This window comes from Poecilia mexicana, unplaced genomic scaffold (assembly GCF_051168715.1).
Source record: "Poecilia mexicana isolate PSO_F unplaced genomic scaffold, ASM5116871v1 scaffold_14, whole genome shotgun sequence".
Taxonomy (NCBI): Eukaryota; Metazoa; Chordata; class Actinopteri; order Cyprinodontiformes; family Poeciliidae; genus Poecilia; species Poecilia mexicana.
Window position 1 is genome coordinate 13,328,362 of NW_028263383.1, and position 144,179 is coordinate 13,472,540.

General features: G+C 44.2%; 1 protein-coding gene and 1 long non-coding RNA gene across 3 annotated transcripts; one reads left to right on the plus strand and one right to left on the minus strand.

Moving 5' to 3' along the window:
• Window positions 1–1,855: 1,855 nt before the first annotated feature.
• On the minus strand, window positions 1,856–4,139 carry LOC148155488 (uncharacterized). The gene is made up of 2 exons (XR_015765187.1): window positions 3,388–4,139; window positions 1,856–3,260 (listed from the first exon to the last, which is right to left on the minus strand). It is a non-coding gene; the product is annotated as an uncharacterized LOC148155488 (long non-coding RNA).
• On the plus strand, window positions 3,085–61,592 carry ppm1e (protein phosphatase, Mg2+/Mn2+ dependent, 1E). 2 transcript variants are annotated; one of them, XM_014968802.2, is made up of 7 exons: window positions 3,085–3,269; window positions 37,472–37,593; window positions 38,879–39,078; window positions 48,139–48,327; window positions 49,099–49,242; window positions 50,855–50,948; window positions 51,709–61,592. In XM_014968802.2, the coding sequence occupies exons 1-7, from the start codon at window positions 3,085–3,087 to the stop codon at window positions 52,572–52,574; spliced, it is 1,800 nt and encodes a 599-aa protein (XP_014824288.2). In that variant the 3' UTR covers window positions 52,575–61,592. The 2 variants fall into 2 exon arrangements, with proteins under 2 accessions (XP_014824288.2, XP_087868357.1); XM_088012231.1 differs by lacking the exon at window positions 3,085–3,269 and adding an exon at window positions 13,716–13,923.
• Window positions 61,593–144,179: the final 82,587 nt, after the last annotated feature.

Consider the following 144,179-nt stretch of genomic DNA (forward strand, 5'->3'; position numbering starts at 1 on the left):
ACTGATAAAAACAGAACACATCCAAAATCAAACATTTTATCAATATCCACCACAGGTTTTAATACCCATGATAGTCGTCTTGTTAACTGACCATCACTCCATTCACCCAGATTAATAAATTGGTACAAATTAATCTTTTAAACTATCACTGGAAAAACCAAACCCTTCCTACTGTTGCCTCACTCATCCATTTTTTCAGAAATACCTGCATTTTACATTCTAATAAATTAATTACATCAATAGACCAATCATTTCATTTTGCTGCACCAATTATTGGAACGACTTGCAAAAACACCAAAGCTCAGAAGATTAACTCCAATATTGATTTTTATCAACTCAGTGAAAAGCTGTTGACTTATCCTGTATGTTGTAGTTTGTTTAGTCCAGGGATACTCAAGTCCTCCAGAGCTTCTGTCCTGCAGCTTCCAGGTGCTTCATGCTTCAACACACCTGAATCCAGTTTACGGGTTAGGTTAGGCTAACCTCTGACCCCCAACCTCTGACCTGTAACCTCTAACCCTAACCCGGGTCTGATCAGAGTCAATCCTGGTCTGTTGGAGTAAATGTGTATCTAAAAGTTGCAGGACTGGACTTGAGCACTCCTGGTTTAGTCAGTATAAATTTGGTTGTATTTTTATTTTTGTTCTATGATATTCTTCTGTTTTCTGCTGTGTGATGTTTTTATATTTCCTGAACAAGTCATTGTTAAAAAGAGGATTTGTTCTCAATCAGCTTCCCTGGCTAAATAAAGTTTAAAATGAACAATTAAAAGGAAACATAAAACCTGTTAGAAGCCAGTCTTAATAAAAATTATCTGTTTCTTAGAAGAATCGTCTGAGATGAACTGACTGTGAGCAGCCTGCAGGTGAGCTTGGTGCTGCAGGTGAGCTTGGTGCTGCGGGTGAGCTTGGTGCTGCGGGTGAGCTTGGTGCTGCGGGTGAGCTTGGTGCTGCAGGTGAGCTTGGTGCTGCGGGTGAGCTTGGTGCTGCAGGTGAGCTTGGTGCTGTGTTCAGGATGAGACTTTTCTGGGATAAAGTTAGAGAAGGAGAAATCATTGCAGTGGCGCGATCCGTCTCTAGGGAATCTGTTATTCAGGACATGCAGAGGGAAGCGTGCTGGAGGCAGAACGCTGGTCCTGGAAAGGACGCAGAGTCTCCTCTGAACTGCAGGTGATTTCTGTTAAACTACGGAGCTGGAAAAACTTTCTGCCCCCTCAACTGATATGCTTTTACTTTATTCAGTTAGATAAAAAAAAAAAGTAATTTATCCCAAAGTGAAATTAAATGTTCTTCTAACTCACATCATCCAAGCACCTTTAGAGCCGTTGTGGGTGACACTGTGGGCACGAAGGATCTCCAGTAGCAGTTCACCTCGCAACGAATCTGAGGACGCCTCTGACTGAATGCTGTTGCTGTTTGTGAGATTCTAACAGCTCAATATCTGGGCAGAACGGACGATTTTCTTCAGTAATATCCTGGATGACCCCAAGTTCTACTAATCCACTTCAATTGCTTTTGTTGCACCTCTTAAATCTTTTCTGGCTGTTTTGTTAGAAAGCAGAGAGACGTTATAGTCACACATCTGATCCGTGAAGATTTGCACTTCCTGCTTCTCTCTGCATGAAGCCTGGAGTTTGCTGAGCTTTTGAGATGCTAATCAGCCAATCAGCTGCTCCCAGCTGTAAAAACAATCTTTGTTGCCACGGTTACTCAATATAACTGAAAAAAAAGTAAAAAAAAGTGTGAGCAAAAATCGCTTCAGCTGCATGGTGTCAATAACCAGAGGGAATGAAAAAATGAAAAAATAAAAATGATGAAAAGTTTTAAAAAGAATGAATGAAAAACAATACTAACAATTGTTTCTTTATATTTATTTCCTTTATTAGGGATTATTACAAATACATTGGTATCTTCTAGTGTTAAAGCAGCATCTATCCTCTGGAGGATTTTAAAGGATAAGAAAAATAAGAAAATAAAAATGTGAAAAAAAGGATGATATAATCTGTGTAGCATAGAAACTACAAGTTTTAAAAGAACAATGTAATTTATAGGAACAGGACGTTTTTGCTGTTCGGTATGTGTAACTGTTTGACCTCTGACCTTTTCTCTTATTTAAGGTCAGCTGACGTCATGTGATCCACTAACGGTTTAAGCTCCACATTCACTCTCCTCCCTCTGAGGGATTAGCGTCTCTAGTGAGCGACAGGCTGAAGCCGAAAAGAAAAGAGAATTTAAAAACATAATCTTCAGATCAGGCTGACCTCTGACCTCTGGCCTGAACCTTCAGATCAGATTCTAATTCAATTGGTCAAAATCCAAATAAATACCCAAACATTTGCTGGTGTATGTCAGTAATATTGTTATGAAGATAATCACATAACTGTTTCAGGAAATCGTCTCATATTTATTCAGAAGAAAATTATTCATGCAGCATAAACAATCTGAGAAAAAGTCTGAATTCTTTGTGTTCTTGCCATTGACAGGAATTTAAATATTGTTTTTTTCCCAGCATTTTTTCTTGCTTATGGAAAGAGAAATAAATTCTGAGAAAAACGTCAGAATACTTTTTTCCTCTTCCATGCAGCTCTGACTGAATGATAAATGATTAACTTATTAAAATAGAAAAGTCCATGAGAGATTGCTGATTTGATTTGATTTCATTTCAAGGTCACTGCTCTTCCTCCCAACACTCATCCTCCTTCGTGATGGCATGTTGACTAAAAGCTCTCGGACGTCAAAGCAAGCGGCGCTGGCTGCGTGCGCGGTCACGTCAAACGCCGTCTTCCCTCTGACGTCACTGCCTCCTGATCAGCCGAAATCCCTGATAACGCGGCGCGCGCTCCCGCTCGGCTCTGAATGGGGGCTCGGTCCAGCCGGTGACAGCTCGTCCAGTCCGTCTAATCCACGGCTCGCCGCTCCAGCCCGGTCCGCCGCTCCGACACCACCGGCCGTCCTCGGGCCCCGCTCCTCCGGTTCTACACAGGTATTCAGGTAAGACGGCAGCAGGAGGTGCAGGCTGTTCTCACTCTGCTCCCTTTTTCAGACAACTTGGTGCTTTGTGTCCGTCTCTGCCCAGGAATGAGAAATGATGGCCGGCTCTGCAGCAGAGGAGAAAACCTTCCGCCGGTTCCTGGAGCTGTTTGTCCGGGAGATGAGGCTGCCTCTGCAGGAGGGCGACCCGGTGCCGATGCGCCCCTTGTCGGACCTGGTGACGGAGGACGAGGTGGAGGGGGAATGCCTGGACCTGTGCCTGCAGCACCTCTACAAATAGTTAAGAGACTTTACTTTGTGTCCTGGCATGCGCGCGTTTCCGTGTTTCAGGTTTTCATCGGGTTGGTTTGTTTTTTCCCAAACTGGGTTCTTCTGGTTCTGACACCTTCATGCTTACCTGCTGCTTGGACGGGATGAAGGGTGTGTCCTACTCCAAGTTCAGACAAGAGTCTATGCGGAGACGCTGTGGGGAATAAAATCGAGCCAAAAGCAGAAGTTAATTCTCGCCTCTCCCGCTTTGCCCTGCGCGCGCCTCGCGTCACTTTGCGCATCTCGATCGTTTATTCGCTCATTTCTGCGCCGTTTTGCTGTTCTGGCTTCGTGCTGTGGAAGCTGGAGGTCTACAAAAGGTGAACCCCTGCTTTTGCGTAACAGCACAACGTCATGGTGGTGTAGGAGGGGGGGAGGAAGCCATCGCTGCTGAGCGCATCTTCACGCGGGCTAAAAATAACCATCGGTTATGTTATTACAGCAGATCGTTACTAAAAAACCCGCGCAGACACGCAGCCTGAACAGGAGGGAACTCCAGGTTCCGATTCCTCCAGTAAAACCTACTGCAGAGTTCGGAGTGTTGGGCTTTAACCTGGCAGCTGCTGGATGTTCAACCGGAACCAGGAAAACTGGAGGAGCGTTTCGCTCTGGTGCCGCCTGGCCTGGTTTAGAATCCAAAATAGGAGCAGAAACTGTGCTGGAAAGAGGAGCCGGCCGGTCATTTGGGGCATGAAGGAAACCTCCACCCTCCAGCTGGATGCTGAGCTCCGTTTCACGTTGCAACTAGGGCTGAAACCATTAATCGTGATTAATCGATTGTTGAAGTTTTCGTCAACTAATTTAGTGATCTATTAATCATCAACTGGAGTATACAGACTCAAAATAGACATTTTCTAAAAGAACAAGACGATCAGAGCACAGCTGTACAGAATATATTTACATTTTACATTTAAGATAAAAAACGTTTGCAAATATGTTTTTATTTCAGAAACTTTGGCTGCATATTTAATTCTGTAAAAAGAATCTGCTACTAAAGTACCTATCCAGTTATTAATTGGTTAATGTAACTGTAGGTAGAAAAAAAAGAATCAATTTACTCCAATAAGCCTGAAGTGGTGAAATGAAACATTTGCTGGATGTCAGAATAATCTGCAGAAAAATCAGTTACTAAAATAATCATTAGCTGCAAATACAAACATCAGTTTATTTTAATGAGGTTTTATGATAGACCAGCAATTCATACAGGGTTTTTCAAACATCTGAAAAGTGTGGCAGGCATCTGATTTCTGCTTTTTTAAGTTAATCTGTAGCAGATAAACTTTTTGTTGCTCCTACAGCTGGAAGTTGTTTTGGGGTGAAAAAGTTTTTTCTTTTTTTTAACCAGCTTTCCACTTGGATCGCACTGATAAATTGGAGGGATGGTAAATTGGTCCTGATTTTCTTAATTTTGGGGAATCTGTGATTGGCCAATATTTCCATGTGAAATGAACCTTATTTATCTCCTCTAAGGTGTAAAAATCATCCACTTTCCCTTTTGCTCCGCCACATTGACAATAGATCGAGACTTCATCTAATGACTTTTCTGACAAAAAAAAAGGAAATAAAAACAGAATCTGCAATTTTGCTTTTTAAATATTTACGATTGGCCAGAAAATTGTAATTAGTTCACCGCAAGTTTCCACATCTAAAGATTAACATTTCAGCTGTTTGGTAAATATTTCCAACTCAGATCGTCAATTTTCAATCTGAGATTCTGAACTGGATTTCTGTCTGGATTTGAGCCGATCCGTTTTTATTTCGCTGTGGGTCAAGAGAAGAATCCACAGCTTGTTTCATCCAAACAATGAAAACAAGCAGCAGAGTTAGCAGAGTTAGCACAGCGGGTCGGAGGCGAGAACAAAGAGATAAAAACATTGACTGAATGCTGAATGACCAGATCATTTTTCATAATATGCTGACTTTAAATACATCATTGGTATCACTTTATCTGAAGGGGTGTGAATAAGACTGACATGACACTGTCATAAACATGACATAACACCTGTTATAAACATGACATAACACCTGTTATAAACATGAACGAGTCTTTATGAATCTCTATGACCGTCGTCATGAAGTGTCATTCGGTAAATAATGACACTTTTAATGCAAAGTTGCTCTAAAAGTCCATTAAAATTCCAACTTTGCATGATTTTGTAAATTATAATTTAATGCAAAGTTTGCACTTTTAATGGACTTTTAGAGTTTTCTTTTAGTAATTTTAAAATTCCTGAACTCTTGTGAGTTTTAGGTTTTGCTGCATCTCAACTTTGTGACGAAAAAAGGAGAAAATTGCAGTTTTACTCAAGTTGTTTTTACCTTCAAACCATATTTTCTTAACCAGGTGAGGTTTGTGAATGCAAAGGTCACATTTTGCTTGGTTTTGAACTTCCATTTTGGTTTTCACTGTTTCTAAAAACACGTTCAACTGGCACTGTGTCGTTACTTAGCAACCCCAGCTGATCTCCAGCGATTGGTCAGCTGGTTTTTATGCTCTGTACAATGGTTGCTGGAAGTCAAGAGTTTTCTTGTTGACTTGCTGCATTCTGGTTGGCTGATGCTTTTCAAAGATGTATGATTGCATAATTGCGCATTTGAGCGTAAATGTTGAGTTGGGGGTGTGACCAGCAGCAGCTTGTTGTGATTTAAAGTGACAGAGACCCTTAAGCCCAGTTCAAACTACATGATTTTTTGCCCCGATTTGTCCTTATGACAACGTTCTGCATTCTAAGATCGTCCCTTGCGATAATCGACTGATCGGGTCCAGTCGGTAGAACATCGGACCGCTCCCATCTGAAATCGGACTATTCAACATGTTGTCTTAGCCGATTGTCGCATCTTGTGGTTTTCCCCCGAATGGGAGCTTAACGCAGCTTGTTTAATGTGACAGGTAGCCAATCAGAAAGCCGGATTCTCCTCCTGCTTTCTGACGGGAAAACACGAAGGGAAATCCCAAACAGCTGGAAGTCCAGCAGACATTGGAGATGATATGTGGAAACAACATTATGACAAGGAGAGGAGTTGGAGCCAAATTGCTACCGCAGTTGATTCCGGTAATTTTTCAGCTGTTCATCATTAACGTGACATAAATGGGTTCTAATGATTTTCATTCAGTCAGGACTTGATGCTGACTCGTAAAACATTGATTAATGCCTGGCTTTAGAATTGGATAACTGGACTTGTAGCCATTATTTTGTGCCCATTGTTCTCAATGTAACTGTAAAGATTAAAACAGAAAACACTAATTAACCGATGAAGCTTAAAGAAACCACAGAACAGAAAATAATCTAAACACACAAATGGTAAAGACGAAAAAAACGTAACTCGCAGCAAATAAAGCCGCCCCGTGTCCACGTTTTTATCCAACGCCTTTTCTGTTCAAAACAAGCTACAAACTGTCGCTACTGCTTCTACGCTGTCAGACGTGGTTGTTTACTCTAAATTTTCGTGATATCCTGGGTTTTTACTGTATTTTCTGTCTGGAATCTGAACGCCGGTGAGAAATCAGTTCATAGCAGGTGTGTTGCTCTTGCCGTGTGGCTGAACGCCACACACTGCACGATCGGGCCGATCGACGCCTTACCTACGATTTGGTCGGCCAGTGTGTGTGTGGCCTCTCAGGTTTTGAAAATCGGCCGACAAATCTGAAATCACGTAGTGTGAACTGGGCTCAAAACAGCTCAGACTGAAATCTTATTATCTTAGAATGATTTGGTGTGTAAAGTATGGTGAACATGTTTTATATAACTGACCTCTTACAGGAAGCAGAATAGGTCACCATTTAAAAAAGGCTTTTCTTTTAATAATTTCTTCTGTGAGTTGACCTGAACTCAGATGAAATAAACAGACTGGAAAACAAGATGGCGGTTCTTGGCTAACATCACTATGGAAACCCAAGAAGTTCATTGGTGGAAAAAAAAATCTGATATTACAAAATTAAGCCTCAAAGTATAGAAAATTTGAATAATCAATAAAAGGGATTTATGTGTTGATATTTATAGCCAGACAGAAACAAACAGAAATCCAGGAGATAAACTCAGCACCGAGCCAGGAAAACCTTCTATGGGAAAGGAAAAGAGAGAACACCAGAAACGCTTTGCAGTTTTAACCAATCGATATTTTATCCATCAAACTATTTTCCATCTTTAATCTAAATGTCTGAGCCGCCTGGCTCCGTGTTTGTTTGGACTCAGTTTGAAGGAACACGGATCAGATTTCAGGCCTCATTCAGACCTAATGTATCACTTAAGCTGCCATTAGCATCGGCCATTAGCATCGGCTGCAGCCACTTAGAGCCACGCTCATCTGAACTGGCAGTGAAAACGCAGACTTGACAGCGTTTCCTTTGTCTTCCACACTTCCTTCACAGTGGCAGCAGTTGTCACAGTAACAACCAGACTTGGGTAATAATGACCCGCCTGGATCCAGCAGAAGGCTGAACGCGTTTCAGTCGAGCAGAAAGGTGTAGGTGGGTTTTTACAACAGTGATCAGACAATAACAGAACAGATCAGCTTCAGTAGTCATGCTGTGTTTTTCAGCAACTTATTTACCCGACTGGAGGAACATTTTGTGATGTTTGGTGCTGTTATAATTTAATAAAGAGGTAAATTCCGTCAATAAGCAAAACATATTCACCACTTTTGTTGCGCTTACCAATGAAACGGCTGTGTTTCTTCATGAAAACCTGTTATTTTATGTTAATAGCATTCAGTTTGATGTGGTAAGTACTTCAAAATCAAAACCATCATGTTGATTGCTGTAAAACAATAGTTGACAGACTCGATCATTCATTTCTTCATGAACAGTGGCTGGTTTGAACATGTTGCTGTTTTAAGGCGAATGTTTCCTGTCCATCATTACATCCTGAAGTCATTCCTGTTATTTGGCTCCAAGCCTGAGAAAGTCCTGAATAGAGCACATCCACTGGGATCAAAGTGTGATTGTCCGCTAGGCTCAGTTCAGACCAAAATTAAAACATGTCATATTGTCCAGGGATTCTGCCAGAAAACCTGCTGAGCACAGCAGAAGGGGGCGCTAGAGCAGCCCACCAGCAGCTCAATATTCAGACACAAAAATTCACAAACAGCTGTTATAATTTGGAAATAAAGCCTGTGAGGCCAGTTGGCAGGAACGGCATAATTGGTTCAATGCGTCACCTACAACCAACTACAACCAACCATAATCAACTACAGCCAACTACAACCAACCATAATCAACTACAGCCAACCATAATCAACTATGGCCAACTACAGCCAACCATAATCAACTACAACCAACTACAACCAGCCATAATCAACTACAACCAACTACAACCAGCCATAATCAACTACAACCAACTACAACCAGCCATAATCAACTACAGCCAACCATAATCAACTACAACCAACTACAACCAGCCATAATCAACTACAGCCAACCATAATCAACTACAACCAACTACAACCAGCCATAATCAACTACAACCAACCATAATCAACTACAGCCAACCATAATCAACTATGGCCAACTACAACCAACCATAATCAACTACAACCAACCATAATCAACTACGGCCAAATACAACCAACCATAATCAACTATGGCCAACTACAACCAACCATAATCAACTACAGCCAACCATAATCAACTACGGCCAACTACAACCAACCATAATCAACTACAGCCAACCATAATCAACTACGGCCAACTACAACCAACCATAATCAACTACAGCCAACCATAATCAACTACAGCCAACCATAATCAACTACAGCTAACCATAATCAACTACGGCCAACTACAACCAACCATAATCAACTACAAGCAACCATAATCAACTACAACCAACCATAATCAACTACAGCCAACCATAATCAACTATGGCCAACTACAACCAACCATAATCAACTACAACCAACCATAATCAACTACAACCAACCATAATCAACTACGGCCAACTACAACCAACCATAATCAACTACAGCCAACCATAATCAACTACGGCCAACTACAACCAACCATAATCAACTACAGCCAACCATAATCAACTACGGCCAACTACAACCAACCATAATCAACTACAACCAACCATAATCAACTACAGCCAACCATAATCAACTACGGCCAACTACAACCAACCATAATCAACTACAGCCAACCATAATCAACTACGGCCAACTACAACCAACCATAATCAACTACAGCCAACCATAATCAACTACGGCCAACTACAACCAACCATAATCAACTACAACCAACCATAATCAACTACGGCCAACTACAACCAACCATAATCAACTACAGCCAACCATAATCAACTACGGCCAACTACAACCAACCATAATCAACTACCACCAACCATAATCAACTACGACCAACTACAACCAACCATAATCAACTACAACCAACCATAATCAACTACGACCAAGTACAACCAACCATAATCAACTACGACCAAGTACAACCAACCATAATCAACTACGACCAAGTACAACCAACCATAATCAACTACGACCAAGTACAACCAACCATAATCAACTACGACCAAGTACAACCAACCATAATCAACTACGACCAAGTACAACCAACCATAATCAACTACAGCCAACTACAACCAACCATAATCAACTACAACCAACCATAATCAACTACAACCAACTACAACTAGTTTAATTCATCTTTGTGTTTCTGTTCTTTATAATTTCTGTGTTGAGAAAAACCAGCAGCTGAAAATGATCCAAATGTTTCAGTTTTTGGTTCCCAATCAAACCGAGTGAAAAATCCTCAGGATAAAATAAAAAATCAAGATAAATTTACCAAACTGAACTTTAGACTCCCTGCTGTGAAACTACCAGACTGAACATTTTGTATTTTAGATTTTTTATTAATTTCAGTGAAAACCTGCAGCCAGGTGAGACCAGACGGCATCATGGGAAGGACTTGCTGTGTGTGTGATGTGTGTGTGTGTGTGTGTGTGTGTGTGTGTGTGTGTGGTGGTGTGTGTGTGTGTGTGATGGTTGTGTGTGTGTGTGATGGTTGTGTGTGTGTGATGGTGTGTGTGTGTGTGTGTGTGTGTGATGGTATGTGTTTGTGATGGTGTGTGTGTGTGTGGTGGTGTGTGTGTGTGATGGTGTGTGTGTGTGTGATGGTGTGTGTGTGTGATGGTGTGTGTGTGTGTGTGTGATGGTGTGTGTGTGTGATGGTGTGTGTGTGTGATGGTGTGTGTGCTTCCTGTCTGCTGCGCTGGATGTGCTGCTAGTTGGAGGCAGCAGCTCTGGTGATTCATCCCAGTGTGTCATTAGTTTGTCTCTGGGTTGAACATCTAATAATAGACTAGAGCAAGAAGAGAGAGATCCCCGTGTGTGTGTGTGTGTGTGTGTGTGCGTGCGCATATAGGGGGCGGTTGAAGCAGTTGGTGTGTTGGGAGTCTGGAGGTGTGTGTGCATTAAAACCAGCTGGAAGAAACATCTGAGGAATTTGTAGTTACTGTATGTGTGTGTGATTTATTATTAATATTATTATTATTGAGTGATTTATTATTATTGTGATTTATTGTATCATATAAAAGGAACCATTAATGTTTTCCTCTCAGTTTGGCAATAAATGCAATTAATTCAACTTGAATTAAGTCTCAAACTTACTGAGGCACAAACAGGAAAAAATACAAAAATAAGAACATTAATTAGTCGATACATTTTATTTATTTAGTGCAATTAGCAAATATTGAGTAATCTATTATTCTATAGAAGTAAAGTGCTCTATTTGAGAAAAAGTTCATCAAATGTTTTAAAGTGGCTACGACTTTAGCCACGTTAGCAGCTAACGGCTAGCTGCGCTATTCCTTTTGCATTTCTAGTTTAAAATTTTGTGGCCCACAACTGTTTTAATGTTTCTAATACTTTTAATGTTTTGAATGTTTTATGCAATGATTCTGGTCTGCCTGGTGAAAACGGTACATGTTGCTAAACTGGTCAAACTGTTTTCACCTCCTGCTGATTCATTTCTGTTGAGTTTGTTTAGGGTAGGGTACAGGTACATGTAGCAAATAGCAAAATAATCAACTCCAGTTCATGGCCAGTTATAGAGAATCCAGTTCAATTCAGTCAAAGGGAACTGAGTTCAAGTTTCCTGGAGGAAACTCTGAACAAACAGGTTGACTTTCTATGGAAAAGAAAAACACAAAGCTAATAGTAGCAAAGGAAAACAGAGAGCTGAAGTTGGCAACAATAAATTCATCACTTCTCTCAGGAAAATCTGTTAACACTGAACTAGGAATACTTTCTATGGGAAAGGAAAAGAAAAACTGAACAAGTTGAATCTGAGCTGGGAGAACTTTCTATGGAAAGAAAAACAACTTAGGATGAATTTATTCCTTTGATAAAGCCAAAGTTTTAGTTCAATAATTAAACTTAGTGGGGTTTTTTTTTTTAGACCAAATTAAAAGCTCAAGGAAAGGAAGGAAATCAGGAGTTTTGTGCATAAAATGTGAATTATACATACATTTTATTTCCAGCTGCGGATGAATCTCTTTCCTCTGGTGACAAAACAAAAAACGGCTTTTTGCTCAATAATCACCGTTTAATTGGTTTAAACGGATATAGTTTGGAACCGGTTTGGATCCAGTTCTGGTTTGGATCCGGTTTGGATCCAGTTCTGGTTTGGATCCGGTTTGGATCCATCTCTGTCAGGTCTGAGGATAAAATCTGGTTTTGCTGACTCAGCAGTTTGAACCAAGGGAACAGTCCAAGTTTCTCCAGGATGAAAAGTTAGTGACCATCAGCAGTCGGTGCATTTAGCGCTGCACTATCATCTCATTGATTAGTCTATAGATTATTCTGATGATTAATTGATTAATCAGATGTTTCATTTAACAGTTTAATCACGTTTGAAACAATATTAGACATCAATTAGATGCAAAAAGAGAGGAAATTGAATTAATTTTAAAAGTATTGCCAGGTTACAGCTCTCAGGCCTCACCGTGGCATCACGGGGTCAAATCCTGACCTCATGACCTTTGCTCCATATCTCCTCTCTGCTAGAGCCGATAAAATTCTGAAAAAGAAAATAAACATTTCATTGCCTAAATGCATCTGATTGTTGAGTTTTCATCTAAAATCCAAAATGTATATTTTTGTTCAGTTTTGGCTTCATAACTCTGAATGTGGTTTTTCAGTAAATGTCCTTTTTTGAGTCGTCTTCAGTTAACCATGAATTTATTACTAAATTAGTTGATTATTAATAATAATCTGATGAATCGTTTCAGCCCGAGATAATTTGATGATTTGAAGAAGGGATGTTAAATGATCCCTCTGCATCCTGCACACACACACGCACGCACACACACACACACACACACACGGAGCTGATGGATTGTAATTGAGGGGAGAGCCTTTCTGGACTCATTAAACAGAAACTCTCCCACAGCTGGGAGGTTAGGGGGGTAGATCCGGCCTCCCACTGCAGGCATCACACACACACACACACACACACACACACACACACACACACACACACACACACACACACACACACACACACACACACACACACACACACACACACACACACATGCGTGCAGTCAGAGGAGTGTGTGCTGATGAGTTTTAGAGGCTGAGGCAGACGCTGATGCGAAGGCTCTACTAGAATAACTTCCCACTAAATCGACTTTTATTTCTTTGTTTTTCTGCACAAACTGATAAATAGTTTTTCAATCAAATGTTTGACATGATTCCTTCTTCTGTTTCTGTTTTATTCACAAATCTCTTGGTTTACTTTTGGATAGGAGAGTAAAAACACCATTTCCCAGAATACCCACATTAAATCTGAAGACTTAAATAAATCCTCTGAATATAATATTAAAACTGCAGATAACAATTTTTCAAATGTTTTTTAAAACGTTTTGAAGTTGCAGCATCTTTCCTGGATCATTTGAAGCAAAAGATGAGTCTCCAGCTAAAACATCCAAATTATCATTTTATGATAAATTTTTTCATTATTGGATAGCAAAATGTGCTTAATAGATTTTTATTTTTACAGTATTTGAACAAAAAATAAGAAACTATCAAGAATTTTAAAAAGTAAAAATAAAAAAGTGTATCAAAAAATACATCAAATATAAAATAATAGCAGGTGAAGCTGAAACTGCCGCCAGAGTTTTGGGTAAAACATATTTAGAGATTAATTTTTTTATCTTAAATGTCAAATATTTAGATTTTTGTACAATTTGGTTTATTTACTCTCAATGTGTTTTTCAGCAAATTTTTTTGCGCTTCTATTCTCTAATTAATTGATTCATTAAACGATTCCTCGAATGATTCGAGTTCCTCGATTATTAAAATTCCTTGAGGAAAATCATCTGCCTGGAAGCTTCGTTAAATGATGTTTTAATATTTAGCGCGCCGTGTTCCGGCCGGGTCGTTATTTGCGCTGCACAGAGCTCTGACTTCCGCCTGAGTTGTTGACGAAAGCTAAGTGTTAGCAGCATAACGTCCAGTTTTCAAGTTCGGTCTGGGAGGATTTTATTGCTCAATGATGATGCCGGGTTTTCATCGTTTTTCGGGGACCAATAATCATCCTTGACTGAAGCGATGCCTGGAGTTCGGCAGCTTTTCTCCTCCTGGAGCTGCTGCAGGTGTATTTATACAGGTGAGTGGACAGACGGAGCACGGCGGGCGGCTGCGCATTAGATAATTAACTAAGTGTAGCTGTAGGACGAACAGGAAAATGAATTTCATTATTGGAATGTTGACGTCACATGCCTGGTAGATGAGTTTTTGTGACGAACTCCTAACATGAACACAAAGCTATAAATGTCTGGGAAAGGTCAGAGTTCATCTATTAAACTGACTGGAGATGAATGCATAAACTAAAAGCTGGAGTATAGACATTTTTATAAGCGTTTTGTGAGCCTGCCTCTTTATTGTTAACTTGAATATAATTTTAGATTGTTGTATAACTTTTCTTAAGGTTAAAGTGAGCTATTATTGTTACAGGTTAATTTTCTAAACTACAGAAAACTTATTGTTTGGGAAGCTCAAATATGCGATAGTAACTCTGGAGTTATGCCAGATTTACCAATATTTAATTTTTGTTATCTGGTTACTCAATTCATCATAAGAATAATCGATAGATTACTCGATTTGTTCACAACAGCCCTAGTGGAAACAAAAACTGAATTACTGACTTTGCAGCAATCGTTGGTTCTTGATAATTGCATTAAGTTATTAATTTACCGGCAGCCATTTTGTATTCAGATCATGTTCAACATTGAGCTGGTTTAATTTTGCGTGTGAATAAAAACATACACTTCATTGTTGTCATGGAAACACATATTTTCCGCATTAAGAACAACATGAATGAAGGAAAATTCAGGATAAAATTAGTTTCTGTTTATTTTTTTGTTACTTTGAAACGAAAACAGAAAATGAAATAAAAAAGATTCACAGATTTATTTATAATCTGCTGGTTCGTCAAAAAATGTTTGAGTAAAACAATGAATGATGAAAAAAGGAAAATACTTTCAATGAGTCTTTAATTACTAAATGATGCAACATAATCATAAGTTTATAATTTAAATGCAAATTACCCTTTTGAAGATTTTTCATGCTTAATGAATTTTTTACGCGACTCCAAAAAGTCAGAAATTCTTGGTAAATTTCACTTTGAATTTTTCAAACCTTTAATTGTGAAAGTGCTGACATGTATTTATGGTTTGATTGCAGAGATGAGCGATGGCCGTTTGCTTCTCTAAACTAGAAGATTAAATGAAAATAGCTTCAGTGTTTTGTAATATTCAATCATCAGGTTACATTTAAAATCACTAACTTCCAGAACAGCAACATTTCCTACCAGGAGAACAAAACCTGAGGCCCCAAAGCTTTCAGATTTAGACGATGAAAATGTTTAGTTTTAGCATCAATTTCAAAACAAATCGAGATATTCAGGTTTTCACAGATTTATTTACAGTTTATTTTGTTATCTGGAGGGAAATTATTCAGGTTCTGCTGGGTTTGACTGAAAGCAGCTGCTGAGTTCAGATTTATTTATATGAAGTTTATTTCAGGTGAGTCACATCAACAGGTAAAACTCAGACATTTTGACTCCAAACCAGGGAAACTTTTAAAGGTTACAGCAAATTTCCTCCTGCCCATTCTGTTTACACACATGCTCATTTTATCTCATAAGTTTTGTTCATTCATTCAGAAAACAATAATGGACAATAACCTCCAAAATTAGATCATTTTGTCTGAAATAACAAAAATGTTTTTGCAGAATGAAGGGACCAGAAACCAATGAAAAATTAAATTAATAAAATTTATATTGGAATGTCAGACTTATTTGTCATTGAGTTGATTTAGTGCCACTGTAGCAAAAGGCTCATTATTTTTAAATATAATTATCGATTCGTTGAGGAAGACGGTTAATTAGTGTGATAGTAGAAATCAGTTCTGATGTTTTGGTCGTTTTTTAACAAAATCACTTTTGATCCCATAAGTGAAACTGGGTGAATATTAACAGCCACGATTTTTCCGTCTTTTTCATCTGTAGAGGAAAGCGTGAACGCTTTCATGTTCCGTGAACTTCACCCCTTCACTATTCATGGATTCATCTGTTCACTGATCTTCATGTGGAACATCACTCCAAAATATTCACATAAAATCTGCCTATGTGATGATTTATTTTCAAAAATATTCTACAGAAAATGTAGCTTGGGAATCTGAAATACTGAGACAAAACAAAACTTGACTCTGGATTGGTTTTGATTTCTACTGATTACCAATTTTCCAATAATTAAAATTAAAAGGATTTTAATTGGAGAGCCCAGGTATTTATGGATTTTATTTCAGCATAAATCTTGCAGGTAGTTTCAGTCCGTAACTGCAAACAACAGACATATATATATGTGTGTGTGTGTGTGTGTGTGTATGTGTGTGTGTGTGTGTGTGTATCTCCAACTATCGGCCGATAACCTGTGTCTCTACAACATGGAAGCTCATATCAGGCATCATAGCGGCTAAGATAAGAGGACACATGGATAAATACATGAGCACGGCACAGAAGGGCATCGGCATAAATAGCAGAGGAGCCAAACACCAACTCCTTGTAGACCACACAGTCGCCCGAGACTGCAAAACCCGACACACCAACCTGTGCACCGCTTGGATTGATTACAAGAAAGCCTATGACTCAATGCCGCATACCTGGATCATTAAATGCTTAGAGATGTACAACATCAATAGGACTCTAAGAGCCTTCATTGCAAACTCGATGGGGCTGTGGAAAACCACCCTTGAAGCCAACTGCAAACCACTTGCACAAGTGTCCATCAAATGTGGCATATACCAAGGAGATGCTCTGTCCCCACTGCTGTTCTGCATAGGCCTGAACCCCCTCAGCCAAATCATCAACAAGACTGGCTACGGATACCGACTCAAGAATGGGGCCACAATCAGTCACCTCCTCTACATGGATGACATCAAGCTGTACGCCAAGAGCGAGCGAGACATCGACTCACTGATCCACACCACCAGGATCTACAGCACTGATATTGGGATGTCATTCGGACTAGAGAAGTGTGGCCGGATGGTTACAAAGAGAGGGAAGGTCGTCCACACAGAAGGGGTATCACTCCCAGAAGGAACAATAGCAGACATAGAGCACAGCTACAAGTACCTGGGAATACCACAAGCAAATGGCAACCTCGATGAGGTCACAAGGAAAGGAGCCACAGCCAAATACCTCCAACGAATAAGGCAAGTCCTGAGAAGCCAGCTCAATGGCAAGAACAAGATCCGTGCAATAAACAGCTATGCCTTACCAGTAATCAGATACCCTGCCGGAATAATTAGCTGAAGAGATGAAGGCCACGGATGTTAAGACTCGGAAGCTACTAACCATGCATGGAGGGTTCCACCCCAAATCCAGCACCCTGAGACTGTACACAAGCCGTAAGGAAGGAGGCAGAGGACTAGTGAGTGTGAGAGCCACTGTCCAGGATGAAACATCCAAGATCCATAAATACATCAAGGACAAAGCCTCACCAGACGATGTGCTCAGCGAATGTCTCAGGCAATGGGGAACAGAGGACAAGGTGCTGGAGGAACCATCATGGGAAGACAAGCCCCTACATGGGATGTACCACCGACAAATAACTGAAGTGGCTGATATCAGGAAATCCTACCAATGGCTGGAGAAAGCTGGACTCAAGGACAGCACAGAGGCCCTCATCCTGGCTGCACAGGAACAGGCCCTAAACACCAGAGCAATAGAAGCTCAGATCTACCACACCAGACAAGACCCAAGGTGTAGGTTGTGCAAGGAGGCCTCTGAGACAGTCCAGCACATAACAGCAGGGTCCAAGATGCTGGCAGGGAAAGCGTACATGGAACAACATAACCAAGTGGCGGGCATAGTGTACAAGAACATCTGTGCAGAATATGGACTGGAAGCCCCGAGGTCAAAGTGGGGAACACCCCCAAAGGTGGTGGAGAATGACCGAGCTAAGATCCTGTGGGACTTCCAGATCCAGACAGACAAGATGGTAATGGAGAACCAACCGGACATTGTGGTGGTGGATAAAGAACAGAGGAAAGCCGTTGTGGTGGATGTAGCAATACCAAGTGACTGCAACATCAGGAAAAAGGAGAAACTGGAGAAATACCAGGGCCTCAGAGAGGAACTGGAGAAGGCCTGGAAGGTGAAGACCACAGTGGTGCCTGTGGTCATCGGGGCCCTCGGGGCAGTCACCCCCAAACTGGAGCACTGGCTCAAACAGATCCCAGGAACAACATCAGACATCTCAGTCCAGAAATGTGCAGTTCTAGGCACAGCCAAGATACTGGAGGAGAACCTGAAGCTCCCAGGCCTCTGGTAGAGGACCCGAGCTCAGAGGATGAAAAGAGAGAGAGAGAGAGAGAGAGAGAGAGAGAGAGACCACCCGCGGAGGGTGAGAAGGGAATTTTTTTTTTTTTAATATATATATATATATATAGTCAAACATGCCGTTGTACAGCAGTGAAACCAGCTGACCAATGCTGGAGCTTGGCTGGGGTTGCTAGGCAACGGGGTTGGCTGGGGTTGCTAGGTAACGGTGTATTGCCTGTGGAATATGGTTTAACATTAATGAGGTTTTTGAAACTTTCCAGACACAAAAATGTGAAAGTTATTGGTCAAAGCATCGCGCGGTTTTTAAGTTGTTCACTTGTTTTTAGAAACAGTTCAGATCCAAATGGAAGGAAAAAAATGCAAAATGTTAATTTTGCATATTAGTTCCCCTTAATTTTAATATATTGCAAACATTAGTTTAGTAGAACCACGTCATTTCTTAAAATTGGAAATGGACAGAGCTCTGATGCTCTGTCCAACATGACATGTTCATCAATATTTTGTTGTATTTTTTTGTTTATTGTTGAAATAAATTTTATAAGAAAAATAGAATAAAAACAGATATTGCAATGGCTTTGCTTCGTCAAACTTGAAATTCTGTTATCAAGATTTTTAATACTTTCTCTAATCCCAGCTAAGTATGTAAATCTGAGTCGGGATGATCAAGTTTTAGTTTCCATCGTTTTTTTAAACTGGAGACAAATCAGTGATGAAAAATGTCCGACATCGCTGGAGGATTTCTGAGCTTTTTCCCCGACCGTTCATCATGGCAGCTCTTCGGCATTTCTGGCCATTTGTTCATCTTCCTGCTTTAACTAGGACATCGCAGGTCAGACGCTCAGCTTCAGCAGCAAGGTAGAGTCACAGGGATGTATTGAGAGCATCGCCATGGCAGCGATCCAGAGCAGAGATGCAGTCCAGAATCTGGGGACGATTTTTTCACTTTGTAGCAGGAAAAAAATCAGACCATCCAATAAAGTCCCACTTGCACCGTCTAAGAATGAGTGACCTCGTTTCCAGCTGAACTAGTTTCAAACACAATACACTCTGCAGCATCAGAGTCACTGTACACAGAATGAAACAGTTGAAGCTCATCTGTCATGGAAGCTCCCAGTTAAAATCCATCGTCCTGAATGAAGGTAAAGAACGCTGACATGAACTGGAGGCTGACGGCTCGTTAAATGGAAGTCCTACTTTTCCTTCTCCATGTGTCGCTCCGCTGGCGTCCACGCTTTAATCAGAGCAACATCCAGCCGGGAGATCTGCTCTCCCTGGAGAAGTTCATCCTCTGAGGCTTCCACTCTTTCTAGAGCAGCTTGAAAAACTCAATCACTTTGTGTGGTTCAACATCTTCATAAAGTATTACTCACATTTTTTTGCACTTCCATTTGGCTCCCAACTTCTTCTACAAACATCTTAAAAAAATACCAGGGTGTTTTTTGGCAGTTAGTTATTTTGTAAATGAGTCGTTTCAAAAACCTTTGGAAAATAACTTCACAAATCAGCAGGCCCTGCCCATTACCCAGCAACCCCAGCTGATCTCCAGCATTTGGCCAGCTGGTTTTCCTGCTGTGTGCTCTGTACAATGGCTGCTGGAAAAGTCAAGAGTTTAGTTGTTGACTTGCTACATACTGGTTGGTTGTGCAGGAGGCTCCACTAATGCTTTTCAAAGATGCATAGTTGTATAATTGCATGTCAGTTTGCAATGTAAGAGCTGAGTGGGCGTGCCCAGCAGCAGCTTAAGGGTTTGGCCCGGCCTGAGGCGGGTCAGCCAGGGTCGGGTCATTCCATGTGTGACTTGTTTCTATGTCTTTGTATTTTTGGTGTTTTTATCATGTAAAGCACTTTTACACACTTTGTGCTGAAATGTGCTACACAAATAAACTTGATTGATTGATTTTGTGAAGTGTTGTCAGAAAACTTGGTCAGAAGTTTGCTGCGTTTTGCAGGAAACGCCCTCAGACAGAAACATTGATGTTTGTCTTTAGCTGCTTCCACGAGGCTCGGTGGATGAGGAATTCTCTATATGTCTATGATTCTTCACTAATTAATTAGCATGAAAATGTGATTGGTTATTATTAATTCATAACTTCTGGGTGGAAATTTTTACGTTGTCGTTTACGGAGGAGGCTGAACAGGAAGTGTGGCGCAGGGGGCGGATGTGGCGTGACGTATGGCGAAGTGAAGGTTTGGTGGAGGGTTCACCGTTATGAGCCACTTCAATGCTAACTCCATCTTACCAATGGATTTCTAACTACTACTTTGTTATGAGATAATTATTGACTTTCATGTGTAGTTTATATTTTTATATATTGTAATAAATGTGCTGTGGTTATTGCAGCAGCCAGTGCTTGTAAGATGCAGCACATTGAATGAGTGGAGCAGGTAAGGACAGATTTGTTTCATAATACTTTATGTAAGTGTTTGACGACAAATGAATTAATTATAATTTACTCTCCTGTGAGTAAGAAAGAGAGTCGGAAGACGTTTCAGCTAAAGCTGAGCTCTGCTGCGATCCAGACTGGCTGTAGAATCACCACAGTCAACAAAACTATTTACATAAAATTACAATATCAAACTCAAATATCCACATTAGTCACACACATCTTTCAGCTGTGGCTCTGAATGGAGAATAACTTTTGAGCAAAAATTATTTTCCATTCTTGTAAAAAAACGAGGAACATTAAAACTTTTCCGCTGTCCTCTGAACGATCCATGATTGTCATGATTTGGTCCTGTTGGCCCAAACCGGCAGGAAAGACGAGCAGCCGGTGGCAAGTCATGCAAATACGGGGAAACATGCAAACTCTGCACAGAGCTTTGCTGCTAAACTAGCAAACAGGTTCAAGAAGACAAAGTAGGCCACTGCTGCTGAAAATTTATATTGAGGTCAGCCTATCGATAAACATTGGAAGTAAGACTTTGAAAAAGCGTGTTTTTTGTTTGCATTGAAATAAGAGGCTGAACTTTGCAGGTTTGAACTGTAGTTTCACTCAGATGCCGTCATCTGAAGTAAACAATAATAATCTTAAAACTCTTAATGGCACGAATCTGATTCTAGTGGTGGTGAAATGAATAAATGCTGCTGGTTTGATGGTGGGACTCGGCAGACCTGTGAACAGTTTCCCTTTGTGATGTCACTCGAGGCATTTACAGATCTTACTAATTTACAACAAAATGAACTAAAAAGTATGACAGTACATTTATATGTGACAAACTATATTTAAAGTTAGTTCCGTTGATTTCACTGAAACGTTGACCAGCAGCTTCAACCTGAGACTTAAAAATGATTTTTTTGTTTTGTTCAGTGGGAAAGTTTGATAAATTGACAAAATCTGGACTAAATGTTCTGACGTTCACAAGAATAAAATCTGAAATATAACAAACTATGTCTGAATGCAACTGCTACAGGTGCAGTTATGTGAAATTTAATTGTCGAATGTAACCAACCTTTGTTTAGTCTCTCTTGCATATTGACAGAACTGACAGAAACCAAACTGTTAATGGATTAATATTGAGGTAGAATAAATATTTGACATATGAAAACATCTGCAATTTTCTCTGCTTTAATTTGTCATATTTTACAGAAATCAGACCATGACTCGGTGTGTAGCGATGCTAGCTGTAGTGATGCTAGCTGTAGCGGTGATAGCTGTAGCGACTAACATGTCATGCAGCACCAAGAATATCAGATGTTTCATACCACGCCTGTTCAGTCCACTTTAGTCAAAGTGTAGTTTGTTTGTCTAGAAAGTCTAGTCCAGTTGTTGTGAACGCTATATGATCTCTGACCTCTGGTCCTCCAGACCTCAGTCTGGGTTCGATTGAAGTGAACTCTGGTTGGTTTGAATGTGAACGCCAATCAGACCAGAGACCGCTCCAAAAGTAGGAACTCGACTACAGCGTAGGGCATTCTGTGTAAATCCAACCAAAGCTAACGTGTTAGCCTAGCGCTAGCAGCAGAAATGGCTCCTGGTCTTTAGCCTAAAGAGAAATCCTCCAACCGCTAAAATCCTCCATCTTGTTTCCATCTGGTGAAGAAGGAAGTTGCTCTCAGTGTCTTCAGAGGTTTTTGTGTCGTTTCCTTCAGTGGTTCTTGGTGCAGCGCCCCCACAGGCTAGGAGGGGAACAGGTTGGTTTGACTCAGAGCAGCTGGAGGTGGAGCAGATGTTCTGGGTCCAGTAGAACCGGGTCGACCGGACTGAAGGAGGTGAAATGTCCATATGCAGCAGGTTTGTTGTCTGTAACTGTCCTTCACCGGTTTTGTTCAGAATAAGAGTCTTTCCAGCAGTGGCTCACAGTGAATCTCTAAAACCGGCATAATTACTCTCAACTCTGGAGAGACCCCATTTTTGGAAGTGCAGTGACCTTCAAAGTGTGCAGTATCCTCCTTTCTTTCTCACTGCATTACGGTCACTTTAGCCAATGCTGCTGCTAAAGTTGCAGTTGCTGCAACCCCAGTGCTGGGAGTCTTTGTTCACACAATGTACCCATAATTCAAATGATGAGTCATGTGTCTGTGGCAGGTGAAGTGAATGCAAAGCAGTTCGGTTCGCGCTATAGGCCAGAATCCCTGCCTGACCTTGTAGAAACAGTTTCAGCTGCCTGACTGCAGCAAGCATGCAGCTGTTTAAACCGCTTAACACTGCATGTATGATCAATTTTGATTTAAAATAATTTTAATCTAATTTTTCTGGAGCTGTAAATTTCAATGTAGCATACAGAGAAATAAAACTTGTTCAGTGAGATTTGAGTCTCTGATTGTTTTACTGACCAGCGGTTCCCTGTTTAGCTCTCGTCACATGGAGAATAATCGCCGTTTCACTGCTGCTCACTTAGTGAGACTGTTCAAAATGCTCTGACACAACCTGAGCCTGTGGTCTGCAGCTCCATCAGGGGGAATCCCTGATTCTGCAGTAACAATGGAAATGTTGTTCTCAGGGTAAAAAGAAAAACCGCTATGGCTTTAAACGCCCCCTTTTATTCTTATCATAGATACTATTTCTCTCTCTAGAGTCCAGCCTTTTTTAATTATTCATCTACTTTTCCATAAAGAGAAACAAAAGGCGGAACGTAATGAGCTCAGCCCACATGAGGAACCCCGGACGTCACAGGTTCGATTCCCGACCTGATGACCTTTGCTCCCACTCTCCTGACCGACTTTTCTGTCTGACCGCTTTGAAATAAAAAAGCTTCTAGAGTGAATACATCCTTTAAAAAAGAAGGAACATAATTAAGGCTGATGGTCCAGTAGACCCGGTTCTACTGGAACCAAAACTGCAACATTTGTTCCACTTCCAGCTGCTGTGGTTCTTGCTCTAAACAAATTGAAATGATTGTAAATAAATTATTTTTACTGATTGGTCTTTGGCCCAAACAAAACATGGTCACCACATTTATTTCACCAAATCATTCTTAGAAAATCAGATTTCAGTTTGATCAGTTCTGCCTCTTTAGGGTCGCTGTCACTTTAAATCCAAAAAGCTGCTGCTGGCCACACCCCCCCCCAACTCAGCATTACACTGACAGACAAAGTGACTTCCAACAGATGAGCAGTTACATTGAAAAGCATTAGTGGAGGCTCCTGCAGACTGCAGCAAGTCAACAACTAAACTCTTGTCTTTTCCAGCAGCCATTACACAGCAGTGGGAAAACCAGCTGACCAAACACTAGAGATCAGCTGGGTTGCTAGGTAATGGGCTAGGCTTGTTGCTAGGTAACAGGGCTGCCTGTTGAATGTGACTTAAAAGGTTTTTGAAACGACTCGTTTTCCAGACACCAAAAAACTTATTGCCACAAAGACAGCATGTTGTTTTAGGCAGTAGAGACACAAATGAAGAATAAAAACGTACATTTTACAAAATACATCCCCTTTAAATATTGAAGTAGTTTAGAATCTAGAAGCTGCCATTGTTAGTTTTATTTCTCTCCTGTCTGACCTGAGAAAGCGGTGAAACTGAAGGATCTTCCAGCGGTGCCTCAGATTTGGCATGACGCCCCCTGCAGGCCGCCGGCTCTCCACCAGCGATTCAGCTGGTAGGTTGCATAACGCAGCCTGGGGCCTGGTAGGAGCCTCTCTGGGAATGGTGTGTACGCTGCGCAGCCTTTCTGCGGAGGCTGATCTGGAATCTGACTGCAACAGAATCAGGACCTTTTCAGAAACATGACACATGCAAAGCTGCGCCTCGTCTTCCTCACTGTGCCACATTTAAAGTCTCTGTTGTTGAGACTGTAGACTGCCTACACACCAGGCCAGGCGGCTGAAAGCTGCTCTGAAGGTTTTCTCCGGTCTAATTTTATGTCGGATGAGCCGCGCCTCTCGCAGCTCTTCGTCTGTAAGTGGAGCGCCGCTGCTTGCAGCTTCGCTCGCTGACGTCTGTGGTCCCAGCGGCTGCTTCGTTTCCGCGCCGTTTCATGCTCAGAGTTACATCACAGCGGCTCTGAAGTGACCCGAGTGGCTCAGGTCGCTCTCCTCGCTGACATCTGGGCAAATCACGTTGCTCAGGTTTTACCGTTTAGTGCCGACAGGCAGCACATCTGCTCTGCTGCTCTGAACGCAGCTCATTTTATGGTTTATTTCTTGGTAGGCATTAATCATGGCATTTATCATTCATCATAAATGATAAATTAATCATGGAAAATTCCAAATCAAGTCCTAAGTTGTGAATCTTCATCTCAAATATTTTAATATTCCAGCTTAATGTTTCGTTTTTGCTTCATCATGGAGGAAAAAAACTGTGGATTTTTCACAAACGACTTTTTGGTTGTGAGAAAATCAGCTGTTTTAGTAAAAACGAGTTTCAAACATTTAAATGATTTCCAACTGGACAGAAGGTCATGTGACTGACAAACTCTGTGCTGATTGGTCTGTTGGTTTGCTGTTTGCTTTTTGATTAGTTTCTTTCTTCCTGTGTGTGTGTGTGTGTGTGTGTGTGTGTGTGTGTGTGTGTGTGTGTGTGTGTGTGTGTTTGTCTGGGGTTATATTCATTTGTAAATGAGTCGACTGGTTCATGTGCTCTTTTTAAAATCAAGACATTAAAACTCGTCGACTTCGATTGTTAATTTTTCCCACTGTTTGATGAAAGCATCAATAAATACGAATAAATTTAAAGAGCCATTTACAGATGAAGCGCATTATAAATAGGAATGTTTTTTGATGTCCCAACAGTGACTCTACACTCTGTTATCTAAAGAGATTGAATTAATAGTTCTTCTCATCATCTCAGCGCTGCTGTAAAATATGGTGTTCAAACTTCAAGTCCGTGTCGCCGCAGGAGGCAACATGAGGAATTTACATCATTTATATTTATTCATTTTGCAACATGCAAACCCACAGCGAGGCGGCCATGTTGTAGTTCCTCCATTTAGTTTTTGTTACAGTTAAACTTGATGAGCTGAAGCTGCTTCCATCTCAGCAGCAGGAGTTTTTATGAAGGTGACCCAGCTTTTATTTTGGTAGTCCACTTCCACATTGTGTGACCTAGATATTTAGTTGAGCTAATTGTTTAGAATAAATATTTAACTTGCTAATTATTTAGCTAAGCTCAACATTTAGGCTCAAACTAAATATTTAGTTTGAAACTGAATCTGGTCTTATTTTGTGAAAACATGACTTGGAAAAATAAAGTTCCTTTTATGACTGTGTAGCTTTACAAATGCCTCCCCATAAGATTATTAAAAAATCATTTAATAATGAACAAATATAAGCAAATAATACAAAATGCCATTTTCACACCTGGCCGACAACACACCAATATGAAAATTTGAAATCATATTCCTGATATGGCCGATAATCGATATCAGGCTGCTGCCTTATGACCAAACCAATTCCTGCAGCAATAATCAATTGATCAATTAATCACATCAGCTCGATAAACTCCAATCAGGCTGGTAGTTTCCAACTGATGTTTAATCAGCGAGAGCAGTGTGAAGGTTTGCTTCTTTTCTCTTTCCTCTCGCTGAAAAACTTGATAAAAATGCTGCAAACATTTTGCACCAGAACTAGGCAGCGAGTTTTACTTTCCTTTCTAGAGTCCCAGTTTTTGTTTGACCTGTTTTCTTATTTTATAATTCATTTTGCTTTTGGTTTGTTTGTGTTTTTTGGATATTTAAAATCTTTTCCAGTTCCAGTATTAAATGTTCTTTAGAAATTAGTTTATTGATCTTTGACAGGCTGTTCTGGCATTATCTCATCAATATATTAGTTTAAAATTGTCTCAAAACAACAATATCATCATTTATTGCAATAATCCCAGGACGATATACCTAGAGTTCTGACTGGCCTACAGCGCCTCCTCTGCCCAAACCCATGGAGCAACAAGATGGAGATAAATAAAAATCTGATGTTAAAGCTGCAGTAACTTTTATAAAATATTTTTTACATATTTGTTGAAACTGTCTTCAGGTTGTGACAGATAATCAGTGAAAAAGTTTCGTACCCTCCGTTTTCTCCCAGTACTAACTGGAAACAACCAATCAGAGCCAGGAGGTAGGAGTTAGTGCTGTAAATCACTGTCTGTGTGGCGCTGCTCAAGAAGAGCTTTTATTGCTGCAGTTTTATGTAAAATCAACTTTTTTGATTTTTCCATAATATTTTTATGCTTTTCCGTGATGTGTTGCTTTGATTTTTTCATGTTTGAGAAGTCCATTAGTCTCCATGGCAACCATTCAGCTGGGTGGACATAGCCCCGCCTTCGAGGCACAGCTCCTCCCCCACTCAGGTCCTTCAGACTAGCCAGCAGCAATTAGCAAACATCTGGTGGAACTGCTGAGCTCGTTAAGAGCTGCTGCTCTTTTTTGATGGTCTCGGTCTCGTCTCGGACTCAACCGCATTTGGTCTCGGTCTTGTCTCGGACTCAACCGCATTTGGTCTCGGTCTTGTCTCGGTCTCTGAGGACTCGGCATTTTATTTCAAGACCAGTCGAGACCGCAACTGTGAAAATATCACTAAACGTACAGCATACTGTCCACTTTATTTGTTAACATCTTTGTTTTCAGTGGATGCAAAACGCACCAATTAAAATCCAAGCAACTACGTGTTTCTCCCCCCTCCCCCTCCCTTCCCCACCTTTCACTCGTGCGCGGCGCTCCAGGACATGCGCAGTGGTTTTCTCTCAGAGGCAGAAAATGTTTGTCTAATCGTCAGTAATATAATAGCGCTGCAAAAATAGTAAGAAATCCGATGGCCACAGCTAACTCAGCAGCGCTTCGCTTTCACAGACGATGGGGACAACATCTAACTATTTTCGTCACTTAGAAAAGTAGCTCAAAGAAGGTAAGCTCCGTTAACGTGATGTTAGCAAAGCTAGCTGTATAGAGACACATAAGCATTGTGATGAAAAAAAGTCACTCACTGCCTGGATTATTGTGCAGAGGTGTTGACTTACATGTCAACACCTCCTCTATTTGCACATAGCATTGTCCATGGGACAACGCTATGTGCAAAAGTCTGCAATATAGTGAGGTGACATTCAGAAACAGTCGATTCTTCTCCACGGCTCTTTATTTATTAGATAGGACTGGAGTGTCACACACTGAGAGCCGTTGTTCTATCAGATAGCCATACGCTGTCAGAATAGCATACATGCAGTGAGTCCGACTGTTGTTCAGTTCAGCATACGCAACAAGTTATGACAAAAATAAGTCATTAAATTGTTTATAATATGACATAATATGATAACTAGATAGATATACATGCGTTGTCGTGGTTTCAAAGTGTATTTAAAGCAGGTCTGGCTGCGGCTGGATGCCATACAACTGTTAATAACCAAGTGTATGATGATCTACGTCATGATTCTATGTTGCTGATTAAATAAAATCATATGGTAATGACAGCGTATGCATGTCTGAGCTAAGCATACGACTATCTGACAACGTATGCTGATCTGACAGAACACCGTGAGTTCGTGTTAAGCGTATGACGATCTGACCTGACAGAACACCCGTTCTTTGTTCTTGTAATGCTCTGTGTACACTGCATCATTATTTAATTATGTACGTTGATATTTAAATGAACAAATAACTAAAACACAAGAACGAAAGAGCACGCAGAGCATGCACATTGCTCTTTGATTGTTTTTGTTCAAAGTGGCAGCTGTAATGTCTGCCATGGTGTCAGACTGCCTGGCTTCATGTACTGGTAGAGAGAGTGAAAACAGTCACGATGAGCGCCTTCTGTTTGGTTACTTATTGCTTGTTGCTCCTTGGTCAGTGTTCATAGTTGAGCGTTATTTACCGTCAGGGCATTGCCTCAATTGCTATGTTTAATGGTGCAGATAGTGGTGGTTTCTTACATGAGCAATATGGGCAAATTCCCAGGGTGTTATGTTTTTAGGGATGGCACGTGACCATCACACATTGTAACACAGAAATGGAATAATTAATATTGGTAAAATGTATTAAGTATTTAATATCTAGGTGTTCTTATGGGAATATGGATTTTGAAAAGCAATTTTGATCATATTTTACATTTTATTGTGTCATGTAGCACGGGCCGCTGGTCTTGGTCTTGACTTTGTCTCGGACCCTAAAAGTCTTGGTCTTGTCTCGGTCTCGGGTTAGGTGGTCTTGAACACAACACTGTTGGGACAACTTCCTGGAGGAGGAGCTTCAGAAACAGCATGAGTTCTTAAACAGACAGTTTTCATTTCAAGGAGTTCAATCAGGAAGTCAGAGTAGAGCCGCTGCTCCTCCACATTGAGAGGAGCCAGTTGAGTCTCGGGCATCTGGTCAGGATGCCTCCTGGACGCCTCCCTGGTGAGGAGTTCAGGTCCCGCCGGGAGGAGGGGAAGACCCAGGACACACTGGAGGGACTATGTCTCCCGGCTGGCCTGGGAACGGCTTGGGGTTCCCCTGGAGGAGCTGGAAGAAGTGGCTGGGGAGAGGGAAGTCTGGGCCTCCCTTCTTAGGCTGCTGCCCCCGAGACCCGACCCGGGATAAGTGGAAGAAAATGGATGGATGGGTATGAAAATAACACAGGAGGGAGGATGGCACATGTGTGCAAAGACATAAGCCGGCAGGAGGTGGTGATGTAAAGGAGTGTATCTGTAAGTATGAGAAGTGCGTACAAAGTTTGTCCATGAGTTTGAACAGCTTGCTCAGTTCGTGCTTAAGATGTTATAGTCAAAGCAAGTTCTTGAGTCCAGCCATGCGATTCCATGGATGTCAGTTGGAAGGTGAGAGAAGATGGGGTAGAGCAGCTTGTCAACATATCTTCAAGGAGATTTGGCCTCCCAGAGGCAGACACAGGGGCGCCAATTGAGATTAGAATAATTCTTTTGTTCGGGCAGGTATAATATTTTTTTCAAACTGCCCTAAAGTATCCCGGTGCATCTCAGAATCCAATTATCCAGATTAGTATGGCCTTTCCTGACTGTCTGGAGTGGCAGCTACTCCAAGTTGGTTTCCTGCAGCCTGCCTGCGAATCTCAGCAAGAATCGCATCTAGTTTGCGGCTCTGGTCCCACAGTGCCTGAGTCTGAGCGTTCACCACACGGCCAATTCCTTTGCATTGGTCTGGCAGCTTGACAAGGGCCGAAACAGCTTCCGACATCTTCCAAATTTGTCGATAAGCCAGGTATCCGCCAGCTCCAATCAGCAGGAATCCTGTTATCAGAAATCCAAATAGGTACAGGTCCTCCATGTCTTCTGGGTACAACGTGGACAAAGGTTTTTGTAGACATCCCATGAAGTGACCTCCCATGGGCAGGGAGGGAGCAGAGGAAAAAGGCGTCCGCCTTCTCCGAGAGCAAGAGAGTGATGAGACAAAACTAACTCACAAGTAACTTTTCAGCAAGAAACAGGAGTTTGTCTCACATCAGCAATTCTCTAATATCGAGAAAGAATTTCTAACTGGCAGATTCTCATTTAAGTTGACATTTTTCTGATGTTTCAAGTTAAATAATCTGCTGACAGAACTGGAACCTTTTAAATCAATATTAATAAATTATTGAAACTCCTGTTACTTGTAAGTTAGTTTTGTCTTAATTCAAGATAATTGAGATATTTGCCTAAAAACTAGATCAAAAATAGTAGTAAGATTTTGTGTTTTTGCAGTGTCACATTTGATATGTGTAACATTTCTCTGTTTGTGCCATAAAATGGCTTCTGTGCCTGGGAAACATAATGCTGCTCCTATAATCTCCGGGATGACGATGGGATCTGCTTGACTGTGACATAATTGTCTAATAGAGCCTTAAAGCTTTCCGTCCAGTGATTTGTATCTGGACGCTTCAGCTCGGTGGAAACAGAAGGAGGGGAAGAAACAGAGTTTTACCCTCGACTGTGCAGAAAGGATGTAACTATTTGTTGATTTCCGGCTCAGTAGAGGCGGCTTCAGCGGATCCCTGCTGCTCTCCATCAAAATGCCAGAAAGCCTTGTAACAGACCAAAGCGCCACATGGTGTGTGTGAACCAAGGAGACAAATTAATTCATCAAAGTCATTTAAAAAACATTTTTGAAGGGAGTCGAAGCAGAAAATGCCACAATCTGAGGTATTCCTGGCACAGTGTTTGTTATATAATCCTCTCATGCCCTCTTGAGAATATTGTGTTCACATAACACTAATTCAACATTTCATTTGGAAATATGCTTGGAAAAAACGGCTGGTAGCAGCCTGGAGCTTTTCTCTGATGCTTGGAAAAAAGGCAGCGGTGCCTTTTAGGCCAGATCTGAGGAATGCCGGTGATCGGGGAACGCCGGCCAAACGGAGCCGAGCGAGTTCCCATGGATCTCCTCTCTCACCTCCACTTGGCTCAGAAAAGGGTCAATATTTAGAATAATGAAGTGGGAGCTTGTTCTGATCTGGCAGCAGGAGGAGCGACGCTGCCGACTGTCAGTCACTTTCCTCTCCGTTGCGATGGAAACAACCTTGCTGCTCCGCTGCGGGGCTAATTCTGTAGAAGAGAGGAAGCTTGTAGAAAGCGATGAAGAAAAATCTGCACGCATGAGTCATCTGCTAACACGTTCAGCCAGAGCCTCGGTACGATCGCTGCGCCGCCTGGCAGAGCGTGACTGCAGCTTCACAACCGCTTGGTTCTCATTCTACTCTAGTTTTATTTTGCCAGGACTTTGTCTAATTCAGTTAGTTTTCAAGGTTTGTTTGCTACTTTTTATTAGCTGTTATTAGTTAAATATTGCTCAATTTTAGTTTATTCTTTATTAGTTATAGTAGCAGTTTTAGTTTTTTCATGCTAACAGAAAAAGGTCAAATATTGTGATTATGTAAAAATCGATTAGTAATGAAAACTCAGACTATGGACTCTGTTCTTTCAGCAAATTGTCTTTTTTGGAGTCTGATTGATTAATGATTAATCAATAACTAAATTAGTTGACAATTATTTCTATAATCGATTAATGAAATTATTGTTTCAGTCTTATAGTCGATTTCCGTTCCTGAATAAATGTTAAAATGGATCCGTAAACATCCATCATTGCTGCGCTGCTGTTCTTCTCATGGCATCAGCATGAATAAATATGCAAAAACAGATTTCAGCAAAAAATCTGAGGAGCATTGAGAGTCTAGCAGATGAAATAATCTGTTGCATAATTGGCAGAAATGTTTCACAGGATTTAATTTAGTGGTGTCGGAAATGTTTTCTCTTTCTATCAGCAAAATGTTTTTCAACATGTTTACATAATTATATGCGCTATCTATCACAAAGTAACTAGTGGTGGGATTATTGTAATTATTACAGGGTCTCACACTTTAATAAAAAAAACATATTGATGGAAACATTTATGTTTTCAATTCAAAACCCCTTTTTGTTGCTAAATTATTGAATAAAACTCGATCTGAGCTCAATGTCAGATATTTATAGTTTTTAATATTCATCCATCAGGTTGGAGCAAAATGTTTCAGAAAGTCTGATCACTCAGAAAGCGGCTGGAATGTGGACTGTAGATGCTAACATCACCATTATCTGCTAGTGTAGATAATGGTGCATTATCTACACTAATGCATTAGCATTAGCTTCTGGTGTGGGGTTAGGGTTAGCTGCTGTTGTGGATGCTAACATTGGGGTTAGCTGCTACTGTGGACACTGACATTAGCTTAGCTGCTACCTGTTAGCATTCAGATGCTATATCAGCATTTCGCTGATATGCTAACTCCTTTTAGCACATCTTAAACACAACAGTCGTGTTTTCCAGCTTCCAATCACGTCGTTGGAAGCAGAAATTAACCCCTTGTGGGCCAGAGAAGACGATTCATCGGCAGTTGCTCTTTCTCTTTTGCGTCAGATTTACGGGCGTACCAGAAACACAATACAGGAATTTCAACCAAATTACTACCAAATGTAGTAATTTGGTTGAAATTTTAAGGCATTAAATTAATGAATAAATTAATCAAAATAAATGCGTTTAATTTTCCGGCCTGAGAATAACTTCTATAAGTTCATGTGAATGCTTTTCAGCAACATTTACAGATAAACAGCAAAAGGAAAAATTCTACAAAATGTTCAGAGATGGGACTTTATGAAGTTTCATTAAATTTGGTAAAACATAAACTGAAAATTTGAGGAAATGGCTGGAAAATCTTCCTTTAAAACCTTGCGTTTAGTTTCATCCGAATGACTGAGCTGAAAAGTCTGTTTGGAAAACAAAGGAAGCATGTTTGTGCTGCAAACGGCGATGCTGCTGTCATTTATGATGTGTTTGTGTTGCTCTTCCTGTGGATCCATCATGTTTGTAGTTCTGTTTTCTCTGAAAACACCAGAGCAGAAGGTCTGATCGCTCCGGCTGGTTTCCATTTGAACCAGTCGGAGATTAAGCTCCTCTGTAATCCTCCTCCGCTCCACATGACCTCGCTGTGATGCTGCGGCCTGCATAGCCGCCATTGGAGCGCTGCGCCGTCTCCTTGGCGGCCGGCGGCCAATCGGAGCAGTCGGCTCGGTCTCCGCCCTCCTGTGGTGAACCGGGGGACATGCAGCGTTTCTATGAATGGAAACATGGAGGAGAGGAGTAATAATAGAGGCTCCACCGTCTGCAGAGTTTTTATATGAAAATCACAATTGATAATACATCACAAGATTTTAGCAGCTCTGCGTTTAAATGGAAATAATGTCATCATGTTCCACAGGTTTTTTAATCCAGGAACTTTGTGTTTTAGCTCCAAGTTGTCAGAATAAAATTCAACCCATTAATTATGATTACAGATGCATGAATATCATACAGAGCCAGCTACAGTTAATGCCACCTCAACAGATCCTGAGAATTATCAGTTGTACATTTAATAATCAGTTTTGCGGATAGAAGTGTTTCATTATGTCGTTTAGTTTTTCTGCCTAATAAAAAACTTGAGATCAAATCAACAAAATGGTTCAGACACAAATTCAACCAGGAAACATTTACATTTAAATTCTAATCTTAAAGTCAGAAAATGTATTGTAATAAATTGTATGAAGTATTTTTATCAGCCTGTGGTTCCGACTAACCCAGTTTAGTTTGGATGAAACTGAACTGGTTCTGGATAAAGTGTGTCAGAGGCTGACTGGAAATATTTGATTTTGTTGTCGTAAATAAACCTCACCATAAAAAACATAAAAACATGACGGCGAAGCTTTACGTCTGAGTCTGAACTGTGATGTTTGTCAGAATCAGAACACGGCGTTTCGGAGCGGACGTTTCTTCAAGCACAACTTTTCTCTGGAGATCGTCATGGTAACCGCGTTACGGGGGCAGATGCTCCGCTGCCAGCCCTTGACCCAGTTTGAGAATAAATTCAAGGACCTGACAGAACCAGAACTCCAACATCCGTCACTGCAGCTCGGCTCCAACTCTCCATCTAAATATAATAAATATTCATTTTCTTACTAACATGCTTTAGTAACAGATTGTGCCCATAAAAAGTCTTTGGATGAGTCAGAAAAGCAGCGCGGCGTTTTCCTGAGACTTCACAACCAGAATCAAACTAAACTGGTTTTAATCTGCAGCAGCAAAACTCACCAAAGAGCTGCTGGTTCTGGTTCTGCTCTGCATCCAGAACCAGAACCAAACATGGAGAAGCAGCTTTCAGCTTTATGCACCACAGATCTGGAACAAACTTCCAGAAAACTGCAGAGCAGCCGAAACCCTGAGTTCCTTTAGACCCAGAATGAACCGTTACCTTTGGAGCTGATTAGATTCATAACGAATGAAATGTTGATCAATTCCTTTATAAGTGGATAGATGAATGGGCGGAGCTGCCACTCTGACGGAAAACCTTCCCTCTCAGTTTTTAGTTTTTCTTCACTGGTTTTATTTTCCTTTTGCCGCTGGAATTTAATAAGTTCAATAAAACGATAAAAACTGGATTAATTCCCTTGTTTGTTCGCAGAACTCGGCGATATTCATAACAATAATCAAGTGGGATCAAATGTTTAATTAACAATAGTAGACATAGTTTAACTTTTTAAAATACTGATTCTTATAGCGGCAATTATGTAAAATGAAATTATTGGTGAATATGAAAGATAAATTTGTCCTTTCATCTTAACAGAACTGGCAGAAACCAAACTGTTTATCGATTTATTTTTCAGTTTTAATTTAAACCACATTTAATAGAAATTGGATAATAAATGAATATTTGCACTGCAGAGCCTGTTGAACGTCCGTCAGTCCTTCCTCCGTCAATTATTGGTTTATTTCAAATTAAAATATACTTTATTGATCCCAAAGCGAAACTAAATAATTGTCAGTATTAATATTAGCAGAATAAAGAGAGGATAAAAAGAAATGTAAAAGATAACAGACATCCAAGAAGTTGGACCTGGACCGGCGCCGACCGGCTCAGAGGAAACGAGGAAAATATGTATTAATGAGATTCAAACTATTAGAAGTGATTATGGATTTACTGAAAAGTTTTAACTTTCCTCGTCAGAATTACAGCTTCAATTGGAGTTATTGCTGTTTTTCCGCCTGAGAATTTTGAAAATGTATTTGAGCTCCGAGAAGAACGAGAAGCCACCATAACTAGAAATGAGCTCAATGTGTTGCAGGTCATATCTAAAAAGTAATCAAAGCACAGTTAGATGTTTGTTTACTGCCTGTTTTTATGCATCGTTTAAAGAAGATTGTCATAACCTCTAATAGATTTACGTTTTTTCAATATTTGTCCGAATTAATTTTTCTAAATATCTCATTTCCTTGAATATGAACCCATAACATTTTGATGAAATGTATTGATTGATTGATTGATTGATTGATTGGTGAACGTGTTGCAGCAGTTGGAGAGGATTCTGATGCAGATGATACTTGACCCACATTTACAGTAATATGTCATTAAAACAAAGCCTAATATTGAGAAACCTAAACCTGTTTTGGTTTAGTGAACATGAGGAGATGATCAGTTTTCTGTTAATATTGAATCTGCTGAGGTGAAAACTGAATAAAATGATGGAGCTGCAACAGCAAATGGGGTTTTGATGATTTTACTAAAACTTTGAGGATCATGAATAATAATAGCTGCAATAAAGTGCAGAAAGTACATCACTAATAATCGGCTCATTCAGTCCCTGGGGGAATGACTAAATTACTTTTAGATACTTTTAATTATTTCTCAGTTTATTTGTAGTTTCCGTGGAAATAAGAACATTTCCTGTAACTACTTGAGGGTTAATCTTTTTCAAACGCTGTAATGTGTTGATTAGCTGCCAGCTTCATATTTAGCATCTCTTAGTTTAACTTTGAGTAGCTGTTAGTTTGACTTCAAGTTATTACATAGTTGTCTTAAAACTGAGTCACTGTTAGCTTAATTCTGAGTTGATGTTCGCTGAACTTTGTTTTTGCTAGCATAGCTTGTCTATAAACATTTAATTTCACTCTGAGCCAACGTTAGCTTCACTCAGGAGTTTATATCTTGACTTCAAATAGCTGTTAGCTTGAGTCTGAGTCATACATGAACATTTCTATCACATGCTTCAAAATACAATCAGTCTGATGGTTTTCAGCTTCAGGTATGTTGTAAATGCTCTCAACTACTCCACTCAAGCCCATATTTATTTATGCTAACGTTTACGTCTTATTTAAAAGCGTCTGCGTATTTTAACGATCCCAGCATTATGCATGAAATGAGCTCATTCGGTCGTCTCTGTTGGCAGAAACAGGCTTGAGTTCTTTACAGATGTTGAGGCTTAGCGCTGTGAGAGTTTTTATTGATTAAACTCGTGATGCATGAGCCACTGAGCGCCTGTCACACTGGATGCAGCAGAATTGCAAAGTGTTGTGCTCAGAAAAACCTGGTTCATTTATTATTTGGAAATTAAATGCAATGCAGCCTTTGAGGATTCTGCTGGCCTGCTAGGTTTCAATTAATATGAACCAGAATGACCTGAAGAGGAAGTGCTGATTAAAGACGTGATGGTAGTTTCCTGTTGAGGGTAATGTGGCTTATTCCCACTCGGAGGCCGTTAATCTACCAACATTTGCCTTCTGAGTGAGTCTGTTGCCAGAAATGTTGCATTTGCTTTGAAACATCTGGTTCCTCTCCATGCCTGTCCAGTCTTTGTGACAGAAACATTTCCAAGCAACTGAATTTGTCGTGGCAATCTGCCCAGGGTGTTCCCCGCCCCTCACCAAACTGACCAGCCCCGCAGTCCTGCAAAGACGAGCCGGTTCAGGCAATTATTGGACGGGGGAATTCATTGGACTTTATTGTAAGTGAAATAAAAATGTAGGAGATTTCCTTCAGGCAGCTGATCAACACGATGCAGCAATAGGTGGAGGAGGGGCAGCTCTGTGTACAAAAGATTCCAAGAAAATTTTCTCTAGCATCTTATTAAGAGGGCTTTAGACCAAAACATGTTGGAAAGTATGTGAGGTTCTGATAATCTTGAGTTTGGTAACCAGCTGATATTAAAGTAGTTTCATGTTTTTGTCTATTTTAATCTTTTTTAGTTTTGTTGGAGTGTAAATATTAACGTCCAAAATAAACCGATGGCGCCTGGCAACAAGCACTGAGTTGCCAATAATTGTTTATGAGCTGAACTGAGCAACTCAAGGAAACAGAAGTTTGCAGTTTTACTGTTGCTATAGCAACAAGGCGACTAACTTTTTTTCCACAGTTTTAACCATTTTTATGAGTTGAAGGGCTTCAGATGTGATGCGGTTTATCTGCCTGGTTTTAGTCAGAACTGCAGCAGCAGCTGGAGAACATCGATTTGTCCAGTTATTGATCAATCATTGATTAGATGAGCTGATGATTATTTAAATAGTTTCAGCCTAGATTCAAGGTAAATGGATTCCACATTCTGACCCGATCAATACCGCACCAATAAACTCCATTGATTGATTATTGATGGATTTATTGACTGATTCCTGACCTGTCTCTCCACAGTAACTGCCCCTGCTCGCTGGCGGCCGCTCTGGCCCGCGCCACCGCAGACAGCCTGCTCCAGTCCGATTTGTCCATCCAGAACCTCAACAAGGCTGTAGAAGACGGCGCCGATCCGTTGCCACGTGAGTCGCCGGGGAATCGCTCTCTCAAACAAATTAGGGCTGCCTCTCAGTTCGTCCCTCACACTCAGCCACAAACCTCCAGAGCCGCGTCCCACTTCTCCTCTCTGGGTGCAGTAAGTGGGATTTGACCACTAGAGGGCGATAAGCGGCTCAGTCACAGCCGGACGCCAAACGGCTTCCCTTGTTTATGGTTCAGATCAGCGAATATTTTACTCGCATGTAATATTCAAAATTCAACAGCTGTAACCCGTAACCTTCAAAATGAAAAAACAAACTATTATGCAATGCTAACATTTTACAGTTTTGGTTCTTTGTTCTCTCTTTAGTCGCAAACCCTTAAAAATAAATGTTCCTTCGTTCCAAACAGAAACTTCAGAGTTTCATTCAGATTTAATGCAAAAAACCAACAGAAAATAAATAATAAAAAGTTAATATGTGGATATTAAGTACAAATCTGAAAATCATGACTTATTTATTTTTCTGCAGCCCCCTTTACTCTGATGAATCAATATCAAATTTTATTGATTAATCAGATTTTCTGTTTGAAGATTTAATTCGTGGAAAATGTGGATTTTTTTTCATAGTTCAGAGTCACATCTGGTTTATGGGGCTTCTATTTATTTTGACTTTGAATTCAGGTTATATTTAATATTTATTTGTTAATTTAGATGTTCAAACAGTTCCAACTCAATTATTTTTGCCTGTTTTATTCCTGCTGATGAAAAGGAGTAGAGCCATTGTCTGAAAGCAAAGCCAAAACGTTTTAAGATGCCTGAAGATCCAACAAACGGGTCAAAAGTGTTTTTGCTGTAAAGCCTGGAGTCTTCAGACTAGTAAATTATTGTGCACAGTCTCTATTTTTGCTAAATTTATTATTTTAGAGAAATCACATCTGTTCAAAATGCAATTATTGGCACCTCTGGTGCAAATGCCTCAAACTAAACAGCCTCTATGGAGACCCAAAGATGCCAAAAAGCAACAACAACTGTCAATGTTTTCTTTACCTCCTGCTTTTCAGATACATTTGGAAACTCGTCCTGCTTCGTTTATCACAGCTCCACTTGTTTTAAACTTTTCCAATCTAACGGCAGATAAAATACACAAAATAAAACTACTACAACCAGAATGTAGAATTAATACTTAATAAAATCACTGAACAGCATTCACACTCTTTGTTTAAAGAGTTTTAAGAAGAGTTTTAAATTGGCTCATGGGGATAAAATCGTAAGCGTCTTTGCAAGTGAGGAGAAAAGGCTTTTCCTGACTGCTTGTGCGTTGGTTGCAGAGATGGAGTCGGTGAAGATGGCGCGGTTGGTGTTTAACAGACTGTTTGAGATTTGCTGCCTGTGGCAGAAGGAGCTGCCGTTCCGCCGCCGCCCGCAGCCATACTACGAAACGTCCATCCATGCCATCAAGAACATGAGGCGCAAGATGGAGGATAAGCACGTCATCATCCCCGACTTCAACACACTCTTCAACATTCAGGTAAAATTTATTTATGCAATTTGTTAATCATTTTCAGAGGATATTTATTTATCAGATGTTATAAGTTGCTAAAAAGTTACTTGTTAGTCTTATCTGGATTCAGCTGTGCTGAGATATTTGCACTAAAACTAGAGAAACATAGTTGGTAAAACATAAATAAAAACCGCAAACTGATCAGAGCAAAAACAAAATGAAAACCAAAAAATTCTCTGAACAATTTTTTTCCCCAAATCTAACAGTTTTACAGAAAGTAGCCAAGACATTTTTAATAAACGATAAATAATCATTCATGCAGGGAGGTTGATCCATCTTGATTTTCCTGCCAACAGATTTGTTTGTTTTTCACTTGGATTTTAAAAAGAAAATGAAAAAACTGATCTTGTTTTTTTTTCATCACACCTGAGCTCTACATTTTGATTTTCTTTTAATCACTGTCTTTTTTTTTTCCAAAATATTTTTATTGAAATTTTGAAAATACAAATCATGTAACTATCTGAACATGGTTTCTCTGTGGTTATTACATGACTGGGAAAAAAAAAACAAAAAAACAAAACAAACAAGAACAAAACAAGAAACAGCTTCTCAAAGACAGGGGTATTCAAGCAGATTACAAACTGGTTACATGTAAATGTACACATCTATACAGCATGGTACACTGCAGGTTCCGTAAAATCAAAACTCAAACAGTCCCTCTGACAAGTCTAAGTTCTTAATAAAACTAATGAAAGGCCCCCAAATCCTCTCAAAAAGATTCTGTTTGGATTTCCTAATATATGTTATTCTTTCTAGTGGCAAATTAGATGCCATCTCCTTTAACCATTGTGAGGCACTAGGTCTGGTGACATTTTTCCAAGATAAAGCAATACATTTTTTTGCAATTAATGAGCTTATATCAATAAAAGTACATTCTACTTTACTAAAGTTATGCTTCTCAGGGTATAAAGCCAACAGGAATAATTTAGGATCCAGTGGAATTTGCTTTAGGATGATTTTTTCAATTGTATCCTTCACCTCTGCCCAAAATGCATTAATTTGTCTGCATTCCCACATACAGTGTATTAGAGTCCCTTTAGAATTACACTTTACGCAAGAATCTGGGATGATGTTGTTGTATTTATTTAAATGCACGGGCGTAACATAAACACACATTAGCCATTTAAATTGTAGATTTCTGAGACGACTGTTTATGGACATTGTGTGAGTTTTAATGCAAACCCTTTCCCAATCCTGTTCACTGATATTTGATGATAAGTCCAAATTCCAGTTTATAAGCTTATTATTTGAGTTCTCTAATGAATTAGAGATCAGCACTAGGGCTGTTGTAAACGAATATTTTAGTAATCGAGTAATCTATCGATTATTCTTACGATTAATCGAGTAATCGGATAAAAAAAAATTATAAAATGAAATATTGGTAAATCTGGCATAATACCGGTGTTACTATCAGATATCAATATCAGTCCAATGTTTCATATTTGAGCATCCCTAACAGTTGCTTTTTTGTAGTTTAGAAAACTAACCTGTAACAATAATAGCTCACTTTCTAAGTTAACCAGAAGAAAAGTTATAGAAAAATCTGAAATTATATTGAATTTAATAACAAAGAGGCAGGCTCACAAATATGCTTATAAAAATGTCTACAATCCAGCTTTTAGTTTATGTATTCATCTTCAGTGAGTTTAATAGATTAATTAAACTCACCTTGCCACCTAACCTGTCACGCTTTGGGTTTGAAAATACGGGAAATGCCGCCTGGAGTGGGAGGAGAGGGCGAATGAACGAACGTAAGATGGAGGGGAGGAAATAGACCAGCGGACTGACGAACCGTTAGACCGGGGGACGAACACGGGGGGAAGCAATACGGGATATTTACGACACCTTCACTGGTCACACTCAGAAACTCATCTACCAGCCATGTACGATGCGCTCCGCCACCCGTTTCTTCAGACCGGGATATGAAATTTATTGTGCGGTTCGTCGGTAAAGCTACATTTACACGGTAAGCATCAGCTACTCAGCCGCCCGCCCTGTTCAGGCTATCCGCTCACCTCAGCGCTCTTCCCGCCGTTCGCTTTCAACCAGCAGCCCCGGAGGAGAAATGCTGCCGTACTCCAGGCATCCCCCAGTCATTTTAAGGATGCTTATTGGTTCCCCAAAAACGATAAAAAGTCGGGCATTATCATCAATCAATAAAATCCCCACGGGCCAATCTTGAAGATTGGACTTTATGCCGCTGAGACTTAGCTTTTGTCAACAACTCAGAGGCGGAAGTGAGAGCTCCGCGCAACGCAAATGAAGTCCCGGCCGGAACACGGTGCGCTAACTAATAAAACATAAATTAACGAAGCTTCGAGGCAGGTAAATTTTCCTCGAGGAATTTTAGTAATCGAGGTACTCGAATCATTCGAGGAATCGTTTCAGCCCTAATCAGCACATTGTAAAAATCTGAAATTATGCCCTTTTTTGATCTATTCTGAATCATTAGTTTTTCAAGTAGTGTAAGGGGAGGCTTGTTAAGATCACTGCAATTTGCTTTAACAAAGCTTCTTAGCTGAAGGAATTTAAAATAATGCTTTTTATCTAGCTTGAATTTGGTTTGTAGAACACCAAATGACAAAAATGTATCAGAATTTGGTGAGTAAAGATCGCCAATACTTTTTAAGCCTTGCAACGCCCAGATCCTAAATGTTCCATCTGCCCTGCCTGGAGCAAACAGCTGATTACCCCAAATTGGACTAAATTGGGACATGCTGTTTGGCTCCGCAAGGTATTTTCTAACATCTTGCCAAATTTTAATCATGCTTTTCAGAATGGGATTTGTAGCATGTTTCTGTAACTTCTTTAAAGAGTCAGAGTACATAAATAGTGGAAGAGCCAAACTTAAGTCATGGGACTCCATTTCTACCCAGTGGGGATTGTCTTTATCTGAGAAATAGAACATGATAGTTCTTAGTTGTGTGGCCCAATAGTAAAGTTTGAAGTTGGGGCATTTTAACCCCCCTCTATCAAATGGTAAATAAAGCAAAGAGAGGCGTAGTCTAGACCTTCCATTGTTCCAGATAAAGCCTAAAATAGTTTTTTTCAGCCAAGTGAATAATTCAGGAGGCGGCGGAAGGGGAATACTTTGAAAGAGGTACAATAGCTTTGGTAGTATACTCATTTTCAGGACATTAATTCTTCCCAAAACGGATATAGGCAGGGATGTCCAGTTGCTAATTGAGGCAGTTATTGTTTTCATTAGGTGCTCGTAATTGGATTTGACCACCTGCTGTAGTGCTGGGAAAATCTGAACACCCAAATATTCAAAATGTTCCACTACTTTAAATTGCTTAACTTCACTGGTGGGATTAGTCCTTTCATCTACATTTAGTACCAGAATAGAAGATTTTGTATTATTTACTTTGTAACCTGAGATTCTTCCAAATTCCAGGATCACTTCCATCACAACCGGAATTGACTTTTTCAGATCTGATAGAAATAAAATAACATCGTCAGCAAATAGAGAGATTTTATGCTCTGTGGGGCCCATTGTTATCCCGGAGATTTGTGGATGGAGGCGAATAGCTGATGCCAAAGGCTCAATTGCCAGGGTGAACAATAAGGGAGAGAGAGGGCATCCCTGACGACAACCTTTCCTAATTTGAATTGCCCTTGAAAATATTTTGTTTGATACTATTTCTGCAGTTGGATTATTATATAATATTTTAACCCATTTTATAAAGTTACTTCCACAATTAAACCTTTCCAATATGTTAAAAAGATAGGGCCACTCGATCCTATCAAAAGCCTTCTCCGCGTCCAATGTAAGAAGAGCTGTATCGTTAGCGTTCTTTTTAGACCAAATAATAATCAGGACTCTTCGAATATTGTGGTATCCTTGCCTCCCAGCTATAAATCCATTTTGATCTTTATTTATTATGCCTGGTAGAATTCTTTGCAGCCGTATTGCCAGTATTTTACAAATGATTTTGAGATCAGAGTTGAGTAAACTGATGGGTCTCATGTTTTCACATTTATTTGGGGGCTTACCTGGTTTTGGCAGCAGAATAATTAGAGCCTGATTCAAAGAGGGAGGCAGGGTGCCTTTTTTAAATGACTCCATAAACATATCTAGAAGGGGAGAGAGCAATTTATCCTTAAATTTTTTATAAAGGTCGACGGGTATACCATCAGGTCCTGCTTGTTTCCATCAATGGCCTGTGCCACTTCCTCTTTATTTATTTCTATATTTAAGTCTACTCTGCAGTCATCTGCAATAACAGGGATATGTAGCCCTCTCAAAAACGTATCTAATATCATTTGGTCTATGTTTCCATGAGTTTCATATAATTTCTGATAATAATCTTTAAAAGCGTTATTAATATCCCTTGGATCTATTAGTGTTTTACCCTGTGATTCAATTGATGTGATGGAGGCTGTTGCTTCAAGCTGTTTAATCTGCCAAGCTAGAAGTTTTCCAGCTTTGTCTCCCTGTTCGTAAAAGTTTTGTTTCAATCTTAAGAGACTGGATGCAGCTCTGAAACTGGACATTTTGTCATACTCTGTTCTGAGGATCAGCAGTTGTTTTTTCAACTCTATATCATTTGTTTGAAAAACCCTCTCTTGAGTGTCCTTTATTTTATTTTCTAGAAGCTGCCTTTTAGTCTTGGCTTCCTTGGACTTTTTGCCTGTATAGCTAATGATATGACCTCTAATAAATGCTTTAAAGGCTTCCCATCTGGTGCTTGCTGTTGTTTGATTTGTGTTCAACTGAAAGAACTCATCAATTTGTAGCCCAATATATTTAACAAAATCCCCATCCTGCAGCCATTTGTGTTGAAAACGCCATCTAGGGGGGTCTCTTGTGAGGTTCTCATCACAATAGCTCAGACAGCATGGCGCGTGATCTGAGATCACTATGCTATCATACATACAGTTTTGAATTTTGGATATTAGCTCTGATGAAATTAAAAAATAATCTATTCAGGAGTAGGTCTGAAATGTTGCTGAATAACATGAGTAGGCTCTAGTTTGTTGATGGAGTTCCCTAAAAATGTCTACCAGTCTAAGAGCTTTCATAAACATCTGTATAGTTGTTCTGCAATTACTATGCGTCAGATCTGACCTAGTGGATCTATCCATTTCTGGAATAAGGGTGCAATTAAAATCCCCTCCGATCACAAAGCGCCCCTGTATCGATGAAAGTAAGAGGAACAAGTCCTGAAAAAACCCTGAATCATTTGTGTTAGGACCATATACATTGACCAAGTTAATTTTTTCCAATAGTAAGGAGCCCTGGACTATCAAATATCTACCCTTCTTATCTTTGATAACATTGTTTACTAGAAATGGGACAGATTCATGGACAAGAGTCATAACTCCTCTTGCTCTAGAAGAAAATGCAGAAGCGAATACACTACCCTGCCACCTCCTCCTGACCGGCCCCTCATCCTCTTCCATAAGATGCGTCTCCTGTAGAAATACTATTCTAGAATCCAAATCATGCAGTCTATTAATAACTTGTTTGACCTTCTTTAAGCGTTGTAGCCCCCTGCAGTTCCATGTAATCATTTTAAGATTTAAAACTTTCGACATGTAAGACTAATCTGATTACCAGAAATGGATAAGAAAAAACAAAGTTTTCCCCATAAGAACATGAACATCTGAGAAGCTTAAACACCAGAACAAAACTCAAAGCATATCCCCTAAACCTGAACAACCGCACCTCGACCGACCACCATGGGTCTCCCTCCCCCCTCTGTACACCTCCCGTTATCGCGTGTGACCGATCCACACGCAGTGAGGAGCAGTCTAACCACTCAATAACCAAAACAAAAGTTTTTACCACCGCTGCTGTTCACTATATATAACAATTTAACCTTCCACATGTTTGCACACGGGTTTAAACTTGTGAAAAAGCAAATAAACCGGCATGTGCACGCTTACTCTTGCCATGCCTAAGCAGAGCTATATGTATTCATAATAGTCCACTACTGTTCCACCATCAGAACAACTGACCGATATAGGCTACAGCAAGGTCAAACGAGTCACAAATAGTTAATTTAATAACCAAATGGGTATTCAGCCCTTTGTTACCTCCCCGTCGGCTTTCTTCTTGAGCTTCTTTAGAAACTCGCGTGCAGCCTCCGCTGTTTTAAAAACATGGGTTCGGTCCTGATAAGTTACCAGCAGCTTGGCTGGATGAGCCACCCCGTGGCGCAATCCCAGTTTGCGTAGCTCCGTTCGTATCGGGTCAAACTGCTTCCGAAGCTGGAGCAGTCCCGCCGCGGTGTCTGGGTAGAACCGGACTTGCTGATTCTGGTAGCGAATGTCAGTATTAGCCCTTGATGCGAGAGCAATAAGCTGTTTATCCTTGTTGCTGAGAAATCTCATTATTAATGTGCGTGGCGTTGCGGTGCTGTCCCTCCGGGGTCCAATTCGATGGGCTCTTTCCACGGTCACTGCTCCGACACCAAGGGCCTCCGGCAGCCACTTTTCCAGGAACTCACATGGATTTTGTCCTTCAGCTCCCTCCGGCAGGTTGACCAGCCTCAGGTTGTTTTGTCTCGATCTGGACTCCAGATCCATAACTTTATCTTCCAGATCTTTCTTCCTGGTCTCCAGCGTACCCACCTTAGCTCGTAGCGTTTCTATCTCATTCTCCGCATCAGAGATGCGTGCTTCGGTTTCTGTAATTCGCTGAGCACAGTCATTTATCTCTTTGCGTACACTGTCGATGGAGTCCAGAACTTCGTCAAATCTAGAGGAGAAGTCCTTTTGGATTGAGTTGACTACCGACAGTATTTCATCCACCTTGCTACTTTGAGATTTCGGGTTCTCTTCTTTGTCTGCGGCGGCCATTGGAGCCGAGCATGAGCTAGCATTAGCTTTCAGCACTTCGCCACGAGCATGATAATCCGTCAGTTTATGTTGTTTTGCTTTTTCACTTACTTCCTGGGATGTTTTTGCTGCTTTAGGCGTTATTCCGATCACCCACGCTCACTGGCCGTTTAGTTCGTTGTGAAAGGCAAGGTATTTTGGTAAATTCTTTGACAAGAACAGCAGAGCGGTGGAAACACGTCCTTTCACCTGGCCGCCATAACCGGAAGTCCAATCACTGTCTTTTTATTGAGTTCTTTCCTTTAATGCATAAAGTTTGTGAATACAAAAAGGTGTTTATCCAACACAGATACAAAATAATATACAGGAAATGAATCCCTACAAAGTAACCCCCTTTAGCCCACCCAGGCCACTACCCAGTAGATCCTACGTTCCTGTCCCTGACAGAAGTGGGACGTATTTTAATAAAGTGAATTAACTTAATTAATCTGGAGCCTTATTGTATGTTTTGAAATGAGTCAAGAAAGGCCCCCATGTTTTTTCAAATTTACTGGTTGAGTGTTGAAGAGAGCATCTAATTCTTTCCAGTTTCAAACACGACATCAGGTCACATAACCACTGTGAGTCGGAGGAGCAGCACCTTCCACCTGGTCAGAGCTGTGCGCCTCGCTAACAGCGAACAAAATGCCAGTGCCTGAATTTAAAGGCTGGTAGAGGCAAACCCTCACCACTGAAGCATCAAGAGCCAAGAGAGACCCAGGTGTTACTCCGGCCAGCCTGGACATCGTACGGAAGACATCCGTCCAGAACCGACCCAGAGCGGGGCAGGACCAGTATGGGGTGATTTCTGGATAGAAACGACAGTTTGCTTTTGGAGAGATGGACTCTGTACCATTTTGAACTGAATGAGGCGATGGCGTCACACAGACATGTTGTATTCACCAGGTTGAGTATAGAGGCCCACGTCTCATCCAGTATAGCCATATTCAAGTCCTCTTCCCAGGAGGTTTTAAGTTTAGGTGAGGACGTCTCTTTCATAGTCAGCATTTTATCATGAAGCCACTAAACCAGCCCTTTACGAGTCGGGTCCAATAACAGGATGGTTTCTAACAGTGAATGCTCTGGCAGAGAAACTGAGCCTGAGAGGTGAGACTGAAGAAAGTTTCTGGCTTGCAAATTTCTAAAATAATGGGATTTAGGTAAACCATATTTATTACCAAGTTCCTCAAAGGATGCCAACTTCTTCTCTATGAAAAGGTCCTTAAAATGACTAAGCCCCCTGTGGTGCCCCTCCAGGAACACCCCATCCTGAACAGATGGTTTAAAAAGGTGGTTTAACTTAAGAGAGAAAAATCGTGGAGTTTAAAGTATTTCCTAAACTGGCCCCATATTTTCAGTGAGTGTTTCGCTACAGGGTTTGAAATAGGTTTAGCTGAAGCGAGTGAGAGTGGGGAGCAAAGCAGCCGGGATGGATATGTTGTTACCACTATGTAGCTCCATAGCAACCCAGTCAGGGCACCCACCCAGGTTATGGTAAAAATACCAGAACTCTAAGCATCTAAGGTTGGCGGCCCAATAATAAAACCGGAAATTGGGAAAGGCAAACCACCCCCTGCTGTTTGGGTTTTTGGAGTTGTAATTTATGAAGCCTTGGGCGTTTACCCTGCCAGATGAAGGATGAAAAAATCGAGTCCAGTTCATGACAAAAGTATTAGGAATAAAGGTAGGTAATGCCTGAAAGAGGTGTAGAAATGTGGGTAATATATTCATTTTAATGGAATTGATACATGGAAAAGGGCGTCGACTTGGTGAGGGATCCCTTCACTTGGTTCAACAGTCGAGTCAAATTCTCTTTCAACAGGTTTTTATGTTTTTTGTCACTGTGATACCAAGGTATGTGAGTTTTTGTCTTTCAATTCTGAGCGGCAGATGAGCAAAATCTGACAAATTAGCTTTATTGCCTATGGGGAAAAGCTCACTTTTGGTAAGGTTCAACTTATACCCAGGTGTTGATCTGAGCAAGGCCAGTCGCTCCGTGTAGCATTTCTATAGCGCCGCAGCTCTATAGAAATGCTACACTTTAACCACCAGGAGTTTTAAAGGCTATTTTAAGATCAGTGTCTATAGGCGCCATGGTATTAAAGCTGTAGGTCAGCATGGCGTCTTCCTCTGCTGCTGCTTTTCCCACAGTGAGAAACTTATTGAATGAATGTCGAAGCTTTTCTCTGTTTTGTCTCCCAGGATCAGGAGGAGCAGGCGTACTTTGCTGTGTTTGACGGACACGGCGGCGTGGATGCAGCTATTTATGCTGCCAACCACCTTCATGTCAACCTGTTCCACCAGGAATCCTTCAGCCAGGATCCCAGCGACGCTCTGTGCCGCGCCTTCAAGCTGACGGACGAGCGCTTCGTCAAGAAAGCCTCACGAGAGGTACCCCACCCTGACCTTTAACCCCGACCCGTCCTCCATCAGAAACCCGTCTGCTTTTACTCACAATGACGTTTTTGTTTTTACAGCTCTTGTTGTCTCATCTGCAACTAACGATTGTTTTTGTAATCGATTATTCTGACAATTAATCGGATAAAAATTTGGCACATTCTTCAGATTTTTCATTCCAATGTTTTTCTTCAATATTAGAAATGCATTAAAAGATGCAAATAAAAAATTATATTTTTTTAATGAGAAAATGAACATTTTATTGCATAAATGCAATGACAGCTTTCCTTCGTTGAATGTTTGATCATTTATAGCAACCGATGAATCTGCAGCTAAAAATCCTCCAAACATGAGAAAAGTTCAACATGCTGCATTTACAATCTGGGGATTATTTGCGTTAATAGATAACAAAGGGAGATTAATACATTTATTTTCTTTTACAGAATTTGAACTTGGTAAAGCTAAAACTGATCCTAGAGTTATGGATAAGGAATATTTACAAAGAGGGTTTTTCAACTTAAATGCAAAATGCATAGATTGTTTCTACAGTTTTGGTTTAATAACTGCTGAGTTCTGTCTTTCAGGGTCTTTGTACCCCAGTGTATTAATCGATAGCAAATTAGTTGACAATCGATTTATTGTGATTAATTTGATTAATCGTTTCAGCCCTGGTTTGAATGTGTTGTGTTTTACTGCTTAAATGTATTTGTTAGAGATGATAGTCATAAATCGGTTACAAACCCAGTTCTCCTGTGTCTGCGGCAGCACCTGCGCTGTGGAACCACCGGGGTGGTGACGTTCCTGCGGGGCCGGACGCTGCATGTCGCCTGGCTGGGAGACTCCCAGGTGATCCTGGTGCGGAGAGGGCAGGTGGTGGAGCTGATGAAGCCACACAAACCAGACAGAGAGGTGACTCACGTCTCTTCCTTCATAGAACAAGCAAATGGGTTTTCTGTAAACTTAGCAAAGAGCCACTGTTAAAGGAAAATCTGCAGTGGTTGTCAGGGGGAAAGTCAGTCATGAACGGTAGAATAATGTCTATAAGTTGGAACCTAAGATGCAAAATTCACTTCTTCCATGTTTTTGTTTCTCCATTTTGGGTTTTTAAAAAACACTCAGATGTTTTTTGGCAAAAAGTTTGTTTTGGTGTCTGGAAAATGAAACGGATCAAAAACTTTCCATTAAGTCGAATTCCACAGCACTTCGCCATTACCTAGCAACCCCAGCTGATCTCCAGCCATGTTACCTAGCAACCCCAGCTGATCTCCAGCCATGTTACCTAGCAACCCCAGCTGATATCCAGCGGTTGGTCAGTTAGTTTTCCCGCTGTACAATGGCTGCTGGAAAAGACAAGAGTTTAGTTGTTGACTTGCTGCATTCTGGTTGGTTGTGCAGGAGGCTCCACTGATGCTTTTCAAAGATATATGGTTGTATAATTGTTCATCTGTTGGGAGTGTAAACATTGAGTTGGGGGCGTGGCCAGCAGCAGTTTGTCTGGATTTAAAGGGACAGAGACCCTAAAACAGCTCAGACTGAAATCTGACTATCTAAGAATAATTTATTCTGAAAATATAATGAACAGGTTTTGAATAGGCCATAGAGAGACCCTGACCAGTTCAGAGAAGCATAATTGTTAATCTTTTTCTCTGTTTTCATATTCCACTTCTGGTTGAAGTTTCTGAACCTTAAATAGAATAACATTCAGCAACCGGCTGGTTCAGTTTGCATTATGCTCCCTTATTTTTAACAGCATATTGGCAGCAGAGCTTCCCACTAATTCTGTTCTTTGTGCTCAGTGTCATGAGGCGACTATTTTAACATCCATGTTGGGTCAGGGTCGCAATAAATCAGCCCTGATGTCCTTAAATCGGCCAAAACAAACATGAATCTGATCTTATCCAACAATCATGTTTTCCTCCACAAAGGTCTGAAAAGCAGCTGCTGCTCCTGTTGCTGTGCTGGGAGAAACAGTCGGTAAACAGTCACCTCACTGTTTAAAGGCCAGAAAACTCATCCGGTTCTATAGAAACTAACATACAGAAGTGTTACTCTAACGCTACCCAAGTCTGTTAGCTTGGTCAGCTGAACAAATTCTTTTATATATTTTATGTCAGTATTATGGAAATAAATCATATGTTCTCGGCTAATACCTACAAAATAACCTGTGAAAAAAAACACATCAGTTTGAAGTAACATGGCTTCCAGGTTCAGTTTAAGTTATTTGCAAAAAATGTCCACATATCTAGAATAAAAAATCATTATTTTTCAGCCCCATTGTTCTTTAATTTTAAACTTTAAAGCAGGAATATCAAAGAAACATCTATCATCAAGGTTTTCTTGACATCTTTCCATTTTAAAAATTGCACTTTGTATTTTCAGTCCAGAAACAGAAGCACTGCCTGACCCCAACCCAAAGAATGTCAATGTTTTGAATGGACCGTTCCTTTAAGTGCATAACGAGGCAGATGGAGAAATCTCAGGGTTGATGTTCTGCAGATGATGAGCGTCTCTTTGTTTGCAGGACGAGAAGCAGCGGATCGAGGCTTTGGGAGGATGTGTGATTTGGTTTGGCACCTGGAGGGTCAACGGGAGTCTGTCCGTATCCAGAGCAATAGGTACGGTGAAGTTACTGCAGTGCATTGTGGGAAGGCAATACTCTTCACCTGAAATGTCAAAGTACAAATAAGAAAACTGCCAGGAAGGAGTAGCAGACGTTGCTGCTATCAGTCTAACTCTAAACTTGATTTAAAGATTTTCAGTTAAACTGAAATCCAGATTTTCTGTTTGGTCATTTTGCTTTTTATGTTGTTGCGTCATAAAGAAAAAGCCAGACGTAAACAACGTGTGAAAATTAGGAATATGAAATTATGAATGCTAACCCCACACTGAACCCACTTCTCCACAGAAGTTGCAGTCAATGTTGCACAAAAGGCCGTTGCTGTTAGTTGTGTTTTGTTATGAGCGTCCATTGAGTTATGACGATGCTGTCGACTGAATAACTTTAGAAATCTTCCATAAATGGCGGCGGCCATCTTTACTGCTGTAAACGGAGCTCTGCTGTGAGGCCGAAGTCTGAACTCAGCCGTGTTCAATGAACAATAAAAAAATCCTGCTGTCTGATTGGAGTCTGTCGCAAAAACAGGTTTCATTTCAGTAATGGCTCTAAACTCAGTATACAAAAGAGATTTTGGCCTTTCAAAATAGAGTTCACAGAACCTTTCCAAAATAAAAGTCTATTTTAATGAGGCTCCAGATTTCAGTGCAACTCAACAGGAAACCTGATTATTTGACCTAACATGCGTTAAGCGTCAGGCACATCAAAAAACTTACAGAAAATAATACAACCAAAATAATACAACCTGAATGTTTTGACAGGCGACTCGGAGCACAAACCGTACATCTGTGGGGACGCGGACCACGGCATCTTCCCATTGGACGGCTCAGAGGACTACCTGATCCTGGCCTGCGACGGGTTCTGGGACACGGTGAGTCCCGACGAGGCGGTGCGTGTCGTCAGCGACCATCTGCAGGAGAACGCCGGTGACACCACCATGGTGGCCCACAAGCTGGTGGCCTCTGCCCGAGACGCAGGCTCCAGCGACAACATAACTGTCATAGTGGTGTTCCTGCGCGACCCGCGCTCCCCGCCGCCCACCAGCACGGAGGACGAAGAGGAGGGCGGGGCGGAGGAGCCGGTGGAGGAGGAGCAGGTCGCTGAGGTGGAGGAGGAGGAGCAGGAAGAAGAGGAAGAAGAAGATGAAGCAATGAGAGTAGAGCGAGACGGAGGCGAGGGAGGCAGCGCCGCGGACGTGGGAGGAAAAAGCCGCGGCGGCTGGCCGCTGCAGCAGTGCTCGGCTCCGGCGGACCTCGCCTACGAAGACCGGACGGACTCGTTCACGGACAGAACCAGCCTCAGCTTGCTGGGGCCGTCACTGGAGAGCCACATCAGCCCCAGCAGCTACCGGGGAGCGCGCCCTCTGACACGCAGGCCACGCCTCCCGTTCCAGCAGCCCGGCGCCGCTGGCTTCACGGACCCACTGTGGCCCCAAATGGCCGCGCTTTTAGGCCACGCCTCCAGGCAAAGCCGCAGGCGGGGCCACGTTGGCCACCGATCGGGTCGGAGGTGGCCGAGCAGGTCCAAAGAGCTGCTGGGTCTGATACCGTCGGGCCACACGCAGAGTTACGCCCCCTGGAGGCCTGGAGTGGCAGTGCCTCACCTGCCCTATGACGCCGCCATCTGAAGAGAGGCGGCGCTCTCTGCTGACTCCAAGTGACGTTTCTGAGTAACGCCGTCTCTCAAGAGCAAGCACTGATTGGCTAGATCCCACTGTGTCCAAAATATCATCATTTTGAAAAAGTTGAGCAACAAAATAAGAAGCTGAGAGTTCAACTTCTTTTCAGAATAAGTTACAATTTTTGAGTGATGTATTTTTAAACTATTTTTGTTTTTAACTATTTTTAACATTATTTCAGGAACTAAATCAGATTTTGTTTTAAAGTATCAACATTCATCCCTTCCTACTTATAAATGTCTGAAAAAGCTACTGTTTGCTACTGAAACAGATGCTCTTATTTTGAAATGTAAGCAGACTTTCTCTGTTAAGAGAAGGCACTATGTAGACGCAACTGATGACGCTAATGCTAACACAAAATATCCGCCGTTATCCTATCAAAGTGCTTAAACTGTAACTAATCCCAAAGTCTTTTCTGGGTTACAACAGCAAGCCTGTGTAGTTAAGAAAATAAAGGACAGCTTGATGCCAAAGACGTCAGCTAGCGATATTTAAAAAAGTAACATCTAGTGACAGATGTTAATTTGCTCCAATCAGGTGTGGCTCTTGAGAAAGGCGTTGCTTTGGAAACGCTGCTTCACCTGCAGAGCCTCCCGTCTGTCTGAAGGTTCAGCCAAAACAAACCGTTTCGTGGTTCTTCACTTCTCCCCTTTGCCTTCAACCACATATTTCTTTGATAGTAAGTAGTCGTGGCTCCTGCAGTCGTTATGTGATAATCAGTCGATGTTAGAGGACCGGTACTCTGTCCAAAGTCGAAACATTTCTCACTGTAAGCCAAACACAAACCTGCTGCCGCTTTAGACCCAAACATCCTCTCTGTGGCCACTGATCAGCCGGTATGAAGCCAGAGCTCCAAATGCTGGACAGTCGGATGTTTTCACAGGTTGAATGTGACGTAAATGTTTAAAAAAGCCACTGTAGAGCTAACTACCTGCATGTGGAGCAGAGCGGTTACTGCAGACGACACAAAGAAAGTGGGAGCTGTCTCACTTCAGGAAAGAGTCTCCTGGACTCCAACACCTGTTATTAGTTTAGTTAGAGCTTAGTTCTGTTTTGGGCTGTGAGAGCCTCAAGTGATTAAAAATATAAACTTCCATTCATTTATTTCTGTGCCTCTGTAGAGAGAAGTGATGTAACAGAGACCTGAGCTTCGCTCTCACAGCAGCTCATATTGACTTATTTTGTTTGGCATCCAGTAATGTCATAATTTAGTGTACTTCACCGCACTCACAGGTTTTTAAAGACCTATATGTTGTAACCCTGGCGACGACTTTTTTGTTGTTGACGCTTTCACAAAAACAGAACATATCCAGGAAGTATTCGCATCTCTACGTGTTGCAGGGAGAAACCTTCCTCGGTCCCAAGACCCGTCAAAATGAGAAATATTCCTCATTTTAGCAAGATTAGAAAAAAACAAGAACCTCATATTTATGCCTCATTAAAACCAAAATCTGTTCTCTTAAATAAAGATGGTTGTTACAGTAGAACAGTGAAAATCTATTCAGATTTTTAGATGTCGCCTGGAGGAAACGTGGTTAATTCTTTTTAACAAGTCGTAATCGGTCAGAGGAGTGAATTTTTATGTTTTTTACAATCATGCAAACATCAACATCGGACAAAATGAGTCTGCATTCGCTTCTAGCCAGAAACGCGCATAATTAACATTTTCTCTTTTGCAAAATTTTCAAACTTTGCCCCGCCCCCGGCCAGCAAAGTGGGCGGAGCCAAGAGACACGTGAGGGAGGGGCTGCGATCGAACGCAACAATCACTGCTGTCAACTTGTCCACTTTTTCCTAAATTTATCCATTTTTCAGACGATTGACTTTTTTCAAAAATAGCGAGTGATAAATCCAGCGACTCTTTCTGTGTTGGAGATTTTAGTCCTGAGCCGCCATTAGCCGGTGTTAGCTGTCATAAGCTACTGTTAGCCGGTGTTAGCTGTCATAAGCTACTGTTAGCCGGTGTTAGCTGTCATAAGCTGCTGTTAGCCGGTGTTAGCTGTCATTAGCCACCGATAGCTGCCGTTAGCTTCTCCATCTTCCTCAGCACTGCAGCCAGTCTGAGTCGTTAGCCGTTCCACTCTGTCAATAGTGCAAATAAATCACACATTTGTAGTAAAGCTGAGTATCAACCAATGGTCACCAGTTGTCATGGCAACGCTCGCCACTCCAGCTCCTGACCCGTCCGGGGAGGAAGCTTCAACGTCAATTAAACGTGACCGTTTGAGCCGAATAAATCCAGACTAGAAGAAAAAGTCAAAAATAATCAATTTATCAAACAAAAAATCGATTTGGGCGAGTTTCACTTTCTGCTGTCATTAAACCAGATGCACTTTAGCTCAACTTCGAGTAGAAAAGTGTGTGGGTACTTTATGCACCTATAATGTTTAATTTGCACAACAGAATACTAGGGCCACCCTCAGAAAATAAAAATAATACTAGAATAATGTCAGAGTATTACATCATACTACGACTTTATTCTGGTTTGATTATTCCCAAAACATCGACTTTGTTTTCTTGTCACTCTCACTGTTAATTTATCCTTGTATTATTTTGACTCTATTCTCGTGATTTTATACTTTATTCCTGTAACTTTATCCTCTTTATTTTGTATTAGTATGTCACAACTGCTTGGTAGGAAAACGTCTTTATAAATGTCTGAATATGGAACTAAAACTAAAATGGATTTTAGTTCCATTTTTTTCTCTTCAAATAGGTTTTAGAAAAAGTTTCCAAGTTAAAAAACATGGAGAATGTGAAGAGGTGTGAATAACGACTGCTGGCACTTTACATTATAATTCATATTTTCCTTCATTGCCACTAACAGAAATTGGACCAAATCTTTCTGTCCACCCTGGAAAGAGAAATATTCAGTGATTTTGCTGCTTTCTTATGAATACAGAGTGAAAAATATCCTGTTTCTGTTAGATAGATGCTAAATGAGCGCTAATGGCTGATCCTGCTTCTCTCTGGATGATTTGCTTTCAGATGAGGCTGCAGACGCTGTTCTGCCGCACCATTCAGTCAGTGACCCAGCAATTATCCTGCAACAATTTGTCTACTCTTAAAAGCATTAACTGTCGGATTATGAAAGATTAGATTTCACTTACCTGAATAAATGCGTCATGCAGCCCAGATGGGATGTCCTTCCTGGGCTAATGGGCTTTTAGGAGGAAGGATATTGAGATATATGTATATATTTTTATTAGTCTAATAGTTTTACCTATTTGCTTTAACTAAAAAGAGAGATATCCTTGAAAGGCTTGATAAAATTAGCATTAATATTAGTGGGAAAGTTGCATACTTTTCTCAATCTGGATTATTTATTGCAAGATTAATGGATCTAAAAGAAAAGTGCTGGGAAGTTTGACAGGAGTTTAATAACTAAAAAGGAAATTTAAAGCCACTCTGATAAATATGAAAGTATAACCTGCAGCTGTTTAGCTTAGCTCAGTCATAACACCCATTTCTGTTGAGGGGTAGGCTTGTCCATCATAATGAAATTCACAGAAAGGGATTTTCTTGTAACTTTAAATGAATGATGTTGGTCAATGAAGGAATCATGTAAACAGAACCTGTATGAGATTCATAACGTCTTGGTTTTAAAGTGCATCAATGCAGGAAACGCCTTGGAAAGCAGCAGCTGCAAAACGTTTCCCTCTGAGAGGCTCGAAGTGCCGGACGGGGCGCTGATGTCCCGGGTTTGGGACAAGACGTCCCTCACTGCTGCCGTTTCATATTTAGACCGGTTATCAGTTTTCCATCAGGTTCCACAAAACTAAATGTGCTACTTTAAAAATGTCTGCTATATGGAAATGCTGAAATTTTCAAAGAATTAAACTGTAGCCACTTTTTGAGATGTTTTAACCCATTAAAAATCAAAAAGTGCTGAATGAACCATCAGACTAACCGTAAAAACAGGAAGAAATATGAGAAAATCAATTAGCTTTTATTTGTAAAGTATTTACATGTTAAATGTTGCAGTTTTTGATAACATTGTTGATCTGTTTAGGCTTCAGGAGTTTAACAGGCATTTCTGTCAAATGATAATTGAGTTTGAAATGGCAACAATTGTCAGATGGCCCGTCTTCCATCTGATGTAACAAAAAGGATTTATTCTAAATAAAACAAGTTTATCATATATTGCTTATAGCAAAACTTAAAATAACATTTATCAGATTTTTCAGAACCACAAATAAAATAAATCTCAGATTGCTAGTAGATAAAGAAATGCTGTGCTTTGAAAATTATTCATACATAAATGTACCAAACGCACTTTATATTACACATAAAATTAGTAAATATATACTGTATTAATAAGCCTAAATCAGGCCGTCATGAGAACAGAGTCCGACCGTTTAGAACCTTTATTTCTTTGAAACCAGTTCAGTCCTTTATTGAGCTCAAGTTTCCAAAAAACGAGGTACAAAAATAATATTTTATTGGCACATCGGGGGACATTAAAGTAGAAATAGGGATATTTTCTGTCGTATTATTGCTGTTATTCACCGTTTGGTTATATTTAGACAAAGAGTAGAGTTTATTTATTTATTTCCGTTTTATTTGAAAGCCAAACCAAAATAAAAAGGTTTAGACCTTTAAAACTAAGATACATAAATATAATGTCAAACTGCATCACTGTCGTTTCAAGTGGTTAAAGGGACCAAGTTGGCAAATGTTGAAATATAAAGTGAAAGCTGTCAACAAATTTATATTTTATTACTCAGAAAGCGGTTTTGGTAAAATACATTCCTTTCACTTTTTTCCAAGCATTTTGAGTTAAGAAGGAAAACAAGGAGATTTTTTTTATTTCTCCCTTTATTCACATCTTCATCAAATTGGCTGTTTTCAGATGAACTATTGACATTATAACTATAATTTCCCTTCATTTGATTCCAAATGTTTTATCACCACATCTGAACCGGGTTAGCAGTAAAGCCACTGGTTCCACTGGGGAAGCGTTGAGAAAGAAAAGCCATTTTATTCTCCTGTTTGAGAAACGTCACAATATTTGTGTGAAAGCCTGAAGAAAACCGGCAAACTGAAAAACCGTCGTTTGATCTCTTCATGTGTTCATTCTGAGTCTAAGTGAACGTGGATCTGGAGGACGAAATATAGAAACTTTATTATAAATTAGTTTTAATCCACAAGGCTCAGCAGCTGAGAGTTTCGGTCTGAAACAGAGACGAGGTTTTTATTGTCCATCTGTCGTAGCTCAGCCGCTTTCTCACCCACATTAAACAGTAATAGAGATAAATATGTTATTTAATATCTTCAGTCAAAATGTTCATAGTCCCAGTTGAAATGAAAGCAAGCAAGATGTCTGTCCAGTTTATTAGCACATAACACATTAGAAAACAGGAAAATCAAGGACCTGCTGTGGAGTTTCAGTCTCAACTGTTGAACCACAAATTAAATATTTTCACCAGTTTTTATCCGATGTTATTGCTTAAAACTCGTAAATGTTTCAATGATCATGTACTTTATGTCTTATTGGAAAAGTCCAAAAGAAATCCAATGATAACATTAAACACAAATTAATGAAATTTACTGTTTCCAACTGACTTGTTTTGGAGCATAGCACTTAAAATTGATAACTTTTACATTTTTTAAACTTTTAGTATGAAGGCATTTACATTTTTGAGTTTTTAAATTAAAAACCAATAGAGAGAATAAATCTGGTTTCTTTGGTGTCATAATTAGGAAAATATATTGCGGTCATTTTCCACTGTGGTCAAAAAGGAGAACATGCAAACTGACATGCAGCGAACAGAATTCAGATGTAATCAAATCAAAACATTTCTTCAGTGATTGACGTTAAAAAGTGAAATCTATATGTTGTGTAACTTAGATATAATTCTGTCATTTTTAATGTTATTAAAACTAAACTTTCATTGAGGAAGTAATTCATGCAAAAGGAGCCCCAACCAAGTATTGAGGAAATAGTTTACAGCAGGCCCACATTTCTGAAATAATCCTTCAATTTCTTTATATACTATTCACATTTTCAAAAAAAAAAGTTTTCATCAACTGTAAGCCATAATCTTCAAAATGAAAAGAAACAAGGGCACCTGTTCTGCAAAATTCACATTTTTGTTAATTTATGCTTTTGTATTTCCATTTGGGTCTCAACTGATTCTGAAAGCAAAACAAATATTTAAAAACATAAAACAAACCAAAAAAACACACAGACATTTTTTGGTGTTTGGAAAACGACCCCTTTCAAAAACCTCCTATTTGTTAGGTCACGTTTCACGGCTACAGCGCCGTTACCCAGCAACCCCGGCGGAGCTGCAACACATTTGGTCAGCTGGTTCTGGCGCTGACCTTTCCCAACATTTTACAAGTTTATGGGCACAAAGTCGCCTATAATATACCTCTCTCTGTTGCTGAAACAGGAGTTTTATTGATCAGTTCCAATCTAATTTATTGATCAGGTGGTGTAAAACGGACCGTAACGTGTTCAGTACCTCTGGTTTCCTGGTTTTTGGAGCTCTTAGATTGTATTTCCTGTCTGGACAGGAAATGTGTTCCAACAGGAACCGAAGAGCGTCGGTGGAAAAGAGAGATTTGATGTAAAATCAAAAAAGGATTTGTTATTAAAACAAGATTTCATATTTCAAAGACTTAAAGATGATCTGTAGACTCAGTGTACAATCATCAACAGAAAAAAGTCATAGCAAATTTCTCTAAAAAATTTGTTAATCTAAAGATTTTCTAGAAAAAACAAGAACGTTTCTTGTTCTTGTTTAGCTCCAAAAGCTAAATATTTGTTAATTTGTTGGTTCTGAGATTTATCCCTAAATTTCTGAATTTTATTCTAGCAAGTTTTTGACTTGGAGCTCAGGAATTTCCTTGATTTTGTTAGAACATTTCTGAGATCAATCTCAAACTTTCTGAGGTTTTTTTGGCAGCAGTTTCCTCCTTTTTTTCTTTTTAGTGGCCATCAGACTGTTGCAGGCGGTAAATAGAAATTTAAACTCTGATCATCTATGAAAAAAATTGAAATCCGTTCAGTGTTGCTGAAAATGCCCAACAGAAGCAATAAAAGAATCGTGCAGAAGTTCAGCTCTGCTTCGTTTGTGTCCGACTGTTGGGCCCCATCGTGACTCTGTGTCCATTTACACAACCAGGTTCTTTTCTTCTTTGTAAGCAATAAGGACGTTTCATTTAAAATAAATAAAGGCTCTCTGTGGGTTTGTCTTCTGCTGAAGGATGCAATAAAACGCCATAATTACAGAAAGATGCAGCTTCATTTTTACCTCTCCTGAAATACAAACAGGCCCAATCTGCTGCTGTCAGATGGAAAAAGTGAAAGTTTAGGAAACTCCAAGCTGGCAGACGTTCTGGACCTTTGCTAGTTTGCTGCAGAGCGAATCAGCTGACAGGGGTCAGAGGTTAACCCCACATTCTTGTCCTCCAGGCTTGAAGACAAACCCCATGATTGGTTCTGCTTCAACATGCAGGTTAAGTGAAGAAAACAGGAAAACACATGTTGAGTACCTGTACTATCTGTGTTTCTGTAGTATATAAATATGTGTACTGTAACTGGTGAATAATGTATATATATATATATATAAACATAAATATAAACATAAAGAGTAGACAAAGTCTCTGGCTGATGCTTTTGTCTAAAGAAGATTTGAAACGAAGAGAAAACATGAAGGAAGTGATTTCTCAGCTGGATTGATGTTTATGCTGAAGCTTTTTACTTCTAAACATTTAGAATAACCTGCTTTATGTTGCTTTAGATTAAAGTACTGTTAGGGTTTATTTTAAAAAACAGCAAGATGAAGAAATTATGAATTCCATCACAATGAAACTTTTAGAAAGGGAACTGGGAAAAAATGTGTACAGCTGAAACGATAATCGAATATTGAAGTAATCCTGATCAACTGATTAATCACTAACCGAAGGCCATTTGAAAGAGCAGCAAACTCAGCATCTTGCTATTCTTTACTATTTATTTACTTAAGTAGAAATACTGGCACCATCATGTATTTAAAACCTTTTTGAAAAAGATCTGTTTACTTTGCATTAGAATTTCGGGCGATAGATTTGATCCCACTGATTCAGACTTCTTCCTTTGCTGCAAAGCAACTTCATTTTATTTGGTTTGGTTTGGTTTGCTGAACCCCAGTCATTTAAAACACCACAATATGGCAAAGCATCTGACCAGATGAGGTTGTATCATTTGATGCTTCCTGAACAAGAAACATTAACTTCGTTACAGTCAGCTTGTCTTCGTCAAGTCTTGAAAACCGAACTGAAACAAGGGAGGCCAGTGGAGTCCAAGCAGAAAACATGTTCAGGTAGAAGTGACATAACAAGAACGACGCCGTCTGCTGTTACATAAAACGCTTCACTAAAGCGAGCAGACGCTCACATTTCTCCTATAAAGGCTCCACGTTTCTCCATCATTCCTTGTTTTTTATTCCCTCATTTGCAGCGATTTGGGGAAATGAAGATACAGGAATTTAGAGAAACGCAGAATGTTTGGAAAGCTTTAATTATGACCAGATGAAATCTGGATTTACTTTGTTAAACTTGAAGGAATGTGAATGATTTACACCTTCAAAACAAGTCCTTCTATGTTAATATAAAATTATGAGATTGTTAAAAAATGTAAATAAAAGTAAGGCGAATATGAAAAATAAAGTTTATCCTTTCAACTGTAGCTCAAAAAAGGTTTTCAAAAAACTATGTTTCCAGTCAATCTACTTTTTGGTTTTTGTTAAATTTTTCAATCAGTTTTATTAGTGAACAATACGATTCAGCTAGCCAGATTATCGGTAGCTTGCTGCATTAACAGCTATGTTCTGAAATTGCTGTTAATGCAGCAACATTATCAAGAAAAAAAGCCTTTAGGGACGAGATGGGGAGTCACTGAGGAGGAAACGAGCAGCTGCAGTCCAGATTAGAGTCAGAACAGCAAGAATCTGGAGGAGAAACTGCAGAGGAACCAAATCAGAGAATCAGGAAGGAAGAAGATCTCAGGCTGCGAGCAAAAGGAGGATCAGATGGACGGAAGCCTGGAAGGAGCAAAAGAGCTGAAGACATTCAGACAGGTTCAGGATCATCATCATGATGAAGATCATCATCCCATCCTCCTCTGACCCACATGTGTTGGAAAACAATTTATTTCTTAGACAGAAAATATCCCTAGAATGATGAATGTTGTATTTTGGGAACATTCAAAACAAAACCAACTTCTGCCTGAACTGGAAATATGAAAACAAGGTGAGAGTCCTGCTGCTGTTTGTTAGCAGAAACAACATAATGACTCATTTTTCCAGGATAATGGAAATAATACACCTCAACTCTACTTTTATTCCAGCTAATAAAGCCCAGAGCCGTCCTTTGTAAAACATGCTACAATATTTACATTCCAGTTTGTATGAGAGTTAAAATCCAGAAAGCCAAACGCCAGCGTGTGTTCAGAGCTTAAAGTTTCAGCATCAACCTTCAGAATCAGCTTCTGTTCTGAACTGAAGACGAATAAATCCATCGAGAAAAACGTCACATAATAACAACCTTTGATTCTGGAGATTTGTTTCATTCCAGACAATTTATCAACACTTTTCTTAAACTGCCTCAAAAATAAAAATGACGGGTGAAATTACTTTTCACTGGCAAGTGCAGTTTTTATTTTACTTAGAAAATTGGAGGAAAGGTGTCGTTTGATTCAGACAGCCGTTTGAGAGATAAAATTTTACAATGATGGATTTGCCAGAGAAATCTGAAAAGGCTCTCCTACCACATCTGTGTCCAACTTCCTGCTTAAACTCCTGGGAGGTGAACACTTCCCCTGGCAAACCAAAGCAAACCGGACCAACCGCGTTGGCCCAGTAAGCAGTAACAGATGCAACAAACGCCGTAAAAGAAAAGATGCTCCAGAAGGTCCAGTGAACGACGATGGACAGCATCAGCATCTTCACAGAACTCACTGCAGAGGCAATGAAGGATCACAAGGAGTTCGATTTCTGTTTCCTGCATGTCTGTTTTTTACGCGTCAAACCAAAACATCTGACTCACCAAAAGCGGCAGCCATCTTGCTGACAAGCACATCCAGTTTCTACCAGCCTCAGATGGGCGGCGACGTACGGATTTAACAGATGGTGACAGACCGAATATAACTCAGGCTTCCTTTCCATTTACCATATTGTTGAGCAATTTGACATTTCAGAAATAAATTTACTTAATGGAGACACCCAGCTTTGAAAAACTGTCGTGTTACAATAAAATGTTTTGGCGTTTGGCGTTTTTGTTTTATTTCAGAAAACTGCAATGGAAACATTTAGCATCAGTTTCAGGACAGCATGTTTTTTAACCACTTATTAGGTGAACAATCTTATTTACGCAGGATTTAAATTTTAATTGTGTTTCTTATTTAATGAAAACAACAAGATTGCAAAATTGTGTTTTTGACATTAGGACAAAGTTTTGATCAAGTTTTGGTCACATTTGCTGCAGAGTGAAATAAAAACATCTGAGTGCGACTCAAACTTTTGACTGGCTAAAAGTCCAGCAAAAAAAAACTCCCATCAAACATACAAGATGAAATATTTCTGTCAAGACAAAATGTAACACCTGAGATTTATATACTAAAAGTCGACGTACTTTTCAAAATGAACTGAACAGTTTTAGGATGCCTGGAAAGTCTGTACATGTATTAAACTTCTATGGAAATATCTGAATTAACTCCAGCTGCAAACGATACTGCCACAAAATATTTAGCTTTTTCTTCTTTCTTGTTTAATTGTTTAATATTGAAATTAAATAAGAAAAAAGTCTTGATTTGGAATAAACATTGAATAAATATAGAGGGATGTCATAAAACCTTTGTAAGTTTTGAGCTTTTCAAAAGATAGCTGAGTTTTTAACATGGACATTTTTTAGTTTTTGTGTTAAAACTCTAAGAAAAGATTAAAAAAAATAACCAGCAACAATGACTGAAATGATTAATTGGTTTAATCGAGATTAATCAATTAAAATAATCTGATTTAATAATTGATTATTCATTAACTGGAGTAAAGATTCTAAAAATGTTATTTGCTGAAAGAACAGCACAATCAGCAGTAATTAGGTCAAAATTGTAGGAAAAATACAATAATTTTACATTTATGATCAAAGAATAATAATTTTTTCTTAAAAGCAGAATCTCAACATTACAATTTGAATTTCTTATTACAGAACCAAAGTGAACTAAAAACTCCTTCACAGCAGCAGCTGCAAACTGACAGAGATGCTTTTTTCTATTTTACTCAAACCTGCAAACACCAAGTGTTTCTATATCGGCAGGCAGAACAGAGAGCGCGATGATCCGGCAGTGACTCATCCTTTTCATGCCTTCCAACACCAACACAGTTGAACGCTGAGGACCAGCTCCTGTCATCCATCACTGTTTTCATAACACAAGAACAATCTAAACTCCAGAACAGCAGCCGATGTCTTTGTTCGCCTTAAATGAGGAGAACATGAAGCCTTCAGCAATAAATATCTGAAGGTTTAAGCCTCTATCTCATATACCTCAGGAGTTAGCAAAGAATTTTAACAAATAAACATTTATTTTAAACTTGATTTTTCTTTAAACAAAATTGACCAAACATCTGTCAGAAAGATGAAGGAATCCTAAAATTGCTCAAATATAGCAACATGCTCATTGAAAACAAACAATTTGTTGACAGATGCTAGCAACATGACAGCTTTTCTGTTCTACTCTCATAAAAATTAGCATTTTTGGTAAATGGTACTCAGACTTTAACAAGAACTGTGTACTTTGGTCAGATGAATCTGTAAAAAAGAACTCCATACCTTCTGTTAAGTACAGTAGAGGATCTGTGAGGCTGTGGGTCTGTTTCTCTCCTAAAGTGTCCAGTGAAAATGGCTGAAACACAAATCCCTCCAGGGTTGTTTTGAAACAACTGATTGGATCTCTCTCTGCTAGCCTCATGAAGATTATATCAGAGCCATGACTGACATGAAGCTCTGTGGACAGCAGCATCACCACTAGAGCAGAGAGAATAACAAACCCTGGATCAGCAGGGACCTAAAGGAACCAAAGAGCCTTTAGGGAACAAGATGGAGCGTCACTGAGGAGGAAACAGAAGCAGCTACACTCAGATTAGAGACAGAAGAACACCAAGAATCTGCAGAATAAATTGTAGTGTGATGATTTGGGTTTTTGTGTCTTTACTGTTTAATTTAGTCCCTGTCTAGTCTTTTCTATTCGTTAATTGGTTCCAGCTGTCTCTTGTTCCCCTGATTGTTCCCTTGTGTATTTAACCTCACAAATCCTCCTCTTTGTTCCCCTTCCTGAGTCTTTGTTCATGTCTCGTTGTTCACCTGTGTTTCCTGGTTTTGAGAACCTTGAGGACTGAAATAAACTCTTGTCTCCATCCTCACCCTGACCCAACAGAAGGTTCTGTTGCTATGGAAGACATCCTGCATGGTTCTGGTACCGAAGGAAACTCACCATCAGATACCAACAACTATACTGTAGACCTGTTGCCTTGCCAACTCCCATCATGGAAGTCCTGGAAAAACTCCTGCTGGCCCACCTGAGTCCTGCAGTCTGCTTATCACCATGGAGACGGAGATGCCATCATCCACCTGAGGTTCATCTGATCTGCTCTGCAGGAACTCCAGCAGACATAATCTAATCTATCTGATCTATATCTATGACTTCCTCACTAACAGACGAGAACCTCAGGGCTCTGGATTCTCACCATTCCTTTCTCTCTCTACACCTCAGGCTTCCAGCAGTCAGACTTCTGTCATCTCTAGAAATACTCAGATTACTCTGCAGCGAGAAATGGGGTCAAAGGTCAAACTCTATTTCCATCATGGAGAAGAAGTGGAGGGATATACAAACCTCAGAGTTGATCTGGATAGACTGGAGACGCAGCAGAGAAATGTCTACAGGAGGAACAGAACCAGAACAGAGCAACCAGAGGAAGAGAAGGTCAAGAAGCTACCGATCCTCCATCAGTCTGTTGGTGAGAGCGGCATCAGAACCACGGACCTGAAGAGGCTCAACAACTTAATAAAGAAGGCTGGTTCTGTTCTGGTTCTCACCTGTTCTGGGTTTGCTCTGGTTCTGTTCTGGTTCTCACCTGTTCTGGGTTTGCTCTGGTTCTAGTTCTGGTTCTGACTGTGGAACCTCTGGATTCGATGATCCAATGAAGGATTCTTCATAAAAATCAAGGTAATTCGGGCCGACCCAGACCATTGGGTAACACTTTATTTGAAGGGGGTTGAATAAGACTGTCATGACACTGTCATAAACATGTCATAACACCTGTCATGAACATGAATAAGTCTTCATGAATATTTATGACTGTCATAAAGCGTCATTCGGTAAATTATGACACTTTTAATACAAAGTTGACATTATTCAAAATGTCTTTATGACAACTTGACATTAACCAAGAAATCATTACTGTTTAAACTTTACCTTTAATAACATAAAGTTAAATTTTTAAAGTCCAATCAGTAATACTTTTATTACAAATTTATAACAGTAATGATTTATTGGTTAATGTCAAGTTGTCATAACAGACATTTTGAATAATGTCAACTTTGTATTAAAAGTGTCATCATTTACCGAATGACACTTTATGACAAGTCATAAATATTCATGAAGGCTTATTCATGTTCATGACAGGTGTTATGACATGTTTATGACAGTCTTATTCAACCCCCTTCAAATAAAGTGTTACCGACCATTGTCTCCATCAGACTGTCTTGGGAAAATAGTGTCTTCAGTCAGAGGTTTCTTCAGATTCGCTGTAACATAGACTGCTACAGGAGAGCTTTCCTGCCAATAGTCATCACCATCTGTCCAAAGTGGGTCCTGTAGGCCGGCATCCTGCATGTAGTAGTTCTCTCCCTGCTGGTAGTAACATGTCAATGTTCTGCTAATGAGCCATCATTGGATCCAGGATCCAAACCCTCCAGGACCCACTGCTCTACAATAACTCTGGGCAATATGAATTAACATGAGTTACAACATTTAATTTACCTTTAGACTCAATAAAGTATTTACTTTGAATATGAATTCATTAAACCTTCAAAATCATAGAATACATTTTAGAAATATGAACAGTCCTGAAAGGGTATTTTTAGACCTCTATGATTACAGCTTGGGCTGCACAGTGGTGCAGTTGGTAGAGCTGTTGCCTTGCAGTAAGAAAGTTCTGGGTTCAATTCCCGGCCCCGGTCTTTCTGCATGGAATTTGCATGTTCTCCCTGTGCATGGAGGATTTTCTCCGGTTTCCTCCCACAGTCCAAAAACATGTCAGGTTAATTGGCCTCTCCAAATTGCCCCTAGGTGTGTGTGTGTGTGCATGGTTGTTTGTTTCTGTGTTGCCCTGCGACAGACTGGCGACCTATCCAGGTGACCCCGCCTCTCGCCCAGAACGTTAGCTGGAGAGGCAGCAGCACCTCCTGACCCCACTGAGGGACTAGGTGTTAGAAAATGGATGGATGATTACAGCTTATTGCAGTCTAGAAATAGTGGAGCCAAACTTAGGTTTATGTTTGGGACATAATGATAAGATGAAAATAGAAGTGAAAACACAATTCTGCTTTTATACAGCAGGTTGAAATATTTATGAACTCCTGTTATAAATGGCCGCCCCATAAAAAGTAATCATTCCTCTCAGCATGCACTCTGAAAACAGACAGTAGATATGACGCCTATTTTAAGGTTGTCTGCAAATTCAAACCGGTTTTCAGACAAGCAGTTAGAAAGACAGCAGGGCTACCGCTGTGGGATGAATCAGGTAAAGTAGCAGCTGTTTGGATCGTACCTGTGGCTCCAGATGGGTCTTCGGAAAACTCCTTCTAAATCCAACTAGGCTTACCGGTGGGTGCGACTAGGTCCTGGATGTAGGCTCCAAAAAAATCAAAACAAACAGCCGTGAAGTCACTCACTCTTTGAAATGCCCTCCACCCATTCGTGTTAATCACGACACAGTCACACCAAAAAAAAGGGACGCCGCCATAGACATAATATAAGAGTAGACTCCGCATTGGCCGCTCCGTCGCAGGAAATATGGCGGCCATCTTGGAGCGGTATACCCTCCTACTTTGCTCAATCAAAACAGCAGAAGATGCCTCAGCACTGAGGGATATTGTTTTTCTGATCGATGGATTATTGATGTGAGCAGAATAGAAGTAGTTCTTTAAAAGTAGTTCTTTCTTTTGAAAGCTGTAGTGTTTTAAATCTAATTCTTGGCTTTTTTCCAAGCCATATGAATCTGGAAAGCATTGTGTCCCACTCTACAAATTGCTTTTTGGTCATTTCTGCTGGTAGGGCTTAAACAAGACAATAAATCTTGGTAGTAGGTGTTGTATATTCGACTGATTTAATGACGAAAAGGAGTCGGGTGGATTTTTAGATGAACTTTAGTGGATTAAGAATGAACGAATCATACGTACTAATACATAACAGAGAGTCGGAACTCAGCTAACATGCTAACAGCTCATTTTCGGCGGGAGACACACTTCTTCCGTCACAACTCCAGGCTCCTCCTTCACTTGTTGCAAAGGACCATGGGACATGCACTCCACGCTGGCAAAGGTGCACAAACAGTCTGCCTCGAACCAGACACCAACTATCAAAAATGCTAACCAAGTAACTGCAACTCAAATAGTCACCGGTACTAGACTACAATATTAGAAACAATAAGTCCCAAGTAAATCCTCGTTAAATCAAACAAATTCTCAACAGTAGGTTCATTTTGATAGATTAAATTCTTTTGGTTAACCTCATGAAGGGGGTGACAGTCCATGGTTGTATATCCAATCTAATTTTGGTCAGAAGATCTTCATAATTACACTTGGCTATAGTGGTTGTATCTTTGGGGATCAGAACTCCAAGGTACTTGTTGAGAAAATAAATTTAAAATAAGCTAGTTTTAAAATTTAACTTGTCCCGACTCAAATGCCCTAATTGTGGTTTTGAAATTAGTAATGTATTCTGGCCTATTGAACATTATTTTACTTGTAGTTACTGCAGATGGTTTGCTAGGATCGTTTGAACTGCCTTTTGTCTGTGGGAAAACAATTCAGTGGAAGTTCTAGCTTTTCACACTCATCGGTGAAAGGCGTAAACACAGCAGGGGTTTCTGGCTTCAGATAGAGGGTCAGAGATAGCTCCTGGTTGGATGAGCAAAGATACGCCTTATTTGAATAAATTAAAGATAAGAATACGCCTTTTACTATAAAACTTTCTACACAGAAGTAACAAATCAGATTTGCTCTTGCAATTCTCCAAAGACGTCTTTGCACGTCTTTGCTTTTCTTTCTTTCCTTCTTTCTATTTATGTCAGGTAAATGAATGTATGTCTCCGTTGTTCTGCAGTTTCTGGTGTAAGTTTATGCATTTTCTTATATTGGATTAAACTCTGTAATTCAGTGACGTCAACACGCATTGCTGTTGTTTTCCTTGTTGCCACACGTGGCCCGCCGAGAGGACCTGGGATCCAGAGGAAGAGAGAGAGCCAAACTTTTTCCAAAGTTAACTTATTTAGAAATTTCTTCCTTAACATACTTCAATACGGTTTGGTCCCATTTTAATTCCGCACGCAAAGAATTTGTTGGATTATGAGTAAATGTCAATATTTGTGTTTTTTTCACATTCAGTTTATATCCTGCAAATTCACCAAAGCTGCTCAAGCTCTGAAACAATGTAGGCAGTGATGTGTTTGGTTCACTTATGTATACCAACACATAATCCGTGTATAGCGCCACCTTGTGTGAATCACCAGAAATGCTTATACCTTTGATATATTCAGTTTGCCGTATTAGTTGGACCAACGGTTCTATGTAAAGGGAGAACAGTAAAGGAGAGAATCCACATCCTCGTCTCGTTCCACACTCCAATTCATTTGACAGATGTCCATTGATTTTTATCTGTGCACTTGGTTTTGTGTATAGTGACCTGATTACGTCAATAAAATTGGAGTGGAAACCAAAAACGTCTCGAGTACCTTATATAGAAGGTCCCAGCTTATTGTATCGGAAGCTTTTTCAGCATCAAGGCTGATCACTGCAGCTGGTTTGGCATTTTTGAATGTGGTTCCGGGTATGCAATGTGTGACATATATTATCATGGGTTTGTCTCTGTGGGATAAAACCGGTCTGATCGGTATGAATAAGTTCTGGAGGCTCCCTTAGAGGGCCTCCAGTCGCCCTCTAATGGATGAAAAGGGGAAGCAGCAGGCAGGCAGAAACCCCCCCCCCCCACAAAGAAAAATAAAAACTGGTTCTCAACATGCTGGAGTAGTTATTTTATGTAAAAGTTTAATAGGACAGAATCCAAGACTATTTAATTGTTATCCAACCAAACTTTAAATTTTTCCACATCTGTTTCTTCTCAACCTGTAAAAGCAACAAACATATAAAAAATAAATGCTCATTATTTCAGAAAGACGTCTCAACTCCATATGTGATATTTTATTGGAACATATTTATTCATAACTAACTGGAAAAGGATTATATTTTCTTTAATATATTTATGTAATACTAGGCTGATGTACTGCCTCAATGTTTGTTGCCCCCTGGCGGTAATTATGTCACACTTTATGCTGCTTTTGTAATATTATGTATTTTGTATCTCAATAAAGATTATAAACAAACAGAAAAAGACAGATGCATCCTGGAAGGCATGCCATGTGCATGCTGGAGGCAAGAGGGCGGAGGGGTGAGTGAAAGGGTTTTGCATAGCATCATAAAACAACATGGAATTATACACTTTGAAAATATATACAAATACATGAAAACAGAAATGAAAAATACTTGTACAAATAGATGGGCTGTTATTGGTCGATTGGTCATACAGTGTATTACAATAACATTATTGAATATATATACATTGATATTTTTTACTTAATATCATGCACAGTGTTGTAATATAATAACATTTGTAATTTGTTATACAATATATTTTTAAAATTATTAATATTTTTCTGTTTCATTTGATTAGGTTTTGATCTGGGTTGGGCTTCTTTGGAGAGTTTAATTTTCAATGACAGTCTTATGCTGCCATCTAGTGGAGGTTCAGGGATATAGGATGAAACCCACTTGCACATTAGAGCAAACGAGATAAAACAAAAAATGGTACGGGGGACAATCTTGGCACAGAGAATATGTGGAAGGGGCCTCACATACCCTCCAAGTTTGGTTAGTGTGGCTCGTTTCCTTCACAGAGCTCCCATTGACCTCCATTCATTTGAAGAATTGCTCACTCAAAACAACTTCACAATTATAAGTGCTCTTTTGACCAAACTTTATTTTCTATGCTCCCTCCAACTCTCTGCAGGTCCCCACCACGTTTGGTGGTCCGAGCTAAAGACTCCCATTCATTTTTCTGCCTAGTCAGTCTAGCTAGGAATGTCCTATAGAGCTTTGTTTTAACCGTAACCTCAGTAGCCTCTTACTTCAACTTAGCCAAATTTTATTTGATTTTTATTTGTTTTTCAACTGTCTTTTGGAAATAAATCACACTTCACTTTTAAAATCTAATCTCTGAGCCTCTGTTGGATAAAGGATTTCCTGCTCTGAAGACTGGACTTTGAAGCATCTACTCTTTTAACCATGTTTTTTTCATTTGATTTCTCTTCAAACTCAGTTTTTAAGACAGAAATCACAGCTCAGATTCAAATCTCATCTCTGAGCTTCTGCTATGTGCCAAAAATGTATGTAAATGCCGTTCTGAACATCAGAAATGGCCTTTAAAATGTCTGTCAGCATTTCAGCATTTCCCAGAATGCATTGCATGGTGGGGCTTCAAATTCTAGCTTGTAGTTCAACTGTTTTTGCTGCAAACCTTAATAAACCATATACTGTTGTGATCAGAATGAGCTCAGCTATTTAACTGGATGACTTAGAATGAACTTAGAAACATGTAGAAAATCAGCACCATGACTCAGAATGGGGTGCATTTTGTTGAACTGCTGCCTGCTGATCACAGAGGACACATCCCCTGGTGGCAGCTTTGGGTAAGTTAATGTGGTCATGTACCCCTCTTTGCTCACATAGTACTGAACATTCTAGAGGTCTTGCGGTGTATGATGGCACTAGAATGATTCTTTACTCATACTGGGGTGATGAATCCCCAGCAGGTACCTGGAAGGCAGCAGCTTGGTGCAGTTGGTTGAGGTTCTCCTTCCTTGGGAGGATGGCTGGGTGGTGACACTTTGCTAAGGCTGCTTTTGTTTATTCCTCTAGGTGGCACTGTGGCATGGGGGGCTGTAACAACATGGTGGAAATCTGCTGGTGCACAGTTCATGTTGGCTAGCTTGGCAAAGGTGAGTCAGTTCCCCACCAAGCAGATTGTCGGCACTCAACCCAGACCAAAAGAGAATCAACGGAGAACGCTTCTGCTTCCTGGGCATGCTAGTTCCACCTTGCGGTGTTAACGGATGGCGTGTTTTTGAAACCAGGGGCGCGGTACGTATCAGCCTTCCCAGGTTCCGCCTATAGGAACAGCACGTGGGAAAGGTGACTCTAGGACTCAGGAGTCTTAAATGCAGTCCAGTCTTCTATGAGGAATAGCCTCTCACACAACATGCACACCAACTGGTATTCTTTCTTTAGTCTTACAGCTCCACTCCTAACTGCTAAAGGAATTTTAATTACAGAAAATCTTCAGCTTAAAGGTCTGCTAAACAGCCTTCACCTCCTAAGACCTGACCTCTTGTATTATTAAATCCTTTGATTTTTGCAATCATTAGGTCCCAATCAGCCCAAACATAAAAACTGTTTTACATGATGTAGTTGAGAAAATTATGTCCACATATGAGGACACTCAATATAAATTTCAGACAATATTCTCACAATTGATTAATGAAATCCAAAATAGGGTTACAATCTTTCTTTAGTTTCTGTTCACATTAGCATTATTTCTGAGTTCAGAAATAAAATGATACACAGTAGTGACTGTTTCAGCAATGTGGCCCATTCAAAGTACTACTAACAGGTATGGGAAGGCATGGGTCCCTAAAAAGTAAAATCCCTCAAAGTAAATTGGATTGCTGCTGTTCTAAACAGTTGATTTAAATGTTTGAATATGACACTTGAAACATTTAATTCAGTCTTAATCTACTTCAAACTATTTTACCCCATATGGGAGTGGTTCCCAAACTTTTTCTCCCCCCCCAGTAGTTAACAAATATTTTCTGGGCCCCCCTATGGTGGGGACGTTCATTGGGGGAATTGACTTTTTTGGGGGCAAAATGAATGTATGTAGCTGAACATAGACAACACCAGTAGCCTACAAGCTACTTGTTAAGCTTAAGGTGATGTATTGACATTAGTTAGTCATCTTTTAGCTAACATTACCTGCATCCAACAGCTTTACTCAATTCAGTCAGTTAGTTTGGGGGGAAAACTGTGAAGTTATTTCTGTTTTGCTGGTTTGCTGCCATGATTCTAACACACCTGCATAGCTCCACACAGCAGCAGTATGTCTCGTTCACTGCTGCACAGGACCCAGCGCAAGTGTCATAGCGCTCATGTTGCATTTAAAGGCGGCTCAGAAAAACAGGTTGACTAAACAGTTTTAACTGCTGATAAAAGTGACAGACACAGGATATGGGAAGTCTAAGCCCCTACTGTATCAAATTGACAGGAATAACAATTTGCCACTCTAAGGTAAAAACCCATCGCATACAGCATTCATGGTTTTTTCATCCAGACGGCTTTCCGCCTCCCCCCCTTGCAATGGCACACTCCCCCCCCACCCGGGGGCACGCCCCACAGTTTGGGAACCTCTGCCTTATGGGATCATGCCTACACCTATCTGTAAACAGCTTTGTAACAATTGCATTCTGCCTGTAAGCAGAGCACCATGCAAATAAAACTTCACTCAATTTGTTCTGATGTGCTTTTTGTTGTGATTTTAGTTTTTTGTTTATATTGGGTTTATTTCTCTAGTGAGTCTCCATGTCATCCTGTCCTCCCCTTTATTGATCCCAGGTGTCTCATTCCCTGATTATCCTCTCTTTATTTAAACCCACCTGTGTTCTTTGTTCGTTGTTGTGTCCTTGTTTAAGTTGTAGTTCCAGTCAGTCCATGTATCATATGTTCGTTAGCCAGTGCTACCAGTGTGAGAGCTTTACTGTCTGCTCAATTGTGCTGCCTGTGATTTTGGAACCATTGTGGATAGCTTCTTTCATTAAAATCAACTTTTTTCATCTCTCAACTTGGTCCTACGACGTCTTCCTCACAGCACCCCAATCCAATTCATGACACTTGTGCTCTGCATTGCAAGGTTTTTGCTTTTGGCATATGGGCATTAGCCATTCTGTGGACTGAGACATGGAGCAATGCCTTCACTTTTCCATTGGAGTAAAATGTCTGGGTCCAATTCCCATTCTGAAAAGTCAGTTATCATGAAGCTAAGCCAAGACAATTTTGGCTACTTCCATACAAAACTGCATGATGCTCTTCTTGGTGTACCACACAGAGGTCTTTGCAGTACAATAGCCAGCTATTGGCCAAAGCAAAATCTGTAATTGGTACCCTCAAAGTCCATTTCTTGCCATTTGTGTGGTTGCAACTCATCATAAGGTCAGTTACACCCATCTTGGAGTTTTATATATGGACAATAATTGGTTGTGAGATGGGGCACTTTATTTCTGTTTGACATCTTTGTTAGGTGTCTTTTGACTCTCTTGCATGAACAGTAGACATTATTGGTAGTGGCACATTACAATACCATTTCACCATGTAAATAAATCAATACTTGTTGTAATTTGTGTTGAAGCTCCCCCAACCCTTTAGTTGGTATCTTCATCAAACTGATTCATACATTTTATTTTAATGCATTCCCCACATTTGGTAGATGTAAATAAACCTTGGCTGCAGAGTCTGAGACAGATGACCCATCACCAAACCTTCCAAACCCAGATTCTAGATCTTCAACCTTTGAGAATCACCCCTATTTAATCCCAGTAACCCCATCTCTTTTCAGAGTAGTGCTCTGAAAAAATTCCCTGTAAAAATCTTTGTAGATTTATCTATGAAACGTGCTATAGTTGTACAAGAGTAAACTAAAACCGTCCCACAATCTAATTTCATTCTCATTTTTTGACATTAATATCCTAACATTTTCTACTAAACTAATTCTCAGTTATCATAACTGGACATCAATGGAAATAGTTTAATTATGCTAGGTTTAATTCTAGCTTTAACTTTAGCACATTTTAAAATATTACACTGATCCTGATTCTAAAAAATAGACCTCAATTTAGGTTAGAACGCACCAAAAAGTAGAAATGCCTTTATAAAAAGTTATTTAGCTTAAACAGCTAGTCAAATCACTGGGGTGGAACTTTCTTAAATACCATGCAGTGGTTTCTAAAGGTGCATCTTCAGATTTTTGTATTTTACAAAGATAATTTATTTTGTGGCTTTTGTTTCTTATGTTGAGCTGTTGTAATTTCATGCACTTTATTCTTAATAAAATTCTTAATTATTTTGAAATTGAATGGTTACTTTTTTCTTTTTCACTTTTACACACATGACATTATCAGACCTGGGTAGATGAGATAACAAGCAACAGGTAGTAAAATGTGTAATTTCTAAACATCTTCAACAAAATTTAACTAAGTACTTATATCCACATATTGGTAAATAATTTGAAGAAGCATAGTAAATGATTATTAAAATAGTTACATTTTGTAAGATGTTATCACATTAAACACTTTTTTACATCTTAAAAAAATAGCAAATGTATTTTTACCAGAGTATAATTTAGATAAGATTTTTCTGTAACCTGTATTTTGTTTGCCACTAACATGTGGCAGTAAAATTGACCTCATGTGCTGATTTCCAAAAAATGTGGATGTGAAGTCATAGGACAAGTTCCACATAAATTTGTACTTGGTCCCTTTAATTTAAATTAATAAACTGGCAGTTCATTCAACTTTTTAGTGTTGTAAATCATCATATGGTATAAGACTGAATTTTCACATTATCAATTTACACATTTCAACATGTCAAGTGCAAAAATAGTGATATAAAGGCATTTAAATATTTTTAAGGAATAGTCCAACTGGGGAAAACTTAACGTTAGGGGTTTAACGTTAGGGGTTTAACGTTAGGGGTTTAACGTTAGGGGTTTAACGTTAGGGGTTTAACGTTAGGGGTTTAACGTTAGGGGTTTAACGTTAGGGGTTTAACGTTAGGGGTTTAACGTTAGGGGTTTAACGTTAGGGGTTTAACGTTAGGGGTTTAACGTTAGGGGTTTAACGTTAGGGGTTTAACGTTAGGGGTTTAACGTTAGGGGTTTAACGTTAGGGGTTTAACGTTAGGGGTTTAACGTTAGGGGTTTAACGTTAGGGGTTTAACGTTAGGGGTTTAACGTTAGGGGTTTAACGTTAGGGGTTTAACGTTAGGGGTTTAACGTTAGGGGTTTAACGTTAGGGGTTTAACGTTAGGGGTTTAACGTTAGGGGTTTAACGTTAGGGGTTTAACGTTAGGGGTTTAACGTTAGGGGTTTAACGTTAGGGGTTTAACGTTAGGGGTTTAACGTTAGGGGTTTAACGTTAGGGGTTTAACGTTAGGGGTTTAACGTTAGGGGTTTAACGTTAGGGGTTTAACGTTAGGGGTTTAACGTTAGGGGTTTAACGTTAGGGGTTTAACGTTAGGGGTTTAACGTTAGGGGTTTAACGTTAGGGGTTTAACGTTAGGGGTTTAACGTTAGGGGTTTAACGTTAGGGGTTTAACGTTAGGGGTTTAACGTTAGGGGTTTAACGTTAGGGGTTTAACGTTAGGGGTTTAACGTTAGGGGTTTAACGTTAGGGGTTTAACGTTAGGGGTTTAACGTTAGGGGTTTAACGTTAGGGGTTTAACGTTAGGGGTTTAACGTTAGGGGTTTAACGTTAGGGGTTTAACGTTAGGGGTTTAACGTTAGGGGTTTAACGTTAGGGGTTTAACGTTAGGGGTTTAACGTTAGGGGTTTAACGTTAGGGGTTTAACGTTAGGGGTTTAACGTTAGGGGTTTAACGTTAGGGGTTTAACGTTAGGGGTTTAACGTTAGGGGTTTAACGTTAGGGGTTTAACGTTAGGGGTTTAACGTTAGGGGTTTAACGTTAGGGGTTTAACGTTAGGGGTTTAACGTTAGGGGTTTAACGTTAGGGGTTTAACGTTAGGGGTTTAACGTTAGGGGTTTAACGTTAGGGGTTTAACGTTAGGGGTTTAACGTTAGGGGTTTAACGTTAGGGGTTAGGGTTAGGGTTAGGGTTAGGGTTAGGGTTAGGGTTAGGGTTAGGGTTAGGGTTAGGGTTAGGGTTAGGGTTAGGGTTAGGGTTAGGATAGAGGGCTACAGCCAAGTCAGATCAGTCAAAATGAGAATAACTCGTGAAGCGAACGTGCTACGGATGCCGAAGCCAGGTCTGCGGTGGGGTTCGCACGGGTTCCGGACGCGTGTGCCGCGACGGCTTCTTCGCCCGACTCAGGGTTTAGCCTGCGTGGGCCGACGGAGGATCAGTCGGAAACGGGTTAGGCGTTAGGGATCCGTGGGGTTAGGCGTTAGGGATCCGTGGCGTTAGGGCTGTGCCAAATCAGGGAATAGGGAAAAAAAAATCGAGCCTCCCCCCTAGCTTTGACTGAAATCCTGAGAGGTTAGGTTGAGGGAAAATATTGGACGGTAAGGCTTCCAAAAAAAAACAGTGAAACGGTCCATAATAAAAATAAATTAGGTTTGTTTTAGGTTTAGGCACGGAGAGCAAGATTTAAGTTAAAGAAACGGGGAGAAGGCCGTTCAAAGGGGAGAAGATAATTATCATTTTAAAAAAGGAGTAAAATTACCCATCAGTTAAATGTCAGGTGAAAGTCTTTGTGCAGTTCATTTATTCCTCCTCCGGATGGCGCCGGTCGAGCATCGGGTGACATTTGGTGGCACGGGATCATTTCTGGTGAGGGGAAAGGTGAGAAGTGGTTATGCGCACTTCAATTTTTCCGCCACTAGATGGAGTCGGTCGCTGCATTTCAGGCCAAATCAGGGAATAGGAGAAAGCAGGAGCCTCTTCCCTAGCTGGAGCCTCTTCCCTAACCGCTCAGAGCAGGATATAGGAAGAAAACCCAGTTGCTCATTTGAGCACTCGAAATAGCTCCGAAACGGTGAGCCTCAGGCGGGCGAAACTCGGCACAGAGAGTCTGCGGGTGGGGTGCCAGATGCCCGGGAATTCTGACCGGCGTGGCACGTTCCCCCGCCGTCGCTCCCATAGACTCCCATTGATCTGAAAAAGCGCACCGCTCAAAATGAATGGGGAAAGGCAAGGAGCATCGAGGTTGTTGTTTAGGGGTCCCTAATCAGATTGGGGTTAGGTGGAGCGAGGTCAAAGGTCACGAAGCAAACTGTACTTTAAGGGCCTTTTCTAACAAGTTTAGCTGTGACTGAAATCCTGAGAGGTTAGGTTGAGGGAGAATACTGGAAGGTAAGGCTTCCCAAAAAAACTGGAAAACGGTCCATAATAAAAATAAATTAGGTTTGTTTTAGGTTTAGGCACGGAGAGCAAGATTTAAGTTAAAGAAACGGGGAGAAGGCCGTTTAAAGGGGAGAAGATAATTATCGTTTTAAAAAAGGAGTAAAATTACCCATCAATTCAATGTCAGGTGAAAGTCTTTGTGCAGTTCATTTATTCCTCCTCCGGATGGCGCCGGTGGAGGATCGGGTGACATTTGGTTGTGCTGGATCAGTTCTGGTGAGGTGAGAAGTGGTTATGCGCACTTCAATTTTCCGTCCACTAGATGGAGTCGGTAACTGCCATCACATGTGCCAAATCAGGGAATAGGAAAGCTTCAGCGTCTTTCCTAACTCACAAGACACTAGGATAGAGGGCTACAGCCAAGTCAGATCAGTCAAAATGAGAATAACTCGTGAAGCGAACGTGCTACGGATGCCGAAGCCAGGTCTGCGGTGGGGTTCGCACGGGTTCCGGACGCGTGTGCCGCGACGGCTTCTTCGCCCGACTCAGGGTTTAGCCTGCGTGGGCCGACGGAGGATCAGTCGGAAACGGGTTAGGCGTTAGGGATCCGTGGGGTTAGGCGTTAGGGATCCGTGGCGTTAGGGCTGTGCCAAATCAGGGAATAGGGAAAAAAAATCGAGCCTCCCCCCTAGCTTTGACTGAAATCCTGAGAGGTTAGGTTGAGGGAAAATATTGGACGGTAAGGCTTCCAAAAAAAACAGTGAAACGGTCCATAATAAAAATAAATTAGGTTTGTTTTAGGTTTAGGCACGGAGAGCAAGATTTAAGTTAAAGAAACGGGGAGAAGGCCGTTCAAAGGGGAGAAGATAATTATCATTTTAAAAAAGGAGTAAAATTACCCATCAGTTAAATGTCAGGTGAAAGTCTTTGTGCAGTTCATTTATTCCTCCTCCGGATGGCGCCGGTCGAGCATCGGGTGACATTTGGTGGCACGGGATCATTTCTGGTGAGGTGAGAAGCGGTTATGCGCACTTCAATTTTTCCGCCACTAGATGGAGTCGGTCGCTGCATTTCAGGCCAAATCAGGGAATAGGAGAAAGCAGGAGCCTCTTCCCTAGCTGGAGCCTCTTCCCTAACCGCTCAGAGCAGGATATAGGAAGAAAACCCAGTTGCTCATTTGAGCACTCGAAATAGCTCCGAAACGGTGAGCCTCAGGCGGGCGAAACTCGGCACAGAGAGTCTGCGGGTGGGGTGCCAGATGCCCGGGAATTCTGACCGGCGTGGCACGTTCCCCCGCCGTCGCTCCCATAGACTCCCATTGATCTGAAAAAGCGCACCGCTCAAAATGAATGGGGAAAGGCAAGGAGCATCGAGGTTGTTGTTTAGGGGTCCCTAATCAGATTGGGGTTAGGTGGAGCGAGGTCAAAGGTCACGAAGCAAACTGTACTTTAAGGGCCTTTTCTAACAAGTTTAGCTGTGACTGAAATCCTGAGAGGTTAGGTTGAGGGAGAATACTGGAAGGTAAGGCTTCCCAAAAAAACTGGAAAACGGTCCATAATAAAAATAAATTAGGTTTGTTTTAGGTTTAGGCACGGAGAGCAAGATTTAAGTTAAAGAAACGGGGAGAAGGCCGTTTAAAGGGGAGAAGATAATTATCGTTTTAAAAAAGGAGTAAAATTACCCATCAATTCAATGTCAGGTGAAAGTCTTTGTGCAGTTCATTTATTCCTCCTCCGGATGGCGCCGGTGGAGGATCGGGTGACATTTGGTTGTGCTGGATCAGTTCTGGTGAGGTGAGAAGTGGTTATGCGCACTTCAATTTTCCGTCCACTAGATGGAGTCGGTAACTGCCATCACATGTGCCAAATCAGGGAATAGGAAAGCTTCAGCGTCTTTCCTAACTCACAAGACACTAGGATAGAGGGCTACAGCCAAGTCAGATCAGTCAAAATGAGAATAACTCGTGAAGCGAACGTGCTACGGATGCCGAAGCCAGGTCTGCGGTGGGGTTCGCACGGGTTCCGGACGCGTGTGCCGCGACGGCTTCTTCGCCCGACTCAGGGTTTAGCCTGCGTGGGCCGACGGAGGATCAGTCGGAAACGGGTTAGGCGTTAGGGATCCGTGGCGTTAGGGCTGTGCCAAATCAGGGAATAGGGAAAAAAAAATCGAGCCTCCCCCCTAGCTTTGACTGAAATCCTGAGAGGTTAGGTTGAGGGAAAATATTGGACGGTAAGGCTTCCAAAAAAAAACAGTGAAACGGTCCATAATAAAAATAAATTAGGTTTGTTTTAGGTTTAGGCACGGAGAGCAAGATTTAAGTTAAAGAAACGGGGAGAAGGCCGTTCAAAGGGGAGAAGATAATTATCATTTTAAAAAAGGAGTAAAATTACCGATCAGTTAAATGTCAGGTGAAAGTCTTTGTGCAGTTCATTTATTCCTCCTCCGGATGGCGCCGGTCGAGCATCGGGTGACATTTGGTGGCACGGGATCATTTCTGGTGAGGTGAGAAGCGGTTATGCGCACTTCAATTTTTCCGCCACTAGATGGAGTCGGTCGCTGCATTTCAGGCCAAATCAGGGAATAGGAAAGCTTCAGCGTCTTTCCTAACTCACAAGACACTAGGATAGAGGACTACAGCCAAGTCAGATCAGTCAAAATGAGAATAACTCGTGAAGCGAACGTGCTACGGATGCCGAAGCCAGGTCTGCGGTGGGGTTCGCACGGGTTCCGGACGCGTGTGCCGCGACGGCTTCTTCGCCCGACTCAGGGTTTAGCCTGCGTGGGCCGACGGAGGATCAGTCGGAAACGGGTTAGGCGTTAGGGATCCGTGGGGTTAGGCGTTAGGGATCCGTGGCGTTAGGGCTGTGCCAAATCAGGGAATAGGGAAAAAAAAATCGAGCCTCCCCCCTAGCTTTGACTGAAATCCTGAGAGGTTAGGTTGAGGGAAAATATTGGACGGTAAGGCTTCCAAAAAAAAACAGTGAAACGGTCCATAATAAAAATAAATTAGGTTTGTTTTAGGTTTAGGCACGGAGAGCAAGATTTAAGTTAAAGAAACGGGGAGAAGGCCGTTCAAAGGGGAGAAGATAATTATCATTTTAAAAAAGGAGTAAAATTACCCATCAGTTAAATGTCAGGTGAAAGTCTTTGTGCAGTTCATTTATTCCTCCTCCGGATGGCGCCGGTCGAGCATCGGGTGACATTTGGTGGCACGGGATCATTTCTGGTGAGGTGAGAAGCGGTTATGCGCACTTCAATTTTTCCGCCACTAGATGGAGTCGGTCGCTGCATTTCAGGCCAGCTGGAGCCTCTTCCCTAACCGCTCAGAGCAGGGGATATAGGAAGAAAACCCAGTTGCTCATTTGAGCACTCGAAACAGCTCCGACGGGGCCGGCGAGAGGTCAAAGGTCACGAAGCCCACTGTGCTTTAATGGCAAACGAAATAAATGTTATTTTTTACATGTGTCACCATACCGACAACTAAGTGCATCCCCCCTCAACTAAAATGTCCAAGTTGGACCAGGTCCTAATCCTCGACCCTCCCTCCGACCTCAGATTGAAAGGTCCGTTCTCTGACGTAGTCACCACTAACCTCAGGGAATAGGAAAGCTGCCGGACAGGGTGAGGAGGTGTGTACGCCGCTGCTACTTCCAACAGAACAGCTTGGCGTTCTGTCGAAGTACGCCATTGATCTAGTTCCATCAATCGAAGTAGATGGAATACAATTTAAAGTGCAAATGACAACATTTAACTTTTGTCCTCCAGCTACCCGGCGTACCTCCGGACCAGAGGGTACGCGTCTGCCACCCAAAGGAGGATGCTAAAAAATGTAGGCATTTTCTTAATGTATGTCCGGGACAACCGGCACAGCGGGCTGTCCCGGGAATTATTAAATAATTTATTAATTAGTCTGAGGAGGGGGCAGAGCTGAGCCCCCTCCTCAGCTGTCTTTTGTAAATAGTTATTTTTTTTTATTGCTATGTGGGTTTTTTTCCCCAATACTTAATTTTTTGTTTTTGTAAATAGTTAATTTTGTTATTTTTGTAAATAGTTTTTTTTATATATATATTTTAGAGTGTGTTTTTATGCTTTGTTTTTATTTTTCCCTTTTTTTTGTAGGTTTCCTTTCTTGTAAATAGTTTGTTTTTTAGTGTTTTTTGTAAATAACTATCTTTTTGTTAAATAATCTTGATGCTTTATTTTTGTTTTTGTAAATAGTTCCCTTTTGTTATTTTTGTAAATAGTTATTTATATATGTTAGAGTGTGTTTTTATATTTCCCTTGTTTTTGTAAGTTTTTTTTTCCCCCTTGTAAATAGTTAGTGTGTTGGTCTTGTGTTTGGATAAATGTGTTCCCCCCCTAAAGAATCTTTTATTATTATTTATTGCAATTCCACTCTTTGTGTTCCTTGGCTGACACCGGCAGAAATAATCAAGATTTAAGATCAGATATTCCGTTATTAACCCATCTACAGATCCTGCACAGCCTCAGGAAGTGCCTTCACCGTTGGAGAGCATCAACAACAACAGCATCAGCAACAGCAGCGTCTGCAATAACGACAGCAACCCCACCAACAACGAAGTATCCCCGATAATAAGGTCTGCACTTAAATGTAGAGTATTACTCCTACAACCCTGGAGACATGAGGATCTGAGAAGCAGCAGTGACTCAGATGAGGAGCTGCCTGTGTTTGATTTCAATTTATTATTTTTGTAAATAGTTCAATTTTTATATATTTTAAATAAACGGCTATATGGCTTTCTGCTTTATTTTGATTTTTCACTTGTTTTTGTATTTTTTTCTTGTTATTTTTGTTCAAACTTGCTGTTTTTGATTACAATTTATTATTTTTGTAAATAGTTCAATTTTATATATATTTTATATAAACGGCTATATGGCTTTCTGCTTTATTTTGATTTTTCACTTGTTTTTGTATTTTTTTCTTGTTATTTTTGTTCAAACTTGCTGTTTTTGATTACAATTTATTATTTTTGTAAATAGTTCAATTTTATATATATTTTATATAAACGGCTATATGGCTTTCTGCTTTATTTTGATTTTTCACTTGTTTTTGTATTTTTTTCTTTCTTGTTATTTTTGTTCAAACTTGCTGTTTTTCATTAAATAATCTTTCATCAGTGCAATTCCTGTCTTATCGTTGATTAAGCCAGCAGAGAAAGTCAAGATTTGCTTCCAGATTTAAAAAGTGGTGGTTCCAGCAGTCTGTTCAAGATTTCAACCACTTTTAAGAGGGTTATTTTTGCGCACAGGGCTTATGACCAGAGGAACGGGCCGTAACGAGGCGTCCAGGGGTCCCACCGGATGGCCGAGCCTCTGCCCGGGTTCGGTGCCCCCCCCGTCCCGTACCGTCCCGAGGGCAGGTCCCAGCCTTACAGATGAAGAAGAAGTACCCGTGGGCGGTGGTGCTTTTCGCGGCGGTGCACAACCGGTCCGGACATAGGGAATCATGGGGTGGTGCTCCCAAACGGCTGCCTTGCCGGGGGGGGGGTGCCCTTTGCGTCTGGCAGGCACTCGCTGCATCCTGTACTTTAGCAGTTCGGGAAAAGGGTGGACTCGGTTAGTCTTGCGGTCACGTCCCCTGAAGCTGAGCCTGAGCTACGGGTCAGTTCCTGGACGAGGAATTATCCGCGCGTGGCTTTTTCTGGTACAGAACAGAAACGGCAGTGGGAACGGCGCCCTTCGCTTCGCCGCAGTGACTCGGTGGATCCTGCACTTTAGCGGTCGGGGGAAAAGAGAGGTGAAGAAGGAGAAAGCGGAGCGAGCTACGGAGACGCACGTTTAGCTTCAGCTTCCCGGGGGGGGGGGGTTGGGTGGTTGGGGGTGTGTGCGTGCGGTTTCGCCCGTGCGTGGGGGCTCGGTTAGTCTTGTGGTCGCATCGCCCGAAGCAGAGCGTGAGTCTGAAGCAGAGCGTGAGCTTTCCCTCTCGACCCCAACAGGAGGGAAGACGTGCCAACGGCACCCTTCGCTTGACGCAGCCGCTCGGTGCGCGGATCCTGCAGTTTGGCGGTTCGGGAAAAGGGAGAGGGAGAAGGAGAAAACAAGGCGGCACAAGCGGCGGATACGGACGGTCTCAGGTTTCCCCTTTGTTCCGCTCGTCTTCAAACGTGAAAAGCGGCTCCGGCGGCGTTGGCTCAATCAGTCTTGCGGCGGCCACGCTCGAGGCCGGAGTCCCCGAACAATTACGGGCTACTCGCATCCGGCACCAGCTGAAGCGGGAGCTGGAGCTCCTCAGCGCAGTACACGACCACGAACTGGATCCTGTAGCTTGGCGGAGTGCTTTGAGCGGTTGGCCGATTCCACCCTGGCATTCGAACCCCAACCACGCGGCTGCAATCCACCCACCGGGATCCCCGAACAGTCGTGGGGCGAATTGCGCTCCGCTCGGAGCAACAGGTTGAGGCTGAAGAAGAAGTACCCGCGGTGCCGTTTGGCAGTACGTGCCAAGAGCAGCAGCAGTACCAACGCCGCTTCCTTGCGGTACGAGGCCAGACGTTGGACTCTGATGTCCGTCGGGGGACAAACACGTGGCCGCCATCCACTGTAAGCGGGCCACCTTGAACCACGAGAGCACTCGAGCCACGCGGGTAACCTTTTTCCCGACGTAGCCGTCGGCACCTCGTAGCAAGTAATTCAGAGATCGACAATTTAGCCTCGTCAGTAGCTTCTCTTCCTCCTCCTCTTCCTCGTCCTTTTCCTTCTCCTGCTTCTTCTTCCTCATTTCCGGGAACCAAGAAACTAAATCGCCAGACTGCAGGAGACACGTGGAATAAATGGCTGCCTGGCGAATGAGGTCACGCTCTTTGCTGTTCCACCAAGCTAAAGGAGCCACGCGCGATTCCCAACCAAATCGCCAGACTGCAGGAGACACGTGCAATAAATCGCTACCTGGCGAATGAAGTGACGCTTTTCGCTGTTCCACCAAGCTAAAGGAGCCACGTGATTGACAACCCAAGCTGTAATTGAGTGAAACCGAACCCTCCTCCGGACACTCGGAAGCACGAGGTGGTGCTTCCATATGGCTTCCTCCACCTCCTACCTACATTGTTTTTTTTTTCCGCCACTAGATGGAGTCGGTCGCCGCATTTCAGGCCAAACCAGGGAATAGGAGAAAGCTGGAGCCTCTTCCCTAACCGCTCAGAGCAGGATATAGGAAGAAAACCCAGTTGCTCATTTGAGCACTCGAAATAGCTCCGACGGGGCCGGCGAGAGGTCAAAGGTCACGAAGCCCACTGTGCTTTAACGGCAAACGAAATAAATGTTATTTTTTACATGTGTCACCATACCGACAACTAAGTGCATCCCCCCTCAACTAAAATGTCCAAGTTGGACCAGGTCCTAATCCTCGACCCTCCCTCCGACCTCAGATTCAAAGGTCCGTTCTCAGACGTAGTCACCACTAACCTCAGGGAATAGGAAAGCTGCCGGACAGGGTGAGGAGGTGAGTACGCTGCTGCTACTTCCAACAGAACAGCTTGGCGTTCTGTCGAAGTACGCCATTGATCTACTTCCATCAATCGAAGTAGATGGAATACAATTTAAAGTGCCGTGCCCTTAAATGTACCCGGGTACATTTAAGGGCACGGCACGGGTACAGTGCGTTATTAACCCATCTACAGATCCTGCACAGCCTCAGGAAGTGCCTTCACCGTTGGAGAGCATCAGCAACAACAGCATCAGCAACAGCAGCGTCTGCAATAACGACAGCAACACCACCAACAACGAAGTATCCCCGATAATAAGGTCTGCACTTAAATGTAGAGTATTACTCCTACAACCCTGGAGACATGAGGATCTGAGAAGCAGCAGTGACTCAGATGAGGAGCTGCCTGTGTTTGATTTCAATTTATTATTTTGTAAATAGTTCATTTTGTTATTTTTCTAAATAGTTTATATATATATATATATATATATATATATATGAGTGTGTTTTTATGCTTTGTTTTTATTTTTCCCTTTTTTGTAATTCTTTTTTCTTTTCTTGTAAATAGTGTGTTTTTTAGTCTTGTTTGTAAATAACTATGTTTTTGTTAAAGAATCTTTATGATTTATTTTTGTTTTTGTAAATAGTTAATTTTGTTATTTTTGTAAATAGTTTTTTTTTATATATTTTAGAGTGTGTTTTTATGCTTTGTTGTTATTTTTCCCTTTTTTTGTAAGCGCGCAGGTCTGGTGATTTCTTTTCGCTCCTTTGGAAGCACGGATGCAAGCAGAACCGTCCTACTGCCAGCTAAAACATAAAAAACATCCATGGCTCAGGTAGTCGAGTGGTTTAAGGTTCCCCACTTGCAATGTATGGCTACCACATGATTGTAGGGGTTCAAACCCCAAGGCGGCATGGGCGATGCAAACCGCTAAATTACAGGATCCATGTGTAGGACAAAAGCACAACCGCAACCTCTGCTTCAGCAGGTGGTTGGAGCAGTTCACCGGCAACTGGTTGGTCATTGCGTTGCTGTATATCAGAAGACTAATCGCGCCACTGCTGGAGCCAATTCTTTTTTTCACACGTATAAAAGAGCTAGCAAGGCTAGCTAGCCCACTGCAGCCATCCCGCAGCAGGATCTCCACCATCCACCATCCCACTGTTTTACTGCCAGCTATAATGCAAAAAACGTCCATGGCTCCAATGGTCGAGTGGTTTAAGTTTCCCCACTTGCAATGGATGGCTACCACGTGATGCTCGGGGTTCAAATCCCAGGGTGGCGTGTGCGAATGAAAACCACTAAACTACAGGATCTTCTTGTGGTTTCAGATGCTGTGTTCAAAAAGTCAGAGCAAATTGTACAACGCAGAAACTAACTACAAGACTACCTGAGCCACATTTTACATTTTTAAAATAAAGAAAAAAAGATCTTCCTTTTAACCTGACATTCCTCCCTATGCAAATCTTCTGCAGCTGGCAATTAGGCGTTGATCATAATCAGCAGCTGCATCAAATTATTATAAAATTTATTATTGTAATAATGATAAATATATTATATATTAATATGTCATTATATATTTGTATCTATTATAAATAAGATAATCATTGTAATAAATTATTACATTGTATGTGCAGCTACTTTTAAAACAGCTGAATTAACTTTTTTTACATTTCATAACATGTCAAAGTGGAATTACACTTCCGTTGAACTCATTTCTTGGCGTGCTTTGAACCTGTTTGAACCGTCTTTCATTTTGGGAGAGCACGAGTTGAATAAATTAAGCTTGATAAACTTTCTATTTTCATAAGTTTATTCATCCTAAGATAGAAAGGTCTCGTTGGAGTCATGAGTGAAGTTTGGATTTAGAGTCTCTAATTTTTTTTTCCATATTTAAGGTTGATTCTTGTTGTTTTGTTCTAACAGTTCCCTAGTGTTTAAGATTTAATTTAATTCTCTCTATGGAGAGATCAGTATCATGAAGACATTTTAAACGCCCCGTTTCATCCAGACATGTTGAGAGACGTTCTGCTCATTTTGAGCAGAATTAACAGATCTATGTGCACATAGAGGGTTGGTTTTGGAAGTGTCCAGGTGTTCGACGGTGGAGAGGGTTTCTCTGAGTTCGGGGGTGATGCCGTTTGGGCTCATTCCGGACATGTGGAGTCAGGCGAATGGGGAAAGCGTTTCCAAAGGCGGGATGGAGGTGTGGGGGGGTCGGAAGCGATCTGGGGGGGGGTCACCTTTGCCCTGAGGAATGACTTTAGCCGGTCGGGCGACGGTTCCCCTCGGGCAGGGACCCCGCGGGAAGCGTTACCCTGAAGAGAGCTGTGTCGAGAACTTATGGGGAACCCCGAAGGATCGCAGGGTCGGGATCGGGGTCCCCGGAGGTCCCAGCGACGCGGGGTTCGGAGCGGAGGTCGGGCGGGATCCCGGTTACAAAAGCCCGGGGTCCGGCGGCGCCTGGAGCGGCCCGGTACTGTAGAACCGGGTCGCCATAAGTCGGCATGGGGTGGTGCTGCCCTATGTCTGCTAGTGTGTTGGGCCCTGAAAAAATCTGTCGGAGCTCAGGTCCGGGGCGGGTGGCGTTTGGGCCGGTGGGGGAGGTTCCCGGGAATAAAAGGGGAGCGCTTTTGCCATCCGGAAGCCTTTGGTCGAGGAGCTATAGGGCCGCCACGAGGGAGCCGAAGGGTGTGCTGCCGGATGTCTGCGAGTGTCACACGGAAGCACGTATGACACGTGCTTCCGTAGCTTTTAGTATGATAATTATATGTTTATTCCATTAAAATTGAAACTACTAAACATCTATATTTTAAAGAATGAAGTCTGAATATATGATCAACAGAGAATTTCTGCTGTTAGCATTTAGCACCAAGAAAACGTTTGAGGCTGGTTGTGTGTTATGGAGGGCCTCTTGACATACGGAATCATGGGGTGGTGCTCCCGGATGGCTGCCTCACCAGAGGCACGAGCCATAAGGAGACGTCCAGGGCTCCCGCAGAGCGTCTGTGCCTCTGCCCGGGTTCGGTGCTCCGATCCCGGGTAGAGGGTTCCAGTCATTTGCTGGAACGGTTCAGCCATTCGGCGGAAGGGGGGGGGAGTTGTGCTTGGTGGTGGCTAACTACTTTGTGCTTGTGCTTTGTGTGGATCCGGCGATGCGGTTCGCCATAAGTCGGCATGGGGTGGTGCTGCCCTATGTCTGCGAGTGTGTGACGGGGGCAGGGTACAACAGGGCTTCCAGTCCAGCTGTCAGTTTCACAGGAATTGTGTACGAGTTCTTCTAGCTGAACTTTTTGTTTTGTTTTTAACTCTGCCTTGACTTTTTTCCGTCGGCCCTTTGACCGGGCGCTCGGAGGGGTTCGGGGGTCGATCCGTCACCCTGTGGGGTGGGTGGTTGCAGCCATAAGTCATCATGGGGTGGTGCTGCCCTATGTCTGCAAGTGTTACGGTGGCCAAAAAAATGTTTTGGAGCTCAGGTGTGGGGCGGTTGGCGTTTGGGCCGGTCGGGGAGGGTCCCGGGAATAAAAGGGGAGCGCTTTTGCCATCCGGAAGCCTTTGGTTAAGGAGCTATAGGGCCGCCACGAGGGAGCCGAAGGGTGTGCTGCCGGATGTCGCGGGTCTGCAGGCCGAAAGGTCAAGCTCCAGAGGTCACGGGCGGGTAGGAGGGGCAAATTCGAGGGGGTTAGGTAGGGGAGTGTCCCGGGAATAAAAGGGGAGCGCTTTAGCTGTAGTGGCTGTGGGTGATTTGCTACTGGGGGAAAGATTCTACTGTTCTTTTTCTTGATGATGAACTGTTTTTTTATCTTAGCATATGTTTTTAGAACAAAAACATATGCTAAGATATGTCAGCTCCTTCGGTCGAGGAGCTGTAGGCCCGCCACGAGGGAGCCGAAGGGGGTGCTGCCGGATGTCATACATCCGGCATCACGAGCTGGTGCTGCCAAACGGCCTCCTCCACCTCCTACCTACATTGTTTTTTTTTGGGGGGGGGGAGGGAGGGAGGGAGGGAGGGGTGTAGGTAGAGTCCGGACGTTAGTATTTGTGAATGTTTTCCACCGTTTAGAAAAGAAAAGTATTCATGGACTGATATTAGCAGTGAGGACATACAGAGGGTGGAGGGGCCCCTCCCAGGGCTCCCGCCGAACGGCTGAGCCTCTGCCCGGGTTCGGTGCTCCGATCCCGGGTAAGGGGTTCAGCCATTTGCTGGAATGGTTCAGCCATTCGGCGGAAGGGGACTTGTGCTTCGTGTGGTGACTTTTGTGCTTGTGCTCGGGGAAGCTATCTATAGACCCGCCACGAGGGAGCCGAAGGTCAAAGGTGACGAAGCAAACTGTACTTTAATGGCCTTTTCTGTGGCACGGGATCATTTCTGGTGAGGTGAGAAGTGGTTATGCGCACTTCAATTTTTCCGCCACTAGATGGAGTCGGTCGCTGCATTTCAGGCCAAATCAGGGAATATGAGAAAGCAGGAGCCTCTTCCCTAACCGCTCAGAGCAGGATATAGGAAGAAAACCCAGTTGCTCATTTGAGCACTCGAAATAGCTCCGAAACGGTGAGCCTCAGGCGGGCGAAACTCGGCACAGAGAGTCTGCGGGTGGGGTGCCAGATGCCCGGGAATTCTGACCGGCGTGGCACGTTCCCCCGCCGTCGCTCCCATAGACTCCCATTGATCTGAAAAAGCGCACCGCTCAAAATGAATGGGGAAAGGCAAGGAGCATCGAGGTTGTTGTTTAGGGGTCCCTAATCAGATTGGGGTTAGGTGGAGCGAGGTCAAAGGTCACGAAGCAAACTGTACTTTAAGGGCCTTTTCTAACAAGTTTAGCTGTGACTGAAATCCTGAGAGGTTAGGTTGAGGGAGAATACTGGAAGGTAAGGCTTCCCAAAAAAACTGGAAAACGGTCCATAATAAAAATAAATTAGGTTTGTTTTAGGTTTAGGCACGGAGAGCAAGATTTAAGTTAAAGAAACGGGGAGAAGGCCGTTTAAAGGGGAGAAGATAATTATCGTTTTAAAAAAGGAGTAAAATTACCCATCAATTCAATGTCAGGTGAAAGTCTTTGTGCAGTTCATTTATTCCTCCTCCGGATGGCGCCGGTGGAGGATCGGGTGACATTTGGTTGTGCTGGATCAGTTCTGGTGAGGTGAGAAGTGGTTATGCGCACTTCAATTTTCCGTCCACTAGATGGAGTCAGTAACTGCCATCACATGTGCCAAATCGGGGAATAGGAAAGCTTCAGCGTCTTTCCTAACTCACAAGACACTAGGATAGAGGGCTACAGCCAAGTCAGATCAGTCAAAATGAGAATAACTCGTGAAGCGAACGTGCTACGGATGCCGAAGCCAGGTCTGCGGTGGGGTTCGCACGGGTTCCGGACGCGTGTGCCGCGACGGCTTCTTCGCCCGACTCAGGGTTTAGCCTGCGTGGGCCGACGGAGGATCAGTCGGAAACGGGTTAGGCGTTAGGGATCCGTGGGGTTAGGCGTTAGGGATCCGTGGCGTTAGGGCTGTGCCAAATCAGGGAATAGGGAAAAAAAAATCGAGCCTCCCCCCTAGCTTTGACTGAAATCCTGAGAGGTTAGGTTGAGGGAAAATATTGGACGGTAAGGCTTCCAAAAAAAAACAGTGAAACGGTCCATAATAAAAATAAATTAGGTTTGTTTTAGGTTTAGGCACGGAGAGCAAGATTTAAGTTAAAGAAACGGGGAGAAGGCCGTTCAAAGGGGAGAAGATAATTATCATTTTAAAAAAGGAGTAAAATTACCCATCAGTTAAATGTCAGGTGAAAGTCTTTGTGCAGTTCATTTATTCCTCCTCCGGATGGCGCCGGTCGAGCATCGGGTGACATTTGGTGGCACGGGATCATTTCTGGTGAGGTGAGAAGCGGTTATGCGCACTTCAATTTTTCCGCCACTAGATGGAGTCGGTCGCTGCATTTCAGGCCAAATCAGGGAATAGGAAAGCTTCAGCGTCTTTCCTAACTCACAAGACACTAGGATAGAGGACTACAGCCAAGTCAGATCAGTCAAAATGAGAATAACTCGTGAAGCGAACGTGCTACGGATGCCGAAGCCAGGTCTGCGGTGGGGTTCGCACGGGTTCCGGACGCGTGTGCCGCGACGGCTTCTTCGCCCGACTCAGGGTTTAGCCTGCGTGGGCCGACGGAGGATCAGTCGGAAACGGGTTAGGCGTTAGGGATCCGTGGGGTTAGGCGTTAGGGATCCGTGGCGTTAGGGCTGTGCCAAATCAGGGAATAGGGAAAAAAAAATCGAGCCTCCCCCCTAGCTTTGACTGAAATCCTGAGAGGTTAGGTTGAGGGAAAATATTGGACGGTAAGGCTTCCAAAAAAAAACAGTGAAACGGTCCATAATAAAAATAAATTAGGTTTGTTTTAGGTTTAGGCACGGAGAGCAAGATTTAAGTTAAAGAAACGGGGAGAAGGCCGTTCAAAGGGGAGAAGATAATTATCATTTTAAAAAAGGAGTAAAATTACCGATCAGTTAAATGTCAGGTGAAAGTCTTTGTGCAGTTCATTTATTCCTCCTCCGGATGGCGCCGGTCGAGCATCGGGTGACATTTGGTGGCACGGGATCATTTCTGGTGAGGTGAGAAGTGGTTATGCGCACTTCAATTTTTCCGCCACTAGATGGAGTCGGTCGCTGCATTTCAGGCCAAATCAGGGAATAGGAGAAAGCAGGAGCCTCTTCCCTAGCTGGAGCCTCTTCCCTAACCGCTCAGAGCAGGATATAGGAAGAAAACCCAGTTGCTCATTTGAGCACTCGAAATAGCTCCGAAACGGTGAGCCTCAGGCGGGCGAAACTCGGCACAGAGAGTCTGCGGGTGGGGTGCCAGATGCCCGGGAATTCTGACCGGCGTGGCACGTTCCCCCGCCGTCGCTCCCATAGACTCCCATTGATCTGAAAAAGCGCACCGCTCAAAATGAATGGGGAAAGGCAAGGAGCATCGAGGTTGTTGTTTAGGGGTCCCTAATCAGATTGGGGTTAGGTGGAGCGAGGTCAAAGGTCACGAAGCAAACTGTACTTTAAGGGCCTTTTCTAACAAGTTTAGCTGTGACTGAAATCCTGAGAGGTTAGGTTGAGGGAGAATACTGGAAGGTAAGGCTTCCCAAAAAAACTGGAAAACGGTCCATAATAAAAATAAATTAGGTTTGTTTTAGGTTTAGGCACGGAGAGCAAGATTTAAGTTAAAGAAACGGGGAGAAGGCCGTTTAAAGGGGAGAAGATAATTATCGTTTTAAAAAAGGAGTAAAATTACCCATCAATTCAATGTCAGGTGAAAGTCTTTGTGCAGTTCATTTATTCCTCCTCCGGATGGCGCCGGTGGAGGATCGGGTGACATTTGGTTGTGCTGGATCAGTTCTGGTGAGGTGAGAAGTGGTTATGCGCACTTCAATTTTCCGTCCACTAGATGGAGTCAGTAACTGCCATCACATGTGCCAAATCGGGGAATAGGAAAGCTTCAGCGTCTTTCCTAACTCACAAGACACTAGGATAGAGGGCTACAGCCAAGTCAGATCAGTCAAAATGAGAATAACTCGTGAAGCGAACGTGCTACGGATGCCGAAGCCAGGTCTGCGGTGGGGTTCGCACGGGTTCCGGACGCGTGTGCCGCGACGGCTTCTTCGCCCGACTCAGGGTTTAGCCTGCGTGGGCCGACGGAGGATCAGTCGGAAACGGGTTAGGCGTTAGGGATCCGTGGGGTTAGGCGTTAGGGATCCGTGGCGTTAGGGCTGTGCCAAATCAGGGAATAGGGAAAAAAAAATCGAGCCTCCCCCCTAGCTTTGACTGAAATCCTGAGAGGTTAGGTTGAGGGAAAATATTGGACGGTAAGGCTTCCAAAAAAAAACAGTGAAACGGTCCATAATAAAAATAAATTAGGTTTGTTTTAGGTTTAGGCACGGAGAGCAAGATTTAAGTTAAAGAAACGGGGAGAAGGCCGTTCAAAGGGGAGAAGATAATTATCATTTTAAAAAAGGAGTAAAATTACCCATCAGTTAAATGTCAGGTGAAAGTCTTTGTGCAGTTCATTTATTCCTCCTCCGGATGGCGCCGGTCGAGCATCGGGTGACATTTGGTGGCACGGGATCATTTCTGGTGAGGTGAGAAGCGGTTATGCGCACTTCAATTTTTCCGCCACTAGATGGAGTCGGTCGCTGCATTTCAGGCCAAATCAGGGAATAGGAAAGCTTCAGCGTCTTTCCTAACTCACAAGACACTAGGATAGAGGACTACAGCCAAGTCAGATCAGTCAAAATGAGAATAACTCGTGAAGCGAACGTGCTACGGATGCCGAAGCCAGGTCTGCGGTGGGGTTCGCACGGGTTCCGGACGCGTGTGCCGCGACGGCTTCTTCGCCCGACTCAGGGTTTAGCCTGCGTGGGCCGACGGAGGATCAGTCGGAAACGGGTTAGGCGTTAGGGATCCGTGGGGTTAGGCGTTAGGGATCCGTGGCGTTAGGGCTGTGCCAAATCAGGGAATAGGGAAAAAAAAATCGAGCCTCCCCCCTAGCTTTGACTGAAATCCTGAGAGGTTAGGTTGAGGGAAAATATTGGACGGTAAGGCTTCCAAAAAAAAACAGTGAAACGGTCCATAATAAAAATAAATTAGGTTTGTTTTAGGTTTAGGCACGGAGAGCAAGATTTAAGTTAAAGAAACGGGGAGAAGGCCGTTCAAAGGGGAGAAGATAATTATCATTTTAAAAAAGGAGTAAAATTACCGATCAGTTAAATGTCAGGTGAAAGTCTTTGTGCAGTTCATTTATTCCTCCTCCGGATGGCGCCGGTCGAGCATCGGGTGACATTTGGTGGCACGGGATCATTTCTGGTGAGGTGAGAAGTGGTTATGCGCACTTCAATTTTTCCGCCACTAGATGGAGTCGGTCGCTGCATTTCAGGCCAAATCAGGGAATAGGAGAAAGCAGGAGCCTCTTCCCTAGCTGGAGCCTCTTCCCTAACCGCTCAGAGCAGGATATAGGAAGAAAACCCAGTTGCTCATTTGAGCACTCGAAATAGCTCCGAAACGGTGAGCCTCAGGCGGGCGAAACTCGGCACAGAGAGTCTGCGGGTGGGGTGCCAGATGCCCGGGAATTCTGACCGGCGTGGCACGTTCCCCCGCCGTCGCTCCCATAGACTCCCATTGATCTGAAAAAGCGCACCGCTCAAAATGAATGGGGAAAGGCAAGGAGCATCGAGGTTGTTGTTTAGGGGTCCCTAATCAGATTGGGGTTAGGTGGAGCGAGGTCAAAGGTCACGAAGCAAACTGTACTTTAAGGGCCTTTTCTAACAAGTTTAGCTGTGACTGAAATCCTGAGAGGTTAGGTTGAGGGAGAATACTGGAAGGTAAGGCTTCCCAAAAAAACTGGAAAACGGTCCATAATAAAAATAAATTAGGTTTGTTTTAGGTTTAGGCACGGAGAGCAAGATTTAAGTTAAAGAAACGGGGAGAAGGCCGTTTAAAGGGGAGAAGATAATTATCGTTTTAAAAAAGGAGTAAAATTACCCATCAATTCAATGTCAGGTGAAAGTCTTTGTGCAGTTCATTTATTCCTCCTCCGGATGGCGCCGGTGGAGGATCGGGTGACATTTGGTTGTGCTGGATCAGTTCTGGTGAGGTGAGAAGTGGTTATGCGCACTTCAATTTTCCGTCCACTAGATGGAGTCAGTAACTGCCATCACATGTGCCAAATCGGGGAATAGGAAAGCTTCAGCGTCTTTCCTAACTCACAAGACACTAGGGTTAGGATAGAGGGCTACAGCCAAGTCAGATCAGTCAAAATGAGAATAACTCGTGAAGCGAACGTGCTACGGATGCCGAAGCCAGGTCTGCGGTGGGGTTCGCACGGGTTCCGGACGCGTGTGCCGCGACGGCTTCTTCGCCCGACTCAGGGTTTAGCCTGCGTGGGCCGACGGAGGATCAGTCGGAAACGGGTTAGGCGTTAGGGATCCGTGGGGTTAGGCGTTAGGGATCCGTGGCGTTAGGGCTGTGCCAAATCAGGGAATAGGGAAAAAAAAATCGAGCCTCCCCCCTAGCTTTGACTGAAATCCTGAGAGGTTAGGTTGAGGGAAAATATTGGACGGTAAGGCTTCCAAAAAAAAACAGTGAAACGGTCCATAATAAAAATAAATTAGGTTTGTTTTAGGTTTAGGCACGGAGAGCAAGATTTAAGTTAAAGAAACGGGGAGAAGGCCGTTCAAAGGGGAGAAGATAATTATCATTTTAAAAAAGGAGTAAAATTACCCATCAGTTAAATGTCAGGTGAAAGTCTTTGTGCAGTTCATTTATTCCTCCTCCGGATGGCGCCGGTCGAGCATCGGGTGACATTTGGTGGCACGGGATCATTTCTGGTGAGGTGAGAAGCGGTTATGCGCACTTCAATTTTTCCGCCACTAGATGGAGTCGGTCGCTGCATTTCAGGCCAAATCAGGGAATAGGAAAGCTTCAGCGTCTTTCCTAACTCACAAGACACTAGGATAGAGGACTACAGCCAAGTCAGATCAGTCAAAATGAGAATAACTCGTGAAGCGAACGTGCTACGGATGCCGAAGCCAGGTCTGCGGTGGGGTTCGCACGGGTTCCGGACGCGTGTGCCGCGACGGCTTCTTCGCCCGACTCAGGGTTTAGCCTGCGTGGGCCGACGGAGGATCAGTCGGAAACGGGTTAGGCGTTAGGGATCCGTGGGGTTAGGCGTTAGGGATCCGTGGCGTTAGGGCTGTGCCAAATCAGGGAATAGGGAAAAAAAAATCGAGCCTCCCCCCTAGCTTTGACTGAAATCCTGAGAGGTTAGGTTGAGGGAAAATATTGGACGGTAAGGCTTCCAAAAAAAAACAGTGAAACGGTCCATAATAAAAATAAATTAGGTTTGTTTTAGGTTTAGGCACGGAGAGCAAGATTTAAGTTAAAGAAACGGGGAGAAGGCCGTTCAAAGGGGAGAAGATAATTATCATTTTAAAAAAGGAGTAAAATTACCGATCAGTTAAATGTCAGGTGAAAGTCTTTGTGCAGTTCATTTATTCCTCCTCCGGATGGCGCCGGTCGAGCATCGGGTGACATTTGGTGGCACGGGATCATTTCTGGTGAGGTGAGAAGTGGTTATGCGCACTTCAATTTTTCCGCCACTAGATGGAGTCGGTCGCTGCATTTCAGGCCAAATCAGGGAATAGGAGAAAGCAGGAGCCTCTTCCCTAGCTGGAGCCTCTTCCCTAACCGCTCAGAGCAGGATATAGGAAGAAAACCCAGTTGCTCATTTGAGCACTCGAAATAGCTCCGAAACGGTGAGCCTCAGGCGGGCGAAACTCGGCACAGAGAGTCTGCGGGTGGGGTGCCAGATGCCCGGGAATTCTGACCGGCGTGGCACGTTCCCCCGCCGTCGCTCCCATAGACTCCCATTGATCTGAAAAAGCGCACCGCTCAAAATGAATGGGGAAAGGCAAGGAGCATCGAGGTTGTTGTTTAGGGGTCCCTAATCAGATTGGGGTTAGGTGGAGCGAGGTCAAAGGTCACGAAGCAAACTGTACTTTAAGGGCCTTTTCTAACAAGTTTAGCTGTGACTGAAATCCTGAGAGGTTAGGTTGAGGGAGAATACTGGAAGGTAAGGCTTCCCAAAAAAACTGGAAAACGGTCCATAATAAAAATAAATTAGGTTTGTTTTAGGTTTAGGCACGGAGAGCAAGATTTAAGTTAAAGAAACGGGGAGAAGGCCGTTTAAAGGGGAGAAGATAATTATCGTTTTAAAAAAGGAGTAAAATTACCCATCAATTCAATGTCAGGTGAAAGTCTTTGTGCAGTTCATTTATTCCTCCTCCGGATGGCGCCGGTGGAGGATCGGGTGACATTTGGTTGTGCTGGATCAGTTCTGGTGAGGTGAGAAGTGGTTATGCGCACTTCAATTTTCCGTCCACTAGATGGAGTCAGTAACTGCCATCACATGTGCCAAATCAGGGAATAGGAAAGCTTCAGCGTCTTTCCTAACTCACAAGACACTAGGATAGAGGGCTACAGCCAAGTCAGATCAGTCAAAATGAGAATAACTCGTGAAGCGAACGTGCTACGGATGCCGAAGCCAGGTCTGCGGTGGGGTTCGCACGGGTTCCGGACGCGTGTGCCGCGACGGCTTCTTCGCCCGACTCAGGGTTTAGCCTGCGTGGGCCGACGGAGGATCAGTCGGAAACGGGTTAGGCGTTAGGGATCCGTGGGGTTAGGCGTTAGGGATCCGTGGCGTTAGGGCTGTGCCAAATCAGGGAATAGGGGAAAAAAAATCGAGCCTCCCCCCTAGCTTTGACTGAAATCCTGAGAGGTTAGGTTGAGGGAAAATATTGGACGGTAAGGCTTCCAAAAAAAAACAGTGAAACGGTCCATAATAAAAATAAATTAGGTTTGTTTTAGGTTTAGGCACGGAGAGCAAGATTTAAGTTAAAGAAACGGGGAGAAGGCCGTTCAAAGGGGAGAAGATAATTATCATTTTAAAAAAGGAGTAAAATTACCCATCAGTTAAATGTCAGGTGAAAGTCTTTGTGCAGTTCATTTATTCCTCCTCCGGATGGCGCCGGTCGAGCATCGGGTGACATTTGGTGGCACGGGATCATTTCTGGTGAGGGGAAAGGTGAGAAGTGGTTATGCGCACTTCAATTTTTCCGCCACTAGATGGAGTCGGTCGCTGCATTTCAGGCCAAATCAGGGAATAGGAGAAAGCAGGAGCCTCTTCCCTAGCTGGAGCCTCTTCCCTAACCGCTCAGAGCAGGATATAGGAAGAAAACCCAGTTGCTCATTTGAGCACTCGAAATAGCTCCGAAACGGTGAGCCTCAGGCGGGCGAAACTCGGCACAGAGAGTCTGCGGGTGGGGTGCCAGATGCCCGGGAATTCTGACCGGCGTGGCACGTTCCCCCGCCGTCGCTCCCATAGACTCCCATTGATCTGAAAAAGCGCACCGCTCAAAATGAATGGGGAAAGGCAAGGAGCATCGAGGTTGTTGTTTAGGGGTCCCTAATCAGATTGGGGTTAGGTGGAGCGAGGTCAAAGGTCACGAAGCAAACTGTACTTTAAGGGCCTTTTCTAACAAGTTTAGCTGTGACTGAAATCCTGAGAGGTTAGGTTGAGGGAGAATACTGGAAGGTAAGGCTTCCCAAAAAAACTGGAAAACGGTCCATAATAAAAATAAATTAGGTTTGTTTTAGGTTTAGGCACGGAGAGCAAGATTTAAGTTAAAGAAACGGGGAGAAGGCCGTTTAAAGGGGAGAAGATAATTATCGTTTTAAAAAAGGAGTAAAATTACCCATCAATTCAATGTCAGGTGAAAGTCTTTGTGCAGTTCATTTATTCCTCCTCCGGATGGCGCCGGTGGAGGATCGGGTGACATTTGGTTGTGCTGGATCAGTTCTGGTGAGGTGAGAAGTGGTTATGCGCACTTCAATTTTCCGTCCACTAGATGGAGTCGGTAACTGCCATCACATGTGCCAAATCAGGGAATAGGAAAGCTTCAGCGTCTTTCCTAACTCACAAGACACTAGGATAGAGGGCTACAGCCAAGTCAGATCAGTCAAAATGAGAATAACTCGTGAAGCGAACGTGCTACGGATGCCGAAGCCAGGTCTGCGGTGGGGTTCGCACGGGTTCCGGACGCGTGTGCCGCGACGGCTTCTTCGCCCGACTCAGGGTTTAGCCTGCGTGGGCCGACGGAGGATCAGTCGGAAACGGGTTAGGCGTTAGGGATCCGTGGGGTTAGGCGTTAGGGATCCGTGGCGTTAGGGCTGTGCCAAATCAGGGAATAGGGAAAAAAAAATCGAGCCTCCCCCCTAGCTTTGACTGAAATCCTGAGAGGTTAGGTTGAGGGAAAATATTGGACGGTAAGGCTTCCAAAAAAAAACAGTGAAACGGTCCATAATAAAAATAAATTAGGTTTGTTTTAGGTTTAGGCACGGAGAGCAAGATTTAAGTTAAAGAAACGGGGAGAAGGCCGTTCAAAGGGGAGAAGATAATTATCATTTTAAAAAAGGAGTAAAATTACCCATCAGTTAAATGTCAGGTGAAAGTCTTTGTGCAGTTCATTTATTCCTCCTCCGGATGGCGCCGGTCGAGCATCGGGTGACATTTGGTGGCACGGGATCATTTCTGGTGAGGGGAAAGGTGAGAAGTGGTTATGCGCACTTCAATTTTTCCGCCACTAGATGGAGTCGGTCGCTGCATTTCAGGCCAAATCAGGGAATAGGAGAAAGCAGGAGCCTCTTCCCTAGCTGGAGCCTCTTCCCTAACCGCTCAGAGCAGGATATAGGAAGAAAACCCAGTTGCTCATTTGAGCACTCGAAATAGCTCCGAAACGGTGAGCCTCAGGCGGGCGAAACTCGGCACAGAGAGTCTGCGGGTGGGGTGCCAGATGCCCGGGAATTCTGACCGGCGTGGCACGTTCCCCCGCCGTCGCTCCCATAGACTCCCATTGATCTGAAAAAGCGCACCGCTCAAAATGAATGGGGAAAGGCAAGGAGCATCGAGGTTGTTGTTTAGGGGTCCCTAATCAGATTGGGGTTAGGTGGAGCGAGGTCAAAGGTCACGAAGCAAACTGTACTTTAAGGGCCTTTTCTAACAAGTTTAGCTGTGACTGAAATCCTGAGAGGTTAGGTTGAGGGAGAATACTGGAAGGTAAGGCTTCCCAAAAAAACTGGAAAACGGTCCATAATAAAAATAAATTAGGTTTGTTTTAGGTTTAGGCACGGAGAGCAAGATTTAAGTTAAAGAAACGGGGAGAAGGCCGTTTAAAGGGGAGAAGATAATTATCGTTTTAAAAAAGGAGTAAAATTACCCATCAATTCAATGTCAGGTGAAAGTCTTTGTGCAGTTCATTTATTCCTCCTCCGGATGGCGCCGGTGGAGGATCGGGTGACATTTGGTTGTGCTGGATCAGTTCTGGTGAGGTGAGAAGTGGTTATGCGCACTTCAATTTTCCGTCCACTAGATGGAGTCGGTAACTGCCATCACATGTGCCAAATCAGGGAATAGGAAAGCTTCAGCGTCTTTCCTAACTCACAAGACACTAGGATAGAGGGCTACAGCCAAGTCAGATCAGTCAAAATGAGAATAACTCGTGAAGCGAACGTGCTACGGATGCCGAAGCCAGGTCTGCGGTGGGGTTCGCACGGGTTCCGGACGCGTGTGCCGCGACGGCTTCTTCGCCCGACTCAGGGTTTAGCCTGCGTGGGCCGACGGAGGATCAGTCGGAAACGGGTTAGGCGTTAGGGATCCGTGGGGTTAGGCGTTAGGGATCCGTGGCGTTAGGGCTGTGCCAAATCAGGGAATAGGGAAAAAAAAATCGAGCCTCCCCCCTAGCTTTGACTGAAATCCTGAGAGGTTAGGTTGAGGGAAAATATTGGACGGTAAGGCTTCCAAAAAAAAACAGTGAAACGGTCCATAATAAAAATAAATTAGGTTTGTTTTAGGTTTAGGCACGGAGAGCAAGATTTAAGTTAAAGAAACGGGGAGAAGGCCGTTCAAAGGGGAGAAGATAATTATCATTTTAAAAAAGGAGTAAAATTACCCATCAGTTAAATGTCAGGTGAAAGTCTTTGTGCAGTTCATTTATTCCTCCTCCGGATGGCGCCGGTCGAGCATCGGGTGACATTTGGTGGCACGGGATCATTTCTGGTGAGGGGAAAGGTGAGAAGTGGTTATGCGCACTTCAATTTTTCCGCCACTAGATGGAGTCGGTCGCTGCATTTCAGGCCAAATCAGGGAATAGGAGAAAGCAGGAGCCTCTTCCCTAGCTGGAGCCTCTTCCCTAACCGCTCAGAGCAGGATATAGGAAGAAAACCCAGTTGCTCATTTGAGCACTCGAAATAGCTCCGAAACGGTGAGCCTCAGGCGGGCGAAACTCGGCACAGAGAGTCTGCGGGTGGGGTGCCAGATGCCCGGGAATTCTGACCGGCGTGGCACGTTCCCCCGCCGTCGCTCCCATAGACTCCCATTGATCTGAAAAAGCGCACCGCTCAAAATGAATGGGGAAAGGCAAGGAGCATCGAGGTTGTTGTTTAGGGGTCCCTAATCAGATTGGGGTTAGGTGGAGCGAGGTCAAAGGTCACGAAGCAAACTGTACTTTAAGGGCCTTTTCTAACAAGTTTAGCTGTGACTGAAATCCTGAGAGGTTAGGTTGAGGGAGAATACTGGAAGGTAAGGCTTCCCAAAAAAACTGGAAAACGGTCCATAATAAAAATAAATTAGGTTTGTTTTAGGTTTAGGCACGGAGAGCAAGATTTAAGTTAAAGAAACGGGGAGAAGGCCGTTTAAAGGGGAGAAGATAATTATCGTTTTAAAAAAGGAGTAAAATTACCCATCAATTCAATGTCAGGTGAAAGTCTTTGTGCAGTTCATTTATTCCTCCTCCGGATGGCGCCGGTGGAGGATCGGGTGACATTTGGTTGTGCTGGATCAGTTCTGGTGAGGTGAGAAGTGGTTATGCGCACTTCAATTTTCCGTCCACTAGATGGAGTCGGTAACTGCCATCACATGTGCCAAATCAGGGAATAGGAAAGCTTCAGCGTCTTTCCTAACTCACAAGACACTAGGATAGAGGGCTACAGCCAAGTCAGATCAGTCAAAATGAGAATAACTCGTGAAGCGAACGTGCTACGGATGCCGAAGCCAGGTCTGCGGTGGGGTTCGCACGGGTTCCGGACGCGTGTGCCGCGACGGCTTCTTCGCCCGACTCAGGGTTTAGCCTGCGTGGGCCGACGGAGGATCAGTCGGAAACGGGTTAGGCGTTAGGGATCCGTGGGGTTAGGCGTTAGGGATCCGTGGCGTTAGGGCTGTGCCAAATCAGGGAATAGGGAAAAAAAAATCGAGCCTCCCCCCTAGCTTTGACTGAAATCCTGAGAGGTTAGGTTGAGGGAAAATATTGGACGGTAAGGCTTCCAAAAAAAAACAGTGAAACGGTCCATAATAAAAATAAATTAGGTTTGTTTTAGGTTTAGGCACGGAGAGCAAGATTTAAGTTAAAGAAACGGGGAGAAGGCCGTTCAAAGGGGAGAAGATAATTATCATTTTAAAAAAGGAGTAAAATTACCCATCAGTTAAATGTCAGGTGAAAGTCTTTGTGCAGTTCATTTATTCCTCCTCCGGATGGCGCCGGTCGAGCATCGGGTGACATTTGGTGGCACGGGATCATTTCTGGTGAGGTGAGAAGCGGTTATGCGCACTTCAATTTTTCCGCCACTAGATGGAGTCGGTCGCTGCATTTCAGGCCAAATCAGGGAATAGGAGAAAGCAGGAGCCTCTTCCCTAGCTGGAGCCTCTTCCCTAACCGCTCAGAGCAGGATATAGGAAGAAAACCCAGTTGCTCATTTGAGCACTCGAAATAGCTCCGAAACGGTGAGCCTCAGGCGGGCGAAACTCGGCACAGAGAGTCTGCGGGTGGGGTGCCAGATGCCCGGGAATTCTGACCGGCGTGGCACGTTCCCCCGCCGTCGCTCCCATAGACTCCCATTGATCTGAAAAAGCGCACCGCTCAAAATGAATGGGGAAAGGCAAGGAGCATCGAGGTTGTTGTTTAGGGGTCCCTAATCAGATTGGGGTTAGGTGGAGCGAGGTCAAAGGTCACGAAGCACACTGTACTTTAAGGGCCTTTTCTAACAAGTTTAGCTGTGACTGAAATCCTGAGAGGTTAGGTTGAGGGAGAATACTGGAAGGTAAGGCTTCCCAAAAAAACTGGAAAACGGTCCATAATAAAAATAAATTAGGTTTGTTTTAGGTTTAGGCACGGAGAGCAAGATTTAAGTGAAAGAAACGGGGAGAAGGCCGTTTAAAGGGGAGAAGATAATTATCGTTTTAAAAAAGGAGTAAAATTACCCATCAATTCAATGTCAGGTGAAAGTCTTTGTGCAGTTCATTTATTCCTCCTCCGGATGGCGCCGGTGGAGGATCGGGTGACATTTGGTTGTGCTGGATCAGTTCTGGTGAGGTGAGAAGTGGTTATGCGCACTTCAATTTTCCGTCCACTAGATGGAGTCAGTAACTGCCATCACATGTGCCAAATCGGGGAATAGGAAAGCTTCAGCGTCTTTCCTAACTCACAAGACACTAGGATAGAGGACTACAGCCAAGTCAGATCAGTCAAAATGAGAATAACTCGTGAAGCGAACGTGCTACGGATGCCGAAGCCAGGTCTGCGGTGGGGTTCGCACGGGTTCCGGACGCGTGTGCCGCGACGGCTTCTTCGCCCGACTCAGGGTTTAGCCTGCGTGGGCCGACGGAGGATCAGTCGGAAACGGGTTAGGCGTTAGGGATCCGTGGGGTTAGGCGTTAGGGATCCGTGGCGTTAGGGCTGTGCCAAATCAGGGAATAGGGAAAAAAAAATCGAGCCTCCCCCCTAGCTTTGACTGAAATCCTGAGAGGTTAGGTTGAGGGAAAATATTGGACGGTAAGGCTTCCAAAAAAAAACAGTGAAACGGTCCATAATAAAAATAAATTAGGTTTGTTTTAGGTTTAGGCACGGAGAGCAAGATTTAAGTTAAAGAAACGGGGAGAAGGCCGTTCAAAGGGGAGAAGATAATTATCATTTTAAAAAAGGAGTAAAATTACCCATCAGTTAAATGTCAGGTGAAAGTCTTTGTGCAGTTCATTTATTCCTCCTCCGGATGGCGCCGGTCGAGCATCGGGTGACATTTGGTGGCACGGGATCATTTCTGGTGAGGTGAGAAGCGGTTATGCGCACTTCAATTTTTCCGCCACTAGATGGAGTCGGTCGCTGCATTTCAGGCCAAATCAGGGAATAGGAGAAAGCAGGAGCCTCTTCCCTAGCTGGAGCCTCTTCCCTAACCGCTCAGAGCAGGATATAGGAAGAAAACCCAGTTGCTCATTTGAGCACTCGAAATAGCTCCGAAACGGTGAGCCTCAGGCGGGCGAAACTCGGCACAGAGAGTCTGCGGGTGGGGTGCCAGATGCCCGGGAATTCTGACCGGCGTGGCACGTTCCCCCGCCGTCGCTCCCATAGACTCCCATTGATCTGAAAAAGCGCACCGCTCAAAATGAATGGGGAAAGGCAAGGAGCATCGAGGTTGTTGTTTAGGGGTCCCTAATCAGATTGGGGTTAGGTGGAGCGAGGTCAAAGGTCACGAAGCACACTGTACTTTAAGGGCCTTTTCTAACAAGTTTAGCTGTGACTGAAATCCTGAGAGGTTAGGTTGAGGGAGAATACTGGAAGGTAAGGCTTCCCAAAAAAACTGGAAAACGGTCCATAATAAAAATAAATTAGGTTTGTTTTAGGTTTAGGCACGGAGAGCAAGATTTAAGTTAAAGAAACGGGGAGAAGGCCGTTTAAAGGGGAGAAGATAATTATCGTTTTAAAAAAGGAGTAAAATTACCCATCAATTCAATGTCAGGTGAAAGTCTTTGTGCAGTTCATTTATTCCTCCTCCGGATGGCGCCGGTGGAGGATCGGGTGACATTTGGTTGTGCTGGATCAGTTCTGGTGAGGTGAGAAGTGGTTATGCGCACTTCAATTTTCCGTCCACTAGATGGAGTCGGTAACTGCCATCACATGTGCCAAATCAGGGAATAGGAAAGCTTCAGCGTCTTTCCTAACTCACAAGACACTAGGATAGAGGGCTACAGCCAAGTCAGATCAGTCAAAATGAGAATAACTCGTGAAGCGAACGTGCTACGGATGCCGAAGCCAGGTCTGCGGTGGGGTTCGCACGGGTTCCGGACGCGTGTGCCGCGACGGCTTCTTCGCCCGACTCAGGGTTTAGCCTGCGTGGGCCGACGGAGGATCAGTCGGAAACGGGTTAGGCGTTAGGGATCCGTGGGGTTAGGCGTTAGGGATCCGTGGCGTTAGGGCTGTGCCAAATCAGGGAATAGGGAAAAAAAATCGAGCCTCCCCCCTAGCTTTGACTGAAATCCTGAGAGGTTAGGTTGAGGGAAAATATTGGACGGTAAGGCTTCCAAAAAAAAACAGTGAAACGGTCCATAATAAAAATAAATTAGGTTTGTTTTAGGTTTAGGCACGGAGAGCAAGATTTAAGTTAAAGAAACGGGGAGAAGGCCGTTCAAAGGGGAGAAGATAATTATCATTTTAAAAAAGGAGTAAAATTACCCATCAGTTAAATGTCAGGTGAAAGTCTTTGTGCAGTTCATTTATTCCTCCTCCGGATGGCGCCGGTCGAGCATCGGGTGACATTTGGTGGCACGGGATCATTTCTGGTGAGGGGAAAGGTGAGAAGTGGTTATGCGCACTTCAATTTTTCCGCCACTAGATGGAGTCGGTCGCTGCATTTCAGGCCAAATCAGGGAATAGGAGAAAGCAGGAGCCTCTTCCCTAGCTGGAGCCTCTTCCCTAACCGCTCAGAGCAGGATATAGGAAGAAAACCCAGTTGCTCATTTGAGCACTCGAAATAGCTCCGAAACGGTGAGCCTCAGGCGGGCGAAACTCGGCACAGAGAGTCTGCGGGTGGGGTGCCAGATGCCCGGGAATTCTGACCGGCGTGGCACGTTCCCCCGCCGTCGCTCCCATAGACTCCCATTGATCTGAAAAAGCGCACCGCTCAAAATGAATGGGGAAAGGCAAGGAGCATCGAGGTTGTTGTTTAGGGGTCCCTAATCAGATTGGGGTTAGGTGGAGCGAGGTCAAAGGTCACGAAGCAAACTGTACTTTAAGGGCCTTTTCTAACAAGTTTAGCTGTGACTGAAATCCTGAGAGGTTAGGTTGAGGGAGAATACTGGAAGGTAAGGCTTCCCAAAAAAACTGGAAAACGGTCCATAATAAAAATAAATTAGGTTTGTTTTAGGTTTAGGCACGGAGAGCAAGATTTAAGTTAAAGAAACGGGGAGAAGGCCGTTTAAAGGGGAGAAGATAATTATCGTTTTAAAAAAGGAGTAAAATTACCCATCAATTCAATGTCAGGTGAAAGTCTTTGTGCAGTTCATTTATTCCTCCTCCGGATGGCGCCGGTGGAGGATCGGGTGACATTTGGTTGTGCTGGATCAGTTCTGGTGAGGTGAGAAGTGGTTATGCGCACTTCAATTTTCCGTCCACTAGATGGAGTCGGTAACTGCCATCACATGTGCCAAATCAGGGAATAGGAAAGCTTCAGCGTCTTTCCTAACTCACAAGACACTAGGATAGAGGGCTACAGCCAAGTCAGATCAGTCAAAATGAGAATAACTCGTGAAGCGAACGTGCTACGGATGCCGAAGCCAGGTCTGCGGTGGGGTTCGCACGGGTTCCGGACGCGTGTGCCGCGACGGCTTCTTCGCCCGACTCAGGGTTTAGCCTGCGTGGGCCGACGGAGGATCAGTCGGAAACGGGTTAGGCGTTAGGGATCCGTGGGGTTAGGCGTTAGGGATCCGTGGCGTTAGGGCTGTGCCAAATCAGGGAATAGGGAAAAAAAAATCGAGCCTCCCCCCTAGCTTTGACTGAAATCCTGAGAGGTTAGGTTGAGGGAAAATATTGGACGGTAAGGCTTCCAAAAAAAAACAGTGAAACGGTCCATAATAAAAATAAATTAGGTTTGTTTTAGGTTTAGGCACGGAGAGCAAGATTTAAGTTAAAGAAACGGGGAGAAGGCCGTTCAAAGGGGAGAAGATAATTATCATTTTAAAAAAGGAGTAAAATTACCCATCAGTTAAATGTCAGGTGAAAGTCTTTGTGCAGTTCATTTATTCCTCCTCCGGATGGCGCCGGTCGAGCATCGGGTGACATTTGGTGGCACGGGATCATTTCTGGTGAGGGGAAAGGTGAGAAGTGGTTATGCGCACTTCAATTTTTCCGCCACTAGATGGAGTCGGTCGCTGCATTTCAGGCCAAATCAGGGAATAGGAGAAAGCAGGAGCCTCTTCCCTAGCTGGAGCCTCTTCCCTAACCGCTCAGAGCAGGATATAGGAAGAAAACCCAGTTGCTCATTTGAGCACTCGAAATAGCTCCGAAACGGTGAGCCTCAGGCGGGCGAAACTCGGCACAGAGAGTCTGCGGGTGGGGTGCCAGATGCCCGGGAATTCTGACCGGCGTGGCACGTTCCCCCGCCGTCGCTCCCATAGACTCCCATTGATCTGAAAAAGCGCACCGCTCAAAATGAATGGGGAAAGGCAAGGAGCATCGAGGTTGTTGTTTAGGGGTCCCTAATCAGATTGGGGTTAGGTGGAGCGAGGTCAAAGGTCACGAAGCAAACTGTACTTTAAGGGCCTTTTCTAACAAGTTTAGCTGTGACTGAAATCCTGAGAGGTTAGGTTGAGGGAGAATACTGGAAGGTAAGGCTTCCCAAAAAAACTGGAAAACGGTCCATAATAAAAATAAATTAGGTTTGTTTTAGGTTTAGGCACGGAGAGCAAGATTTAAGTTAAAGAAACGGGGAGAAGGCCGTTTAAAGGGGAGAAGATAATTATCGTTTTAAAAAAGGAGTAAAATTACCCATCAATTCAATGTCAGGTGAAAGTCTTTGTGCAGTTCATTTATTCCTCCTCCGGATGGCGCCGGTGGAGGATCGGGTGACATTTGGTTGTGCTGGATCAGTTCTGGTGAGGTGAGAAGTGGTTATGCGCACTTCAATTTTCCGTCCACTAGATGGAGTCAGTAACTGCCATCACATGTGCCAAATCAGGGAATAGGAAAGCTTCAGCGTCTTTCCTAACTCACAAGACACTAGGATAGAGGGCTACAGCCAAGTCAGATCAGTCAAAATGAGAATAACTCGTGAAGCGAACGTGCTACGGATGCCGAAGCCAGGTCTGCGGTGGGGTTCGCACGGGTTCCGGACGCGTGTGCCGCGACGGCTTCTTCGCCCGACTCAGGGTTTAGCCTGCGTGGGCCGACGGAGGATCAGTCGGAAACGGGTTAGGCGTTAGGGATCCGTGGGGTTAGGCGTTAGGGATCCGTGGCGTTAGGGCTGTGCCAAATCAGGGAATAGGGAAAAAAAAATCGAGCCTCCCCCCTAGCTTTGACTGAAATCCTGAGAGGTTAGGTTGAGGGAAAATATTGGACGGTAAGGCTTCCAAAAAAAAACAGTGAAACGGTCCATAATAAAAATAAATTAGGTTTGTTTTAGGTTTAGGCACGGAGAGCAAGATTTAAGTTAAAGAAACGGGGAGAAGGCCGTTCAAAGGGGAGAAGATAATTATCATTTTAAAAAAGGAGTAAAATTACCCATCAGTTAAATGTCAGGTGAAAGTCTTTGTGCAGTTCATTTATTCCTCCTCCGGATGGCGCCGGTCGAGCATCGGGTGACATTTGGTGGCACGGGATCATTTCTGGTGAGGGGAAAGGTGAGAAGTGGTTATGCGCACTTCAATTTTTCCGCCACTAGATGGAGTCGGTCGCTGCATTTCAGGCCAAATCAGGGAATAGGAGAAAGCAGGAGCCTCTTCCCTAGCTGGAGCCTCTTCCCTAACCGCTCAGAGCAGGATATAGGAAGAAAACCCAGTTGCTCATTTGAGCACTCGAAATAGCTCCGAAACGGTGAGCCTCAGGCGGGCGAAACTCGGCACAGAGAGTCTGCGGGTGGGGTGCCAGATGCCCGGGAATTCTGACCGGCGTGGCACGTTCCCCCGCCGTCGCTCCCATAGACTCCCATTGATCTGAAAAAGCGCACCGCTCAAAATGAATGGGGAAAGGCAAGGAGCATCGAGGTTGTTGTTTAGGGGTCCCTAATCAGATTGGGGTTAGGTGGAGCGAGGTCAAAGGTCACGAAGCAAACTGTACTTTAAGGGCCTTTTCTAACAAGTTTAGCTGTGACTGAAATCCTGAGAGGTTAGGTTGAGGGAGAATACTGGAAGGTAAGGCTTCCCAAAAAAACTGGAAAACGGTCCATAATAAAAATAAATTAGGTTTGTTTTAGGTTTAGGCACGGAGAGCAAGATTTAAGTTAAAGAAACGGGGAGAAGGCCGTTTAAAGGGGAGAAGATAATTATCGTTTTAAAAAAGGAGTAAAATTACCCATCAATTCAATGTCAGGTGAAAGTCTTTGTGCAGTTCATTTATTCCTCCTCCGGATGGCGCCGGTGGAGGATCGGGTGACATTTGGTTGTGCTGGATCAGTTCTGGTGAGGTGAGAAGTGGTTATGCGCACTTCAATTTTCCGTCCACTAGATGGAGTCGGTAACTGCCATCACATGTGCCAAATCAGGGAATAGGAAAGCTTCAGCGTCTTTCCTAACTCACAAGACACTAGGATAGAGGGCTACAGCCAAGTCAGATCAGTCAAAATGAGAATAACTCGTGAAGCGAACGTGCTACGGATGCCGAAGCCAGGTCTGCGGTGGGGTTCGCACGGGTTCCGGACGCGTGTGCCGCGACGGCTTCTTCGCCCGACTCAGGGTTTAGCCTGCGTGGGCCGACGGAGGATCAGTCGGAAACGGGTTAGGCGTTAGGGATCCGTGGGGTTAGGCGTTAGGGATCCGTGGCGTTAGGGCTGTGCCAAATCAGGGAATAGGGAAAAAAAAATCGAGCCTCCCCCCTAGCTTTGACTGAAATCCTGAGAGGTTAGGTTGAGGGAAAATATTGGACGGTAAGGCTTCCAAAAAAAAACAGTGAAACGGTCCATAATAAAAATAAATTAGGTTTGTTTTAGGTTTAGGCACGGAGAGCAAGATTTAAGTTAAAGAAACGGGGAGAAGGCCGTTCAAAGGGGAGAAGATAATTATCATTTTAAAAAAGGAGTAAAATTACCCATCAGTTAAATGTCAGGTGAAAGTCTTTGTGCAGTTCATTTATTCCTCCTCCGGATGGCGCCGGTCGAGCATCGGGTGACATTTGGTGGCACGGGATCATTTCTGGTGAGGTGAGAAGTGGTTATGCGCACTTCAATTTTCCGTCCACTAGATGGAGTCAGTAACTGCCATCACATGTGCCAAATCAGGGAATAGGAAAGCTTCAGCGTCTTTCCTAACTCACAAGACACTAGGATAGAGGGCTACAGCCAAGTCAGATCAGTCAAAATGAGAATAACTCGTGAAGCGAACGTGCTACGGATGCCGAAGCCAGGTCTGCGGTGGGGTTCGCACGGGTTCCGGACGCGTGTGCCGCGACGGCTTCTTCGCCCGACTCAGGGTTTAGCCTGCGTGGGCCGACGGAGGATCAGTCGGAAACGGGTTAGGCGTTAGGGATCCGTGGGGTTAGGCGTTAGGGATCCGTGGCGTTAGGGCTGTGCCAAATCAGGGAATAGGGAAAAAAAAATCGAGCCTCCCCCCTAGCTTTGACTGAAATCCTGAGAGGTTAGGTTGAGGGAAAATATTGGACGGTAAGGCTTCCAAAAAAAAACAGTGAAACGGTCCATAATAAAAATAAATTAGGTTTGTTTTAGGTTTAGGCACGGAGAGCAAGATTTAAGTTAAAGAAACGGGGAGAAGGCCGTTCAAAGGGGAGAAGATAATTATCATTTTAAAAAAGGAGTAAAATTACCGATCAGTTAAATGTCAGGTGAAAGTCTTTGTGCAGTTCATTTATTCCTCCTCCGGATGGCGCCGGTCGAGCATCGGGTGACATTTGGTGGCACGGGATCATTTCTGGTGAGGGGAAAGGTGAGAAGTGGTTATGCGCACTTCAATTTTTCCGCCACTAGATGGAGTCGGTCGCTGCATTTCAGGCCAAATCAGGGAATAGGAGAAAGCAGGAGCCTCTTCCCTAGCTGGAGCCTCTTCCCTAACCGCTCAGAGCAGGATATAGGAAGAAAACCCAGTTGCTCATTTGAGCACTCGAAATAGCTCCGAAACGGTGAGCCTCAGGCGGGCGAAACTCGGCACAGAGAGTCTGCGGGTGGGGTGCCAGATGCCCGGGAATTCTGACCGGCGTGGCACGTTCCCCCGCCGTCGCTCCCATAGACTCCCATTGATCTGAAAAAGCGCACCGCTCAAAATGAATGGGGAAAGGCAAGGAGCATCGAGGTTGTTGTTTAGGGGTCCCTAATCAGATTGGGGTTAGGTGGAGCGAGGTCAAAGGTCACGAAGCAAACTGTACTTTAAGGGCCTTTTCTAACAAGTTTAGCTGTGACTGAAATCCTGAGAGGTTAGGTTGAGGGAGAATACTGGAAGGTAAGGCTTCCCAAAAAAACTGGAAAACGGTCCATAATAAAAATAAATTAGGTTTGTTTTAGGTTTAGGCACGGAGAGCAAGATTTAAGTTAAAGAAACGGGGAGAAGGCCGTTTAAAGGGGAGAAGATAATTATCGTTTTAAAAAAGGAGTAAAATTACCCATCAATTCAATGTCAGGTGAAAGTCTTTGTGCAGTTCATTTATTCCTCCTCCGGATGGCGCCGGTGGAGGATCGGGTGACATTTGGTTGTGCTGGATCAGTTCTGGTGAGGTGAGAAGTGGTTATGCGCACTTCAATTTTCCGTCCACTAGATGGAGTCGGTAACTGCCATCACATGTGCCAAATCAGGGAATAGGAAAGCTTCAGCGTCTTTCCTAACTCACAAGACACTAGGATAGAGGGCTACAGCCAAGTCAGATCAGTCAAAATGAGAATAACTCGTGAAGCGAACGTGCTACGGATGCCGAAGCCAGGTCTGCGGTGGGGTTCGCACGGGTTCCGGACGCGTGTGCCGCGACGGCTTCTTCGCCCGACTCAGGGTTTAGCCTGCGTGGGCCGACGGAGGATCAGTCGGAAACGGGTTAGGCGTTAGGGATCCGTGGGGTTAGGCGTTAGGGATCCGTGGCGTTAGGGCTGTGCCAAATCAGGGAATAGGGAAAAAAAAATCGAGCCTCCCCCCTAGCTTTGACTGAAATCCTGAGAGGTTAGGTTGAGGGAAAATATTGGACGGTAAGGCTTCCAAAAAAAAACAGTGAAACGGTCCATAATAAAAATAAATTAGGTTTGTTTTAGGTTTAGGCACGGAGAGCAAGATTTAAGTTAAAGAAACGGGGAGAAGGCCGTTCAAAGGGGAGAAGATAATTATCATTTTAAAAAAGGAGTAAAATTACCCATCAGTTAAATGTCAGGTGAAAGTCTTTGTGCAGTTCATTTATTCCTCCTCCGGATGGCGCCGGTCGAGCATCGGGTGACATTTGGTGGCACGGGATCATTTCTGGTGAGGGGAAAGGTGAGAAGTGGTTATGCGCACTTCAATTTTTCCGCCACTAGATGGAGTCGGTCGCTGCATTTCAGGCCAAATCAGGGAATAGGAGAAAGCAGGAGCCTCTTCCCTAGCTGGAGCCTCTTCCCTAACCGCTCAGAGCAGGATATAGGAAGAAAACCCAGTTGCTCATTTGAGCACTCGAAATAGCTCCGAAACGGTGAGCCTCAGGCGGGCGAAACTCGGCACAGAGAGTCTGCGGGTGGGGTGCCAGATGCCCGGGAATTCTGACCGGCGTGGCACGTTCCCCCGCCGTCGCTCCCATAGACTCCCATTGATCTGAAAAAGCGCACCGCTCAAAATGAATGGGGAAAGGCAAGGAGCATCGAGGTTGTTGTTTAGGGGTCCCTAATCAGATTGGGGTTAGGTGGAGCGAGGTCAAAGGTCACGAAGCAAACTGTACTTTAAGGGCCTTTTCTAACAAGTTTAGCTGTGACTGAAATCCTGAGAGGTTAGGTTGAGGGAGAATACTGGAAGGTAAGGCTTCCCAAAAAAACTGGAAAACGGTCCATAATAAAAATAAATTAGGTTTGTTTTAGGTTTAGGCACGGAGAGCAAGATTTAAGTTAAAGAAACGGGGAGAAGGCCGTTTAAAGGGGAGAAGATAATTATCGTTTTAAAAAAGGAGTAAAATTACCCATCAATTCAATGTCAGGTGAAAGTCTTTGTGCAGTTCATTTATTCCTCCTCCGGATGGCGCCGGTGGAGGATCGGGTGACATTTGGTTGTGCTGGATCAGTTCTGGTGAGGTGAGAAGTGGTTATGCGCACTTCAATTTTCCGTCCACTAGATGGAGTCGGTAACTGCCATCACATGTGCCAAATCAGGGAATAGGAAAGCTTCAGCGTCTTTCCTAACTCACAAGACACTAGGATAGAGGGCTACAGCCAAGTCAGATCAGTCAAAATGAGAATAACTCGTGAAGCGAACGTGCTACGGATGCCGAAGCCAGGTCTGCGGTGGGGTTCGCACGGGTTCCGGACGCGTGTGCCGCGACGGCTTCTTCGCCCGACTCAGGGTTTAGCCTGCGTGGGCCGACGGAGGATCAGTCGGAAACGGGTTAGGCGTTAGGGATCCGTGGGGTTAGGCGTTAGGGATCCGTGGCGTTAGGGCTGTGCCAAATCAGGGAATAGGGAAAAAAAAATCGAGCCTCCCCCCTAGCTTTGACTGAAATCCTGAGAGGTTAGGTTGAGGGAAAATATTGGACGGTAAGGCTTCCAAAAAAAAACAGTGAAACGGTCCATAATAAAAATAAATTAGGTTTGTTTTAGGTTTAGGCACGGAGAGCAAGATTTAAGTTAAAGAAACGGGGAGAAGGCCGTTCAAAGGGGAGAAGATAATTATCATTTTAAAAAAGGAGTAAAATTACCCATCAGTTAAATGTCAGGTGAAAGTCTTTGTGCAGTTCATTTATTCCTCCTCCGGATGGCGCCGGTCGAGCATCGGGTGACATTTGGTGGCACGGGATCATTTCTGGTGAGGGGAAAGGTGAGAAGTGGTTATGCGCACTTCAATTTTTCCGCCACTAGATGGAGTCGGTCGCTGCATTTCAGGCCAAATCAGGGAATAGGAGAAAGCAGGAGCCTCTTCCCTAGCTGGAGCCTCTTCCCTAACCGCTCAGAGCAGGATATAGGAAGAAAACCCAGTTGCTCATTTGAGCACTCGAAATAGCTCCGAAACGGTGAGCCTCAGGCGGGCGAAACTCGGCACAGAGAGTCTGCGGGTGGGGTGCCAGATGCCCGGGAATTCTGACCGGCGTGGCACGTTCCCCCGCCGTCGCTCCCATAGACTCCCATTGATCTGAAAAAGCGCACCGCTCAAAATGAATGGGGAAAGGCAAGGAGCATCGAGGTTGTTGTTTAGGGGTCCCTAATCAGATTGGGGTTAGGTGGAGCGAGGTCAAAGGTCACGAAGCAAACTGTACTTTAAGGGCCTTTTCTAACAAGTTTAGCTGTGACTGAAATCCTGAGAGGTTAGGTTGAGGGAGAATACTGGAAGGTAAGGCTTCCCAAAAAAACTGGAAAACGGTCCATAATAAAAATAAATTAGGTTTGTTTTAGGTTTAGGCACGGAGAGCAAGATTTAAGTTAAAGAAACGGGGAGAAGGCCGTTTAAAGGGGAGAAGATAATTATCGTTTTAAAAAAGGAGTAAAATTACCCATCAATTCAATGTCAGGTGAAAGTCTTTGTGCAGTTCATTTATTCCTCCTCCGGATGGCGCCGGTGGAGGATCGGGTGACATTTGGTTGTGCTGGATCAGTTCTGGTGAGGTGAGAAGTGGTTATGCGCACTTCAATTTTCCGTCCACTAGATGGAGTCGGTAACTGCCATCACATGTGCCAAATCAGGGAATAGGAAAGCTTCAGCGTCTTTCCTAACTCACAAGACACTAGGATAGAGGGCTACAGCCAAGTCAGATCAGTCAAAATGAGAATAACTCGTGAAGCGAACGTGCTACGGATGCCGAAGCCAGGTCTGCGGTGGGGTTCGCACGGGTTCCGGACGCGTGTGCCGCGACGGCTTCTTCGCCCGACTCAGGGTTTAGCCTGCGTGGGCCGACGGAGGATCAGTCGGAAACGGGTTAGGCGTTAGGGATCCGTGGGGTTAGGCGTTAGGGATCCGTGGCGTTAGGGCTGTGCCAAATCAGGGAATAGGGAAAAAAAAATCGAGCCTCCCCCCTAGCTTTGACTGAAATCCTGAGAGGTTAGGTTGAGGGAAAATATTGGACGGTAAGGCTTCCAAAAAAAAACAGTGAAACGGTCCATAATAAAAATAAATTAGGTTTGTTTTAGGTTTAGGCACGGAGAGCAAGATTTAAGTTAAAGAAACGGGGAGAAGGCCGTTCAAAGGGGAGAAGATAATTATCATTTTAAAAAAGGAGTAAAATTACCCATCAGTTAAATGTCAGGTGAAAGTCTTTGTGCAGTTCATTTATTCCTCCTCCGGATGGCGCCGGTCGAGCATCGGGTGACATTTGGTGGCACGGGATCATTTCTGGTGAGGGGAAAGGTGAGAAGTGGTTATGCGCACTTCAATTTTTCCGCCACTAGATGGAGTCGGTCGCTGCATTTCAGGCCAAATCAGGGAATAGGAGAAAGCAGGAGCCTCTTCCCTAGCTGGAGCCTCTTCCCTAACCGCTCAGAGCAGGATATAGGAAGAAAACCCAGTTGCTCATTTGAGCACTCGAAATAGCTCCGAAACGGTGAGCCTCAGGCGGGCGAAACTCGGCACAGAGAGTCTGCGGGTGGGGTGCCAGATGCCCGGGAATTCTGACCGGCGTGGCACGTTCCCCCGCCGTCGCTCCCATAGACTCCCATTGATCTGAAAAAGCGCACCGCTCAAAATGAATGGGGAAAGGCAAGGAGCATCGAGGTTGTTGTTTAGGGGTCCCTAATCAGATTGGGGTTAGGTGGAGCGAGGTCAAAGGTCACGAAGCAAACTGTACTTTAAGGGCCTTTTCTAACAAGTTTAGCTGTGACTGAAATCCTGAGAGGTTAGGTTGAGGGAGAATACTGGAAGGTAAGGCTTCCCAAAAAAACTGGAAAACGGTCCATAATAAAAATAAATTAGGTTTGTTTTAGGTTTAGGCACGGAGAGCAAGATTTAAGTTAAAGAAACGGGGAGAAGGCCGTTTAAAGGGGAGAAGATAATTATCGTTTTAAAAAAGGAGTAAAATTACCCATCAATTCAATGTCAGGTGAAAGTCTTTGTGCAGTTCATTTATTCCTCCTCCGGATGGCGCCGGTGGAGGATCGGGTGACATTTGGTTGTGCTGGATCAGTTCTGGTGAGGTGAGAAGTGGTTATGCGCACTTCAATTTTCCGTCCACTAGATGGAGTCAGTAACTGCCATCACATGTGCCAAATCAGGGAATAGGAAAGCTTCAGCGTCTTTCCTAACTCACAAGACACTAGGATAGAGGGCTACAGCCAAGTCAGATCAGTCAAAATGAGAATAACTCGTGAAGCGAACGTGCTACGGATGCCGAAGCCAGGTCTGCGGTGGGGTTCGCACGGGTTCCGGACGCGTGTGCCGCGACGGCTTCTTCGCCCGACTCAGGGTTTAGCCTGCGTGGGCCGACGGAGGATCAGTCGGAAACGGGTTAGGCGTTAGGGATCCGTGGGGTTAGGCGTTAGGGATCCGTGGCGTTAGGGCTGTGCCAAATCAGGGAATAGGGAAAAAAAAATCGAGCCTCCCCCCTAGCTTTGACTGAAATCCTGAGAGGTTAGGTTGAGGGAAAATATTGGACGGTAAGGCTTCCAAAAAAAAACAGTGAAACGGTCCATAATAAAAATAAATTAGGTTTGTTTTAGGTTTAGGCACGGAGAGCAAGATTTAAGTTAAAGAAACGGGGAGAAGGCCGTTCAAAGGGGAGAAGATAATTATCATTTTAAAAAAGGAGTAAAATTACCCATCAGTTAAATGTCAGGTGAAAGTCTTTGTGCAGTTCATTTATTCCTCCTCCGGATGGCGCCGGTCGAGCATCGGGTGACATTTGGTGGCACGGGATCATTTCTGGTGAGGGGAAAGGTGAGAAGTGGTTATGCGCACTTCAATTTTTCCGCCACTAGATGGAGTCGGTCGCTGCATTTCAGGCCAAATCAGGGAATAGGAGAAAGCAGGAGCCTCTTCCCTAGCTGGAGCCTCTTCCCTAACCGCTCAGAGCAGGATATAGGAAGAAAACCCAGTTGCTCATTTGAGCACTCGAAATAGCTCCGAAACGGTGAGCCTCAGGCGGGCGAAACTCGGCACAGAGAGTCTGCGGGTGGGGTGCCAGATGCCCGGGAATTCTGACCGGCGTGGCACGTTCCCCCGCCGTCGCTCCCATAGACTCCCATTGATCTGAAAAAGCGCACCGCTCAAAATGAATGGGGAAAGGCAAGGAGCATCGAGGTTGTTGTTTAGGGGTCCCTAATCAGATTGGGGTTAGGTGGAGCGAGGTCAAAGGTCACGAAGCACACTGTACTTTAAGGGCCTTTTCTAACAAGTTTAGCTGTGACTGAAATCCTGAGAGGTTAGGTTGAGGGAGAATACTGGAAGGTAAGGCTTCCCAAAAAAACTGGAAAACGGTCCATAATAAAAATAAATTAGGTTTGTTTTAGGTTTAGGCACGGAGAGCAAGATTTAAGTTAAAGAAACGGGGAGAAGGCCGTTTAAAGGGGAGAAGATAATTATCGTTTTAAAAAAGGAGTAAAATTACCCATCAATTCAATGTCAGGTGAAAGTCTTTGTGCAGTTCATTTATTCCTCCTCCGGATGGCGCCGGTGGAGGATCGGGTGACATTTGGTTGTGCTGGATCAGTTCTGGTGAGGTGAGAAGTGGTTATGCGCACTTCAATTTTCCGTCCACTAGATGGAGTCGGTAACTGCCATCACATGTGCCAAATCAGGGAATAGGAAAGCTTCAGCGTCTTTCCTAACTCACAAGACACTAGGATAGAGGGCTACAGCCAAGTCAGATCAGTCAAAATGAGAATAACTCGTGAAGCGAACGTGCTACGGATGCCGAAGCCAGGTCTGCGGTGGGGTTCGCACGGGTTCCGGACGCGTGTGCCGCGACGGCTTCTTCGCCCGACTCAGGGTTTAGCCTGCGTGGGCCGACGGAGGATCAGTCGGAAACGGGTTAGGCGTTAGGGATCCGTGGGGTTAGGCGTTAGGGATCCGTGGCGTTAGGGCTGTGCCAAATCAGGGAATAGGGAAAAAAAATCGAGCCTCCCCCCTAGCTTTGACTGAAATCCTGAGAGGTTAGGTTGAGGGAAAATATTGGACGGTAAGGCTTCCAAAAAAAAACAGTGAAACGGTCCATAATAAAAATAAATTAGGTTTGTTTTAGGTTTAGGCACGGAGAGCAAGATTTAAGTTAAAGAAACGGGGAGAAGGCCGTTCAAAGGGGAGAAGATAATTATCATTTTAAAAAAGGAGTAAAATTACCCATCAGTTAAATGTCAGGTGAAAGTCTTTGTGCAGTTCATTTATTCCTCCTCCGGATGGCGCCGGTCGAGCATCGGGTGACATTTGGTGGCACGGGATCATTTCTGGTGAGGGGAAAGGTGAGAAGTGGTTATGCGCACTTCAATTTTTCCGCCACTAGATGGAGTCGGTCGCTGCATTTCAGGCCAAATCAGGGAATAGGAGAAAGCAGGAGCCTCTTCCCTAGCTGGAGCCTCTTCCCTAACCGCTCAGAGCAGGATATAGGAAGAAAACCCAGTTGCTCATTTGAGCACTCGAAATAGCTCCGAAACGGTGAGCCTCAGGCGGGCGAAACTCGGCACAGAGAGTCTGCGGGTGGGGTGCCAGATGCCCGGGAATTCTGACCGGCGTGGCACGTTCCCCCGCCGTCGCTCCCATAGACTCCCATTGATCTGAAAAAGCGCACCGCTCAAAATGAATGGGGAAAGGCAAGGAGCATCGAGGTTGTTGTTTAGGGGTCCCTAATCAGATTGGGGTTAGGTGGAGCGAGGTCAAAGGTCACGAAGCAAACTGTACTTTAAGGGCCTTTTCTAACAAGTTTAGCTGTGACTGAAATCCTGAGAGGTTAGGTTGAGGGAGAATACTGGAAGGTAAGGCTTCCCAAAAAAACTGGAAAACGGTCCATAATAAAAATAAATTAGGTTTGTTTTAGGTTTAGGCACGGAGAGCAAGATTTAAGTTAAAGAAACGGGGAGAAGGCCGTTTAAAGGGGAGAAGATAATTATCGTTTTAAAAAAGGAGTAAAATTACCCATCAATTCAATGTCAGGTGAAAGTCTTTGTGCAGTTCATTTATTCCTCCTCCGGATGGCGCCGGTGGAGGATCGGGTGACATTTGGTTGTGCTGGATCAGTTCTGGTGAGGTGAGAAGTGGTTATGCGCACTTCAATTTTCCGTCCACTAGATGGAGTCGGTAACTGCCATCACATGTGCCAAATCAGGGAATAGGAAAGCTTCAGCGTCTTTCCTAACTCACAAGACACTAGGATAGAGGGCTACAGCCAAGTCAGATCAGTCAAAATGAGAATAACTCGTGAAGCGAACGTGCTACGGATGCCGAAGCCAGGTCTGCGGTGGGGTTCGCACGGGTTCCGGACGCGTGTGCCGCGACGGCTTCTTCGCCCGACTCAGGGTTTAGCCTGCGTGGGCCGACGGAGGATCAGTCGGAAACGGGTTAGGCGTTAGGGATCCGTGGGGTTAGGCGTTAGGGATCCGTGGCGTTAGGGCTGTGCCAAATCAGGGAATAGGGAAAAAAAAATCGAGCCTCCCCCCTAGCTTTGACTGAAATCCTGAGAGGTTAGGTTGAGGGAAAATATTGGACGGTAAGGCTTCCAAAAAAAAACAGTGAAACGGTCCATAATAAAAATAAATTAGGTTTGTTTTAGGTTTAGGCACGGAGAGCAAGATTTAAGTTAAAGAAACGGGGAGAAGGCCGTTCAAAGGGGAGAAGATAATTATCATTTTAAAAAAGGAGTAAAATTACCCATCAGTTAAATGTCAGGTGAAAGTCTTTGTGCAGTTCATTTATTCCTCCTCCGGATGGCGCCGGTCGAGCATCGGGTGACATTTGGTGGCACGGGATCATTTCTGGTGAGGGGAAAGGTGAGAAGTGGTTATGCGCACTTCAATTTTTCCGCCACTAGATGGAGTCGGTCGCTGCATTTCAGGCCAAATCAGGGAATAGGAGAAAGCAGGAGCCTCTTCCCTAGCTGGAGCCTCTTCCCTAACCGCTCAGAGCAGGATATAGGAAGAAAACCCAGTTGCTCATTTGAGCACTCGAAATAGCTCCGAAACGGTGAGCCTCAGGCGGGCGAAACTCGGCACAGAGAGTCTGCGGGTGGGGTGCCAGATGCCCGGGAATTCTGACCGGCGTGGCACGTTCCCCCGCCGTCGCTCCCATAGACTCCCATTGATCTGAAAAAGCGCACCGCTCAAAATGAATGGGGAAAGGCAAGGAGCATCGAGGTTGTTGTTTAGGGGTCCCTAATCAGATTGGGGTTAGGTGGAGCGAGGTCAAAGGTCACGAAGCAAACTGTACTTTAAGGGCCTTTTCTAACAAGTTTAGCTGTGACTGAAATCCTGAGAGGTTAGGTTGAGGGAGAATACTGGAAGGTAAGGCTTCCCAAAAAAACTGGAAAACGGTCCATAATAAAAATAAATTAGGTTTGTTTTAGGTTTAGGCACGGAGAGCAAGATTTAAGTTAAAGAAACGGGGAGAAGGCCGTTTAAAGGGGAGAAGATAATTATCGTTTTAAAAAAGGAGTAAAATTACCCATCAATTCAATGTCAGGTGAAAGTCTTTGTGCAGTTCATTTATTCCTCCTCCGGATGGCGCCGGTGGAGGATCGGGTGACATTTGGTTGTGCTGGATCAGTTCTGGTGAGGTGAGAAGTGGTTATGCGCACTTCAATTTTCCGTCCACTAGATGGAGTCGGTAACTGCCATCACATGTGCCAAATCAGGGAATAGGAAAGCTTCAGCGTCTTTCCTAACTCACAAGACACTAGGATAGAGGGCTACAGCCAAGTCAGATCAGTCAAAATGAGAATAACTCGTGAAGCGAACGTGCTACGGATGCCGAAGCCAGGTCTGCGGTGGGGTTCGCACGGGTTCCGGACGCGTGTGCCGCGACGGCTTCTTCGCCCGACTCAGGGTTTAGCCTGCGTGGGCCGACGGAGGATCAGTCGGAAACGGGTTAGGCGTTAGGGATCCGTGGGGTTAGGCGTTAGGGATCCGTGGCGTTAGGGCTGTGCCAAATCAGGGAATAGGGAAAAAAAAATCGAGCCTCCCCCCTAGCTTTGACTGAAATCCTGAGAGGTTAGGTTGAGGGAAAATATTGGACGGTAAGGCTTCCAAAAAAAAACAGTGAAACGGTCCATAATAAAAATAAATTAGGTTTGTTTTAGGTTTAGGCACGGAGAGCAAGATTTAAGTTAAAGAAACGGGGAGAAGGCCGTTCAAAGGGGAGAAGATAATTATCATTTTAAAAAAGGAGTAAAATTACCCATCAGTTAAATGTCAGGTGAAAGTCTTTGTGCAGTTCATTTATTCCTCCTCCGGATGGCGCCGGTCGAGCATCGGGTGACATTTGGTGGCACGGGATCATTTCTGGTGAGGGGAAAGGTGAGAAGTGGTTATGCGCACTTCAATTTTTCCGCCACTAGATGGAGTCGGTCGCTGCATTTCAGGCCAAATCAGGGAATAGGAGAAAGCAGGAGCCTCTTCCCTAGCTGGAGCCTCTTCCCTAACCGCTCAGAGCAGGATATAGGAAGAAAACCCAGTTGCTCATTTGAGCACTCGAAATAGCTCCGAAACGGTGAGCCTCAGGCGGGCGAAACTCGGCACAGAGAGTCTGCGGGTGGGGTGCCAGATGCCCGGGAATTCTGACCGGCGTGGCACGTTCCCCCGCCGTCGCTCCCATAGACTCCCATTGATCTGAAAAAGCGCACCGCTCAAAATGAATGGGGAAAGGCAAGGAGCATCGAGGTTGTTGTTTAGGGGTCCCTAATCAGATTGGGGTTAGGTGGAGCGAGGTCAAAGGTCACGAAGCAAACTGTACTTTAAGGGCCTTTTCTAACAAGTTTAGCTGTGACTGAAATCCTGAGAGGTTAGGTTGAGGGAGAATACTGGAAGGTAAGGCTTCCCAAAAAAACTGGAAAACGGTCCATAATAAAAATAAATTAGGTTTGTTTTAGGTTTAGGCACGGAGAGCAAGATTTAAGTTAAAGAAACGGGGAGAAGGCCGTTTAAAGGGGAGAAGATAATTATCGTTTTAAAAAAGGAGTAAAATTACCCATCAATTCAATGTCAGGTGAAAGTCTTTGTGCAGTTCATTTATTCCTCCTCCGGATGGCGCCGGTGGAGGATCGGGTGACATTTGGTTGTGCTGGATCAGTTCTGGTGAGGTGAGAAGTGGTTATGCGCACTTCAATTTTCCGTCCACTAGATGGAGTCGGTAACTGCCATCACATGTGCCAAATCAGGGAATAGGAAAGCTTCAGCGTCTTTCCTAACTCACAAGACACTAGGATAGAGGGCTACAGCCAAGTCAGATCAGTCAAAATGAGAATAACTCGTGAAGCGAACGTGCTACGGATGCCGAAGCCAGGTCTGCGGTGGGGTTCGCACGGGTTCCGGACGCGTGTGCCGCGACGGCTTCTTCGCCCGACTCAGGGTTTAGCCTGCGTGGGCCGACGGAGGATCAGTCGGAAACGGGTTAGGCGTTAGGGATCCGTGGGGTTAGGCGTTAGGGATCCGTGGCGTTAGGGCTGTGCCAAATCAGGGAATAGGGAAAAAAAAATCGAGCCTCCCCCCTAGCTTTGACTGAAATCCTGAGAGGTTAGGTTGAGGGAAAATATTGGACGGTAAGGCTTCCAAAAAAAAACAGTGAAACGGTCCATAATAAAAATAAATTAGGTTTGTTTTAGGTTTAGGCACGGAGAGCAAGATTTAAGTTAAAGAAACGGGGAGAAGGCCGTTCAAAGGGGAGAAGATAATTATCATTTTAAAAAAGGAGTAAAATTACCCATCAGTTAAATGTCAGGTGAAAGTCTTTGTGCAGTTCATTTATTCCTCCTCCGGATGGCGCCGGTCGAGCATCGGGTGACATTTGGTGGCACGGGATCATTTCTGGTGAGGTGAGAAGCGGTTATGCGCACTTCAATTTTTCCGCCACTAGATGGAGTCGGTCGCTGCATTTCAGGCCAAATCAGGGAATAGGAGAAAGCAGGAGCCTCTTCCCTAGCTGGAGCCTCTTCCCTAACCGCTCAGAGCAGGATATAGGAAGAAAACCCAGTTGCTCATTTGAGCACTCGAAATAGCTCCGAAACGGTGAGCCTCAGGCGGGCGAAACTCGGCACAGAGAGTCTGCGGGTGGGGTGCCAGATGCCCGGGAATTCTGACCGGCGTGGCACGTTCCCCCGCCGTCGCTCCCATAGACTCCCATTGATCTGAAAAAGCGCACCGCTCAAAATGAATGGGGAAAGGCAAGGAGCATCGAGGTTGTTGTTTAGGGGTCCCTAATCAGATTGGGGTTAGGTGGAGCGAGGTCAAAGGTCACGAAGCACACTGTACTTTAAGGGCCTTTTCTAACAAGTTTAGCTGTGACTGAAATCCTGAGAGGTTAGGTTGAGGGAGAATACTGGAAGGTAAGGCTTCCCAAAAAAACTGGAAAACGGTCCATAATAAAAATAAATTAGGTTTGTTTTAGGTTTAGGCACGGAGAGCAAGATTTAAGTGAAAGAAACGGGGAGAAGGCCGTTTAAAGGGGAGAAGATAATTATCGTTTTAAAAAAGGAGTAAAATTACCCATCAATTCAATGTCAGGTGAAAGTCTTTGTGCAGTTCATTTATTCCTCCTCCGGATGGCGCCGGTGGAGGATCGGGTGACATTTGGTTGTGCTGGATCAGTTCTGGTGAGGTGAGAAGTGGTTATGCGCACTTCAATTTTCCGTCCACTAGATGGAGTCAGTAACTGCCATCACATGTGCCAAATCGGGGAATAGGAAAGCTTCAGCGTCTTTCCTAACTCACAAGACACTAGGATAGAGGACTACAGCCAAGTCAGATCAGTCAAAATGAGAATAACTCGTGAAGCGAACGTGCTACGGATGCCGAAGCCAGGTCTGCGGTGGGGTTCGCACGGGTTCCGGACGCGTGTGCCGCGACGGCTTCTTCGCCCGACTCAGGGTTTAGCCTGCGTGGGCCGACGGAGGATCAGTCGGAAACGGGTTAGGCGTTAGGGATCCGTGGGGTTAGGCGTTAGGGATCCGTGGCGTTAGGGCTGTGCCAAATCAGGGAATAGGGAAAAAAAAATCGAGCCTCCCCCCTAGCTTTGACTGAAATCCTGAGAGGTTAGGTTGAGGGAAAATATTGGACGGTAAGGCTTCCAAAAAAAAACAGTGAAACGGTCCATAATAAAAATAAATTAGGTTTGTTTTAGGTTTAGGCACGGAGAGCAAGATTTAAGTTAAAGAAACGGGGAGAAGGCCGTTCAAAGGGGAGAAGATAATTATCATTTTAAAAAAGGAGTAAAATTACCCATCAGTTAAATGTCAGGTGAAAGTCTTTGTGCAGTTCATTTATTCCTCCTCCGGATGGCGCCGGTCGAGCATCGGGTGACATTTGGTGGCACGGGATCATTTCTGGTGAGGTGAGAAGCGGTTATGCGCACTTCAATTTTTCCGCCACTAGATGGAGTCGGTCGCTGCATTTCAGGCCAAATCAGGGAATAGGAGAAAGCAGGAGCCTCTTCCCTAGCTGGAGCCTCTTCCCTAACCGCTCAGAGCAGGATATAGGAAGAAAACCCAGTTGCTCATTTGAGCACTCGAAATAGCTCCGAAACGGTGAGCCTCAGGCGGGCGAAACTCGGCACAGAGAGTCTGCGGGTGGGGTGCCAGATGCCCGGGAATTCTGACCGGCGTGGCACGTTCCCCCGCCGTCGCTCCCATAGACTCCCATTGATCTGAAAAAGCGCACCGCTCAAAATGAATGGGGAAAGGCAAGGAGCATCGAGGTTGTTGTTTAGGGGTCCCTAATCAGATTGGGGTTAGGTGGAGCGAGGTCAAAGGTCACGAAGCACACTGTACTTTAAGGGCCTTTTCTAACAAGTTTAGCTGTGACTGAAATCCTGAGAGGTTAGGTTGAGGGAGAATACTGGAAGGTAAGGCTTCCCAAAAAAACTGGAAAACGGTCCATAATAAAAATAAATTAGGTTTGTTTTAGGTTTAGGCACGGAGAGCAAGATTTAAGTTAAAGAAACGGGGAGAAGGCCGTTTAAAGGGGAGAAGATAATTATCGTTTTAAAAAAGGAGTAAAATTACCCATCAATTCAATGTCAGGTGAAAGTCTTTGTGCAGTTCATTTATTCCTCCTCCGGATGGCGCCGGTGGAGGATCGGGTGACATTTGGTTGTGCTGGATCAGTTCTGGTGAGGTGAGAAGTGGTTATGCGCACTTCAATTTTCCGTCCACTAGATGGAGTCGGTAACTGCCATCACATGTGCCAAATCAGGGAATAGGAAAGCTTCAGCGTCTTTCCTAACTCACAAGACACTAGGATAGAGGGCTACAGCCAAGTCAGATCAGTCAAAATGAGAATAACTCGTGAAGCGAACGTGCTACGGATGCCGAAGCCAGGTCTGCGGTGGGGTTCGCACGGGTTCCGGACGCGTGTGCCGCGACGGCTTCTTCGCCCGACTCAGGGTTTAGCCTGCGTGGGCCGACGGAGGATCAGTCGGAAACGGGTTAGGCGTTAGGGATCCGTGGGGTTAGGCGTTAGGGATCCGTGGCGTTAGGGCTGTGCCAAATCAGGGAATAGGGAAAAAAAATCGAGCCTCCCCCCTAGCTTTGACTGAAATCCTGAGAGGTTAGGTTGAGGGAAAATATTGGACGGTAAGGCTTCCAAAAAAAAACAGTGAAACGGTCCATAATAAAAATAAATTAGGTTTGTTTTAGGTTTAGGCACGGAGAGCAAGATTTAAGTTAAAGAAACGGGGAGAAGGCCGTTCAAAGGGGAGAAGATAATTATCATTTTAAAAAAGGAGTAAAATTACCCATCAGTTAAATGTCAGGTGAAAGTCTTTGTGCAGTTCATTTATTCCTCCTCCGGATGGCGCCGGTCGAGCATCGGGTGACATTTGGTGGCACGGGATCATTTCTGGTGAGGGGAAAGGTGAGAAGTGGTTATGCGCACTTCAATTTTTCCGCCACTAGATGGAGTCGGTCGCTGCATTTCAGGCCAAATCAGGGAATAGGAGAAAGCAGGAGCCTCTTCCCTAGCTGGAGCCTCTTCCCTAACCGCTCAGAGCAGGATATAGGAAGAAAACCCAGTTGCTCATTTGAGCACTCGAAATAGCTCCGAAACGGTGAGCCTCAGGCGGGCGAAACTCGGCACAGAGAGTCTGCGGGTGGGGTGCCAGATGCCCGGGAATTCTGACCGGCGTGGCACGTTCCCCCGCCGTCGCTCCCATAGACTCCCATTGATCTGAAAAAGCGCACCGCTCAAAATGAATGGGGAAAGGCAAGGAGCATCGAGGTTGTTGTTTAGGGGTCCCTAATCAGATTGGGGTTAGGTGGAGCGAGGTCAAAGGTCACGAAGCAAACTGTACTTTAAGGGCCTTTTCTAACAAGTTTAGCTGTGACTGAAATCCTGAGAGGTTAGGTTGAGGGAGAATACTGGAAGGTAAGGCTTCCCAAAAAAACTGGAAAACGGTCCATAATAAAAATAAATTAGGTTTGTTTTAGGTTTAGGCACGGAGAGCAAGATTTAAGTTAAAGAAACGGGGAGAAGGCCGTTTAAAGGGGAGAAGATAATTATCGTTTTAAAAAAGGAGTAAAATTACCCATCAATTCAATGTCAGGTGAAAGTCTTTGTGCAGTTCATTTATTCCTCCTCCGGATGGCGCCGGTGGAGGATCGGGTGACATTTGGTTGTGCTGGATCAGTTCTGGTGAGGTGAGAAGTGGTTATGCGCACTTCAATTTTCCGTCCACTAGATGGAGTCGGTAACTGCCATCACATGTGCCAAATCAGGGAATAGGAAAGCTTCAGCGTCTTTCCTAACTCACAAGACACTAGGATAGAGGGCTACAGCCAAGTCAGATCAGTCAAAATGAGAATAACTCGTGAAGCGAACGTGCTACGGATGCCGAAGCCAGGTCTGCGGTGGGGTTCGCACGGGTTCCGGACGCGTGTGCCGCGACGGCTTCTTCGCCCGACTCAGGGTTTAGCCTGCGTGGGCCGACGGAGGATCAGTCGGAAACGGGTTAGGCGTTAGGGATCCGTGGGGTTAGGCGTTAGGGATCCGTGGCGTTAGGGCTGTGCCAAATCAGGGAATAGGGAAAAAAAAATCGAGCCTCCCCCCTAGCTTTGACTGAAATCCTGAGAGGTTAGGTTGAGGGAAAATATTGGACGGTAAGGCTTCCAAAAAAAAACAGTGAAACGGTCCATAATAAAAATAAATTAGGTTTGTTTTAGGTTTAGGCACGGAGAGCAAGATTTAAGTTAAAGAAACGGGGAGAAGGCCGTTCAAAGGGGAGAAGATAATTATCATTTTAAAAAAGGAGTAAAATTACCCATCAGTTAAATGTCAGGTGAAAGTCTTTGTGCAGTTCATTTATTCCTCCTCCGGATGGCGCCGGTCGAGCATCGGGTGACATTTGGTGGCACGGGATCATTTCTGGTGAGGGGAAAGGTGAGAAGTGGTTATGCGCACTTCAATTTTTCCGCCACTAGATGGAGTCGGTCGCTGCATTTCAGGCCAAATCAGGGAATAGGAGAAAGCAGGAGCCTCTTCCCTAGCTGGAGCCTCTTCCCTAACCGCTCAGAGCAGGATATAGGAAGAAAACCCAGTTGCTCATTTGAGCACTCGAAATAGCTCCGAAACGGTGAGCCTCAGGCGGGCGAAACTCGGCACAGAGAGTCTGCGGGTGGGGTGCCAGATGCCCGGGAATTCTGACCGGCGTGGCACGTTCCCCCGCCGTCGCTCCCATAGACTCCCATTGATCTGAAAAAGCGCACCGCTCAAAATGAATGGGGAAAGGCAAGGAGCATCGAGGTTGTTGTTTAGGGGTCCCTAATCAGATTGGGGTTAGGTGGAGCGAGGTCAAAGGTCACGAAGCAAACTGTACTTTAAGGGCCTTTTCTAACAAGTTTAGCTGTGACTGAAATCCTGAGAGGTTAGGTTGAGGGAGAATACTGGAAGGTAAGGCTTCCCAAAAAAACTGGAAAACGGTCCATAATAAAAATAAATTAGGTTTGTTTTAGGTTTAGGCACGGAGAGCAAGATTTAAGTTAAAGAAACGGGGAGAAGGCCGTTTAAAGGGGAGAAGATAATTATCGTTTTAAAAAAGGAGTAAAATTACCCATCAATTCAATGTCAGGTGAAAGTCTTTGTGCAGTTCATTTATTCCTCCTCCGGATGGCGCCGGTGGAGGATCGGGTGACATTTGGTTGTGCTGGATCAGTTCTGGTGAGGTGAGAAGTGGTTATGCGCACTTCAATTTTCCGTCCACTAGATGGAGTCAGTAACTGCCATCACATGTGCCAAATCAGGGAATAGGAAAGCTTCAGCGTCTTTCCTAACTCACAAGACACTAGGATAGAGGGCTACAGCCAAGTCAGATCAGTCAAAATGAGAATAACTCGTGAAGCGAACGTGCTACGGATGCCGAAGCCAGGTCTGCGGTGGGGTTCGCACGGGTTCCGGACGCGTGTGCCGCGACGGCTTCTTCGCCCGACTCAGGGTTTAGCCTGCGTGGGCCGACGGAGGATCAGTCGGAAACGGGTTAGGCGTTAGGGATCCGTGGGGTTAGGCGTTAGGGATCCGTGGCGTTAGGGCTGTGCCAAATCAGGGAATAGGGAAAAAAAAATCGAGCCTCCCCCCTAGCTTTGACTGAAATCCTGAGAGGTTAGGTTGAGGGAAAATATTGGACGGTAAGGCTTCCAAAAAAAAACAGTGAAACGGTCCATAATAAAAATAAATTAGGTTTGTTTTAGGTTTAGGCACGGAGAGCAAGATTTAAGTTAAAGAAACGGGGAGAAGGCCGTTCAAAGGGGAGAAGATAATTATCATTTTAAAAAAGGAGTAAAATTACCCATCAGTTAAATGTCAGGTGAAAGTCTTTGTGCAGTTCATTTATTCCTCCTCCGGATGGCGCCGGTCGAGCATCGGGTGACATTTGGTGGCACGGGATCATTTCTGGTGAGGGGAAAGGTGAGAAGTGGTTATGCGCACTTCAATTTTTCCGCCACTAGATGGAGTCGGTCGCTGCATTTCAGGCCAAATCAGGGAATAGGAGAAAGCAGGAGCCTCTTCCCTAGCTGGAGCCTCTTCCCTAACCGCTCAGAGCAGGATATAGGAAGAAAACCCAGTTGCTCATTTGAGCACTCGAAATAGCTCCGAAACGGTGAGCCTCAGGCGGGCGAAACTCGGCACAGAGAGTCTGCGGGTGGGGTGCCAGATGCCCGGGAATTCTGACCGGCGTGGCACGTTCCCCCGCCGTCGCTCCCATAGACTCCCATTGATCTGAAAAAGCGCACCGCTCAAAATGAATGGGGAAAGGCAAGGAGCATCGAGGTTGTTGTTTAGGGGTCCCTAATCAGATTGGGGTTAGGTGGAGCGAGGTCAAAGGTCACGAAGCAAACTGTACTTTAAGGGCCTTTTCTAACAAGTTTAGCTGTGACTGAAATCCTGAGAGGTTAGGTTGAGGGAGAATACTGGAAGGTAAGGCTTCCCAAAAAAACTGGAAAACGGTCCATAATAAAAATAAATTAGGTTTGTTTTAGGTTTAGGCACGGAGAGCAAGATTTAAGTTAAAGAAACGGGGAGAAGGCCGTTTAAAGGGGAGAAGATAATTATCGTTTTAAAAAAGGAGTAAAATTACCCATCAATTCAATGTCAGGTGAAAGTCTTTGTGCAGTTCATTTATTCCTCCTCCGGATGGCGCCGGTGGAGGATCGGGTGACATTTGGTTGTGCTGGATCAGTTCTGGTGAGGTGAGAAGTGGTTATGCGCACTTCAATTTTCCGTCCACTAGATGGAGTCGGTAACTGCCATCACATGTGCCAAATCAGGGAATAGGAAAGCTTCAGCGTCTTTCCTAACTCACAAGACACTAGGATAGAGGGCTACAGCCAAGTCAGATCAGTCAAAATGAGAATAACTCGTGAAGCGAACGTGCTACGGATGCCGAAGCCAGGTCTGCGGTGGGGTTCGCACGGGTTCCGGACGCGTGTGCCGCGACGGCTTCTTCGCCCGACTCAGGGTTTAGCCTGCGTGGGCCGACGGAGGATCAGTCGGAAACGGGTTAGGCGTTAGGGATCCGTGGGGTTAGGCGTTAGGGATCCGTGGCGTTAGGGCTGTGCCAAATCAGGGAATAGGGAAAAAAAAATCGAGCCTCCCCCCTAGCTTTGACTGAAATCCTGAGAGGTTAGGTTGAGGGAAAATATTGGACGGTAAGGCTTCCAAAAAAAAACAGTGAAACGGTCCATAATAAAAATAAATTAGGTTTGTTTTAGGTTTAGGCACGGAGAGCAAGATTTAAGTTAAAGAAACGGGGAGAAGGCCGTTCAAAGGGGAGAAGATAATTATCATTTTAAAAAAGGAGTAAAATTACCCATCAGTTAAATGTCAGGTGAAAGTCTTTGTGCAGTTCATTTATTCCTCCTCCGGATGGCGCCGGTCGAGCATCGGGTGACATTTGGTGGCACGGGATCATTTCTGGTGAGGTGAGAAGTGGTTATGCGCACTTCAATTTTCCGTCCACTAGATGGAGTCAGTAACTGCCATCACATGTGCCAAATCAGGGAATAGGAAAGCTTCAGCGTCTTTCCTAACTCACAAGACACTAGGATAGAGGGCTACAGCCAAGTCAGATCAGTCAAAATGAGAATAACTCGTGAAGCGAACGTGCTACGGATGCCGAAGCCAGGTCTGCGGTGGGGTTCGCACGGGTTCCGGACGCGTGTGCCGCGACGGCTTCTTCGCCCGACTCAGGGTTTAGCCTGCGTGGGCCGACGGAGGATCAGTCGGAAACGGGTTAGGCGTTAGGGATCCGTGGGGTTAGGCGTTAGGGATCCGTGGCGTTAGGGCTGTGCCAAATCAGGGAATAGGGAAAAAAAAATCGAGCCTCCCCCCTAGCTTTGACTGAAATCCTGAGAGGTTAGGTTGAGGGAAAATATTGGACGGTAAGGCTTCCAAAAAAAAACAGTGAAACGGTCCATAATAAAAATAAATTAGGTTTGTTTTAGGTTTAGGCACGGAGAGCAAGATTTAAGTTAAAGAAACGGGGAGAAGGCCGTTCAAAGGGGAGAAGATAATTATCATTTTAAAAAAGGAGTAAAATTACCGATCAGTTAAATGTCAGGTGAAAGTCTTTGTGCAGTTCATTTATTCCTCCTCCGGATGGCGCCGGTCGAGCATCGGGTGACATTTGGTGGCACGGGATCATTTCTGGTGAGGGGAAAGGTGAGAAGTGGTTATGCGCACTTCAATTTTTCCGCCACTAGATGGAGTCGGTCGCTGCATTTCAGGCCAAATCAGGGAATAGGAGAAAGCAGGAGCCTCTTCCCTAGCTGGAGCCTCTTCCCTAACCGCTCAGAGCAGGATATAGGAAGAAAACCCAGTTGCTCATTTGAGCACTCGAAATAGCTCCGAAACGGTGAGCCTCAGGCGGGCGAAACTCGGCACAGAGAGTCTGCGGGTGGGGTGCCAGATGCCCGGGAATTCTGACCGGCGTGGCACGTTCCCCCGCCGTCGCTCCCATAGACTCCCATTGATCTGAAAAAGCGCACCGCTCAAAATGAATGGGGAAAGGCAAGGAGCATCGAGGTTGTTGTTTAGGGGTCCCTAATCAGATTGGGGTTAGGTGGAGCGAGGTCAAAGGTCACGAAGCAAACTGTACTTTAAGGGCCTTTTCTAACAAGTTTAGCTGTGACTGAAATCCTGAGAGGTTAGGTTGAGGGAGAATACTGGAAGGTAAGGCTTCCCAAAAAAACTGGAAAACGGTCCATAATAAAAATAAATTAGGTTTGTTTTAGGTTTAGGCACGGAGAGCAAGATTTAAGTTAAAGAAACGGGGAGAAGGCCGTTTAAAGGGGAGAAGATAATTATCGTTTTAAAAAAGGAGTAAAATTACCCATCAATTCAATGTCAGGTGAAAGTCTTTGTGCAGTTCATTTATTCCTCCTCCGGATGGCGCCGGTGGAGGATCGGGTGACATTTGGTTGTGCTGGATCAGTTCTGGTGAGGTGAGAAGTGGTTATGCGCACTTCAATTTTCCGTCCACTAGATGGAGTCGGTAACTGCCATCACATGTGCCAAATCAGGGAATAGGAAAGCTTCAGCGTCTTTCCTAACTCACAAGACACTAGGATAGAGGGCTACAGCCAAGTCAGATCAGTCAAAATGAGAATAACTCGTGAAGCGAACGTGCTACGGATGCCGAAGCCAGGTCTGCGGTGGGGTTCGCACGGGTTCCGGACGCGTGTGCCGCGACGGCTTCTTCGCCCGACTCAGGGTTTAGCCTGCGTGGGCCGACGGAGGATCAGTCGGAAACGGGTTAGGCGTTAGGGATCCGTGGGGTTAGGCGTTAGGGATCCGTGGCGTTAGGGCTGTGCCAAATCAGGGAATAGGGAAAAAAAAATCGAGCCTCCCCCCTAGCTTTGACTGAAATCCTGAGAGGTTAGGTTGAGGGAAAATATTGGACGGTAAGGCTTCCAAAAAAAAACAGTGAAACGGTCCATAATAAAAATAAATTAGGTTTGTTTTAGGTTTAGGCACGGAGAGCAAGATTTAAGTTAAAGAAACGGGGAGAAGGCCGTTCAAAGGGGAGAAGATAATTATCATTTTAAAAAAGGAGTAAAATTACCCATCAGTTAAATGTCAGGTGAAAGTCTTTGTGCAGTTCATTTATTCCTCCTCCGGATGGCGCCGGTCGAGCATCGGGTGACATTTGGTGGCACGGGATCATTTCTGGTGAGGGGAAAGGTGAGAAGTGGTTATGCGCACTTCAATTTTTCCGCCACTAGATGGAGTCGGTCGCTGCATTTCAGGCCAAATCAGGGAATAGGAGAAAGCAGGAGCCTCTTCCCTAGCTGGAGCCTCTTCCCTAACCGCTCAGAGCAGGATATAGGAAGAAAACCCAGTTGCTCATTTGAGCACTCGAAATAGCTCCGAAACGGTGAGCCTCAGGCGGGCGAAACTCGGCACAGAGAGTCTGCGGGTGGGGTGCCAGATGCCCGGGAATTCTGACCGGCGTGGCACGTTCCCCCGCCGTCGCTCCCATAGACTCCCATTGATCTGAAAAAGCGCACCGCTCAAAATGAATGGGGAAAGGCAAGGAGCATCGAGGTTGTTGTTTAGGGGTCCCTAATCAGATTGGGGTTAGGTGGAGCGAGGTCAAAGGTCACGAAGCAAACTGTACTTTAAGGGCCTTTTCTAACAAGTTTAGCTGTGACTGAAATCCTGAGAGGTTAGGTTGAGGGAGAATACTGGAAGGTAAGGCTTCCCAAAAAAACTGGAAAACGGTCCATAATAAAAATAAATTAGGTTTGTTTTAGGTTTAGGCACGGAGAGCAAGATTTAAGTTAAAGAAACGGGGAGAAGGCCGTTTAAAGGGGAGAAGATAATTATCGTTTTAAAAAAGGAGTAAAATTACCCATCAATTCAATGTCAGGTGAAAGTCTTTGTGCAGTTCATTTATTCCTCCTCCGGATGGCGCCGGTGGAGGATCGGGTGACATTTGGTTGTGCTGGATCAGTTCTGGTGAGGTGAGAAGTGGTTATGCGCACTTCAATTTTCCGTCCACTAGATGGAGTCGGTAACTGCCATCACATGTGCCAAATCAGGGAATAGGAAAGCTTCAGCGTCTTTCCTAACTCACAAGACACTAGGATAGAGGGCTACAGCCAAGTCAGATCAGTCAAAATGAGAATAACTCGTGAAGCGAACGTGCTACGGATGCCGAAGCCAGGTCTGCGGTGGGGTTCGCACGGGTTCCGGACGCGTGTGCCGCGACGGCTTCTTCGCCCGACTCAGGGTTTAGCCTGCGTGGGCCGACGGAGGATCAGTCGGAAACGGGTTAGGCGTTAGGGATCCGTGGGGTTAGGCGTTAGGGATCCGTGGCGTTAGGGCTGTGCCAAATCAGGGAATAGGGAAAAAAAAATCGAGCCTCCCCCCTAGCTTTGACTGAAATCCTGAGAGGTTAGGTTGAGGGAAAATATTGGACGGTAAGGCTTCCAAAAAAAAACAGTGAAACGGTCCATAATAAAAATAAATTAGGTTTGTTTTAGGTTTAGGCACGGAGAGCAAGATTTAAGTTAAAGAAACGGGGAGAAGGCCGTTCAAAGGGGAGAAGATAATTATCATTTTAAAAAAGGAGTAAAATTACCCATCAGTTAAATGTCAGGTGAAAGTCTTTGTGCAGTTCATTTATTCCTCCTCCGGATGGCGCCGGTCGAGCATCGGGTGACATTTGGTGGCACGGGATCATTTCTGGTGAGGTGAGAAGCGGTTATGCGCACTTCAATTTTCCGTCCACTAGATGGAGTCAGTAACTGCCATCACATGTGCCAAATCAGGGAATAGGAAAGCTTCAGCGTCTTTCCTAACTCACAAGACACTAGGATAGAGGGCTACAGCCAAGTCAGATCAGTCAAAATGAGAATAACTCGTGAAGCGAACGTGCTACGGATGCCGAAGCCAGGTCTGCGGTGGGGTTCGCACGGGTTCCGGACGCGTGTGCCGCGACGGCTTCTTCGCCCGACTCAGGGTTTAGCCTGCGTGGGCCGACGGAGGATCAGTCGGAAACGGGTTAGGCGTTAGGGATCCGTGGGGTTAGGCGTTAGGGATCCGTGGCGTTAGGGCTGTGCCAAATCAGGGAATAGGGAAAAAAAAATCGAGCCTCCCCCCTAGCTTTGACTGAAATCCTGAGAGGTTAGGTTGAGGGAAAATATTGGACGGTAAGGCTTCCAAAAAAAAACAGTGAAACGGTCCATAATAAAAATAAATTAGGTTTGTTTTAGGTTTAGGCACGGAGAGCAAGATTTAAGTTAAAGAAACGGGGAGAAGGCCGTTCAAAGGGGAGAAGATAATTATCATTTTAAAAAAGGAGTAAAATTACCCATCAGTTAAATGTCAGGTGAAAGTCTTTGTGCAGTTCATTTATTCCTCCTCCGGATGGCGCCGGTCGAGCATCGGGTGACATTTGGTGGCACGGGATCATTTCTGGTGAGGGGAAAGGTGAGAAGTGGTTATGCGCACTTCAATTTTTCCGCCACTAGATGGAGTCGGTCGCTGCATTTCAGGCCAAATCAGGGAATAGGAGAAAGCAGGAGCCTCTTCCCTAGCTGGAGCCTCTTCCCTAACCGCTCAGAGCAGGATATAGGAAGAAAACCCAGTTGCTCATTTGAGCACTCGAAATAGCTCCGAAACGGTGAGCCTCAGGCGGGCGAAACTCGGCACAGAGAGTCTGCGGGTGGGGTGCCAGATGCCCGGGAATTCTGACCGGCGTGGCACGTTCCCCCGCCGTCGCTCCCATAGACTCCCATTGATCTGAAAAAGCGCACCGCTCAAAATGAATGGGGAAAGGCAAGGAGCATCGAGGTTGTTGTTTAGGGGTCCCTAATCAGATTGGGGTTAGGTGGAGCGAGGTCAAAGGTCACGAAGCAAACTGTACTTTAAGGGCCTTTTCTAACAAGTTTAGCTGTGACTGAAATCCTGAGAGGTTAGGTTGAGGGAGAATACTGGAAGGTAAGGCTTCCCAAAAAAACTGGAAAACGGTCCATAATAAAAATAAATTAGGTTTGTTTTAGGTTTAGGCACGGAGAGCAAGATTTAAGTTAAAGAAACGGGGAGAAGGCCGTTTAAAGGGGAGAAGATAATTATCGTTTTAAAAAAGGAGTAAAATTACCCATCAATTCAATGTCAGGTGAAAGTCTTTGTGCAGTTCATTTATTCCTCCTCCGGATGGCGCCGGTGGAGGATCGGGTGACATTTGGTTGTGCTGGATCAGTTCTGGTGAGGTGAGAAGTGGTTATGCGCACTTCAATTTTCCGTCCACTAGATGGAGTCGGTAACTGCCATCACATGTGCCAAATCAGGGAATAGGAAAGCTTCAGCGTCTTTCCTAACTCACAAGACACTAGGATAGAGGGCTACAGCCAAGTCAGATCAGTCAAAATGAGAATAACTCGTGAAGCGAACGTGCTACGGATGCCGAAGCCAGGTCTGCGGTGGGGTTCGCACGGGTTCCGGACGCGTGTGCCGCGACGGCTTCTTCGCCCGACTCAGGGTTTAGCCTGCGTGGGCCGACGGAGGATCAGTCGGAAACGGGTTAGGCGTTAGGGATCCGTGGGGTTAGGCGTTAGGGATCCGTGGCGTTAGGGCTGTGCCAAATCAGGGAATAGGGAAAAAAAAATCGAGCCTCCCCCCTAGCTTTGACTGAAATCCTGAGAGGTTAGGTTGAGGGAAAATATTGGACGGTAAGGCTTCCAAAAAAAAACAGTGAAACGGTCCATAATAAAAATAAATTAGGTTTGTTTTAGGTTTAGGCACGGAGAGCAAGATTTAAGTTAAAGAAACGGGGAGAAGGCCGTTCAAAGGGGAGAAGATAATTATCATTTTAAAAAAGGAGTAAAATTACCCATCAGTTAAATGTCAGGTGAAAGTCTTTGTGCAGTTCATTTATTCCTCCTCCGGATGGCGCCGGTCGAGCATCGGGTGACATTTGGTGGCACGGGATCATTTCTGGTGAGGGGAAAGGTGAGAAGTGGTTATGCGCACTTCAATTTTTCCGCCACTAGATGGAGTCGGTCGCTGCATTTCAGGCCAAATCAGGGAATAGGAGAAAGCAGGAGCCTCTTCCCTAGCTGGAGCCTCTTCCCTAACCGCTCAGAGCAGGATATAGGAAGAAAACCCAGTTGCTCATTTGAGCACTCGAAATAGCTCCGAAACGGTGAGCCTCAGGCGGGCGAAACTCGGCACAGAGAGTCTGCGGGTGGGGTGCCAGATGCCCGGGAATTCTGACCGGCGTGGCACGTTCCCCCGCCGTCGCTCCCATAGACTCCCATTGATCTGAAAAAGCGCACCGCTCAAAATGAATGGGGAAAGGCAAGGAGCATCGAGGTTGTTGTTTAGGGGTCCCTAATCAGATTGGGGTTAGGTGGAGCGAGGTCAAAGGTCACGAAGCAAACTGTACTTTAAGGGCCTTTTCTAACAAGTTTAGCTGTGACTGAAATCCTGAGAGGTTAGGTTGAGGGAGAATACTGGAAGGTAAGGCTTCCCAAAAAAACTGGAAAACGGTCCATAATAAAAATAAATTAGGTTTGTTTTAGGTTTAGGCACGGAGAGCAAGATTTAAGTTAAAGAAACGGGGAGAAGGCCGTTTAAAGGGGAGAAGATAATTATCGTTTTAAAAAAGGAGTAAAATTACCCATCAATTCAATGTCAGGTGAAAGTCTTTGTGCAGTTCATTTATTCCTCCTCCGGATGGCGCCGGTGGAGGATCGGGTGACATTTGGTTGTGCTGGATCAGTTCTGGTGAGGTGAGAAGTGGTTATGCGCACTTCAATTTTCCGTCCACTAGATGGAGTCGGTAACTGCCATCACATGTGCCAAATCAGGGAATAGGAAAGCTTCAGCGTCTTTCCTAACTCACAAGACACTAGGATAGAGGGCTACAGCCAAGTCAGATCAGTCAAAATGAGAATAACTCGTGAAGCGAACGTGCTACGGATGCCGAAGCCAGGTCTGCGGTGGGGTTCGCACGGGTTCCGGACGCGTGTGCCGCGACGGCTTCTTCGCCCGACTCAGGGTTTAGCCTGCGTGGGCCGACGGAGGATCAGTCGGAAACGGGTTAGGCGTTAGGGATCCGTGGGGTTAGGCGTTAGGGATCCGTGGCGTTAGGGCTGTGCCAAGGGTTAGGGTAAGGGGGTTAGGGTTAGGGTTAGGGTTAGGGGTAGGCCCGAGGCTCCCATGTGTCTGGAGGTTATAATTGAAAATGCCACGCCATGGCGGAAAATGCTGCCTAGGGTCTGCGATGAAAATGTTGGCCATTCTGCGGCATTTGAATGGGGAACGGGGGATCAGTCTGAGCCATTCGGGCGGATGCGCAGTGTCGTCCCAGACACACTTGGGGGAGCTCTTGTATTGGTTTTGGAAGGGTCCTTGTGTTCCACTGTGTAGAGGGTTTCTCTGAGTTCGGGGGTGAGGCCGTTTGGGCTCATTCCGGACACGTGGAGTCAGGCGAATGGGGAAAGCGTTTCCAAATGCGGGATGGAGGTCTGGGGGGGTCGGAAGCGATGCGGGGGGGTGACCTTTGCCCTGAGGAAGCACTTTAGCCACATGGGGACATTTGGTTATTTGAAGAAATACGTGTTTGGGGTCGATCCGTGACCCCGTGGGTGGGTGGTTTCAGCCATAAGTCGACATGGTGTGGTGCTGCCCTATGTCTGCGAGGGACGGGGGCAGGGTACAACAGCGCTTTCAGTCCGGCTCTCATTTTCACAGGAATTGTGTACGAGTTCCTCTAGCTGAAGTTTTGTTTTTAACTCTGCCTTGACTTGTTTCCGTCGGCCCTTTGACCGGGCAACGGGATGGAGGTGTGGGTGACATTTGGTTATTTGAAGAAGCACGGGTTGGGGGGTCGATCCGTGACCTTGTGGGTTGATGGTTGCAGCCATAAGTCGACATGGGTCGGTGCTGCCCTATGTCTGGGAGTGTTTTGGGCCCCTCCAAACTCTTTTGGAGCTCGGGTCCGGGGCGGGTGGCCTTTGGGCCGGTGGGGGAGGTTCCCGGGAATAAAAGGGGAGCTGTTTTGCCATCCGGAAGCCTTTTGCTGAGGAGCTATAGGCCCGCCACGAGGGAGCCGAAGGGTGTGCTGCCGGATGTCGTGGGCCTGCAGGCCCGAAAGGTCAAGCTCCAGAGGTCACGGGTGGCTAGGAGGGTCCCAGGCGGGCGTCCCGCCGCCCGGCCGCCCTCCGGGCGGTCGGGCGACGGTTCCCCTGAGGTAGGGACCCAGCGGGAGGCGTTACTCTGAAGACAGAGCGCGGCGAGAACTACAGGGAACCCCAAGGGATGGTAGGGTCGGGTTCGGGGTCCCCGGAGGTCCCAGAGACGCGGGGTTCGGAGCGTAGGTCGGGCGGGTTCCCGGTTACAAAAGCCCGGGGTCCGTCGGCGCCTGGAGCGGCCCGGTTCTGTAGAACCGGTTCGCCATAAGTCGACATGGGTCGGTGCTGCCCTATGTCTGCAAGTGTTTTGGGCCCTGAAAAAATCTCTTGGAGCTCAGGTCCGGGGCGGGTGGCGTATGGGCCGGTGGGGGAGTGTCCCGGGAATAAAAGGGGAGCGCTTTTGCCATCCGGAAGCCTTCGGTTAAGGAGCTATGGGCCCGCCACAAGGGAGCCCAAGGGAGTGCTGCCGGATGTCGCGGGCCTGCAGGCCCGAAAGGTCAAGCTCCAGAGGTCACGGGTGGCTAGGAGGGGCCCAGGCGGGCGTCCCGCCGCCCGGCCGCCCTCCGGGCGGTCGGGCGACGGTACCCCTTAGGTAGGGACCCAGCGGGAGGCGTTACTCTGAAGACAGAGCGTGGCGAGAAGTACAGGGAACCCCAAATGAGGGTGGGGTTGGGTTCTCGGTCCCCCGAGATCGCAGAGACGCGGGGTTCGGAGCGTAGGTCGGGCGGGGTCCGGGTAACGAAAGCCCAGGGTCGGGCAGCACCTCGAGCGGCCCGGTTCTGTAGAATCGGGTCGCCATAAGTCGACATGGGGCGGTGCTGCCCTATGTCTGCAAGTGTGTCGGGCCCTGAAAAAATCTGTCGGAGCTTAGGTCGGGGGCGGGTGGCGTTCGGGCAGGTGGGGGAGGGTCCCCGGAAGCAAGGGGGATCGCTGTTGCCATCAGGAACCCTTCGGTCGAGGAGCTGTAGGCCTGCCACGAGGGACCCTACGGTGGTGCTGCCGGATGTCTGCGAGTCATACGGAAGCACGAGGTCATGCTGCCAAATGGCCTCGACCTGTCGAGCCGCGGTGCGGTCTGCCTTGGGTGTGAGGGCCTTTTGACATACGGAATCATAGGGTGATGATCCCAAATGGCTGCCTTACCAGAGGCACGAGCCATAAGGAGACGTCCAGGGGTTCCACCGAATGTCTGAGCCCCTGCCCGGGTCCGGGTTCACCGAGCTGGGGGCGGGTTCCAGCCATTTGCTGGAAGGGTTCAGCCATTCGGTGGAACGGGACTTGTGCCCTCTCTACAAAGTGCCCAGCCATAAGGAGACGTCCAGGTGTTCCACCGAATGTCTGAGCCCCCGCCCGGGTTCCGGTGCCCCGATCCCGGGTAAAGAAGCTCCATAACTCCCCCCCCCGGTGTTCCAGGACGGGGGCCGGCCCGGCGGAGGTGCGGGGACCGTCCCCCGGTTCCGGAGAACCGTGCAGGGGTATTTTTGACAAGTTGTAGCGGGGCTGAGAGTGTCCGAATCCCGGGGAGGGTCCAGCCATTTGCTGGAAGGGTCCAGCCATTCGGTGGAACGGGACTTGTGCCATTTTAAAGTCCCTGGCCATAAGGAGATGCCCAGGTTTCCCACCGAATGTCTGAGCCCTGCCATAAGTCGACATGGGTTGGTGCTCCCCTATGTCTGGGAGTGTGTCGGGCCCCTCAAAACTGTTTTGGAGCTCAGGTCGGGGGCGGGTGGCGTTCGGGCCGGCGGGGGAGGGTCCCGGGAATAAAAGGGGAGCGCTTTTGCCATCCGGAAGCCTTCGGTCGAGGAGCTATAGGCCCGCCACGAGGGATCCGAAGGGGGTGCTGCTGGATGTCTGCGAGTCATACGGAAGCACGAGGTCATGCTGCCAAATGGCCTCGACCTGTCGAGCCGCGGTGCGGTCTGTCTTGGGTGTGAGGGCCTTTTGACATTCGGAATCATAGGGTGATGATCCCAAATGGCTGCCTTACCAGAGGCACGAGCCATAAGGAGACGTCCAGGGGTTCCACCGAATGTCCGAGCCCCTGCCCGGGTTCCGGTGCCCCGATCCCGGGTAAAGAAGCTCCATAATTCCCCCCCCGGTCCTCCAGGACAGGGGCCGGCCCGGCGGAGGTCCTGGGACCGGCCCCCGGTTCCGGAGAACCGTGCAGGGGTATTTTTGACAACTTGTAGCGGGGCTGAGAGTGTCCGAATCCCGGGGAGGGTCCAGCCATTTGCTGGAAGGGTTCAGCCATTTGGTGGAACGGGTCTTGTGCCATATTAAATCTCCCAGCCATAAGGAGACGTCCAGGGGTTCCACCGAATGTCTGAGCCTCTGCCCGGGTTCCGGTGCCCCGATCCCGGGTAAAGAAGCTCCATAACTCCCCCCCCGGTCCTCCAGGACAGGGGCCGGCCCGGCGGAGGTGCGGGGACCGGCCCCCGGTTCCGGAGAACCGTGCAGGGGTATTTTTGACAACTTGTAGCGGGGCTGAGAGTGTCCGAATCCCGGGGAGGGTCCAGCCATTTGCTGGAAGGGTTCAGCCATTTGGTGGAACGGGGACTTGACCTAGGGTTATCAGGGGTGGGGTTAGGGTTAGGGTTAGGATAGAGGGCTACAGCCAAGTCAGATCAGTCAAAATGAGAATAACTCGTGAAGCGAACGTGCTACGGATGCCGAAGCCAGGTCTGCGGTGGGGTTCGCACGGGTTCCGGACGCGTGTGCCGCGACGGCTTCTTCGCCCGACTCAGGGTTTAGCCTGCGTGGGCCGACGGAGGATCAGTCGGAAACGGGTTAGGCGTTAGGGATCCGTGGGGTTAGGCGTTAGGGATCCGTGGCGTTAGGGCTGTGCCAAATCAGGGAATAGGGAAAAAAAAATCGAGCCTCCCCCCTAGCTTTGACTGAAATCCTGAGAGGTTAGGTTGAGGGAAAATATTGGACGGTAAGGCTTCCAAAAAAAAACAGTGAAACGGTCCATAATAAAAATAAATTAGGTTTGTTTTAGGTTTAGGCACGGAGAGCAAGATTTAAGTTAAAGAAACGGGGAGAAGGCCGTTCAAAGGGGAGAAGATAATTATCATTTTAAAAAAGGAGTAAAATTACCCATCAGTTAAATGTCAGGTGAAAGTCTTTGTGCAGTTCATTTATTCCTCCTCCGGATGGCGCCGGTCGAGCATCGGGTGACATTTGGTGGCACGGGATCATTTCTGGTGAGGTGAGAAGCGGTTATGCGCACTTCAATTTTTCCGCCACTAGATGGAGTCGGTCGCTGCATTTCAGGCCAGCTGGAGCCTCTTCCCTAACCGCTCAGAGCAGGGGATATAGGAAGAAAACCCAGTTGCTCATTTGAGCACTCGAAACAGCTCCGACGGGGCCGGCGAGAGGTCAAAGGTCACGAAGCCCACTGTGCTTTAATGGCAAACGAAATAAATGTTATTTTTTACATGTGTCACCATACCGACAACTAAGTGCATCCCCCCTCAACTAAAATGTCCAAGTTGGACCAGGTCCTAATCCTCGACCCTCCCTCCGACCTCAGATTGAAAGGTCCGTTCTCTGACGTAGTCACCACTAACCTCAGGGAATAGGAAAGCTGCCGGACAGGGTGAGGAGGTGTGTACGCCGCTGCTACTTCCAACAGAACAGCTTGGCGTTCTGTCGAAGTACGCCATTGATCTAGTTCCATCAATCGAAGTAGATGGAATACAATTTAAAGTGCAAATGACAACATTTAACTTTTGTCCTCCAGCTACCCGGCGTACCTCCGGACCAGAGGGTACGCGTCTGCCACCCAAAGGAGGATGCTAAAAAATGTAGGCATTTTCTTAATGTATGTCCGGGACAACCGGCACAGCGGGCTGTCCCGGGAATTATTAAATAATTTATTAATTAGTCTGAGGAGGGGGCAGAGCTGAGCCCCCTCCTCAGCTGTCTTTTGTAAATAGTTATTTTTTTTTATTGCTATGTGGGTTTTTTTCCCCAATACTTAATTTTTTGTTTTTGTAAATAGTTAATTTTGTTATTTTTGTAAATAGTTTTTTTTATATATATATTTTAGAGTGTGTTTTTATGCTTTGTTTTTATTTTTCCCTTTTTTTTGTAGGTTTCCTTTCTTGTAAATAGTTTGTTTTTTAGTGTTTTTTGTAAATAACTATCTTTTTGTTAAATAATCTTGATGCTTTATTTTTGTTTTTGTAAATAGTTCCCTTTTGTTATTTTTGTAAATAGTTATTTATATATGTTAGAGTGTGTTTTTATATTTCCCTTGTTTTTGTAAGTTTTTTTTTCCCCCTTGTAAATAGTTAGTGTGTTGGTCTTGTGTTTGGATAAATGTGTTCCCCCCCTAAAGAATCTTTTATTATTATTTATTGCAATTCCACTCTTTGTGTTCCTTGGCTGACACCGGCAGAAATAATCAAGATTTAAGATCAGATATTCCGTTATTAACCCATCTACAGATCCTGCACAGCCTCAGGAAGTGCCTTCACCGTTGGAGAGCATCAACAACAACAGCATCAGCAACAGCAGCGTCTGCAATAACGACAGCAACCCCACCAACAACGAAGTATCCCCGATAATAAGGTCTGCACTTAAATGTAGAGTATTACTCCTACAACCCTGGAGACATGAGGATCTGAGAAGCAGCAGTGACTCAGATGAGGAGCTGCCTGTGTTTGATTTCAATTTATTATTTTTGTAAATAGTTCAATTTTTATATATTTTAAATAAACGGCTATATGGCTTTCTGCTTTATTTTGATTTTTCACTTGTTTTTGTATTTTTTTCTTGTTATTTTTGTTCAAACTTGCTGTTTTTGATTACAATTTATTATTTTTGTAAATAGTTCAATTTTATATATATTTTATATAAACGGCTATATGGCTTTCTGCTTTATTTTGATTTTTCACTTGTTTTTGTATTTTTTTCTTGTTATTTTTGTTCAAACTTGCTGTTTTTGATTACAATTTATTATTTTTGTAAATAGTTCAATTTTATATATATTTTATATAAACGGCTATATGGCTTTCTGCTTTATTTTGATTTTTCACTTGTTTTTGTATTTTTTTCTTTCTTGTTATTTTTGTTCAAACTTGCTGTTTTTCATTAAATAATCTTTCATCAGTGCAATTCCTGTCTTGTCGTTGATTAAGCCAGCAGAGAAAGTCAAGATTTGCTTCCAGATTTAAAAAGTGGTGGTTCCAGCAGT

Bases quoted from the DNA above. Each gene is read 5' to 3' on its own strand.
- ppm1e (XM_014968802.2), top strand. From the start codon at position 3,085: ATGATGGCCGGCTCTGCAGCAGAGGAGAAAACCTTCCGCCGGTTCCTG. The intron at 49,243-50,854 runs GTGACTCACGTC...CTTTGTTTGCAG, and splicing joins CACACAAACCAGACAGAGAG to GACGAGAAGCAGCGGATCGA. The intron at 50,949-51,708 runs GTACGGTGAAGT...ATGTTTTGACAG, and splicing joins GTCCGTATCCAGAGCAATAG to GCGACTCGGAGCACAAACCG.